This window comes from Onychostruthus taczanowskii, unplaced genomic scaffold (assembly GCF_017590055.1).
Source record: "Onychostruthus taczanowskii isolate IOZ18803 unplaced genomic scaffold, ASM1759005v1 scaffold98, whole genome shotgun sequence".
Classification (NCBI taxonomy): Eukaryota; Metazoa; Chordata; class Aves; order Passeriformes; family Passeridae; genus Onychostruthus; species Onychostruthus taczanowskii.
In genome coordinates, this window is record NW_024507879.1 from 1,568,289 (window position 1) to 1,707,238 (window position 138,950).

The window sequence follows — 138,950 nt, forward strand, 5'->3', positions numbered from 1 at the left end:
TTAAAATGTTTCTCAATTTCTGTAAAGCAAAGATGTTGCAAAGTTCTTTCCTTCCCTTTTTAAATAGTGGTGCTGTTTTTCTGAAAGAAGATAAGTGGTTTGATGAGTTCCCTTTGGGGGATGCTGCAGCTGGTACAGCTGTTTATGGCCTGTAACAGCTCTGCTCTTCCAGGGGGGCACGGTGCTCTTGAGTTTGCTGACTTTACACGATGCATTGCTGGTTAGTCTCTAGATATGATGGAATTTGAGTTTAAAAAGGTACCCTTTTTGACAACTGGAATTGTAGGTCCGAAACTATGAGAGACTGACTCCTCTGACTGTGCTGGATTATGCCTTGGAGTCCTTGGATAACCTGCGTGCTGGGGACTGCATTGTGTGTTTCAGTAAGAATGACATTTACTCTGTCAGCCGGCAGATTGAAGCCAGAGGATTGGAATGTGCCGTCATATACGGCAGTCTGCCACCAGGTACAGCATCGTGCTTTTATTGAGGGAGCGTTCTTGTGCTTTTCTCAGGAAAAACCCCTTGTACTGCTTTCTTTATTTTAAAATAAAGCAGTGCTAGTTTCCTAGTTTTGCTTCTCTATATAGCTAGAGAAAGTAATCAGCTTTCATTGACTGGTGTTTTAATCTTGGGATTAGACCTTTAGTGTGTACTTAATTTTGATCTTCAGATAGACATAATTAAATGAGGTCTATCCACAGCTCTGGGAATGATTCAAATCCCTCCGGCCTCCTCCCCCCATCTGTGACCAAATACCAATCAGATACCTTTTTTTTTTTTTTTTTTCCCCTCTCAGCCTATTATAATGACATTGGACTTAGTGATGTGTTGTCTTTATTTTGTATGAAGTTTGCTATGTGAAGCGTTCTGTCATTCTGTTTTAGGAACAAAGCTTGAACAGGCAAAGAAATTCAATGATCCTGACGATCCATGCAAAATTTTAGTTGCTACAGATGCAATTGGAATGGGACTCAATTTGTAAGTACTTGCAGCAGGTTATGGTGCTTTTATTTTCCTTTGCGTGTGATGGCCACATTAATTTCCTTGCTTTTTGTCTCCTCAGTCTGATTAACTCATCTAAATATCTCCTGTGTCTAGATAACACAGTACATACATTTCAGTTTTGAAGTAGTGATCAATTTGGTTAATTGAACTAAGCTATATTTTTAAAACTGGTTCCAAGAACCAAATGGCTCCCTGGGCCTGACTCAGTGTGATAGTTGGCTGTGGATGACAGGGCCTGCTGCATGAACTGGGGTCACATGGGCTGGCTTGTCAGAGTTACTGTTCTCTTGCATTTCTGAAACACAGAGCAAGTCCAGCTCAGTGCCAGATGTATTTCATTGGTGAAGGACGTGCAGTCACATCACTACAAGCCACCGAGGCAGGTGCTGGTGAATGGATTGGGAGGTGATTAGGACAAGATTGGTGTGAGCAGGGATGGTTATTCTCCTGCCACTAGCCAGTAGCCTTCTCCTGTCCTTTAGAATATGCTGTGTCCATAAGCAGTATCTGTGATACCCTAATTTATAGAGGAGAAAAAGGCTTATATCAAAGCACAACTTTAATTCTTCATATTGGAAGTACTTTGCAAAAAGGATTCCTCTTTGTTTTTGGTTGAATATTTCAGGTGCATAAGAACTGTGGATGACAGGGCCTGCTGGATGAACTGGGGTCACATGGGCTGGCTTGTCAGAGTTACTGTTCTCTTGCATTTCTGAAACACAGAGCAAGTCCAGCTCAGTGCCAGATGTATTTCATTGGTGAAGGACGTGCAGTCACATCACTACAAGCCACCGAGGCAGGTGCTGGTGAATGGATTGGGAGGTGATTAGGACAAGATTGGTGTGAGCAGGGATGGTTATTCTCCTGCCACTAGCCAGTAGCCTTCTCCTGTCCTTTAGAATATGCTGTGTCCATAAGCAGTATCTGTGATACCCTAATTTATAGAGGAGAAAAAGGCTTATATCAAAGCACAACTTTAATTCTTCATATTGGAAGTACTTTGCAAAAAGGATTCCTCTTTGTTTTTGGTTGAATATTTCAGGTGCATAAGAAGAATAATTTTTAACTCCATAGTAAAGCCAACTGTCAATGAGAAGGGAGAGAAGGAAATCGACTCCATCAGCACCTCGCAGGCCCTGCAGATCGCGGGCAGGGCCGGGCGCTTCGGCTCCTCCTTCAGGCAGGGAGAGGTCACCACCATGCACCGCGACGACCTCGCGCAGCTGAAGGAGATCCTGAGCGAGGCTGTGCCCCCTGTCCAGGTGAGACCCTCACACCCACTTGATACACATGTGCTCTGGGGCTGCCTTATGATATTCTGATCCCATATTACTTTTTCTTCTGTTTGCAACCCATAAAAATGAGCTGTCTTGTGCCAGAGTGACTTTGGATATATGTCCCAGCTATGCTGCTTTTATCTTGGATCTGCTCTTTTAAGAATTAAAAGCTCAAGCACAAAAGTTCTTAAATTTCTGCTAAGTGTGCTAAATAAACTGGAGTCTGCAGGGTGCTTTGGTTTCTTGCCTTTTGTCTTCCAATATGTTGTTTCTGGTGCATTAACTTTAAAACCATATTGAGAATAAATAAAAGTTTTTTTCTTTATTTTCCATTTAGGCAGCTGGCCTACATCCTACTCCTGAGCAGATAGAAATGTTTGCTTATCATCTTCCTGATGCCACTCTATCCAACTTAATTGTAAGAATGATCAAAATATTAGCTTTTGCTTTAAAAATGGAGTATCACTGTCATTGCTTTGTACAAACCTGCTCTTGGCAGACCTGACAGACAGCCTTGTGTTATTTTTTTTGTCAATTGGATTCTTCTCTCTACCACACAAGTGACTGCAGATAGGTTTAGGATGTTTAAATTTTCTGTGCTAAACTTGAAAGCTTTGAAACGTGTCAGTCGTTTTTATGTGTGTTTAAAACTGTGCAGCAGCTTTTTCATTCCAGCTTTTCTGAATTTTAAATGTAGGCATTTAGGTCTGAGGCTGAAGATATTAGAGATCTAAATTTAGATAATTGTTTTAAAATTCCTGGAAAACTGGTCATGTCAGATTTCCACATACCTGAAAGCTACCTGATTGTTCTTCCTATTTCTGTGGATTCTGTGGTAAAACAGTGTGTAACTTTTAGAAAACTGATTTTGTGGGATTGATTTGATCTCCTCTTTAGGTAGATACTAGTTCTTTCGGATGTACAAAAACATTATAAAGTAGAAATTAAGATTCCAATACTGTATTGAAAAAACATTACCACAGCTTTTAGTAAACTGAGAAATTCTTGGCAGCTTTCATGGTTTTAAATGTGCATTATTGTTCCTGCTGATCTGCTGTTATGTAGCAAATTGTATATTTCTAATCTTGAAATAAAAGGTTATACCTGGAGACCTCCTGGAAGACTTAGCCTGGTAGGGTAACAACACTTCTTTGAAATTTTTTAATTAGCAATTTTTGGGCTAGCATAGTAGTATTAAGATAAAAACCTTGTGTTGTTTTTGGTCTCTTAAATATTCAGTCACATATTTAATTAAAAAGCTCATAGTTTCTTTAAAGATGTTTTAAAAAGAATCTTTCAAAGATTTGCATTAGAGAAATTATTTTGAGGGCCCATAAAATTCCCCCTGCAGGGTGCACTGCATCTTCTGTTTCTCCAAACCTTGAGTATGTCTCATGTTTTCTTTGAACTCCTCTATTGGAATACTGTATTTAGCTTGTGTTTTCTTTCTTCCTAAAATAGATCTGATCCTGACATTTAGCTAAAATACCTCAATTATTGAATTGTGTGCTGTAAAATAAGCTTTTTGGGTCATGCTAAGTGACAAACCTGGAGAAATTTCTAAACATAGTGGTAACTGGTTCCTGTGATGGTGTTCTTTCTAACTAAAATGTACCCTTCCAGAACTTTGTGATGTAGGAGACTGATTGAAAGTGTTTGAAGAAGTGTAGTGTGTTGTGTCTTCTCCTCTGATCCTGTGTTGGAGAATTTAATGTAAATTCTGCTAAAAGAGCAGGGGAGCTGCCCTGCCCAGGTTTTCATTACTGTTGTCAAATTTGATGGTTTTTAATTGTTCTTTCAGTATAACTAGTCTTTCACACTCTAAATAATTTTTTGGTTTGGTAAGACTAAGTTGAACAACCCTCTCCTGTAATAACATTCTTACGTTTGGTTTTATTTTCACAGGATATTTTTGTGAGCCTCTCACAAGTGGATGGGATGTACTTTGTCTGCAATATTGATGACTTTAAATTTCTGGCAGATATGATTCAGCACATTCCACTCAATCTGCGATCACGATACGTCTTCTGCACTGCACCCTTGAACAGAAAAGAGCCTTTTGTGTGTACCACTTTGTTGAAGGTCAGCTATTTTTTCCCCTCAAAAAATGTGGTGTTTATATTGGACCAAGAGGGTTTTGGTGCACTGGGACTGTATCTAGCTGCTGTATTTGTTGTGGGCTTTGCTATCAGATCATTTGAGAGCATTCTTAAGGTGCTCACAGGTAGCATAAGAGATATAAAATAGCTGGACATGTGTTGAATTCTTCACTGTTTTTATTGACCAAAGCTTTTAACCTCTGAAAACTGGTTCTCGTGATGTAAGTTAAAGTTGGGATAGCTTCTCTGCTGTTTGCCTCTGAAAATCCTACTGCTTGTACTTGTCTGTCAGCTCTGAGCTGGGAGGGATGAGAGCTGTGTTCCCATGTCACTTGTGCACTGTTAAGCTTTGCACTACCATATTCCTAAAAGCAGTTATTGAAAACCAAGTTACTGCTCCTTCGAGCTGTTAGCTTGCCAACAGAAGAGAATGTGGGATTAAGGGTGACTGCTGATGCTATACTACAGTTACACAGAATTTAAACCTCAGAAAACACAGAGCTGTAAGTTGCTCTCAGAATTATGTCACTTTACTTTTCAGGCCTAGATGAATTAGTTTTTGCTGTGCCCCTGAAGTGATTATTTTGAGGAATTTGTAGTCAGCTGATTTTTCAGTTTTGCAGGTTTGATAATAATGTCACTTGGGACTGTTACTTTGTTAGACAGTATTGCCATTGTTCCTTTTTTAAAGACTGCATTAAACTTTTAAAATGAAATAGTATAAAAAATGAAACTGAAGTGGTGCCCTCATGTCACAAATATTAGAACCCAGCTTTTCAAAAATGGCTAATAATCTTTAAAAAATGAGTGACTAATTAAAGAGTTGAAAAAAGTGCTTCCTTAGGAAAATGCTGAGCTTTTGGATTCCAAGTAGTGAAGGTGCAGAGGGGCATAGTGTAGTGTTAGAGGGAGGTAGGCTGTTCTGAAAGCTTGTGTGAATTTAAGCCCCATTCCTTGGCCAAGAAAACCCATTTTAGTATCAGCCAGATAGGAAGCACTTATTCCAAGTCATGAGTACTCTTGAAAATTTTAGATTTAAATCTTACTTGACTTGTTTTTCTGTTAGTTGAAGAGCTGAGGTGTCTGGGTTTCAGAAGAGTCGATTTCTAGTGCAGATTAGTCTGTTTGGTTTGTGGGTAGTGCATTTCCTAAACCAGGGAATACATTTAATATTCTAAACTGTGGCAACCCTGAAACAAGATAATTAACCAAACAGGAGGAGGAGGATTAAAAAAGACACAAAGTCCATCTGCTTTGCTAGATGCAATCAAATGCCTTCAGTGATAGCTTTTCTGGATAGCTCTGTGCTTTTGTTGCTTAACTGTGTGCATGGCCCGTGGACAAATTGTGTTAATGAGGCCCTGGAAAGGAGAGGTGACTCCTGTGTTGAGTAATTAAGTAAAAGAATGTGTGGCATTTGGGTTGTGTAAAACAAAGCAGGTGTTTTATGGAGTATTCTATGTATACAGACTCTGGGGAATTTAACTCTTTGGGGATTTGTTCTTTCCTGACTGAGGACTTGACTGAATCTCTTTGTTTTTCAGTTTGCACGGCAGTTCAGTAGAAACGAGCCTCTGACGTTCGACTGGCTCTGCCGGCACACCAAGTGGCCCTTAGCTGCTCCAAAAAACATCAAGGAACTTGTGCACCTTGAAGCTGTGCATGATGTTTTCGACCTCTATCTGTGGTTAAGGTACTGTCTTTGTGCTTGAAGACTGTTTATTTTTTCCTATTCTTTATGACTTGCAGTCCTAGAAGTGCAATGCCTTTAAGCCCATATGTAAGTGGTGCAGGATGGGCTCTTTTGGCCTTTTAGAAGATCTTGACAAATGCTGTGTTGAGGGAGCGAGTTCTGCAGACAGCAGTTTGTGACTGACAGAAGGAGAAGGGTAGAAACAAGGACTGAAGCAGCTGAAATGCAAACTAAAATTTGTATTTCCATGCAACATATAATGAATATTCTTTTTACTTAGTACATATCCCATTTTTGTCCCAGTGAGAAGGTTTAATGGTGTGTTCTTTTGCCTCTCTTCAGTTACCGCTTCATGGATATGTTCCCCGACGCTGTCCTCGTAAGGGATATCCAGAAGAAACTTGACGACATTATACAAATTGGTGTCTGCAACATCACAAAGCTGATCCGAGCTTCCCAGTCTGCAGCTGCTCCTGGCACAGCTGAGCTTGTGTCGGAAGACTTTCCTCTCTCAAGGACTCAGAGGGACGCCAGGGTGGTGCCAGACCGTCACGGTGCAGCCTCCACAGAGGCTCTGTCCATCGCAGTGGAGGCTGCAGGGCTGAGAAGAGCGAAGAGCTTGAGGCCCTCTCGGCTCAGTGGCAGGCAGGAGGATCTCAAAAGCTATGGACGTGGATCTCTTGCCAACAGACTGCTGCGGGAGGGACTTCTGACACAGGAAATGCTGAGACAGCTGGAGAGTGAGTGGCAGGATCAGCACAGGAATGGTAGATCTGGTTCAAAAAGAGATGATCAGCATAGTTCAAAGGAAACGAGAAAAAAGAGAAAATAGAACCATGCCCTAATTCTGTTTAGTTTTTATTCATAAAATAAAATACTATTTTAATAACTTCTTTGGCATTTCATGTTTACACTGCTGCAGCTCCTTGATGCTTTTCCTTCTCCTGTGACCAGTAATGTGAAGCACTCAGAGAACTGGACTCTTAAAAGCTCAGAGGCCATGAGTTTGTTTTAACCACTTAGCTGTACACTCTTTCAATCATGGTGTTCAGCATCAGTGTATGATCTACTGCTATGTGAAAATTTGAACTTGGTGTCTTCCTGCAAGATATCCTCTCATCATCAATAAATGTCAGAAATTTCACTAGTAATGAATTAGCTACTCATTCCACCCCTTCCCAAAGGGCAGAGTTTAACAGACCACAAACAAGTGATGAACAGCCTGGAACAAAATTGGCTTAGGATGGTGATAGGAGTCATGTGTCTAACCATTGTGCCTCTAACCATTGTGTCCTGTGAAAATGTGTAAGGAGGTTAAAAGCAATTGTGGTAATATGTCGGGAGTGATGGAATTCTGGCCACAAGAATTTTGGAGTGAATTTCAGTTCTGTAATCTGTGGGCTAGTTGTGATGCTGTGTGATTTGGTTTTCGTGTGAGCAGCTTTAAGGTGTGCTTTTGAGCTCCCACTATGGATACTGGAGAGTGGAAAGAATCAGATGCTGAAACTGCTGGGTATTTACAGAAATGGCTTTCAGCACTTGTTCCTGTTGCTGGCTGCCTGAGGAGAATAATGCCACACTGGCCATATATCTGAGGTTGGCTGTGCACAAGTGCAAGGTCCTGCTTGTGTCAGTGTTGACATTGACAGATCCTGTAAGATCCAGGCTGAGTTTCATTGTCAAATACCTGACTTTCTGAAGTGATCAAATGTGTTTCTCTGCAGGCTGAAAGTTTGCTTGGAATCCCCTTTTCTTTCTCCTGGTATCAGTCCTTTATGCTGCTGTTCAGAAAGAAATCTGCAGCAGTTTGAAAAATGTTTTTACAGCTGTTTTCAGTGTAGTTCATGTACTCTTTCTCCCCATTGTTTACTAAAAAGCAAGCAGTGCCTAAATGTTTCTAGCCCACATGATCTCCTGCTGCTTTCAGTACAGTACTAGTGGGAAGAGAAAGTTTTAGGTCCTTTCCCTGCAAAGCCACATCTTTTTTTCCTTCCCCAAGAAAAACCAAGCAGCTCTATGTGTGTGGCAGTGGCCACGTGAGTGTTGTGGATTTTTTGCTCTGCAGAGGAGTAGTTCAGCTTTGCTTCCCCAGAATCCTGCTGAACAGCAGCACCACTTGCACAGAGTGCAAGCTTGCATTAACCCTTACAAATGTGTTGTATTTGCTGCTATCACACAGCTTGTGTGATGTGGGTTGTGTGATGGAGTGGAGTTGCCTCCTTGCTCCTTGGCTCTCACTGCAAGGGAAGCAGTAGTTCCTCAAGCCTGAGGCACGTTTTGCCCACGTGTGTTGTCCTACTTACCCCTGGCACTGCACTTACCCAGGGTGGATGTGCAAAGCACTGTTTGGAACCACCTTGGCTGTCCACTATGGACAACTCTCACTTTCTCTGCCCAGTGTGTGTGATGTTGGCTTGTGGGAGACCCACACTGATACTGTGCTTTGCTTCTGTTTGGCTGAAATTGTCCTTTAATCATACAGTAAACTGAGTGCTAGTGAGCAAGGAAAGAGTGTCTGGGACTTGAGGGTGTAAGCCAGCCTTGTGTTTCAGCACCAAGCATTGCAATAAAGAAGCTAAATGACTATAAGCATTCTTTTTTGTATTTTGCTGAGATTAGCACTTTGCTTAACTCACTGCTTGTTTCCATAGTGACTCCATAGTAACTGTTTTAGAAGCTCTGAAGTTTATTCAGGCGTTTCCAGGCTGACTTTATGAAAGTTTTCTTTTCTTCTGAGCTAATGGTGTGGCTGTCATTGACTCCCGTTAGAATGGCTGCCAGATTGGTCCCATGTGGTACAATCTGGACTGCTGTGGTGCAGTTACCCCAACTACCAATTTTTAACCTGCCTTGTGGGGCTTTGCTGAAGCTTTAAGCAACAACAACACTGTTCTCTTGATCTGGGAATCGTGTTTGCAAAACTATTTCAGGTGTTCAGATTTCCAGAGTAATTTCAGGCATCAAAATCAGAGATGTTTGGAAGTTTATTCATTAATTGTTTATTTGCTGTCCTTCAAATGTAGGGTGCTGATTGTAACAGCAGTGCTTGGTAAAATCCTTACAGTATGCTCTGTTCTGTCTGTGCTGTTTCCATCTCTATTCTGATTTTTCCTGTCAGTCCCCTCAGGTGTTCTGCCTTACTCTGTGTCCTGATCTTGCACTAGGAGTGTCGTATGCAGGAAGAATGAACATGGGGACCCCTTTCTCTCCTGAGCTTTGATGAACTTATGGGAATATAATGGGCGATGAACCTGCTGCTACTGCAGGGAAGAGGGAATGTGTTCTAGGGGTTGGTCTTGGAATTAAAAACTGTAACAACGAAGGATTTCTCCTGATGACTCTAGTAGCCTTGTCCACTGTCTCCTTGTTAACCTGGATACCAAATTTAGCAGCCAGCATTGCTACTGCCTGTGATACTTCACCAAAGACAGATGAGTTTATCTCACAATAAAATGCTTATTGATATAGTACCTCTTTCTAAGGTAACAAGAGCATGTTTAGCTGATGTACTCAAGACTTTTTTGTGACTTTTCCCATTGTAGCTATGAGCTCCTTTTCTCTGCAGGCCTTTTGACTGCAAGGCTGTGGGAGGCAGATGAATACCTGACTCTTCAGGATTCTCCTCTTCAGGATTCTCCATGGGGTTTGGAGGCAGAACTGCAGGAAAAGAAAGTACAGAATGAGGTGGTACAATTTTAAAGTCTTGTTGGCCCTTGCAAAGCAGGGAGGGAAGGTTTGTGAATAGCTTTTATTGGTGCAGGTCTGACAAAAGGGAAAAACAACATCACCTCAAGCTTCCAAGCTGCATGCAGTTGGAGCTGATCTGTTCACTTGGGCCTGGGCTGGTTCCCCTGTCCTGGCCAGGATAAATACAAAATGCTGTAACACTTTTGGGGGTTGGGCCCTTGGTACATTGAGCTGCTGTCTGTGTGGGAATGAGATCATGTCTTGTGTTCTCTTGCACAGCAGGCTGCCGGAAGCTGGGATGCACCAAGGGTGAGTGAACAGGTTACACACTGATTCTGACATGTCAGGTATTTCACAGAGCCTGCTGCCAGTTTAGGAACATTCAGATCTTTGAGACCCTTTTCCAGTGGTGTCCGTCAGAGAAAGAAAGAAAAGAGAGAATGGAAAATAAATCTACTGTATTACAGACACAATGAGCTCTGGATCAAAGGGGGATGGAGCTTGAAAGGTGATGTTTTCAATTTTGCTGGCCAGAGGGGTTGTGACTCGGATGGCATGGGTAAACAATGAGGAGAGAGACAGTCCCTTTGGGAGTCAGTGTCTGACTTAACGAGCCAGCAGTTATTAAAAGATGAATAGAGGAGAAGTGAACCGTGCTTTCTGGCTGGTAGTGTGGCTTATTTTCTTCCTTCTTTTCTCTTTCTCTCAAAGATCAAAGGCCTAATTTTAGAACAAGCCCTATTTATGGACTGCTCAGCCACTCTGTCTGCTTTACTCTTGTTCTAGAGTAATGGAAAATAAATAGAGCTGGCAGGATCTACCAGTGTCCAGAGCTCATCCCTGATGCGAGGCAGGAGGAGAAAAACCTTTCCTAGCAGAGGTTTTGTGTGATTTGTCTCTGCAGAGGGAGTTCCCCTCCCTCAGTTCTTTCAATCTTTCCTCGTGATCAGAAGCTGAAAAAATGTGACCTGTGACTGCTCCTGATGTTCAGCAGAGCTAACTCCTCCTGATCCCTGCCTCCTTGATGTGCCATAGCTGACAGCACTGGGCAGAGTCCTCTTGCCAAGGCTGGTGCTGAGTACGGAGCCGAGTGTTGGTTTGTGTGCCTCTGGATTATCCTCCTGTAGATACAGCCCACCATGACCAGTTGTACTCTTTTTCTTTTTACAATAGCATGAGATGGTTGGGTCCACTCTAGGCTATGAACTGATGTAGCAGACATCCTTTCTACTGACTGGCTGCCTCTGCCCTTCTCTGGATCTCTAGACAATTCCTACCACTCAGTAGTTCTTTGTGCTTCCTCACTGTTCCTTGGCACTCTGCTCCCCCTTTCCTCTTCTCCCCCTGGTGTTTTTCTAATCTAGCAAAATAATTTTTAATTTTTACCTTGTTCTGCAGAATTTAGGGTGACAGTTGTCTGCAGTAACTGTGCTCAGTTCAGCTGAACATTAACTGGGGGGAAACACATGGTGTGTAGGTGTAGTTTGAGAGTGAGCCTCTAATTACCCCATGAGAATGCCTTTTTTTTTTTTCTTCCTCTCCTTTGTGTCAGCATTACACTGAGTTTTCTTGGGATGATGTTTCCACAGTCCATATCACTTGATACAGTGACAAAATCCTGGCAACACTTGTGTATTCAGAACGAATTTGAGAGTGGAGGTTAAAGGCTGTGTCAAAATCTGCTGCTGTAAGGAAGCTGCTCTTGCTGTAGGTGCTCTGTGCTGCCAGTAAAAGGCATCCTTTGGTGGGGCTGTCTGCTACCCACACTGCTGCCTGCCAGGTAAATCTGTCCTCTCCCCTGGTTTTGCAGGACTGAGGATCTTCACTGGTCTGGAACTTTGGGAGAAGGGAGAAGAATCAGTCCACAACCTCTCTGCTGGGAATTGCACAAGAGGCATTCCAGCTGGGGGCAGGGGTCTGTGTGTCTCTGCTCTTTACACAGCTGAAGCTTAATTGGTACAAAGCCGCAGTTAAGGGTGCACTGTGCAGAGCTAGAGTGAAGTTCATTCGTGCAGAAGAGCTTGTCTCACGAGTGGGAGTGCTGAGCAGAGGGAAGAAGTCTCCTAAAGCCGTTCAACTTTGCAGATTCCCGGCAGCACGCCACAGTGGTGGGAGCCTGTCAGCCCCTGGAATGAAGCGGGGCAGGCTGCGTAGCAACTGCTTTGAGAAGTGGTAACAATTCCCAAGTGGGGCAGTAACAAAATCGATTTTTCTCCCCTTCAGCTTGGCAGCTCTCCAGGTGCCTGCTCTGGCACAATGAAGTGTGTAGCTGGGGAGGGAGGGACTTTGGGTTGATGTGGGGGGGTGGGTGTGTGATACAAAGAGGCAGAAGTTTAATCACTGACCCGATCACACTGGATGGATTTATTTCTGGACTCAATTTCCCAGGAACTCTGCTACTCCACACGGGGGAAAATGCCTCTGCTGAAGTTTCTCTAGCTCCAGTTTCGTGAATAAAGATCTGTCGCTTTGGAGTTATTCACAGCAGCTCTGTCACTACTGACTCACCCATCTGCTTCAAGAAAATGTTTGCTGTCCACTTGCTAGCTTTCCATTTCACAAAGCTAAAAGAGGATCAAATAAAAAAGGTAAGTTGCAGCGTTAGCTGGTTGCTATTTTAAGAACTGTTACCCCGATACAGAGGGGTCTGCAGTGTGTAATGCAGACCATATAATGGCATTATCCACTAAAACCATTCAGCCAAATGGGGTAGGAGGTACTTAGACCTTAAACCACCTGGCAACTGTGAAAATAGGTCTGGTTAGTGGTTTTCTCTGCACAGTTATAAGTGGTCTCCCAGTAATAGAGAGAATTCTCTGCAGTAAGGGAAAGTGCTTAAGCTCTATCTGGCACGGTGTGGAAGAGCCCAGAGGACAGAAAGGATGACTCTTGCAGAGCCACCTTGCAAGTGTATTGTGAATGATGGGATTTCTCAAGCTGAGCAGGAATCAGGAGTCAGTCACGTAGCAGGGATAGGGAAAACCCCTGTGGTCTTTGGTCTGGGTCTGCTGAGATTCAGGAGAGATTTCCAACTGGTGTTGGAGTTCATGTGCCTCCTCTCTGGTTATCCAGAACTGGCTAATCACTGATGTTTATAGGTGTGACCTTTAATTACAGTTGGAAAAGCTCGAGATGGCTCAGATCTGGGAGTACTGGGAGTACTCAGTACTGGGAGTGAGCTGCCTAGTCGTTGCTCTTCCCTAATCTACTTTCATGGCCATGCTGAAATGGGTTTTTGGGCTTGTGTCCATCATAAGACCATGTGAGACCTGTAAGCTTCATGGGTCAGAGGTCCTCTGGTTTGTGGACATGTCCCCTGCAGGTCCTCTATTCCTGGTGTCTTCATTGAGTGCTGTCAGGTGGCCATTTCTGCCAGGCTCCATCCTCTGGTTTTCCAGCCAGGGGCTAGAAAGGTGGGAAGTGGGGCTGTCTGTGAATGCATGGTGGGAGATCCAAGGTCCTGGTGCATGGATCCACTTCCATCACTGAGCTCATCAGCAAAGTGAGCAACTCCAGGTTCTCCTGTCTGTGCCCAAAACATGCAGTGGCTTGTTCCAAGGAGGATTTCTTCCATTAATTCTGTTTTGGAGACAGGCATTCTGAGAGAGGTGCTGGTAGCTCAACAATCAGATGTCCCTGACTCAGTCATAGCCCTTTTATCCCTAGGATTTAACGTGATCAGAAAAAGGCCTCGCTGCCCCTCCCCTCTGTGAGGAGCTGATCTCTTATCTAGACTGTACTATTTCTTCATTATTTTTACTAAGAAAGAGAAAGACCTTGTGGAGCAGTGCTTGGGCTCTGCAGAGAAACATTGAGCTTGCAGTTGCGTGAGGACAGTGGAGACGAGGTAGCAGAGGAATTCTGGCAAACCCATTAAAAAAATCAAAGTCTTTCTGCAAGGTGCAGACTAGCCCTTCCTGAAGGCAAGAAACCACATGCTCCTCAGACTTCTCTTGTAGCTAGCCTAGGGTAGGCTGTACACAACAGAGTTGATTCCTCCCTTATCAGAAAGAAGGAATGTCTTCCCACCTCTCCCTCCCCAGGCTTATTTACTCTGGTGGTGGCAAAACCAAGAGCCTGCCTGCCATGAAAACAGTGCTGTTTCCAAAAATGAGACAAGGCACTGTTCCTGTGCTACAGGAGGGGGACAGCCAGTTTGGTTTAGCACAGCCTGGCCATTCCTGTGTTTACAAGTAAATGATTATGAGAGCAGGGCCTTGCTCAGGTTGTAAATGAGACTGGAGAGCCAGCAGGATTTCCTGGGCTCTGCCTTATCTAGTTCCTGGGAGAGGACTGTCTGCTCCTCTGGCTGCAGGTAAACAGGGTGGGAAATGCAGTGTCCGTGGGCAGCAGGGAGCTAGTGCGTGTTCTCTGCAAACAGACATGGTAATTTTTATTACTCTCGAGAGTTTTTTCCCCACAGGGCTTTCTGCCACAAGGCTGTTTGGGTCTGTGTCAGAGTGCATGAGTGCTGCATGTCTCCAGTCACTGTATTTTCTCCAAATAATCAGTACGGGTGCATAGGCTAAGATAATGGATCCTACACAGTGGTGGAGCCTCCAAAAACCCTTGGAGGAAATCAAGTACTTGCACAAACAAGGGCTACAAAGACAAATCTGAATAATGACCTTTTCAAGGCACAGCTGTATCCAAAGGCAGCTGCTGCTCTGGGACAATTGTATGTTGTAGTTTAACACTTTCTCTTCTCTGTGTGTGTGTGTGTTTGTGTAAGTGCTGGAGTGACTTTTAGGATCCTGGCTCTTTCAGGTGGCTCATTGCTGACCATCAGTTTAAAATGGGACTGGGAAGAGGTAATTAGTTTGTACCTCATTAAAAGAGATGGCCAGTCCAAACTGTGGCAGAGATCAACTTATCTACAACCTGCATTGCCCTTTGCTTAAACAATGCAGCCCTTTAAATCCTGTTGTATTGCTGCTGGGACTTGGTTTGTGTCCTTCAGACCCTCCAGACCTCCCTGTGTGAATGGGACTGATGAAATGCTCTGAACAGATAGAGCACCACAACAGCATAGCCCATGGTGGAAGAGCTGAGTGTCTGTAGTAGCAAAGCACTGGCAGCTGTCCCACCTCTCTCCTCTGGCCCCGAGTCCCCTGTGCTTGGGAGTGGGATGCAAACACCAATGACCCTTCAGTGGACACTATTTGGAGCACACAGTTATTACGTCTGCATCGTGTTCATACAGCACCAAAGTCTGGCTCCCCAGTGGAAAAGCTTCTGGATGTTGACAGACTATCTTTTTTCCCTGTGTTAATCCTTTGTTGTATCCATCTGTGTAGTTTCTAAGCCACACTGCTTATAGCCCTGCAGGTATGTGTCAGTCCCAGCAGCACATGGTCCTTTAGGAAAAAACCTTTCACTTTGCCCTGATGAAGCTGTTCATAAAAACTGATTAGCTCCTCTGCCAGTTTATCTGAATGAGCTGCTTCATAGATACTTTTGAATTCTTTTATATTCAACTGGCTTCTATTTTGATGTATTCTGTGAGTTACAGACCTTTAACAAAGGGTATTGATTGCACCCAAAAATGTGTTTTAGATGTAATCCTAGAATCACAAGAGAATGGAGAGCAGAGCTGGAGTGAGAAAAAGGCTTTGAGTTCCAGCCTGGCATGCCAACAAAGTTAATTGTCTGTGGAGTGAAGCAGCAGCTGAATAGATGTTTTTGGGTTGTGGCCGACAGGCTTGGGTACTGATGGCATTTTCTGGACTTGCCTCAGAGAGGTCAAACTCTCCCCAGATTGACATACTTTGCAGTTCTAGTTCATTACATCTCTAGCAGGAGAGGATGGTGTGAAAACAGCTTGTCAGGGTCTCACGCAAATCTCATGGGCTTACATAGATTGTCAAGTTAGTGAGCCATCAGAGAAGATGGCCAGCCTTTGGGCAGTAATTCACCAAGGCTGCATTAAACATTTCCAAAACAAAGTTTTTTTTAGAAGTGTGAATGTCCTGATGATGACCCGCAGCTTGCTTACACTGACAGTCATGAGAACATCGGTGCTGAGGTCAAAAATGAAGCTAACCACCATCCCAAGGAGCCTGCATGCCTCTGAGTGCCACCTTCCCTCTTTGCAGGTGGACAGGTACCTGTACCAGCTGCGCCTCTCTGACGACGTCCTGCTGGACGTGGCGGCTCGCTTCCAGGCCGAGATGGTGAAGGGGCTGGGCAGGGACACCAACCCCACAGCAGCAGTGAAGATGCTGCCCTCGTTTGTGCGCTCGCTGCCCGACGGCTCAGGTGAGAGTCCCTGATGTGAGCTGCTGCCAGCAGCCCAGGAGAGCACAGCAGAGGCACAGGGCAGCCAGGGGCTCTGCTTACTCCCTGAGAAAGCTCGTGTGTACACTGAGCCCGGGGCGGTGCTGGCGGTGTGGTTTTTCCCTTGCACCAGGTGGGTTTTGACCTAGAGCTGCTTGTTTGAGGGAAGGACCCAGTAAGTGCTCGGGAGCAGCTTCTCCCATCTGTTCCCAGTGCCGGCCTTGCTGCAGGAGCTGTGGCTGGACATGGCAAGGGCAGCCTCTACAGCTCAGAGCCTGCAGTGCAGTCTGCTGTGGGATGTGTGACAGGGAGGGCAGGATGCTGCCCTGAAACCCCTCAAACTGCCAAGTGACAGCAGCACGGCATCCTCAGAGCCGTGATCCCCAAATTTTGCACTGCTTTTGCTAATTCCCCAAAAAGTGATCCCTTCTGCACTTCCTTGCCTTCTCCATTGGGAAAATCTGCTTCTGTGTGGGGTCCACCAGGAAACTGCTCTGCTTCTTCAGCTGAGACTTGGACAGAGAAAGTGCAGCAGTGTCCTCTGGGACGATGTGACATGAGATGGAAATTAAAAGCTCATCTTCTTTGGAGATGTATGCACATCCAAAATAAAACTCCTCAGCTGGCTCCTGGCAGTGCAGCCTACAGAAAATGACATTTTTTCCCAGGTTTAACCAAGTTAATTTGTGCAGGATTCTGTGTGTCACCTAGATCAGGACTCGGTATAAACTAGCTGAAAACTGAAATGTTAGCTTTGTACCTTTCCATGTGACTTTATTCCTGCTGATGGTAACTTCCCTGCAGTTAAATGAGGAATAATAGCTTTAATGGCATAAAGAAGGTTTCTGAAGGCAAGTTCCTTGAAATGAGGCATGTCTGAGTGAAATCATACACAAGCTGACTGGATGGAAGGGAGCACTCTTCCTTTGCTGCTAGCTTTGTCAGAGAGAAAGAAGTGCTTTTTAAACCCTTGCAATCTTGGTGTCAGTCACTGGTCCTGAAGTCTCACAGGTCTCTGATGCTGTTCTGGAACAGCAGGGAGCCCCTGAGGCCAGGACACCTGGAAAATTGCATGTAGTGTCATCAGTGTTGCAAGAGCCCATGTCCCCAAGCCCAAGGTTTGGATGTTGCTCTCCTGGCCTGTGTGCCAAGGACATGCTGCAGCATCAAGTTGGGCTATATCTTATTGACACACTGCCTACTCTAAGTATCACATTGATTTTTCTGGTTTTGCCCTCTAGAAAAATCCTTGTTGGTTATTTTGCTTCCAGACTGGTTAAAACTTCCAGCAGGTTTAAACAGCTCAAACCTATATGGTTATTCCCTCATTATTTATTATTATTAACTTATTTATTATTATTATTATTATTATTAACCTTGAGATTATTTTGGTACCCTCAGTGTTGCTGACTGAAATGACTCATACAGAGCATCTTCAGTTCTTCATAGTTTAGGGATTAACAGTCTGACTAATGTCACAGTTTACTGAATAACCCAATCTGCCCCCTCACCTTTGATAGCTGACCATGGTATTACAGGTAGAATTTCCTGCTTCCTCTCCTTTCAAGACCAGATTTAATCATGTTTGGACTGTGGAACAAAGATCGTGCAAGGCCAGGCACATACCACTGTGTTTTCCTTTTGGGAAGGGCATTTTCCTGTGTGAGGGATAAACAAATTTTATTGTAGCAGTGAGGCCAAACTGTCCTTCCGTCTGAGCTTTGCTGCTGGAGAGGGGTGTGTCTGAGCAAGTCTGTGAAACAAAATGGTACTTTCACAGAAACACCAAAAGACATTTGAAAAGGATGGCGTTGGTTGACTTTGGGTGGCAAATTAGCTTTGCCCCACTTGGAATTTGACTTCTGCACCAGAGCTGAGTCTTAACATATGTCTGCAAATCCTGCATCCTCTACTGGACACAGGCAACGATCTCACATTCTGCTTGTGCCGCGTTTCAGGTGATGGTTTTGCAGCCCCTGCGTGCCCTGGTTGGTTTGCAGTTGCTGTGGGCCTTTCTTGCTGAAAAGCTCATCCTTCTGCAGCTTGCAAGTATGCTGCTGTGGAAGGAGCAGGCTGAACAAAGCCAAACTGACAAATAAAAGTTGAATTATCTGTTGCACAGCAGGCTGAGAGGAGAGACCTGATAGCCTTGCTGAGGGTTTCCAGCTCTCAGTGATGCTCCCAGGCCCATAGGATAAGGATCTGCCATGATGGGGCAGGAGAGGCTCTGGCTGTGGTGAGGGAGGGCCCTCAGCATGGCACCTTGTTGAGCCTTTGCTTTTTTTGTCAGGGTCAGGATTAAATGTGTGAGACGGTATTTCTTGTTCAGATTCAGATGTTTATTAGTTCTTATTTAGGTTACAGTTTTATAAACTGTGAGTTCTACAGCACTTCACTCTAATAAACTAAAAAATAAAGACCTATCTCTCTCTTTACAAGGCTTTTTAAGGAGAAACTGTCTAATTAAGAAATGACACTAAAATTATTTTTACTTTCAACTTAATAACTAACTATCTGTGGCCCTCAATGTGGAATTTTTTATCTAATTACATAATACTACTTAAACTTGTGAAGAAGAAGGACTAACTTCCGTTTTAAAACTTCTATCTTGTTTTATATATATTCTATCTTGTTTTGTATATCTTACTAAATTTTAAAACTTTAAACTCTAAGTTTTCTACTATGTGCTATTACACACTTCTATTCAAACTACACATCTGTGATTTCAGTGCTATTATTTAATTTTGGAAGTCTTCTCTACAGCCTCAGGTTAAATGCAGTGTTCTTTTGGGGGTCAGTCAGCACAGAAAGTCTCAGATTCTCAGTAACCAGGGCTGCAGCAGCACCGGAGCCACACTTTGTGGCCATCCCCAGTGATGGTTGCCCCCTCCTGTTGCAGAGAAGGGCGACTTCCTTGCTGTGGACCTGGGTGGCTCCCAGTTCCGTGCCCACCAGGTGAAGGTGTTTGATGATGGGAAGCAGAGCAGCCAGCTGGAGAGCAAGTTCTACCCCACACCCAAGGAGGTCACCCAGGGGAACAGAGCCGAGGTAGGGCACTGCTGCTGTGCTGTGCTGCTGCAGCACCCGCCTGCAGGACACTGCCCAGCTCTCCTCTCTTGTTTGTGCAGCTCTTTGATTACGTTGCTGACTGTCTGTCAGACTTCATGGAGACCAAAAACCTGAAGCAGAAGAAGTTGCCTCTTGGCTTTACGTTTTCTTTTCCATGCAAACAGACCAAGCTGGATGAGGTAAGATGCGTAAGAGCACTCTTGTCAAGCCGAGCTCCTTGCAGAATCTGGAGAAGCTGTTGAATGCAGGTGCTACCCTGTGGCTTTTAAGTGGGGTCATGCCTACATAGCTCTCTGAAGAAGCCATGGATGCCTCTCAGTATTTAACTAGACTTGACTATCCTTCAATGATTCCTTTCTCATCTCAAGACAGCATCATCTTTAAGCAAAAGCTATTCTGTTGCTCAGTCAGTACACAATTCCACAGCAACCATGTGCCCCTGTATTAACACTGTTGGAAAGAGATGTGCACTTCTGTGTCTTGAAACATTTTTCTTTTTTAAATCACTCTCAGGCTTGGGGTTTTTTTTCCAGTTGATTCTGAATAGGAAGTACCTGTAGCTGAGCTGCTTGAGACACCTCTTGGGGAAACGAAGGGCTGGTTGCAATTATTTTGTGTTCTCTCATTCTAGCCTCTCTTATTTCTAGGGGTCTGTGCTTTGGGCTCCAGTCCTGCAAATGCTTTTTGCTTAATTCTATTGGACTGTGATCAGCATAGGATAGCCAGATGTGCTTTAAACGAAGCACAGGGAGACACATTTACAGAATCGGGACTTTATGACTGTACCTTTTTGGTTGTGTTGGTACTGACAGGCACCCCAAGGTAAGATGTGACTTACAGGTTGGTACTGACAGGCACCCCAAGGTAAGATGTGACTTACAGGTTGGTGCTGACAGGCACCCCAAGGTAAGATATTCTACTCTGACTTATTTTGGCTGAGTTTTAATAATGGACTTCTTCACACACAGTCTTGACTGGCTTTGTGGTTTGTGTGCTTTTGGGTCACTGCACTGTTACTTTTCAGGGGGTTCTCCTTGCGTGGACAAAACACTTCAGGGTCAGAGGAGTGCAGGACACAGACGTGGTCAGCTGTCTGCGCAGGGCACTACAGAAACACCAGGCAAGTCTTGGACCTGCAGGAGCCGGGCCAGAGAATGTCCTCCTGGGAAATCATCTCTTGGTGTGTGGGTTCTTTTGAGAGCTGTCAGATATCCTTCAGGGATGGGCAGTAGCAAGTGCTCAGCATGCCTGCACATTTGGGGGATCTGAACCTCCCTCACAGCTGTAATTCAGACTGCCCTGGTAACAAAAGTGTTATCAGTGCAGGCTGGTAGCCCAGGCTGTGTCAGCTCACCAGTATGGCCCCACTACTGTCTCAGCCCAAGGGAACCTCTTGTGAAACTGCAGGGTGATACATAAAACACTCAATGATTTCACACACTGTGTTTCACAGCCTGGCCTGTGGGATGAGGGATGAGGGGGAAGCTGCCGTCTCAAACTGGCACACCTGACTCCACCAGGGCTTGCCTGTCCCCCTCAGTCTGTAGGATGGAGCCACTGATGGCAATTTTTAAGGCCAGCAGTAAGACATTATTAAATCTGCCCTTGAACTAGCATACAGCCTTTGAATAACACTATGTTTTAATATTTTGGAAAGCCTTGCTTTTCATGTTTGGTGCTCTTGATAACACCAGCTAAGAAATACAAAGCATCTTTGCTATCTTGGTGACTTCATAGCAAAGAGGAAACTGCACAGCCTCAATGGAATATCTTTCTACTTGAGTGTGGTATTGCTGCACAGCTGTAGCTGCATTTCTGTGTGTTTTCTGTCCCACTTGGTGGGCTCTGCTCAGGTGCTAGGATGTTGTCCTTTCACACAGCCCATAAGCACAGTATCACAACATTCACACCAGTAATGTGTCACTTTTCTGGCAAATGAGGTGGGATTGGGAAAAAACAAGTCCTTCAAGCAAAGAGGCTGGCAAAACCCTTGAGAATTCAGAGATCTTTGTAACCTTACAGAGCTGTGGGAAGAGCATTGTAAAGGGAAGCAGGAAGCTCCTGAATGAGCCCTTCTAGGTGCAACCCAGGGCGTGTCTGCGTGCTGGTGCTTTATCACAGAGGAGGTTTTCTGAGCTTTTCTCCCTGTTAATCACCCATTTTTATGCTCTTAGGACATAGATGTTGATGTTTTGGCACTGGTCAATGACACAGTGGGAACCATGATGACTTGTGGATATGATGACCAGCGCTGTGAAGTTGGACTCATAATTGGTAATTTTTTTCTGTTCGCCATGAAGGTTTTTTTCCCTCTCATTTGTTGAATTGCTACAAATCTGAAGTAGGAGGGAGTTTCACAATACAGGAAAGAGCAGAAAGAAAATGGAAAAAACAGTGGTTGGATTTTCAAGCCCGACTGCCTTCTGTAAAGCAGCTGTTTTTATGCTGATCACATTGCCATCAAATACCACAGTCCCCATTTTGTCTGGGCTCAGTTGTGACCAGCATACTAAACTTTTCTGCTGACTGTATAGAAAATTACTGTGTCTGTCCAGAGGAAGCTGAATTCCCCTCACGTCTGGTAGTTAGCACCAGCTATGCTTTCCACAGTTTCTCCATTTCATGCACTATGATGCATTTTATTAGGCACACAAGCACATTTGAAAGAGAAAAAAAATGTTTTTAAACAAGTCAAACCTTAGAATAATTTCAGGTCTTTTTCATTCACTGTGAAATGATGATTTCACGCGTGCAAGAGGCCTATATTAGCATCCTGTGCCAGAGGGTTATGTGTTTGTATTTTCTTCCAAAGGCAATATACCGACTTATTCCCCAACACGTGGGCTTAAACAAAAAGCACACATGGAACAAACAGTGGTTTATCCAATGCCCACAGGAACTGGCACCAACGCCTGCTACATGGAGGAGATGAGGCACATCGACCTGGTGGAGGGCGACGAGGGCAGGATGTGCATCAACACCGAGTGGGGGGCCTTCGGAGACGACGGCGCTCTGGATGACCTCCGCACCGACTTCGATCGGGAGCTGGACCTGGGATCTCTCAACCCTGGAAAACAATTGTAAGTGATTCCCTGCCTGACCTGCTTTTCCAGTGTTTGCCCCCTTGGAACAGGAATTGTCTTAAGAGAACCTGAGAAGACTTGATGCTGGTTCGTGTAATCCAGCTCTTTCCCTTCTGGAGAGGGTGAGTGTGGGGTCCCAGTTCTTGGTTTCTCTGCGTCTGGAGTGAAGGCACTTGGGACAGTAGTTCATGTCCAGACTCAAGTGTTTATTATTTCTTACCAGTAAAGCAGTCTCACTACTGTGAGTTTGGCAGCTTTTTATTAGAAGGCACAAAATGGCCAAAAAATCTCTTGGTACAAGGTCTTTTAAGACTAAACAATCCAATTAAGACCTGACACCTGGATTATTTTCCCTTTTAACCCAATAACTGATCCCAAAGAGCCCAATTACAAAATGCCACCCAAACCCATGAAGAAGAAGGAAGAAGCATGAAGAAGAAACCCAGGACAGCACCCTGTGCCCCCCATCTTTCTTCTATCCACAACATACTAAAAATCCCAAAACCTAAATTTCTCACCAAATGATACACCTACACTACTCTCTAGAATCTATCTCACACTTTTGTGGATTCTAGTCTATCTTGAAGTCTAGGAAACTTTCTCCATGAATGAGGGTCAGACTCAGTGCTCCCCTGGGGGTCAGGGCACCCCAGAGCAGATATTCCCGGTGCCCTGGGCTTCCACAGGTGAGTACCTTTCACAGCTCCCTGCTGCAGGCCAAGGGATTGCTGCTGCAGCTGCTCATGTGTTTTTAAAACCAGGTGGTTGCTCTGGTATGATGCTGTGGAGGGCTAAAGAGAGGAGCTGGTGAACACCTGGAATCCTTCCTGTGCTCCATTCCAGGTTTGAGAAGATGATCAGCAGCCTGTATTTGGGGGAACTTGTGAGACTCATTCTCCTAAAAATGACAAAGGAAGGTCTGCTCTTCAATGGGAAAGTGTCAACTGCTCTGCTTACTAAGGGCAAGATTGAAATGCAACACGTGTCTGCAATGGAAAAGTAAGAACTTGTAATACACTCATTGAGAGTAGCCACTCTCAAAGTTAGTCTTTCACTAGAACAGCAGTGACAATCCTGAACTGTCCAGCTTGATTTTGCTTTTGCCTAGGAGAAAAGTTGATCTTTCTGTAAGTAGGAGCTGGTGTAAGATAGTTTTAGCAAAGCACCACAGTAGCAAGTGTGTTGGTAAACATCCCAGATGCAGGTTGTTTAAATAACCTCTCTGGATGCCTGGGTGTGTGGGATGACTGCTGCAGTTTTCAGCCTCTCTGGTGTGGGAATACTGGGGCTGTGGAGATGTAGTGCAGCTATAAATCAGCTAATGGACAACTGGGATTCTGGTGTTTTGAAGAGGGATCCTGGTCCTCACTGTCACTCCAGGAATTATTTTCTTTGTTGTACTGAGTAAAGCTGTATATCTGTTCTTGTGATCTCCTTCTTTGGACTGTTTTATCCTGTTCTCTTCTTGACCAGCTGATTGGTCTCACAAAATGCTGAACCCCAGAAAGTTTAGCATTTGAATTCTCTCCCCTGGGTACTTCTGGGAATGCTGTGGGAAACACATTACTGCTTTATGGGAGCCAATTATGATGCAGTCTGATAGGCTGTGTCGTGGTCTCCTCTCATTTCTTTTTGAGCCAAGGTATTGATTTGTAAGTTTTTGCATCTGGTGATGCATTCTTTTGTTTTGGCGATAGATACAAGGATGGCCTGAGCAACACAAAGGAGATCCTTACAGAGCTGAACCTGTTTCCCTCTGAGGAGGACTGTGTTGCTGTTCAGCATGTCTGCACCATCGTTTCCTTCCGCTCAGCCAACCTGTGCGCCGCCGCCTTGGCAGCCATCCTGACCCGGCTCAGGGAGAACAAAAAGCTGCTGAGGATGCGAACCACCGTTGGGATTGATGGGGGACTCTACAAAACCCACCCCAAGTGAGCAGCTAAAGAGGATTTGATAATTGCTAAGAGCCTCCATCTGCACGTGTGCATGGATTTTCAGAGAACTGCCGGTTTTGCTTCAGCTTTGGGGAGAGGTTGAACTGGCTTAGGTATTGCAAAGCTGTCCCAGGAGCTTTAGAATTTGGAGTGGGGTGGGAGCTGGGGGTGTTCAGGCTGGAAAAAAGGAGACTCAGAGGTGATCTTATCACTCTCTACAAGTCCTGAAAGGTGGTTGTAGTCAGGTGGCATTGGTCTCTTTCTCCAAGCAGCACTGACAGAACCACGGGACACAGACTCAAGCTGTGCCCAGGGAAATATAGGTTGGATATCAGGAAAAAGTATTTTACAGAAAGGGTGATAAAGTACTGGAATGGCCTGCCTGGTGGAGTCACCATCCTTGGATGTGTTTAAAAACAGACTGGATGTGGCACTGGGTGCCAGGGTTTAGCTGAGGTGTTAGGGCTGGGTTGGACTCAATGATCTTTAAGGTCTCTTCCAACCTTGTCAATCTGTGATTCTGTGCAAAACATGACACCTGGAATCATGGTGTCGGAGGAAATGCAGTTGATTTCTCAGGTGACTCCTGGGCCCCTAGGACACTTGCAGTTCACTGTGGGTTTTTTCTTTTCTTTCTTTCTCCCTCCACTACTTCCCTGTTTTTCAACCTGTGCTTTCCCAAACCGGAAACCTCCTCCAGCTATTCTCCCAAACTGTTTGGAGGCCCGATTGCAGACGGAGATGAAGTAAACCATGCCCCAAAGGTCTGCGAGAGCCTAAATAAGCACTTCTGTGTCCCTGCCAGGTATGCCAAACGCCTGCACGAGGTGGTGAGGAGGCTGGTGCCCGCGTGCGACGTGCGGTTCCTGCTGTCGGAGAGCGGCAGCGGCCGCGGCGCCGCCATGGTCACGGCGGTGGCGCGCCGGCTGGCAGCCCAGCGCCGGCGCCTCGACGCCGCGCTCTCGCCCTTCCTGCTGCCCCCCGGAACCCTCCGGGAGGTGAGGGACAAGATGAGGGCTGAGCTGGAGTACGGGCTGAAGAGAGAGGCGCAAGGCCAGGCCACGGTGAAGATGCTGCCCACGTACGTGTGTGGGACACCAGATGGAACAGGTGAGGTCAGCTCCTGAGCGCCTGGAGGCGGCTCAGCAACGTTGCTTGTCTGTTTTTGGGGGGAGGGAGGAGGGTAATTAATCTGGCACATGCCAGGGGAATTTATGTTGTCAAACTGGTGCTTCCTGCCGTGTTATCTGTTATCTTCAGCCCCATGCTAGCAGACTTGATGGGATAAATGCCATAGGGAACAGAGTGCTAGCATTGGTATGTAGTCCTGGCTGGCAAACGTGCTAGGAGAAGTACCAAAATGAAATACCTTTCTTCTCCTTCAGAGAAAGGAAAGTTCCTTGCCCTTGACCTTGGTGGCACAAATTTCAGGGTTCTGCTGGTCAAAATCAAAAGTGGGAGAAGAAGATCAGTGCAAATGTATAACAAAATCTTTGCCATTCCTTTGGAGATCATGCAAGGCACAGGAGAAGAGGTAATCTTAAATGAATATTTAACTGATCCAGCCAAGGCCCATTATATGGGATTACTTGTGATGTTTATATGCTGCTTCTTTCCTTCCAGCTCTTTGACCATATTGTCCAGTGCATAGCAGACTTTCTGGAGTACATGGGGATTAAAGGTGCTCGGCTTCCTCTGGGCTTCACCTTCTCCTTCCCCTGCAGGCAAGCCAGCATTGACAAGGTAAGAGCTGCAGCACAGAACGGTCAGCTCTGCATCTGCTTGGTAAATGACATCATTTTGGGCAAGGTTGGCTTCTTGGTCTGGAGAATGTATTACTTTACTTTGCAAATCAGTTGTGTTTCATAAGAAAATTATCATCCTGTGTTATCCACCTGCTATGGGAGGCAGAACTTTCACTTCTTGTCTCTGGTAAGTGGTGGACATGAACTTGTATTTGTTCTATAAAGATTAAGCCCTCATAACAGCAAAATGAAGTGCATGTTTTTAATAACCCAGGAACCTCCTTAGGCTGCCTTAACTCCAATGTCAAGAGACAACAAATGGCTCTCATGCTTGCTCAGGTTGTTTTCCAAGCTGTGCTGCTGAGCTCTGACTGTGTAACTCCTGCAGCACATTAACTTCTCTTTGTGGAGTGTCAGTGGACAGACCTGAACTTACTTGCTCAGCTTGGAAGAGTTGGCTTTTTGACAGATACAATATCTTTTATCTTTTCAGATCTTATGAAAGAAAATATTATTTTTATGGATTTCCAAGAGGGGCAGTGGATGTTGTGCTCAATTTTCAGCTCACTGTTGAGAGTATAGCAATAGGACTTGGCCTTTTGTGGAAACATTAATTCATATGCCTTCTAAACCCACAGCTTAGCATTTAGGTCTTGACAAATGATTAGGAAGCAAATTCCACAGTATTGATGGCAAACTGAGACATGTTTGTGTTCCATAACATGTTGCTCTGTGTGTTTGGTCTTCTACTGTTGCTAGAACTTGAGGGTGTTTCTTAATATCAGCTTTTTCTCCCGGTTGTCGTCCTTTTTTTTTTTTTTTTTTTTTTTTTTTTTTATAATTTGGACAGTCAGTCCAGAGCCACTTGCCACTTAGGAAGTGTAAAGCTAATTACTTCATGTAACCTGGAAATCAACTTCTGTCAGGCCAGGTTGCTGTCTGAAAAGAAACAGATTAGTGTTCCTGGAGTTGTGGGATCATACCAAATGTCCTGTAGGAAATGACCCAAAAATTAACAGTAGATATTCATTAATGTTTGATGATTTATGACAAAAGCATTTTCCTAATGAGATTTAGAAGGCACTGAGTGCAGTGCCTTGACAAAAAGCTGAGTAATCTTGGAGCCACTGCCATCAGCAGTTGAGTAACAAAGATACACGAGCACAGCCTGCACGAGACACCCACAGTAACCTGTCCAGGTAAATAAGTTATTTGGGGAAAAAAAGCCTTGGGGTGGGAGGCAAGAAAAAGCTGATGCTTGCAATGTACAGTCTGCTCTTTGCCTTCACTCATGACTTTCTTTCTCTTCTGTTTCAGGGAACACTTGTGGGATGGACAAAAGGATTCAAGGCAACAGACTGTGAGGGGGAAGATGTTGTTGATATGCTAAGAGAGGCCATCAGGAGAAGAAATGTGAGCTGTTTTTTTCTGCTCCTTTTGGTGTATTTAATGCACCCTCAGTCTGGCATTCCACTGCTGATCGTGACTTGTGTTTCAGGAGTTTGACTTGGACATTGTAGCAGTGGTGAATGACACTGTTGGGACCATGATGACTTGTGGTTATGAGGATCCAAACTGTGAGATTGGCCTCATTGCAGGTACAGTGCTGGCCACGGTGGGAGGGCAGCACCTGTGTAGGGCTGGGCTTTGGCATCTGTAAACCAGCACCTTTTATTGGAATTTGATGTATGGTGTTATCAGTTGCTCGGGGTTCTTGGCAGATTTGTGTGGTGTTCAGCAGGAAACTTACCAACATCTGTAGCAGGAAAGTTCCTGAACCTGTTGGACTTGTGATCAAATCTCTGATGGTGCCTAACAAGTGTGTGCAGGGTAAAAGAATACAGGCAGAGCATGAATTCTTGTTTTGACAAGTACATTCGTAGTTACTGTGTAGTTTCTGTAGGTCACAGACCATGGAACAAGCATGTTTTTAAAAATCCAAATGAATTCTTGCTGGGCTTCTTAGATGATTCCCCCAACAGGTTCCTCTAAGTTTTGATCCAGAAATATGTCTAAGCATAGAATCATAGAATAGAATGGCCTTGAAATTTGAGATGTGACAAAGAACTTTAAGATGAGCACTGCAATCATCTGCCGCAAGTTTCTGGTGCTGCTTCACTTTTCCAGCTGAAGTTTTGTCATTTCTTTCCTTCTAGGAACAGGCACCAATGTTTGCTACATGGAAGACATGAAAAACATAGAAATAGTGGAAGGGAATGAAGGAAAAATGTGCATTAATACAGAATGGGGAGCATTTGGTGACAATGGCTGCATTGACCACATCAGGACAAAATATGACAGAGAAGTAGATGAAGGCTCACTAAACCCAGGGAAACAGAGGTAAACGTGGTGGTCCTGCTGCCAAGAGCCTGATGAAGTCAGTCTTCGAGAGACACTGGCTGCTTTTTAAAATGTGCTTAATGAATGAATAATCAGAAAGGAAATTTTAATATTGCATTTCTTTTGTGGCTTGGTAAGTAACCTAGATATAAAAAAACCAAAAAAAACCCCAAATCAAAAAACAAAAACAAGACATACATTGTTACCACAGCACTGTTTCCATCTTAAAGCATTACCAAACAGTGCAGCTGTTAAGATTTCCCTGCAAAGTCTAGGTCATGCTTTGTTCCTCCTCTTAGGGTGATTTTTCAAAGGCAAAATACAACTCAGACGTGTTGGGTAAAGACAGTATTGATTAGATGTGAATGCATTTGGGGACAGGGAGGAGTTTCACTTCAGTGTGGACTCTGGCTTTAACACTATATTCTGTTTAATGTTGCAAGGATGTTTTTCTACTTCTGTTACCATTTGGCATAGGTGAATATATTGTAATTAATGATTGCACTTGAAGTCACTGCAACAGATTTCTGATGACTGAAAAAATGGAGTTTCATGGCTATTGCTCTGCAGGCTTGGACTGCTTTTTTTTGAGTTCACGGGGCATGTACACACCACTCATGCTAAACAGAGCCATCTCTTTAAATGAGCATTTTTATTCCTCTTTTGACCCAACAGGTATGAAAAAATGACCAGTGGAATGTACCTAGGTGAAATAGTAAGGCAAATTTTGATTGACTTAACCAAACAAGGGCTGCTCTTCAGGGGACACATTTCAGAATCACTCAAGAAAAGAGGCATATTTGAAACAAAATTCCTGTCTCAGATTGAGAGGTAAAGTTGTTCAATTTGTGTGATTTAAATCCTTAAATTCTTCTGAGACACCCAGAAAACAGTCTTTTGCAAGTGTGTGGAGCCCTTTCCTTCAAGAAGTAAATTAAGTCAGTTACAGTTTACAGTTTTCTTCTTTGTGCATCCCCCACCTCCAGAATAAAACTTAAAAATAAGAAACTGGGGAAGTTACAGAATTATTAATTATTAATTTAATTAAACTAAATATAGTTGTAATTATATGAATTATCACTTCCTATCCACACAACTGGGTTATCTCAGATGCCTTAGCCATCAAGCTAAGTGTTTCTTGTGGGACTTAAAATAGCACTTATTTAAGAAAGCAAGAAGTCTGTGATACACAAATATGTGCATACCTACATATCTCTGCATGATTGCAATGCTCTGTAGGCTACTTGAAACTCTTTTTGCTGTGGACAGCCTTGAAAGAAGGGTCTCAGGAAATTAACAGTCATGTGGCTGATCTGGCTCTGCTCCCTCATGGCTTTGGGGGTTAGAAGAACTGCTGTTTGTGCCTTCTGGATATGCAGCCTTACGTGGCAAAGGGCATGGCAGGAGCAGCTTTTCAATCTGAATTCAGAGAGAAACCAGCCTTAAAAGAACTGGAGAGTATCTAATTAAAGGTGTCTTAGAACGTTAGAGAGGAGAGAATGATGCATCTGACTCTATCTTATTAGAAGGCTAATTGATTACTTTATTATACTGTGTTGCTTACTTCTAAACTGAATATGCACACAAGTGCATCTCATGACTCTCCTGTGACCGTCCAGACAGTCAGGACACACACACACACACACACACACACACACACACACACACACACACTCTTGGCCCTGATAAGCCAAGGAAACAAAACATCTTCTCTCTGGGTAAACAATCTCCACATTGCATTCTACTTTGGCACAACACGGGCACAGCAAATGATAAAAATTGTTTTCCCTTTCTCTGATGTTCAGAGAACGTAAAACCCAGAAATATTCTTGGGAAGAATTGTGCCTTGCTTTTCTCTGTGAAATGTAGCAACGGGAGAGTGTTAGAGCTGAAGTGGTCCCATTTCCCCTGGACCACAGCTGTGAGCAGTGGAGCTGTCCCTAACTGCTGCTGTGCTCCCGCGCAGTGACCGGCTGGCGCTGCTGCAGGTGCGGCGCATCCTGCGGCAGCTGGGCCTGGACAGCACCTGTGAGGACAGCATGGTCGTCAAGGAGGTGTGTGCAGCTGTGTCCAGGAGAGCTGCCCGGCTCTGTGGGGCAGGGCTGGCTGCTCTTGTGGAGAAGAAGAGGGAGAACCGAGGAGTGGAGCGCTTGCAGATCACTGTTGGAGTGGATGGGACTCTGTACAAGCTCCACCCGCAGTGAGTACCTCGGCACCGCTTTCCTTTGCTGCTTGCCTCTTTTCACTGTGAAAACATGCATGTACCAGCTTTCTGCTGAGGTGGTTAAAAACCTGAGAGGGGGTGAGGATCTAACACATTTCCCTGCATTTTGTTATTTCCCTTTCCTAGCCATAGGATCAAAAATTGTAAAGTCAGCTCCAGTTACCACTGGGAAGCTCTTTTCTCTGGAATGTTGAGTGAACCTAATGCTTATTTTCCAGTGTTTTGGTAAATTTCTACAGTATCTGAGTCTCCCAGATGGAAAGCTGTCTTGAGATTTTGGAGGTAGGTCAGTATTCTGTGAGCAAGGCCTAGAAACAGATGCATTAGCTTTTGAGTTGGGAGAAGAAAAACTCCTTCATGATCTCTGAAGATGTGGGCAGTGTGTGGCATCAGGCTGAACAAAAGTCAAACGGAGAAATAAAAATTAAAATCTGATTGTGTACAAAAGTTTGTATCTTTCATGAATAGGAGAAAAAGCAAATAGGAATGAATAGGAGAAAAAGAAAGCAAGGGCTGAGGTTCCTTGCTTATAGGTGAATACAAAGATCTCAGATCAGAAAGCAGCTGTTAAAATGTTCTGTTCTTCTCTCCCTTCCCTTTCAGTTTTTCTAAGATCCTGCAGGAAACAGTGAAGGAGCTGGCCCCTCAGTGTGATGTGACTTTCATGCTTTCTGAAGATGGAAGTGGGAAGGGAGCTGCCCTCATTACTGCAGTTGCAAAAAGATTGCATAATGTTGGACAGAAGTAGAAATGAGAGGTCAAGTCATTTCAGCCCTGCCAGGCACGTGCAGCAGGGCTTTGCTGAGTGGTGATTACAAACAGCTTTGCCAACACCAGCACACAGGTAGCTTTTTTGGGGGAGCAGCTGGTTTTGACCAACCAGGATTGTGGATTTTTGGTAACTTGGGTTAGGTGTTTCTGCTCCCTCTGGCATTATGTCTTGGCATGCCACAGCCTACTCAGTTCTGTACTTCCTGCAATGCATCTCCAATGCACATGGAGAGTGAAAACAAAAAAAATCCAAACAAAATCAAACCAAACCAAATCAACAGAAATGTGTCTTTTTACAACATCTTTGTTAAGCTGCTGCACCACAACTGAGTTTATCACCAATTTCTTAGGATTCGTGTGCTTAGTTTTTTCTTGCCCTAGCTCAAAGAATATTGAGATTCTGATGTTGCATCTTATCTAATGGGCACATTTGTTCAATGCTTCACAGGTTTTACAATAAATTTGCAGGTGAAATAAATTAATGGACTGTGATCAGTGATGCTCCCTCCACTGCTGCATTTGTTGCAAGTGTAATGCAAGAATTCCCTGGGGACAGGAGGCATGTTTAATAGATGAATGTAAAGGAAAAAAATATGTGATTCCACAGAATATCAGATTGTGTCAAAATACATCAGCGCATCTGAGTCACATAAAGCTAAACCAGTGCTGCATGGATTCTGGCTGTGACTGATTCTTTGGATACTGAAGGAAAGAGGCAATGTAGAAGGAGCTACAGAGTCTGCAGTGTCTGTGTCAGGGCTACACAGAGGGTATCAAACAGGCCACCAAAATAGCTGTGTAGAGGGGGAAAAAAATCACCTATATTTCTGAAAGTATCCTCTTTGTTTTCCCTCTGTTATCTTCTTCCATGTTCTGAGAGAATTGTTTCCATTTTGTGCAAAGGAAGTTTATCCTTCGTTTTCATTTTCTGTTGCATGCTGCTCTGCCTGTTTGTAAATAAATCTGTGTTGTTGTGAGCCTTTGCTTCTCTGTCCCGTGCATCTTCTGAGTTGTGGAAAGAACATGCAGGCAAGTGGGAGCTTTCTTAAAACCCAAATCTTTAAACCTAAACCTTCCTTTAAATCTAAATCTGTATGGGTACCCAGCAGCACTTCAGTGATTGTGAAGGGGGTTTGTGGATAGAGCTCATGGCCTTGTGTGACCAAATGTCCCTGACCTGGTTTACCCAGAACAAACCAAAACAATAATATGGTACAGAGAAGCAGCAAATCTCTGTCCTGACTGTTCTCTCTTCTCAAGTATTCCTGTATCCCCTTTAATCCTCTCTTTGTGGGTATTTGCTTCCTTGTGGGCTGACAGCAGAAAGTGGGGCCAAGAAATGTGCTTTGAGCCTAGTTAGGTCAAAAGTAGCTGTGGTGCAGGAGGATAAGCAGGTGGCTTTATGTAATGATCTCTAACAAGGCTGCTGCTGGGTATAAATTTAGCAATCCCACATTCGAAATTGGAAGCTACAGACTTTTACTGTTTTGTAGTTTAAAAAAAAAAAAACCCCAAAATCTGTCAATAGCTCTGTGTCTGTGTTGGAGTTACTGGATGGGTAGAAGATACTTGCAAATAATTGTCACTTCTAAAGGAATTCCTCGTGGTGCTGAGCTCACTGTACCAAGCAGTTGGAAAGAGACAAGTGGTGAACTCCTATTACATTTAATGTTTCTCCCCTTTTGTCAAGAAACTTAGTATTTTACTTTTGCTTTATAATCTAGAATCCACAGAGCTGCAGAAACCAAAGCTTCCTATGTAGTAAGGGCAGTTATCTGGAATGGAAGTTTGTTGCTGGTGACAAACAGATTAAATTTAGAGGGGCTGGGTGTAGAAGAAAAAAAAAATCAGATGTTGGGTCTATGTGAGGCCTAGAATAGCTCTTCTAGACTGTTTTAGGCCCCAAAGGGAGAAAGAGGTGCTTTGGCACCTGAAATCTTGTTCTATCTGTGTGGTTCTGGGCCTTTTTGGGGAGTGGACTCTGCTAATCTGCAAAAGGGCACTTGTGACTGAGGTATGTCCCTGTACATCTGAACGAGGTGATGCAACTTGCCCCAGCATGGCCATGTGAGTATGATGCAGAACACATTTTGTACTTTTTATTCTAAAGCCTGTTCTGCACAATTGGAATGCAAATCAATAACAAAACAAGGCAAACCTCTCATATTTAGAAAGAAATCCTGTCTTGCTTTGATTGTTCTTTTTTAGTCTTTTTGGGAAATGAAATACTCACACCAAGTCAGTTTACACCTCAGCTGCAGTTATTCCTTTTCCTGCAGCAGATTAGGCCCACACAATAATATTTTTTTTCACGTGCAGGTTTTTTTTTTTCCCAGTGAGTCTGTGGGAGTTGTGGAATCCAACTACATGGACCTGAACCTGCTCACAAAGTGTTCAACAGCCTTGGTGCTCCTGCCTTTGCTGCAGGCAGCTCTGGGGCCAGGCAGCTCCCACACACATCTGGCCCCATGCACATCTGGGCTGGGAGATGGCAGCTGAGCTGGGAGGGTGGCAACGAGCAAATCTTGGCTGGGTAGCCATGGAGAAGGGCAGGATTGGCCACTCTGGGATTTTAGCAGGGATACAACCTTCACTTGTGTCTTGGTTTGAAAAGACAGATGTCTGCTAAGGAAGGCAGGAGCTTCCCTTGAAATGGAAAATGTAAACCCCCTCCTCTGAATTATTATCATTTTGAAATTAAGGGGCTCTCAGGAAAAATACGGGAATATGAATAACAGTTCTTTACTAGGAAAATTAAAAATACAAATGCAATAGTTCAAAACAACACTGCCAGAGTCAGAACAGGACCTGGCCCCCTGTGGGTCAGGGTGGTGGCAACAGTCCCATCCCTGCTGGAGCAGGGATCCTGGACAAGGGGGGAGTTTTCCTCTGAAGCTCCAGGGCTGCTGGAGATGGGCCTGGTGTTTCTCTGGGAATGCAGGGCAGGAGAAAGCTGCTCCTCTGGGAATGCAGGGCAGGAGAAAGCTGCTCCTCTGGGAATGCAGTGGGCAAAGGCTGCTGTGCTGTTCCAGGCTCAGATTGTATCCAGGTAGGAATGCTTGGCTCCTCCCCTGGGCAGAGCATCTCCCAATGGGATGATGGAATTTTATCAGCCCTGCAGGGACACTCACTGGCCCATGAACAGAAGATAATTAATAATTAATGGCCCATGGACAGAAGAGATCTCCTGGAGGGAGGATTGGCTGTGGGAGAGATAAAGAAAACTGCCCAGTGAACAGAAGAGAACTGCCCAGCTCTGACAGACGGGGATAGAACACACACTCCCAGCCACATCTTCCAACCTAGGACAACTTGTGGTGTCGCAGACATCCCATAACCACACAAAGCTTTGGCTTTCTCCACCCCAGAACATTCTCCATCTGGGTAAGGATGCAGCAGTGTGTTCCTGGTTATGTCAACACGTGGAGGCTCAGCAGCTGGAGCAAACTTGCAATCTCTCTTGTACGGACATGAAACTGCTGCAGCACAACACTCCCCTGCCATCTGGACCATCATGTGGCGTGATTCAGTTTAAAGCCTGGCTCACAATAAAAGTAGAGGCCTTCTATTAAATGTAACACAGCATATCCTGCGCTGAACGGGGTGTGCTGCAGTTCATCACATGACATGGTTAGTCAATATAAAATAAAATGGGATTGTTCCGTTTCACATCTTAGATTTTTGTTTTTCTACTTTTACTTTTCTGCTGGTTCCTGGATAGCTTTGTGATGCTTCATTGCCTCCTGCCTTCCCCCCAGTTAATACATTTAGTGCTTGAATTTATCAATGCTGTTTTGATGCTTCTTGAAGAAATGAACATCTTTTTTCACATCTAGGTGACACATGTAATTTGGAAAGTTGAAAGATCTTTAAATCACAGGTATGATGTGGTATAATGACAGGTATGATGACAGAAGTATTACTGAGAGAAGGAAATAAGGTTTGTGTGTTTCAGAAATTCCCAGTAGATGATTGCAGTTACCTTTTCATCCATGGGGAAAAAAAATAATCCTAAATATGTTGTTTTTCCAGATAGACACATTTTACTGGCTTTTGGTTTGGACAGTGACTTGACTCATAACTCATAAGAGAAAATGCAGTAGCAGCTCAGTGGTGACATATTCCCTTTGTCACTGACAGAGTTCAAAAGTAAATATAGGATCATGTGGAAATCCTTCAGAAATCCTGATTAGCATGATCTCCCTTCTTGAGAAGTCAATATTATATAGGATTAGCAGATTAGCGTAAAGGAGTTTGAGGCTGACATGTAGGTGATACCAAAATGAAAGTATTGTTCCTTCCATCTTCCTTGATTTGTTTCTTTGTGCTTGGTGAAATTAATTGGCTTGGGTTTGAGGTCACCACAGGAATTAGGTGGAGGGAGAGCAGCATACCTGGAGAATGTTTTCCTGCTCTAGGTAAACTTCCAGTTTCTCTAGAAAGGACCACCACTGCCTTGAGCTGTCATTGCAGGCTCATCCAGAGCATCTCTCAGACTTGTAAAGTCAGTAGCTCGTCAAGGGATAAACACATATATAGATATAAAACAATAATGGAAGGGACCTGTTCCTGCACACAGGTGGCCTGTTGAGATGAGAGGAGGAAGGGAAATAAGGCAGCTATCTTGTCAATATCTTGTCAGCACTGTAAAGCAGATGTGGCAAGCAAGACATAAAACTGCCAACATTTTAATTAATGTTTTCCTTTCTCTCACTGATACTATCACCTTGCAGGTGCACACTGAAGGTGCTGTAAACGTGATGGGTCATGTCTATCTCAGAAGAGAATGCCAAAATAATTTTGATCTTGTTGTGTGCTCTTTTCACACCCTCCAGATGCCAGCCCCATCCCTGCTCAGCGTTACACTTCATCTGCATCTGTGTCGGGAGGCACAGCCCAGGCACCTCTAGAGTCAGGAAGAGCTGAGTTCTGTGGAGAGAGAACAGATTTGGGCTCCTCCAGAAAGCCCTTCCCACTGGCACAAGGAATTGGCTACAGGAAAACAGACAAAGGGCTCCAGGTGGGAGGATTCCTGTGCAGGAGCTGAAGAACCAAATGTTGGGGGGTCTTGGCAAGAAGGAGCTTGCTGGGAGGAGTGGAAGAAGGTCCTTTCAGTCTTGATCTTTCCTGACTTAAAAATCCCAAACCTAAAACAACCCAACCCTCCCAAAACAACCCAAATTCTTACTTTTATCTAGAAAAGTATATGTTAAAACCAGAAAAAACCAAATCAAAGCATTATTAAAAAAAACCCAAACAACAAAAACCAAAAGAGATGGAGGGAGACTGAGTCTGTAGTTAAAACCAGACAAAAACCAAATCAAAGCATTATTTTAAAAACCCAAACAACAAAAACCAAAAGAGATGGAGGGAGACTGAGTCTGTTTCACTGCCACTATATTTTATTTTCTTCTTTTGCTGGAAAGGAGAAAGGCTGTTTGGAGAAGAGGGACAGATGTGTGAAAAGTATGGCACATCAACAGTTAAAGCTTCCCCATAAATTTGTTACTGCATATCAGAAAAAGTTTAAAGTCTTAATAGTGGAGCAAAGGAATGATGGCAGTGCAAGGTGTGAAACGTTAAGAGCTGTTAATTACAAGGACAATTCAAGGGCATTAATGAGCCAAGTGGTTCATGTGTTTATTGTTAATGGGGGGAGGCCGTGGGGTTGTTCCATTTTATTTGCACTTGGAGGTGAGATGTAGCTCCCAGCCTCAGGCATTTCAGAACAGGGTTCTGTTCTCAAACCCACGGGTGTTATTGCTTCAGTTTGCTTTTATAAGGCCAGTTTCTGTTCTTCCCAATTTGCTGCTTGGATGTTCAGCTTTCCGTGCACCTGGGAAGCCCCGTTCCCAGCGGGCTGGCTTGGCCAGGGATGCTGGGCCATCTGTTCAGTGTGGGACTGGGACTGCTGCCTGCCAGGCCCTTGGAGAGGACTGTCCTCATCGTGTCAGGCTTGTCCCCTCCTGGGAGCTAAAAAAAGGCTGCTCTGTGCTGCCACAAGAGTTGGAGAGCAGGGAGGTGTGGAGGAGACTGAGCTTAGCCCAGGCATTCCCCCTGCTGTATTTGCAGGGCGCCCCAACGTTGGAAGGAAAGATGAATCTGATTTTATGTTCTTAGAAGGCTAATTTATTATTTTATGATACTATATTATATTAAAGAATATTAACTAAACTATACTAAAGAATACAGAAAGGATACTTACAGAAGACTAAAAAGATAATAATGAAACTCATGACTCTCTTCAGAGTCCTGACCCAACTTGGCCCTGATTGGCCAATGAGTCAAAACAATTCACATGAAACCAATGAAACAATCACCGGTTAGATAAACAATCTCTAAATATATTCCAAAAGAGCAAAACACACGATAAACAAATGAAATAAAATTCTTTTCTTTTTTTTTCCCTGAGGCTTCTCAGCTTCTCAGGAGAAAAATCCTGAACAAAGGGATTTTTCAGAAAATGTGAATGTAACACCTCCCCGTGCTCACCTGTGGGGCAAGCTGAGGTCCTGGGGCAGCACCACCTCTGGCTGCAGGGAAGCACAAATAAAGGATTGGGATGGAAGTGGTTAATGGAGCAGACCTGCTGGGGATGGACAACTTGGGCCTAGAGGGGAGCTCTCAGCAGGAGGAGAAAATGGGTGGTGGAAAGGCATGGAGGGTCTGAGCGGGCAAACAAGGAAGGTGCTTTCCCAGCAGGCAAACACTTCAAAGCGGAAAGTTACGGACGCTGATTTGGGAGCAGCAGCTGATTCTGGAAACAAATGGGATAAATACTGGCATGAGGGGGGAAAAAAAAAAAAAAGAAAAGTTGAAATGCCTGAGGGGCACATCTGCTGTGGCCAGCGATTCTGCAGGAAATGCACTGAGACCAGAGAGAGTCGAGGAAGCTGGACATGAACAGAGTTGCCAGTGAAGCCAAATGAAAGCCAAGGGCCTGGGAAGTGCCTGTGATAACGTGCTGAGAATTTGGCCTCCTTCCCCTGGCTCCCCAATGAAGCAGCTGTGTTTAACTGGGCCCAAGGCTGGCTGTGCTGAAGGAATTGTAAAGGTGTTTTGTGTTCCGAACTCAGGAATTCTGCTCCAGAGCCGTTCCTGTTGCTTTCAAGTGTGTGTTTTCAGAGCAAGGTCTAAAAAGGGTTTTCAGAGCTGTAGGTCTAAAGCTCAGTCTGCTAGTCTGAAATTTGAATAATTGCATGGTCATTAAATTTTGCACAAAAAGGAATTGACTCTAAAAGCAGCTGATATGTTATCACGATTAGAGCAATAGCAATGCCTTCTTTCATCACAATGAAGTTACATTGTTAGAGAGCATAATTGACATTTTTTATTGAAAGATTAAGAAGAATTTGTTTACAGCTTGCAAACAAAGGGGTTTTAATTCAACAAACTGCAGCAGGAATAAGCAGTAAGTGGCATTTTCATCTGCTGGCAGGCTAGAGCTTTAGCTGCAGAATGCTGTCGATAGAGAAGGATGAAGGAATTTGCAGCTCAATATCTGCCCAGTAAAGCGTGCACCACGCTGGCAAATGCCAGAAAGCTGATGGGGAGAAACCTTGAGTGCAAGGAAACAAAGGGCTGTAGTTAATATTAGCACCTTTTGGGAAGACACCACGGCTTTTGGAGAGCAGCTTCATGCCACCTGTTGTGCAAAGGTCAAGGTATGGCATTTCTGAGGATGCTTTTGCCATGGAACCCTCGGGATAGCACCTGTCTACTCAACTGGCTGCTAAAGTAGGTATCTGGGTTATTTTTGTTTCTCTGGGTTTATTGCTTCATGGTCTAATAGGCTCAGGAGCTAAGTGGTACTGGCATTTCAAAGTGGCATGTTGTGATTGGAAGGGGGTGCTGTGGAAGTGTTTGGAAAGCAGATCCAAATGAAGCACCATCGCCATTGACTGCAGAGAGGCTCTTTTGCTTTTCAAATATATTTAGGATCCTGTTTGTGCTGGTGGTTGTGTCTTACTTTCCAGACTGCTCTCCAGATAAAGCCAAGGGTATGTGAAAAATTTGGGGTTTTTTTAAAGCAAATTCCTCTTGTGCAGTTGGAAGCCATTTGGATTTTTTGTCCCAGCTCCGGTCAAAGTTTAAGAGCCCAAGCCAAACTTGCTGTTCTGAATATGCAGTGCTGCAAGTCCAAGTTGGGGGCACTTGGGGTGCTCATCCCACCAGCCAGGGGAGCATCTGTTGAGCCACCTGCAATGACACTGCTGGGAGGGGAGGGGAGGGAAGGGGCTGGCCAGGCTGCTCCTGTCAGCATGAGAGCTCCTCACCTGTGCCACACCTGAAACCCACTGAATGTGCAGCACCTGACACAGAGGGCAGGTGGTTAAACAGCTGAGGGTGTTTTGTGGGTCTGAATGTTGACTGGTAGCCACAGGCTGTTGTTGCTCTCATCTGTCCAAGACAAGGTTATAGATAAAGCTTGTGATTAAAACATTTGTTTGTATCGATGTCAAATGTCAGAGCAGAAATATCCTGCTGGCAGACAGGGATGCCCGTGGGTCTGTCAGTGCTGGGTCAGGTCCCAGGCAGGACTGGGGGACTCTGCGTCTGTCAAAGGAGGCAGCAGGGATGAGTTGCAGTGGCCTAAGATACAGGGGCTCTTGTGAGGAAGCTTCTGCTTTCCTAGGAATGGTATGTTCTTCAAGAAAGGAAGGGAGAGACAAGCAGGGTGGAGTTATCTCTTGCTGCAGGGAGTACTGGGACTGCAGCTGAAACCGGGGGGCACAGCCGCTGACCAAGAAGTCAGTAGGGCTGGGTTCCCCATTTAAAGCATTGAGATGGCAAGAAAAGCTTATTTTTTATATTAGAAAAATATCCATCACCCATCTTTTGTAGCTATGCAGTGAAGACAGCCTCAGGTTTCCTACCAGGAATTGGTCAGGGGGATGGAGAAACCTCTTCAGTTAAAACAAGAACTTGCTTTCTGACACATACATGAGTTTTTGTTTATTGAAAACTGTTTATTCCACCTCTACATTTCTTTTTGTGTCTGAAAATCTGAGAATGAAGATGGGGGTCAAGAATCCCTTCTGGATTTGTATTTGACCTGGTGTGGCTATCTGGCACAAAATAAGAAGAAGAAGAAGAAGCTCATTCGTGGTTATAAGGATGGGAAATGGGTCACCAGTCTTCACCATGGAAAACAGTGATTCCACTTGGGGAATACTGATTAAGATGGATTTGGATGGTGAGAAACAAAGACAAAACTAATGGAACACCTCCTCAGTGTAGAAGTGTTATTGGTGTGAACCAGGGTGCCCCAGGATGGATACCTGTGGCACCACAGTCTTCCCATGGAACTCCAGCAGCAGAAGAGTCCAGCTTGGCCACTTCCCACTTTTCCTCACAGAGAGCCACCCTAAAAAAACTGAGAGAGCCAGAGTGGCTTGAGGGAAGAAATGCTGGGCTGGGGAGAGAGGACAACCCTCCCCACACCATGGAGATGCCCAAGGACCTGGCCGGGGCTGACCCCACTGGGTTTCTGATTCTACTCTATAATGTTTCATGACAGCAGCCTGTAAAGTTGAAGAAGCCAAAATTTTGCTCAGCGGTGCTGTTTGCATCTGCCTCCTGCCAAGACAGCTCTGGACTTTAACAAAAAAAAAAAGAAAAAGTATCACAAGATTATCACAAAGCAACTCAAAGTCTGTGGTTGCCCCTGGGTGATGCTTAGCTGCAATCCCAGCATCTGTGACTGTCTTCCTGTACTGTTTTTTAATGTGAATATTTTGATTTTTCCAAGGCTTTGTGGGTTCTTTTAATTAGAATATCAAACTGTTAACAGGACTCAGGTGTTTTGTTGCACATTTGCTTGCTAAGCCCTCCTCCCCTGTGTGTGGCAGGAATTTCAGGGCACCACTGTACCTTGGGGCTATGTGAGGGCTGACCTGTTCCCTGTTCCCACCATTCTTCTGGGTCACACCTGTGGCCCACAGCCCATATGTCCCCAGTTTCCTCTCTCGGGGTGATTTTAGCTGATTTTAGAGTGTGCATCTGCTGTATCCCAGCTGCTGGAGGGGCTGCTGGAGAGCAGAGCAGTCTGTGGGGTGTGTGGCTTTCAGAGACATCCTGAGGCTGTGCAGGGAGCTGTGAAAACCTACAATTCTGCCTCTTTTTTTGCTGGCAGTGCCCTGTGATGGCCATGTGACATAAGAAGCGGTGCTCCTGCTATGGCCACACGGAAGGAGCCCAATGCTGTGGATGTCCCTGGCTCCTGCTGCTCCCCACTGTGCCAGGTGAGTACCTGCTTCACTCCCCTGCTGGGAACAAGGGTGGAGGGCCTTGAGCTGCTGGGGGGAGCCCCATGTGCTGGGAATACTGACTGGCCTTGGAGGGTCTGACTGTTGAAGATTTACTGTACCTTACACTGGGGCTTGCTGGAAAAGGAGCACAAACCCGAGGCCTTGGCAATTATGGCTGGCACCTCTGTGGGTTGGGGACTTGTGATGCAAACTGATTTTTGCTAGCATCAAACGCTGGATGAAGGAGAAATGTGTCTCCTTTGTGAAAACTGGCCTCTCAGGCTGGGTTGAGAGGCGTCACCTTGCCTACTGTTTGTGGAAAGCCAAAAAGGGGGACAGCTTGTGTTCCCTTTGCTGAAAGGATGAGCTCTTGGTTGTGGATTCACTGCTCTCATAGCAAAGGGGCATTGCTGTTAAAGGGCGTTTTACAGCAGTGCCCTTTAACAGCAGTTAAGGTTTGGACCCTGCCATTGAGACGTGCCTGGGACAGTGACAGAGCCCAGCTCTCTGCTGAGGTACACTGCCTCTTGCAGGCATGAAGGACTGCCTTTGTGCTGGAAAGTCCTCCCACACAGTGCGTGTGTTACAGCTAAACTTTGACAAATGACCTCAGTGATCTGTCAGGAGCTGAAAGCAGGTTTAGGAAAACTGTCTCCATTTGGTACAGTAAATTAGGTTATATTTTCCTTTGTTTAAATCATTGCCTTATCGCTTGAGTTGCTGGTTATGCAGCCATCCTTTAACTGGTATTGAACTGCTTCTTCTGAAAATAACATTTGAATCAAACAACTGAAAATACTTTAAACTTGCCTCTTTTGAAATTTTAAACCAGTTTGCACTCTATATTTTGCCGTTTTTTCAGCATCATTTTTTTTAGCATTGTTCACTAGCACTGGACATTCAGTAGGTACCAGAAATCTGCACTTGCGCTCATTTCAGTTTGCTGGAGTCAAGAGATGTTTTATGAAATGAAACAAATGTTTCACCTTCTGGTCAGGAAAGGCAGTCCATTGACATTGGGTTTGTCTCCCTAACACCAACACTTCTCGCATTGCCTTGCAAATTGAGTTTGTTGATATATTTCTGTTTGCATATAAATATGTATGTGTATGGTCTGATTTATAGGTATATGAGCTGCAATAATGACTTACTACCAATGCACTATAAAAAATGCTTCCTTGATGCAGCAGTTCTCACCTCAATGGAAAAAATGTTTAACTGGTGCAGGGCCCAAGCTGAGTCAGAAAACTGGAATTGTTATTGCTTTCCTTTACAGAGACGTAAAATCAGTTGTATTTCTGACACTGGAGAGAAAGAAGATGCAGTGGTGAGTATCTAGGACAGGAAGGGAAAGAAGGGATCAGTTTGGTTGGATTGCACTTGTGTTTCACCTTTGGTGTGTAAGGGAAGAGCAAAGTGAGTGGACTTGCATGCCAAGGGATGCCAGCAGGCTGGAACTGAGCTGGAAAACCTCAGTGGGTTGGAAAGCAGCAGAGCAGCTCTGCTGTGCAACACAGGAGCTAGAGGTTAAGTTTTGTGGTGGTGAGTCTCTAGGGAGCAGTTTCCTCTTTTCCCCACATATGTGCAGATGTGGGAAGTCCTTTGCAGGACTGCTCAGGCAGCCCATAGCTTTTGGAAGCAGCAGTTAACGAAATCTGGAGTAACTTGGTTTGTCTCCAGCTTAATGAACCTTGCAATCACTAGGAAGCTGAGAAAGAATCATCATCCATACCTTCCAAATAATGGGGCTTAATTGTAAGCCATGAGTTTGGGGCTTGTGTTTATCTGCTTTCTGGTTTTCTTGGTTTTGTGGAGGTCGTTCTTTGCACCCCTCTGACGCTGAAGAACAGCAACTGGTTTAAAGAAATAAAAGCCAACACGGCTGACTGATGCTCAGGTATGGGGAGTTGAGGCACAGAGCATCTCTATCTGCCCCAGGAGTGTCTGTTCCCCTGTGAATCAGTAGATAACACCCCTCCTTTGCTGGGTATGCTCCCTTCTCCACTGTCCTCTCGTCATGGCCAGAGTCGAGAGTCTAGATGTGGCTGTTTGTGATCCTTAAATGCTTAGTTCACACCTCACAGAAATACTGCTTTGTCTTTGGAGGGATTTAAGCCTTGAAACCCACAGGCTTGTGCAGTGTCTTCAGCCCTCAAGTGCTCGGTGTGGTGAAGAGTGCTAAAACCTTTCCAAAGGCACGGGAGTATTACTGATGCCTTACAGAAGGGATGGGACTACTATTGGGCTAAAAAGGATTTATTGCTCAGATAAACATCAGCTTCAAAGGCTGTGAGATTTTAGAGGAGCAGGCAATCGGCCATAGCTCAGAGTAGTCACAAGTTTCTTCGTTACAAGACAATATATAACATTCCAATTCAATGGAAAGTTGCTACAAAGTTTATTTTGTTTTTCTAACCTATCACCTTTACTTAATTCTGCTGCATTACATATACTTTTATCCAGTGGGCTACTATTACACATAAACACACATGCTTCTATTATAACTTCTAAACTCTTTGCTTACTCTATACAATTATATTACTACACTGTAAAACCCTTCACTATCTTACTCAATACAATTTTTCACTTATTTAAGGCATATCCTTACTTATAGCTATAGAAACATAAGTTTATAATTTTTCTGCTTAATGTTTGTGCACTTTTATTTTTGCATCAATCCAAGCTTCTTCCAAGGCTGCAAATCAAACCCTTCAGTATCTGTGGAAGTTTCTATCTTTCCATTTCCTACAGGGGACTTCATTAAAAAGTAGCTCACCCTTCCCCCGGAGCATCTCCAGAAGAATGGGCCAAACCCCTTGTTAGTCTTCCTGCCTTAAACATTTTTGGAAACACACTCCTGGAACGCTGTACCAGGAGCATAAAAACCATTCTTTTAAAGTGCACAGTGGTCTGTCTGCACGTGGAGTGGCCTTTCCCAGGCATGGAATGAGCTCCCCTCAAGGCATTCCTAGCTAATCTGGGTTTTCCATAGGGAAAATGTGAAAGAAAGCATCCTGGCTGGCTGTGTGGTAGTGCCTGCTTGCTGTGCCCCCTGGCAAGGTGAAATTGCATATAATGTGGTTAAACTTGTTCGACTGAATTGCTCATCAAACTCATTTATCTCCTGCTTTTAGGTTTTCTTAGTAGCTTCTGCATTAAGTTCAGCACAAAGGAATGGTGATTTCTTCTGTGCAAGTACTTGGTTTCCTGCTCTGGAATGGGAGCTTTCCCTGCTCAGTCAGAACTGCTCTCAAGAACTGGGAACTTAGTGTTTGTTAGAGATGCTGTTTTCTTTCACTTTACTTTGAGGATTATGAAAAGAAAATGCAATGTGGAAGAAAAGGGGATCGAGCATTTTTCAGATACCTAAAAAAAACCCCAGCAAACACAACTAGAACTTTTTTTCCTTACAAAAGTAGGAAGCACCTATCAGCTGTGTACATCAAAACTATGTGACAAGATTTAAACAAAAAATCCCCTCATTGTATAATTCAATCAGAATGCAGACTTGTATAGAGCAGTGAACATTTAATGAAGAAATTGGCAAAGTTGGGGGGAAAAAAAAATTTACCCACATCCAGGAGAGCTGATTCACAGAATTACTTCGGTCAGCTGAAACACTTGGGCAGTGTTAAATGGGGCCAATAAGATTAGAGCTCAATCAAAATAGCTGCAAGTCATCAGGTGTCATGTTCAACCTCCAGTAATTTGTCTTAAAGGACAGTGGTTTTCAAAATAGCCTGCTGGGTGCCTGGCAGAGTGCGTGAGATGCTGGTAATTAATTGGCTGCTGAATTGATCCCTTCCAGTAAAGCAGAAGGGAAAGCCCAGGGCTGGGTGCTGTGGCAGTAGGAGACTCTCAGAAGTGAAGAGCTGCTTGCCTCTCCCTGGCAGCCTGTGCACAGCTCCCCCAGCCCCCCCAAAAACAGCCCCTGGGCCTCACTGCTGACCTGGCAGTGCAAGATTGGGGTGTCCATAGGGATATCTGGCTGCCCTTCCAGCTCCCTGCCAGGGGGGAAGCTCATCCATCCCAGCGCTGGTTACTGCATCAAAGCTGGTCATGTGCTCCTACCCTCGCACGGAGCAGTTTAAAAATACCACACATTTAAATATTGCAGCGCTCTTGCCTTGGATGGACTGTTACATTTTCTCCAGTGGCTTTTACTCTGTCAAGTGCATTCTTCCTGAATGCCATGCTCAACAACTGAAGACAAACCCAATTATTTGCAATACTTGTTTAACCATTTCTTAATTGCTTTTGACTTTGTCACATGAACCCCCTCCTGCACCAGTGTAGACATAATTCTTCAGTTTATTTGGGCGATTGTGATGTGTGCAGGTTTTATTTTCGTTGCACAGAACCAAGAGGGCTTGTCTAGTGATGTTTTGAACTTTTTGCTTCCTGCAGCTTAAAGGAAACCTGAGACTGTTGTTTCTGAGTTTGGAAATACGTTACAATACCAATGACCAGGGACCCAAAGGCCACTTTAGTGACATTCTGAATTCACTTCCAAGTCACAATTTGGGCAGAAAAAGAAAACAAACATCCTCCTCTTGCATATTCTTGCAACAGGTGTCATGTTAAAGAGAAGACCGCTGTGAGTATTTTAGCTGTCTGATTCAAATTCCTTGAGAGCCAGAGGGGACACTTTGAATTCCTTTTATTTGGTCAAAGATTAGTTGAAAACAACTCCAGTTTGTGTCCAGGTGTTTTAAATGAGCAAGCATTCCTGCAGCAAGGTAACTGAGGGGAGTATTGTGCATGTGGGGTGGTGTTTGGGCCGTCTGAGCAGGAGGAGATAGATAGTAGCACTTGTAAACCACAAGTAGAGGCAGCTCCACTGACAAAACCAGTGGGAATTGAGCGGTATCAGGCAGCATTCAGCCCAAAAAGAGCGAAGTCTGTCTCACCTAGTGAAGCAAAAGCTGTGAATGTGTAGGGTTACTTCCAGAGTATTTATAGAAAGCCAACACCGGAGAGTGAGGAGAGTGATTTCAGATGAAAGACAGGGCTTAGCAGATGACAGATGGATTGAAAACAGGAGCAAGCCTGGCTGGGAATTAAAGATAGTTTCTGACCAGCAGCAGAGGAGGAGCGTGACTGAGCAGGGAATGACATCTGCGGGAGAGCTTGGTCAGTGTGTGCAAGGGATTGGGTGACGCTGCTGGACGCTGGGGTGATTCAGCTGAGCCCCACCGAGTCCCTGTGCCACCCCTGGGCTCCAGCTGTGCCCTGTGCCCGCAGAGGGGCAGCACCACCGAGCTGGGGAGCACAGTTTGCTCCTTAGCCTGGCAAACAAACGATCAGGAGTAACACGTGCAGAGCAGTGAAATGTGTGATGAAAATCTCTCTGAGCTTGGAGCCAGAGACGGAAACCCTGCCCACCCTGCCTGCAGTGACTAGGGCAGTCTGAAGGAGGATGTGCCTGCCAAAGTAGCTCTTGATTTTGGCCAGTGAAGCCATTTAATTAAAGCAGCACTAAAAAGGAAGCAGGAAATTCAAGAGGCAGATTTTTAATCACTTGTAGTGCGGTAGACAATCTGCATGCAAATCACACCTCCTCCTTTGCACGGGTGTGTGTTCCTGTCCCTGTGCATGGACAGAGTGCAGGCAAGAGCCCCATGGGCTGCTGACGTGGCATTTGACATCTGCATTTGGCCTTTAGCTTTTTTTTTGGAGGGCCCCTGTGTCACTTTGCTTATGTGCGTGTGGCCCTCAGAGCCCTCATGGTGGTGGATGTCTCCTTGGGGTGCAGGGGAATGCGCTCCAACATGGCAAAATAGTGGGGAAGAGGAGCCCTCTCCACCAGCGTATTTTCATGGAATCATAGGATATCCTGGGCTGGAAGGGACCTGCAAGGATCAGAGTCTGCTGGGCCTGCACAGGATCGCTGTAAGGATCACACCCTGTGCCTCAGAGCACCTAGGCCACGGCATGGAGTGTCACTTCCAACCCCTCCTTAGACCTCTCCAGGGAAGGTGACTCCACCACCTCCCTGGGCAGCCCATTCCAATGCCTAATCACTCTTTTTGTAAAGAAATTCCTCCTAATGCCCAACCTCAACCTCTCCTGGCACAGCTTCAAGCTGTGTCCTCTCGTCCTGTGGCCTGATCCCCACGTGGCCGCAGCCTCCTGTCAGGGGGCCGCAGAGAGTCAGAGAGAAGGCACCCCGGAGCCTCCCCTTCTCCAGGCTCCACACCCCAGCTTCCCCACCCACTCCTCGTCAGATTTACGCTCCAGACCCTTCCCCAGCTCCGCTGCCTTTCTCTGGACGTGCTCCAGCACCTTCCCGAATCCAGGGGCCCAGAACTGGACACAGCACTCGAGGTGCAGCCCCACCAGTGCTGAGCACGGGAGAGAATCACTGCCCTGCTCCTGGTTCTGGTTCCTCACACTATCCCTGGCACAGGCCGGGATGCCACTGGCCCTGGCCACCAAGAAGGGCTTTTTGTTTCCTTTTTCCCTTTTTTTTCCCTCAGGGAAGCCCTCAGCAGCCCGTCTCCATGGCGGCTGTGGAGCCCCTCTAGGTAAAGGGAGGCGCTGCCCTCCTCCTCCTCCTTCTCCTCGTCCTGCTCCAGGCCCGGCACAGCGCCGGGCGGGGCCGGGCCGTGCCGGGGCCGGGCGGAGGAGGAGGAGGAAGGGGCGGCGCTCGGCTCGGCTGGGCTCGGCGCGGCCATCCCCGGGCCCCGCATCGCTGCGTGCGCGGAGCCGCCGCTGCAGCCGGCAGGATGATCGCCGCCCAGCTCCTGGCCTACTACTTCACGGAGCTGAAGGAGGACCAGGTCAAAAAGGTCAGAGGAACATCCCCCCGCCGAGGGCCGCCCCCCGCCCACACCTCTTGGTTTTTAATTTTTAAAAATGGTTTTAAAAATATTTTAATTTTTTTCCCCCCACACGATGGTTTCGTTGCTTTGTCCCCAGAGCCACCCAGCTGCGGGAGGAAGGAGGGATAACCCCGCGTTTAAACCCTCCAGAGCGTCGCCGGTGGAGATGGGAGTGAGGTGTGGGTGATGGATGCACAGTGGCCGGCCCGGCAGGACCTGGGGGCTTTGGCAGTGAGGGGTGGGGGTGATGGCTTTTCCTGGTTTTCATCGGCAACAGCATCCCCGGAAAGGGGATTTTCCCTTCTTTCCGAGGATGCCTGGGAGCATCCCCGCTCCAGCAGGCGAGGAGCAGGCAGTTTTTGAATTATGTGCCGCTGCAGGATCGGAATTTACAGGAAATGGTTGTCGGTTGGCTTGAAAAGAAGCATTTCTATAGGCTTCTTTTCCTCCGGCATTAGGTGGTTGCTGCTGTGTGGTTGGCACAACCCTGGGATCGAGCACTGCCACAAGGAGAAGGGTGCGGAGCACAGGATAAATAAGAACATGGCAGTTAGGTCCTGGCTGAGCATATTGCAGAGCTGTAGGGAGCGGGGAGCCTGGGGCTAGGATGTGGGGACACGCATTGGGAAAATAATTGCAAATGTCGGTGAGTCGGGCTGACGTCAGGAAAGCGAGGCTTCCCCTCTGCCACCTCCCCAGGCGCCGCCGTGTGACCCACCTGGGCGTGTGGCTGTAGGCATCCCTAAAATATTTCGGGAAAGCCTCAATGACAGCATCAGTAGTATTGATTTGTAGTGTTCTTGGGGCTTGAGCATCTCCCCAGCAGGAGGACAGCACCTCATCCCTTTGGGCTTCTGGCTGTGCCCTGCTCCAGTGTGTGGGTGACCCACCCTGCCGCACTTGAGACGGGCTCAGCCGTGCCCACTCCTGACACAGCTTCCCATGGTTTCTATGTCTTCTTCCGTGCTTTGGGTCTTTTGCTTTTCTGCTCAGCCTGCAGCGTCCTGCACCTCCTGGCCCCACATGCGTGCCTCTGCTGGTGCCCAGGCCCACTGTGCTCCTTTTCCTGCGGGATTTGTGAGTGCTGGTGCCAGGCGTGCATGCCTGGCTGGGGCCTTCTCTGCCTCGCTGTGTTATATTTAGAAGGCCAAGATAAGCACGAGTGTATGTGGTGGCCGAGGGGCAGCAGAAAGGCTGTGGGGAAGGCACAGAGAAACTCTGCGGTGTTCTGGGGGTTATTTATTGCAGGCTGGTTTGGCACCATGGGGCTGCTATTGTCTGACAGTATGGGAAACCATTTGGCCAGGGAGCTGTAAAGCGTTCTTATGGATCAAGCTGGTTTTGTCTGGAAAAGCGAAGAAAAAAATAAAACCCATTTGAAAAGTCAGAAAAGCAGGCTACTGTTTTTAGAGGATGTAAGACATCTTTTCCTGTTTGTGTCCTTTTGGAACGGATATTGAGCCTCCTCAGTTGTGGCTGTCCTGTAGGGAGGATGTCTGTGGCAGCCAGAGGCTCTGCTGCCCCACGGCTGCTGGGAGCTGGTGGACTCCATTCCCTGCTTCTCCGTGGGGTAAAAGTGCTCCTGCTCCCTCTCGGCGTGCTGCTCACGAGGTTGTGCTCCATCAGTGCGCTGCTCCTAGGGATACGTGCCTGCTCGGCTTCATTTCAGGTCCCTCCCTCTCCTGCCCGCTTCCGGGAGAGCAGCACTTTCTGCGGGTACGTGCCTGTGGCTCAGGGCTGCCAACCAAGGCGTTGTCCCTGCTCTCCGTGCTGCCCCGTGGGGCTCCTGGATGCCGTGGCTGTTCCTCTGCCTCGCTGGCCCGGCACATCGGCTCAGCGTGTGTTGGCACAGCTGGCAGGTCACCTTCAGAATGCTGCTGTGGGTCACAGGAGGGCTGTGAATGGGTTAAAAGTACTGACAAGACAAAGCTGAATGTTCTTCTTCTCTTGTGACTTTATTTTATTTTTTTTTTTTTTTTTTTTTTTTTTTTTTTTGAATTCCCATCCCTGTAATGCTCTGCAGCTGCCTTTCCACGGTGGGAAGCCTGTGGAGGGGCATGGATGGGGCTGGAGAGCTGGTGCTTCTGTACTGGTTCTGCTGGGTCTGTGCGTACCCCCTTAAGTTTCAGTGTGGTTTTTCAAAAAATTGGTCATTTTTGGAATGTTTTTCAAGGTGAGTCCTGGCAGGGTGGAGGTGTAGATTTGGTGGCGGGGGTTGTTCATGGCCTGAACCCTGTGGCCCCTGCAAGGGAGCATTTTCCAGTGAAACCACTCGTAATGGCACTTCCATGCCACCTGAGTGTGCAGCAGCAAGCTGGCAGTGCGTGATGCCCTGTGCTGTGTGAATACACATGTGGTCCAAGCAGCTTAAATTATCCAGATGTTTTTGCAGACATCTGTTGCCTGAGTGTTTGTGACATTCTGGGGAGAGCAGCAAGAGCTCAGCATCCTCGCTCAGACATGGGACTTGGCCCAAACTCAGCTGTGGCCCCGCTTTCTCCGAAGGGCTGGCTCCCATCCTGAGGGGTAAGGGAGTCATGGAGCGTGCCTGGCATGCTGTGCCACTGGCCCATGTGCGGGAGAGCTTTGTAAAACTGCCTTTTGTTCCCAACAGGTTTGTACCTGCCGTAGCTGGCCCCGGCAAAGGGAGCCTCTAGGTGTTGCCTGGTTTCTGTCTGTAAGGGGAACAATATGTTTTTGTTGTCTTACCTGAGTGAAGAAAAAGGTCTTGCCATCCAGGAGTGACATGTAGATGTTTAACCTTGAAAAAAATGTGATGGAATGGAGTATAAAATGTAACAACTAGTATCCAGAAGAGCCCTGTATTGGTGACCCGCCCCTATAAAGGCTTTTTAGGAACCGATCTGATAAATCATAAGTGAGCACAAACAATTTCAAAACGTCTAAACTACTTGTTTTAACCTGCTTTGGCTCCTGATGAATCTTCCTCGTGCTGAAAGGAGTATGATTAGCTCTGCAGAAAAATGTTTTCATGGTGAAGGGTTTTGGCATGAAGTCTGTGTCAGTAAAATAGGTGCTAATGATTTCTGAAATTGTGGGAGTGTTCTCTTCTTGGATACCACTGACTGCTGTCAGTGTCCAGGAATGAGGCATGTGTTTAAGGAATGGCCCTTAGGTTTAAGCCTTTAGTGCTGCCTGTTTCATTTATAATTATTCACAACTGCTGGATTTTCAGAAACTTCTTTTCCCCCAAGTACAAACTGCGTCTTTCCTACGTGACCAGGAAAAATTACGTGAATGCGGTTCAGACGACGAAATCCTATTTTTAAAAAATTGCTCACAGACTCTGTCTCTGGTTTGTTTTGATCTCTTTTGAGAAAAAGAGGAAAAAAAGTGACTGAGCTCTTGGAGGACTCCCATAGTGGCAGTCTGGGAAGATGCCCTTTCTTGGGGGTGACTCTGAGATGGCAGCTAAATAAAGGAGTGTTTTCTGCTCCTTGTCTGTCTGAAATTGTTCCTGCCCTCTGCCACGCCTGGGAAGAGCTGGCACCTGTCTCCCACGGGAGCCTCAGTGGGTCTGCTCCTGTCTGTCCTGGGCAGCCTTTCCACAGCTTCCCCGTGCACACGGCTGAGATTTGCTTTGTGATCGGCTTTTATTGCCGGCAGAGCAGGGAGTTATTAAACCTCCATCCCATAATCCAGCCTCCAGCCCCCCCGCCTCAAGTTATTTATGGCTATTTGCTGGGAGTTTTCCCTTGGAGTGCTGCACTTACTCCCTTGCTTGCCACACTGCTGGAATGACTAACCCTCTTCCCGCCAGGGAGAAAAAAAAAAACCAACCCTGCCTTTCCCCCCCCCCCCCTATTTTCTTTTTTTAGTTTTTCCTGGTTTTGGAAGCTGTAACACGTAGGAGTGACTTTTTTCAAGCAGAGGCTCGGTGTCCCCGCCCCGGGAATCTCGGCGGTGGAGATGGATGGCCTGGGTGCCGTGCAGAGCGATGCTCCCTGCGTGCAGGAGCGTCCAGCCCAATTATGTAAGGGCGCTGGCAGCGCTCATTGGTCTTTCGCGGCAGCAGCAAGAGCCCTCCCTCCCGTTTTCCCTCGCTGCTGAGGGCAGCACAGGGGCAGAGGTGGGGAGAATGGGCTCGTCAGTCCTGACTGTGCAAACGCCACAACCTGCGCTCACAGCAGCGCTTTCGGTGAGCGGGAATCCTTCCGCCCTGCTTTCGGGAGGAGGATGCAGCAGTGGGGCTTTGTAGAGGGGTGTGTTAGTTGCACGGTGAGGTCTGACTGTGAGTGGTGTTTACTGTAGCTTTCACTGGGAGATCTGGGGAATCGGCCCTCTGAGCGGCAGCGTGGGCTGCTGAGAGCTCAGCCTGAAAAAGAGGTTGGTTCCCCCCCTCCTTTTAAAGGGAGTATCCTCATGCTCTGACATCATGGCTTTACACACTCTGCTAAAAAAAACCACGGCAGGGTTTGCCATGAAGGAGAGACCTTCTTGCTTAGCCAGACTCTGCATCCATGCCCACGGCGTTTGGGGCTGCAGAGAGGGCACATCCCATCCAGGATTTTATTCTTGGTGTGAAATGATGCCAGTGACTGGCTGTGGTTGGTGCTGTGAAGGGCTGGCGGCCCATCAGGGCGGCGCAGGAGGCAGCAGGGATGTGCGGATGCTGCCCTGGGGTCTTGCATTTGGCCTCTGTTGCAGAGAACCTGAGCTCAGCTCTTCTGCCCTTCAGCTGTACGCCTGCACCGTCACGTCACCGGTTCGTGGGGAAAATGCATGGTCTCATTTCATCGTGGTGTTATCAATCATGGTATTGTTCCTCTGCAAGCAACGACGTTGAAAAGTTCACAGCTTGTGCAGCCTCTGGCTGGGTCCCCTGTGGTCCAGGCTTGCCTGGCCCCCAGCCCTGTGGTTGGGGATCAGGCTGGATACTGTGCCCAGCAGCACTCTCCATGCCTTCTGCCTGTCTGTGTAAATAAGTGCTGGGTCATGGCAGGAGGGTGTCTGGCTCAGGGAGACGCTGCCTTTGGGGAGACCTTGAGTAGGGTGGGCAGGAGTGCTTTCTGTATGAGCAATTAGATTGGCGCTTGTTTTATGGTCTGTTTAGGGTTTAATGAGATTTTGATTGCATTTCCTTTGTGAAGGGCATTATTCATCACTTCCCATCTCAAAGTCCCTGGTATATGGAACGCTTGTGTGCGTGTGGTTTACATAAAGTGGTTTTTTGTGGCCTCGGTCTTGTAAGACTCAAATGCCAGCTTGGAGATGAGCTGCTCTCAGGGCTTCCAGAGCAGCCAAAGAGACAGGGGGAGCCTTGGCACAGAGCTGGCCTGGGGTTTATAGTGAGGTGGCTTTTCCAGTTTTGCTGAGGACAGAAAACATGGGCAGGGCTTTATTTTTTGTCTTGCTAAGCTGCAAGCAAAAGTGATCCCAAAGGTGTGGCTTCGATCTGAGCCATTTGCGGAACCAAATTTCCAAGGCAGGTAAAGAAACAAGGCAAGAATAGACTGGCAACTGAGGTAAAAAGGGTGGGAGGTGTGTTTGGCAAGAACCCCTCAAGGCCATGTTGTATTTTTCAGGCATCAAAGCATCTCTCAGTCTTCCTGACAGTGAAGATGGTTGTAATATTATGGAAAGCAATATTGTTGGAAAACTAGAACTGCCTCCTTTTTCCACGGAGGTAAAGCAAGCTCCTGTCATTGGAAGCCGCAAGGGAGAAGTCAACAACTTTTAATTTGATGTTTTGTCTTGAGAAGGAAGGTACCATCTGCTCACAGTCAAGTTCTGTCTTTCCACACCCTCTGGTTATTATAGCTTTGGAGTGGGATAACAAAAGTGGTCTGCTACACTAAAATAATTTCTCAGCCTGTGATGTAGCCCCAAAACTACTGTGGCAAGTCCTTCCCAATGTAAGGCTTTAAACACAAAGCACCCCTGACACCCACATCTCCCCATCGGGGACAAGGTGCTAAAAGAGGGTTTTTAGCTCCAGCTGTTTAGCTCATGGACAGTCAGGAGAGCTGAGAAGTAGGGCAAGGGCTGGAGGTGGTGGTCTGGGCTGTGGGCAGATGGTTTTGTTTGGAAGTGAGGAGGCCAAGTGATGTGGGGCTGCGTTGTGCCGTGGGAAGACAGTAGGATGGAGCTCACCTCAGGAGGCTTGCATCTTCTCCATGATTTTGAGTCAGAAGATGAGGCATGAAGCGTGTGACTGTGTGGTCAGCTTGGCCAGAGCCCTGGGGCCGTGCTGGGGCTGCACACTATCCTTGCAGTGAAAGAGAGGCAGCCCTTCACGCTGGGTGCTGTGTGTCCCCCCAGATTGACAAGTACCTCTACGCCATGCGGCTCTCTGATGAAACGCTGTTGGACGTCATGGCTCGCTTCAGGAGGGAGATGAAGAATGGCCTCTCCAGGGATTTCAACCCAACAGCAGCAGTGAAGATGCTTCCCACCTTTGTGAGGTCCATTCCTGACGGTTCAGGTAAGCAGCTGAGGGTTTGTTTTCCATAGTAAGCATGGTGTGCTTTGTGGAAACCTGTTAGAAATGCACAGTGTCCTACTGAGAACAAGAGGGATTTGCTTCCTGGCAAGCCCAGATAGGATTTCAAAGGCAGCCTTCCCTCTGTGTGCAGGTCTGTTCCCCTCAGATGCTGGGAGGTTTTGTGATTCCTTTGTCATTTTGATGCCAGTGGAAAGGCCCTTCCTAGCAGTCAGTTCACTGTCACTCAGTACATTTACTCTGAGACCTGTCTGCCAACAATCAATACTTCACATAGAATGATTTTTGATTCATGCAGTTCACACTCATGTGACCTAGTGTCCTAAACACAGTGGCTTTTAGTGATGTGCTGTTTCCTTTAACATCTCCTCTTCTTACTTTTTCCCCAGTGGAACTGTGAGCCATTACAAGCTGAATTTGAGTTTCCTGGCATTCATTTTGCATTTTGTAGCTTCCTCTTCCAGACTGCCTTGCTGGAAAACTCACAGAACTCGAGGAGGATGTAGCACGTGCTCCAAGCTGCTGCTCTGGTGTGCTAAGCTTTTTCCATCTGGATGCAGGGCTCATTTTTTCCATGCCCACTGTACCAGATAAAAGTGGCACAAACTGCTATCAGACACCAAAAAGGTGTTATGTTGGTAATTGAGACCAAGATTGCCTCTATTACTTAAAAATTAGTATGTGTTTGTAAAAAATACCATATATAGAGTATCTAAATGTATTTATAAACATTGTATAATAGTATTTATTATTTAGTAATAACACTGGGTTTCCCTCTCATGTAGCATGAGCTGCTTAACTAGTGTGGTGCCTACCACAAATTAATAAGTTTGGTGCCTACCTGTGTGCAGAAATTTTAAGAACTGTGTAACAGAGTTATTACCTATTTTGAGGATTTTTTTTTTTGAGTTAGAATCGAGAATTTATTGGTGAAAGAACATGAGGCCAGGTGCTTTGTGTAAATTGGTGCTGCTCTCTGGCAGGTGGAATTCTTTGATTGCTTTGCTGTTGCTTTCTGCCATCTCAAGCTCTTAGCTGAGATGTGATTTGCTGTCTGAGGAAAACCAAAGGGAGAATGTATTTGAATCCTCTGTTTCCCTTATTTTAGCATTGCTGGCTGTTATGTTGAAATGTTGTGTTGAAATTTGCAGCCTATTGAGAAAGGCAGAAGCTGCCACACACAGCTGGGTCACAGGCAGAGGTTGCACTAAGGGTTTGCACATGAGGTGACTTGAGGGCTGTCGTGTGGAATCCCAGCATTTCTACTGGCTCCAAAATCCCTGTTTTTTCACTGATATTTGTTTTGAGTTCATTTGAGTAGTGACTTGTCCCCAGTTCCCCGCCTGCCTTGTCAGGCACTGCACGGTATCAAACCTGAGCCACTTGCAGTGAGTCAAATAATTTTGAAAATTGTTCCATCATGCAGTCTGGGAAGACTTAGAGATGGCCCAGGAGAAGGGGATCTGCACGTGGCCAGGAGTGGTGTGAGAGGTTGCTGAGCACTGCTGGGACCGAGGAGGAGCCGGAGCAGTGAGCAGCCCTGGTTGTGCGTAGGCGTGTCTGTGTGTCAAGGCATTAATTTCAGATCATGCATTACACACCTACCTAAAAAAGAACTTCGTGTATTGTGTCCAGGGCGCTCAGTTCCTGCTCCTGAGCCTGCCTGGCTCCTGCCAGCCTCTCCAGGCTGGGCACACTGCTGGCATTGCTTTGCTGCATGGGTTAGAGCAAGGCAGTGCCTTGCCCAGGACAAGTTCTATAGAACCCAGTGGTGATGTGTGTATGTAGCTGGCTAGAGCCCTTTGGACAGGTGTTAGAAAAGCAGGCAGGGCTATTCCATTCTCCCCCTGAAAGGGCATGTTCTAAGCCCAGGTATGAGCAATGTTTGCTGTGAGGGGGCGTTGTGGCATTTCTTTCTCTGACTCACCGTGTGTGCCTGTCACATCTGGCACAGCCATGGCACGGATGCAGCCAGGACAGGTGCACAGCCCCTCCCCTCTTCCTCCCAAAGGTTCTGGGGGCCCTCACGGATGTGGCTGTGCTGATGTGCCCAAAGATGGCAATTTCTGCCTTCAGCTGTCCCTCCGTAAAAGCCAGAGGCTGAAAGCCTGCCCTTTTCTCTGGCCTGTCTCTAATTACTGCCTTGTAAGCTCTTTCCTCTGAGTCCAATTATTATTATGGGAGCTGACTATTCAGAAAAATACCGTTGTTTACTTTCAGATCTGTGCTTGTGTTCTTTTTCAACAAGGAGTTTGTGAGCAATAATTCTAGACACTCTGGAGGTGTTGATGTTAACAGTTTTTTTCCCCTTCATTCAGAGTTGTTTAATTTACAAAAGCCATGAGGTTTTTCAGTCCCCAGTGCCCAGAATGGTACCTCAAGCTAATTCAAAATGCTTTCAAAGTCCAAATAAATTCGCAGCAGGTTCGATTGCACCTTGGTGTTACAAGGCACAGATTAAATGCTGCTACTTGGGTTTAATTCCATAAGTACACTAAAAGAAAACTCTAGTTGCACGCGGAAAGCTTTACACTCTAGTTCTGAGATCTTTTAAAGGGTGAAGGATTATTCTTAATAATGTTTTACCTTGCAATGAGCTTGATGGTGCTGGAAATCAAGCACCCTAACCTGTTAATTTATTTACAAGGAAGGTATTTCTGCAGTGTAGTGTTTGTTTGAGGTATGCACTTAGCCTTGAAAAAGGGCCATCTGGTCCAGTGTTGATTTTTCCCATTAGCTCTTGGAGGTAATGGCTTACACTCAACAGATGATACCCATAAGATAAAGCTTATTTGGGTATTTGGCTTAATGAGAAACTTGTGGTCAGTGTTTGACTTCCAAACTTGCTGCAGTGAAGTGGGTTATGAATTTTTTATGCTGAGCCAAATAAAGGGAACTGCATCTCCAGTTTCTGTATGATCATGTTTTAAATGACATTTGTGTCGGTGCAAAGCAGTGTTTAAAGCCACACTGCTCAGAAACAGCTAGAGAAGCACTGCAAGGTCTGTGTTTTGGCAAACTCAGCTTGCCCATGTCTTGAGCAGCAAGAAGGACAAGTTGCATTGCAGTGCAGTAAAATTAGGAGGTGTATTAGAAGTTGCGGGCTCCCACTGTAATTTTGCTATGTTTTTCTGTATGGAGTTTATTGCTCTTTGTGGTTTCTCACATGACAGTGTTTTGTTTCTGTATTACACTGCAGCCTTGGAAAACCAAAGGGACATTTGCAGTGTGTTTTTGCCTCTCTTGGTCTGTTTCTGTTAAAGATCCTGTCCTGAGGGACACCTCGTGCAGTTCATCACCTTTGCTGCCTGGGATGAGGCTCCCAGAGGTACATGGGGTGATGAGGAGGAACAGCTCACTAGGTCAGATTTTAGGAGTTTTGATATGGGATTGGACAGAGTAATCTCAGAGGCAAGTATGGCTCTGGAAATCCTCGTGGATAAATTGCATACCTGGAATTTTTGTGACACCTGGGCTCTGAAGGCTCTGGGAGCCGAGTGTGTTTGAGGTAACGTGTCACAACAATCTTCCCAGCTGCTGGAGCTTTTTCCACTTTGAATTTAGGTAGAAGTGGAAAAATGGCAGTGTTAGGAATGGCCTTCTGAAAGTCACAGCTGATGAGAAAGCAGGATGAGGAAACACCACTACCTTTGCTCTGCTGCCCTCTGAGCAGCCTCGGTGAGCCCGGGGTGCCATGCACAAACACAAATCCTTGCCAAGAGCCCTGGTGATTACCTGCAGCCTGGGCACGCACTCCTGTGTGAGAAAGTTGTGCACACTGCTTCCCTAAATATTATCTTTTTGCAGACTTTGACAATCACTGTCTTTGCTCCCTCTTTGGTAGGCCATGAGATAGCACCAGCAGGTCAGGCAAATACATTTGCCTTTCTCTCCAGGGGTGCCAAAGTAGTCATTCCTCAGGTAGCCAGGCCATGTGCCTGGAGTCCGTGGAGATTGGAGGCTACTGGGTTGGCTTCAGCTCTCTCCAGCACAGGGGGAGATGGAGGTACCCCAACTCTTTCCTCCTGGGCAGATATTAGGAGCTCTGTGCAAGGCATCACAACTTCTGAGTAACTCCTGCAGCAGTACAGGGCTGTTTTTTAGGCTGTTGTTTCTCTGACTTCTCTTACCTGTCTGCAGCTGCAGTGAATCTCAGCCTTTGTGGATAGGAGATGGGGGGTGGTTCCTACTTGCATTACATCTGTGTGTAATTTGTTAATGTTAGAGCAGCCACCCTTCACTGTTATTTGCCAAAATGACACAGGTTTATTTACAGCAAAAGGCTGCTTGTCAGTGGTCTGGCATCCCTTCATTTTACTGTCGCTGGTTTCAACATCTCTTTTGGCTTTCTCCTGAGATCTTTGCTCTGCCATCTTCATCATGAAATCTGGGTACAGACTGTCCACTGTTTTGAATTCTTTGTGGGTAAACCTTCATTGCAGTTGCCTGTATATCCATGGTGGTTGGCATTGCCATTGCACCAGCTTGCTGTTAAATTTTAGGGAATCAGGTCGATGGAATCAGGTTCATGTGGATGCCCTGCAGCTGGCACTGTAGGGACTGGACATTTGCTTCAGTGTTGCACTTTACCAAGCTTGGTGTTTCCCAGATTTGTGTTGCATACGCTTTTTAATCACTTGTGTCTTGTTTTCCACATAGAGAAAGGAGATTTCATTGCACTGGATCTTGGTGGCTCTTACTTCCGAATTCTTCGGGTAAAGGTATCGCATGAGAAAAAGCAGACGGTGCAGATGGAGAGTGAAATTTACAATACCCCAGAGGACATCATGCATGGGAGTGGAACACGGGTAAGCACCTCTTCCTTGGCACATCTCTCTGAAGGTTAGCTGCTTAGATTTTAGAAAACCCCCACTAGAACGAGCTTAGCATCATAACAGTTGTACCTCCAGCATGCAGACTGCACCTCAGTGTCAACGCTGAAAATGAATAAGCAGTGTAGCAGAGCATGCATGGGTGCTGCAAACCTGCTGTCATCACGTGAGAGACTTCTGGATAAGAGAGGGAAAAGATGGCTTAGAAAGAAAAATTCTGGCTTTTATAGTGAACTTACTTTCCGTTAGGACAAATGGAGAGCAGGAAAACAACTTAGTCTTTGTAAGCAATGAACATGACCAGCCCTGCAATTGTAGTGTTAGATGAGGGGTAGAAATCACCATGACAGCCACATCTCTGTGCTGGCAGTCTGAGCAACTCAGCATTCATGGAAAGTACAAGTGCATTGAAAAAATTACGGGAAGCTGATAGAATGTTTTGGCACAGCTTCACTTAAGTTTTGCTGAGTAATTTAAAGGGGTTTTTTGGTTTTCTTTTTTAGTCTTCCTTGTTCCAAGTGTAGAAAATATTTGTATGCGTACACTTGGATTTCAAATTGAGTTCTTTGAAAGTTTTTTGTTTTGTTTTGTTTGGTTTTTTTTTATGATCAGGAAGTGGATTACACTGGCACATTTGTCTCTGTGTCAGCCTTAGGCAAAACAAGTAATTTTCATTGCTGGAAACAACAAAGTTTCTACACTTTTTATTAGAATGAGGTGCTGTTCAGGAGTGTGAGACCCACAGGAAGCTTAAAGTTTCTTTCACAAGAATAAGCAAAATAGGTGAAAAAGAAGAAATATGGGAGCAGCATTTCTACCTTTAATATTTTCTCTGTAGTCACCTTAATACCTTTATTGTCTGTATGTAATAAATGGTTTTCATTCCCATGAAGAATGTAAGATGGCACTCATGTCTTGTCAGTAGAACTGATAAAAGCATTGCTGTAATATCTGAACTACAGCAGTAAAATAACCTTCTTGTAAGGACTTTTCCTAACCTTATGGCTTTGTTTTTGGGCCAAAAGGTCATGCAGTGGCTTTCCCACAGGGTGGTTTTGGAGGGCAGCTGAGCTGCCTGTGGCTGGCAGAGGCAGGGAAGTTGGGTGGGCTGCTAGGAGGCAGGTTGGGGAGTTGCTTATCCATGGATGGGTGTCAGGAGCTGGAGGCTGACAGGCAGCAGGGCTGTCTGCACACCCCAGTGTCTGTCCTGGGGAAGCAAGGCAGGCTGGCTTTAGGGGATTCTAGATGGAGGCATGATAAGGGTGGTAAGGAGAAGCTGGGAAGGGAGACATCAGGTCTGCTTTCTTTCCATGTCTTTGTCGTATCTGTGTTTTAATTTTTCAATATCCAAAGGCCATTTGGCTGTGTGGAGCTCAGGCTGATAGGCTTTGTCATGACTTTTGGGCTGAATGAAAGGCGAGCAAGGCTTCTGCTGACCCCATGGGCACGGTATGGAAGTACCAGGAAAATAAGAGCAGAACTTGGAAGCATTATCAGAATAGCACCCGGGTTTGAAGTTGTTCCATGATGATACCCAGTGCTTGCTGTGTGCCTTCAGAGGGAAGCATGGGGGATGCCCAGGAGGCAGACAGGCAGCTGATGATGCTTATGAACTGATGTCTACGCTTGAGGTGTTCTGAAATGTCTGAGCCAGATTTGTGGAATACTTGGACTGAGCTGCCTGTGTGGGGTAGGCTACTAATGATTTCCAGCAAGCTTTGTCGTTAACTTTGCTGAGTTACACTCCTAAAGCTTAGTGCATAATCAGCTTATTGAAAGATTGTGATTTATGGCTTCACATCTCACTAACATGGTTCGTTTTGATATTTTCTCCTTCACAGCATTCAAACTTCTATTTTTGTCCATCTGTCAGGCATGGGCTCACAGTTTTACGAGTCAGAGACAGTTCCCTATCAAAGTCAAGGGCAAAACTCTGATTGACTTCAGTAGTGTAATAGCAGGTCTAAAATTTGTAAGAATCCTGTCTCCTGTGCCAGCTCAGTGAATGGGAATGTGCCTGAGACTTGATTTTGGTGTTGCTTTTTGTGTTCTGCCACCACCGGAGGTAACATGGATTTGTGGCTGTTCTTTGGATCAGAAACTGTGGTTTCCTTGCTCCTTAAATCATCCCCATTGAGAGGCTTGGGCTTGAGCTTGGATCTCCAGTTGCTTGTCCAAATCTGCTGGCCAAATGCATCATTGTGAAGACCTCTTGGAGCCCAGCTTGAGCAGGCAGCTTCTTGGTCAGGGGAATTAAGCCTGATCTGTTCAGGGTCTCAGGCTGTATTGCCTCAGGTCTATAAATCAGACTGGTCCTTTCCTCTTGGCTGTGGCATTCTCTCTGTCCATCTTTTTGACATATGATGAAATATTTGGCTCACACTGTTCCCTACTGCAAATCAGTGGGTAAAAGAAGATTTTGATTTTTCCTCAGTGCATCTTCCCTACTTTAAGGAAATTTTACTGGATCTTTGTAATATTGCCTCTACTATCCAGTCAGAGTCATTTGGCACTGGTAAGGTTTGGATGTTTATATGGGCACAGGCACACACAGACGCTGCCTTCAGTCTCCTTAGGAAAAATTTACGAGCGTCAGTGGTAGCAATACTAATAAATGCCTGTCTTTTTTCTGCTTTGAGCCATGCCATCCCTCTGTGGTTTATGAACAGCACTAGCACTGCCAGATCCTGCATCACTGACTAGACTCAGCTCCTGTAGTGTCCACATTATGGCTAATAGTTAACTGCATTTGCCTGCCCTCCCATTGTGCTGCTGACTCACACAGGTGGGCTTCAGCAGGTCCTGCCAGGCCTGAGTGGGCAAACACAGCAGGTGCATGGACTTTCTGGAGTCTGTTGGGAATGTCCAGGAATTTTTTGCATTTAGACCTACAAAGCAGATCCCGTCTTTTCTCTATGCATTCGTAGTTTGTTGCATGAGAGGGATTTTTGTAACAACATACACAGTCAACATTTCTGCTTCCTGCTCTCTGAACTCCCGAGGGGTTTGAGGTTGGCCCCTGGTTTTTGTTTGTAATCCTGGAAGCAGCTGAAAGTTTAGTAGGATTGGGTATTCAGCAAGATACTTTCAGATGGGAAGCATAATCAAAACACACACTCCTGCTGTTTCTGTGTTCCTCCTGGAGAAGTTGCCATATCCTATTACGTAACTGTAGTTATTTTCATAATTCCTCTGTCCCTCATCTGGACAGCTGAAAATTGTCTTCCAGAAGTGCAGCAGAGTGCATTGCATTCCCATGTTGCTTCTCTGCGTGGGCTCAGAAAAATGTCTTTGATTTGCCCAGGGCAATGAATGGCAGCATTCTCCCTGGGAAACCACTGTACTTTTCCTTAATCAAATCTGACCTCATTTAAGGCATGAGTTTAAGGTGTTCAGTTTAATTGTAACATTACGCACACTGCTTCCTGACCTGCTTTGAAGGACAAAATATTCCTATTCATCCTTTGTAATTGCTGCAGTCTGTCTGTAGTACATTCCTGTCTCTCCAAGACTCTCAATTGTTCTTAATAAAGCTGTGTGGGCTAATTGGAACCAACAGATGTCTTTGTGTACTCCCTCCCAGTTATCCCCAGTCTTCTTGGCAGATTACCTCCTCTCATCCCACCAATGCTGTAGATAGGATTTGTTCCGTTTTCTTTGGGTTTTTGTTTTTCAGGGAGTTAAAATGTGAGGCACAGTTATATCCTGGGGCAGGCAGGCAGTGACTTGCTAATAGCTTGCCATCCATCTGTGGTATGGGTCAGTTGAAGGCATGTCTGGCTTTCTGCTGCTGGTAAATACAAACCTGTGCTTTTGTTGCTTCAGTTGCTCAGGCTTGATTTCAACTTCGAGCGTTGCAGTCTACCTGAGGGGCTTTCCAAGTGGCTCAGTGTGCTTTGTGCCTCCCTGGTTCCTGGCCTGGCTGACAGGGACACAGAGTGCCATGGTCACAAGTGCCATTGAGGCATCTGGGTGGGAGTTGGTAGCCACAAGCCTGGTGCAGGCTGCCTGCATAGTTCAACCTTTCAAAAAATGCAGAAAATATCCCCATTTCGGGTTGTTTCTCAGAATGTGGAAAATATTTAGATGAATCTCTTGGGTTTCCTTTTTGTTTGTTTTTTGTGTGTTTTAGGACTAGATTTGAGATGATGTTCTTTTGGGTGGATCCTGCAAAGTGCTGGGTTCTCTGGTCTCAGCAATGCTTGAGAGAAGCAGATGTTGTCTTCTCTTCATCACTGTAAAAGTGCTCAATCTCCTGTGGGACTGAATCCCAAATGTTCTTTGGACTGGCTCCTTCCTGTTACAGAAAGGTTAAAAAAGCATTTTTGTTCTCATCAAATGTTAAGTGGAAGGGTTACAGCAGGCTCGAAAGCCATGAGCCTCTTGTTTCAGGAAGTGTTTTTATATGGGTGTAAAAGATGCCTGCAGAATAAGGTGTGTAAAAGGACAGTACATTTCATAATGTATTATTTGTTAAGGTATTAATATACTCTGCTTGAGAGTATTTTCATAGCTATGCCATTTATACATCTTTTAAAATCTGGAGAGCTATTTTCCCCTTTCCTCTCACTCAGAGCAGTTTTCATATGGAGTTTGAAACATTTTCTCCCTGAAGCTGTATCTCTAATCATGGTGTTTTTATGTTTTTCTTACAGCTTTTTGATCATGTTGCTGAATGCTTGGGAGACTTTATGGAGAAACAACAAATCAAAGACAAGAAACTGCCAGTCGGGTTTACATTTTCCTTCCCCTGTCGACAATCCAAGCTAGATGAGGTAAGAAGATTTCACAATTTTCTTAATACACAGAAGAGCTGCCATGTTATTAAAGCAGTATCCCAGACAGGTCTCATTTTGGGGATAAATGAGTATTATATTTCACTGTTAGACTGTGTTTGTGTTTATGTTTCTGCCTGAAGGAGCTGGGTAACGAAGAGGAGGAGACAGCTGATGTTTTGTGCTGAGCTCCTCAGTGTTATGGCTTACCCTCTAAACATGGCAGTGGTTTTCCCTGCCTCCTGTGCAGCCTTTTTCCCCTCTCCCCAGGGTGTGGCTGGTGTGACCCAGCCCAGCAGGGTGTTCTGGGTTTTGCTGCCCCTCACGAGTGCACAGGGATCTGGATCCGGGTGTGATCCTGATCCCGGGCACCGGAGCCACTCAGACAGGTCACCTGGAGCCAGCCTGCTGTGCAAGGGATGGGGATAACCACCCTGTGCACTGACTGCTGAGATTCCTGGGACAAGGATGCTCTGGTGTTTTCCTCCTTTTGCTCCTTGTACCACAAATGACTCAGCAGCCTCCCAGTACAGCATTGCCATGGCAACGGTGTAGCGAGCGAGTGCAGGAAAGTTAAATCTACACAAAACACTCAGAGGTTGCCCTGTTAAAGCATGACCTGCTTTTCCAGCTTGCAGGTCTCTAGGTTAGCCTGGTGCAGCAGCCCCTCAGATGCTGGTGCTGAGGAGGGCCAGGTGAGGCATGATTTTCTTTACATTTCATACTTCTTGGGCAGTGCTGAGAGCTGAACCCAAGGGTGCTGACTAACTCAGGGTCTGAAAGCAGTTCAGAGCAGAGAGCTGCCTTTACCTGCATCAGATCAGTAGAGATGAGTTGATCTTGGAGCAGCTCTCCCATCTGGAGCATGGTGAGGCTTGGGCTCCTGAGCACAGCAGAGCCGTGCTGGGGATGTGGTTGTGAAGTTGGGTTGCCCTTGGGAAGGTTTGCTCAGCTGCATGATGAAAGCTGCTGGTTTGTGGGCTGGTTGGCTCCAGCCAGCTGGGATGGAGTCGTGCTTGTGTGGGGCAGGGGCAGGCAGCACGTGGGGTGCCATGGGGACACCTGAGCAGTGGCAGAGTGGAATGGGATAGTAACGAGGCAAGGGAGGGTGTCTCTTGAAGAGAAAAGCCAACAACAAAAAAATTATTGGCAGTTTTGCTGATGTGTGTTGATTGTTTGAAAAATATGTTTTTTCTGGATTCTGTGGGCTAGGTTTGTTCTTGGATTGCTGCTTCTGTGAGGCTGCGCTTGCCTGGGTGCTGTTTTTTTGTGCTTGGTGAGCAGAAGGAGGCAAAGTGGTCCCTGTTTGCTCCAAGGGTGATAAGATGATTAATTATATTCCAGGATTACAAACAAAAAAATTATTTGATGTGTGTTGATTGTTTGAAAAATATGTTTTTTCTGGATTCTGTGGGCTAGGTTTGTTCTTGGATTGCTGCTTCTGTGAGGCTGCGCTTGCCTGGGTGCTGTTTTTTTGTGCTTGGTGAGCAGAAGGAGGCAAAGTGGTCCCTGTTTGCTCCAAGGGTGATAAGATGGGCACCACATGGTTGTGCCCCACTCAACCCTGCTGCATTCCAAGGGCTCCTTTCTGCTGCCAAGGCTTTGCTGGTGAAGGAAAAATTCCTTCCAGCACAGTGGCCAGTCACGCTGAGAGGAGCTGCTCTTGCCAGGGTAGTTTGACCAGTTTCTTATAAAAGTTTTGTGAAACAAGGTGCCCTTTTTGCCCATGAAAGCTGTGCCAGCAGAGAGGGCTTTGCCCACAGTTTCCCTGCACAGCAGCACGGGGCTTTGCTGGGTTTCTAAATGGTGCTCACATTGGCAAAACTTACACAAACTGAGGGGTAGGAGAGTATCTCCTGGTCTGGAAAGAGCTGGCCTGACCCTCTGTTCCCTGTAACTGTCTCAGTTTGGAGGGAAAATTTGATTTTTAAGCTGAGATATGGGCAAACATACACCTGGGCAATGGCTGCTTGTGCCTACAGGCTTCAGCTTTTCTGGTTTTTAGCTTCTTGGACTCCTGTTGTGACAGATGTGAATATTGTGGTGGGTATGGAAAGCTGAGCTGGTTTGAGTTGTCTTTCTGTCAGTTGATTACTGTCAATACTATTTTCTTTCTTTTGTTATTATTTACCTGTACACTGAATGCTCTGATTCAGCCAGGCATTATGCAAATAGCAGAAAATCGGTGTAGTCATTACCTTGGGGGATTTGCAGGCTCTTCATGATGGTTTGCAGACAAGGAATTCAATACCTTGGGTTTGGATTTCCTTTTTGATCTGTGCTGTAAAGTAGGGACATGCATTGTTACATCTCCAGTATTTTCATTTGCCTCAACCCATAAACACGATGCCACAGTTAAACAAGACCAGACAGATGGGACTCCAGGCAGTAAATGTGCAGCAGCCTGATCCCCACTGCAGCTGAATCCTGGACATGCCAACATCATATCCCTGCTCTGTAGTCAGTCTTGTACAGTCAGCTTTTTCTATTTCCATGGCCCAAAAGGATTAAATGGTTTTCCAAGAAAAACTGTCGAGGAGTAGCAGGGAGAAGAGTAGGCTGAAAATACAAAATGCAAACACATCGTTTTCTATCAAGGGAGGGGAAAAGAATTTTCCATCTTTCAGCTCACTGTAATTAGGCTCTAAGACCACCAATTGTCTCATGTTGGGTTGTTAGAGGTCATGTGAGAAAAGGGACCTGAATATTCATTTGTGGTATGAAATCTTGTTTTTGAGGAAAAAAACAAATCAGTGTGTGTCTTATGTTGAATGTTGCTATCTTGTTTTTTCAGGGTTTTCTGATAACCTGGACAAAGCGCTTCAAAGCGAGTGGAGTGGAGGGAGCAGATGTCGTGAGGCTGCTCAACAAAGCCATCAAGAAACGTGGGGTAAATTGCTCTTCTTTTTCTCTTTTAGCTGTATCTCAGCTTTGTCAGGGACACTCATGTCACTCACTTGAGCAGGTGGTCTGAGTGGTGGTGGAGCTCTGCTTCCTTGCATGAAAATGCGTGGGTTTGCTGGAAAAATGAGGCGGCGTCAGAGTTGCCATGTGGAAGCTGTGATTTTCCTCACAGCACAGATTTTCCTCACAGCACTGAGTTGCTGTGTCGTGGCTTTTTGCTGGCAACCTTCAGTGATTTTATCACTCTTCAGAAACTTCAAAGTGCTGTGTGGCAGTGCTGTGGCTTTTCAGTGATACCAACACGTCCCATTCCTGAGAAACTTGTTTCTTGTAGACTGGACTCAGCCGAGTTGTGCACCTGCTGTGCGTGGGAGCAGGACAGGAGCTGAGCCGAGGAGAAGGGGATTTCAGGCTCAGCGAGCTCTTGCTCCCTGCAGTTTCTCAGTGTTGACTTTATAGAGAGTGAAGGTGACCAGGTTGCTGATTTAAACAAATAAAAAGGCACTGAGCGTGAGAGGGAATGAATTTGGGTTTGCATAATGCTTGCAGCCAGGTCATACGTTGATTACTCAGCATCCAAAAATTCACTGGAAACTGTGAAGTATTTGCTTTCTTTGGGCAGTCATGGGCTCAAGCAAACCTGAATTTTGCCCTCACCAAACAACATTACTGGAGTCAGTTACTATCATTAGACTTTGCAGAATCTCACACACTGAAGGACCTGGAAAGGAATGGCTGCATGTAATTTATTTAATTACATTGTGTTTGTATTAAAATCTTCACTTGAAGTAAAACACATTGATGGTTTAAGTAAACCTAAAAGAAATATTTTCTAGATTGATGCCTCGAGTAACTGCTTCAAACCATTCCATGATGTTTCAGTGCAAAGTTCCTTCTCCCTCGTGTATGGGCCTTTTCTTTCCTGCTTGTGTGCTCATGTGAGAGCAGGCCTGTGCTCTCTAGAGTGATCCTAGTGCTGTTTATTGCTTGCATTAGTCTGCTCTCACTGCCTTCTTGGGTACGTGGGATGGGGAACTGGCAGACAGAACAGGGAATATTTTAAAAGATGAGCTGTGTTATTCAGACAGATTATTTGTCTCCTGTTCCTTGTGAAACTCTTTGCTGAAAGCAAACGGGTGAGGAACACGAGCAGTGTTTTCCAGAGGAACCCTGTGGCCCAAACTGTTGGAATTTGAAATGTAAGGAATTCTCAGAACGTTGGGCCTGTCAGCCAAAGTTTGGAATTAAACACAGGGTTTCATCTGAGACCTTGGAAAAGGCTCCCAAACTAAGGTGCTGGAAGCAAGAACGTGGATTTATGGTTTGAAGCAGAAACATGATAAGTGGAGGAAAGTTTAGAGTTTTAGACTTTAAGATACAAAAATAAAAGTAGTTACAAGGGTAAACAAGAAGTTTAGAATGCAGTACTGTAGGTTTGTGTGTTGTAATGTGATTGACTAAGAAAGCTTACACTGTAGCATGAGTCCATAAGATGAAATATTTAAGGGTTGGGTCAAAACCATAAATATCCTTGTTGGCAGTGTTTTATTAGTAAATAAATCCTTAAAAGGTCTTGTAACTAGGAGTCTTGTGACCCTTCTGAGCCATGCTGTAAAGCTGTGAGCTGAACTCACCCTTCCTACCTATGTAGAAGATAAAAAAATAAACCACATCAACAAAACCAACTCAGAGGTCTCATCTGTAACTCATTCAAAACTCCTTCCAAAAGGCCCCTCCCAAGTAATGCCCTGTTGCTCCCCAGGACTACGATGCAGATATCATGGCTGTGGTGAACGACACCGTGGGGACCATGATGACCTGTGGCTTTGACGACCAGCGCTGCGAAGTCGGCCTGATCATCGGTAACGCTCCCTGCGGCGGGCGCGGGGCTGCTCAGCCTCTGCCTGCCCGGCCTGCTCAGCGCCTCCCGCTCTCCTTTCCCCCCAGGCACGGGCACCAACGCCTGCTACATGGAGGAGATGAGGCACATCGACCTGGTGGAGGGCGACGAGGGCAGGATGTGCATCAACACCGAGTGGGGGGCCTTCGGAGACGACGGCTCGCTGGAGGACATCAGGACCGAGTTCGATCGAGAGATTGACCGCGGATCCCTCAATCCTGGGAAGCAGCTGTGAGTGATTTGTGGACGTTTGTTTCCTGTCCTGTGCCCCGTTTCCCTCTTGTGTTAGCAATTCTGCAGTTCAATAAAGCTTTGCCTCTGGCTGGGCCAGGCCTTATGGTGGCGCAGCTGGGCTCTGCTTCCCAGTGTTGCCCATGGATTTGTGGGTGACTGCTGTCCTCTCCTGCAGGTTTGAGAAGATGGTCAGTGGGCTGTACATGGGGGAGCTGGTAAGGCTCATCCTGGTGAAGATGGCCAAGGAGGGGCTGCTCTTTGAGGGGAGAATCACCCCTGAGCTTCTCACCAAAGGGAAGTTTGAGACAAAGCATGTTTCTGCCATTGAAAAGTGAGTAATTTATCCCTTTTCACTCCTTGGGCTTCAGAGTGACTCTGGATGTTAATTTTCCAGCTCTTTTTGCTTTGTGGGGAAGCCTGCTGCATTGGGGGTGTCTGCCATTCTGGCATGTGGGGACCCCCAGCAGACAGTCTGTGCCCTCCTCCCCAAGATTTCTCCCTTCTTCTGTGTTGGAAGAAGCTCTAAAGTCTGCCAGTGCAAGCAGCTTTCCCAGTACGAGCTGTAGTACCTCTCTGGCTGCTCACAGAGTTGCTACCCTGCAGCTAAACATGGAAGTGAGTTGGCTTAGTGCCTCCTAGCAAATGCTTGTGTTGCTCCTTGCTGTATCCCTGGGATTGCTGGGCAGAAGGAAAACAAGTGCGACAAGGCAGAGCATTCAGTCTCGTAGGCAGGGCCGGGTGCTGCACAGTGACCTCTGAGCTATGTGCCAGCTGGTTTCTTAGAGTGTCATCACCCCTTTGGTCAGTACTCACAGGCTCTTCCCCTGTGTTTTTAAAATTCACATCACTGGGATAGTTTGTGCCATAGTCATTGGGCTGGATTTTCTTTTTGAAATGGCAAGTATGACTGGGGAACAGCCAGTAACTTCTATAATGCCTGTTCCTCCTGCCACAGTTTGCTCCTGCCCCTGCAGACCTTGTTATCTGAACAGCTTTTCATTAAATGTATGTGTTCATTTGTTTTAACTACAGAGGTCTGTGTTGTGGACCAAGGTGATGTTGAACAGCAGTGAGAAAAATTCAATTCTTGAGAAATTCAGTTACTAAGAGGAAAAATTTGCCCTGAAATCCCACCTTGCTTCCTGAAGAGGCACTTTAGTTAGAAGCAGGGGGCACATGCCTGTGCTGCTTCAAATTTCTAGCTGGTGCTAGCAAGATGCAAGAGTACTTAAAAAGATGTATGGAGTGCAGTTAGGGATGACAAGATATATACTCGTTGTATTTTTGTCTGGGAAATGGCTGAGCTGGACAGGGAGAAGTTTTGCTAGAAGATTTGCTCTCAGGCTGGATGCTAATGAGGAAAAAAAGTAATTCAAGAGGTGGAGATTCAGTCGGGTTGTAAAAGCCTGAGAAGAGACCTGTTAGGATGAAATTGCTTAGGCAACCTTTGCTCAGGGTTTTGTTTTTCACACTGGGCTTCATTTATCAAGACATATGTGGGAATGAGTGTGGGTTGAGGTGTGTGCTCAGGCCTCTACTGAATTGTGGGGCTGGTGCTTCATGCTGGAGACAAGCCATTTGCACCAGTTTAAAGGATCACTGTAATGAAAACACATTTTAGTTCCTCCAGGTCCTCCCCACGGTGTGGCTGCTGTGGTACCTGGAATTGCATTGTTTGGAGGTGGCATGTTTGCACCAGGAAACATGCTTTAGTGGAAACATGCTTTAAGGGAAACTTTTCCATCTGAATGAATGTTCAGAGTGTTTTTAAGATTTTAAAAGTTCAATAGTAATAAAATGGTTATAAAAATAGCAATATAATTAATGAAAATCTGAACAATTGAGATTAGGGCAATATGAGACAATAAAAACAAAGAGTTACGGGCGGTCCGGGTACCTCTTTCTGGGCAAAATAAGCCCGAAAAAGGACTCACGTTAACAGAGGATTAACCCTTAAAACACCAGCCTGTTGCATATTCATACACCTCATACATGATGCATAAATTCCATTCAAACAAAGGATTCTGTCTGGTCGTCATCAACTTCTTCCTCTTAATCTGAGCGAGGCGGGAGGAAGTTAGTTTCTTCTGATAATGTGGCAATAAATTCTGTTTCCCTGAAAGATTTAGGTGTCCTGTGGCTGCTATCTTGGTGGGAGTCTTCTCTTTAAAAAAAGTATCCTACACAGCATAGTTTCTATTTTAAATTATAACCTAACACTATATTTAACACACTACTTAAGAAAATTAATACAGCATAACTTTCTAACGTAACCCATGTAACATTCATTTTAATATTTGTGAAAATCCAATCATAAAATACACATTTTTCACAAGAGCGTTTTATTTCAAGCCTCATGGAGCTTTCTAGTCCAGCTCTCTAAGAAATGTTCTTTCTAACCTTCTCAAACCCCAGGCAGGCAGGGACACCCATGTTTGGATGTGCCTCAGTCCTGCAGTCCAGCACACGCCCGCTGAGGAGTTCCCTTTGCTTTGCAGGAGCAAAGAAGGTTTGAACAAAGCCAAAGAAATCCTGACCCGGCTGGGGGTGGAGCCGTCCCACGAGGACTGCATCGCCGTGCAGCACGTCTGCACCATCGTGTCCTTCCGCTCGGCCAACCTGGTGGCCTCCACCCTGGGCGCCATCCTCAACCAGCTGCGCGACAACAAGGGCGTGGGCCGCCTCCGCACCACCGTGGGCGTGGACGGCTCCCTCTACAAGATGCACCCTCAGTGAGTGCCCTGCTCCTGCCATTGGCACGTCAGCTGCCACGGGCTCTGGTTTGCCAAGTGTCATTCCAGGATGTCACCCAGGCAGGCTGGGAGATGGGGAACCCGACCCCCCGAACCCCCTGTGGGCTGGGGAGCTTGGGGGAAAGGAGAGATGCCTTTATGCCTTTTAAGAAGAAAAGAAGCAAAACTCTTGAGTAACTGGATACTGCAGTATCGGGGAAAACTACAGTGGTCTGAGTACATAGCTTAAGATATCACCAAGAGACCTCTTGGGAGGAGAGTTTTTGTATAAAATTCTATTTGTGCACATTGTTTGGGCTGTGAGGAGACCTGCATTAATTCCCCTTCACCTCCATTTCCAGTTCAAAGCCCATTCCTAACTATTTTTGCCAGTCTTTTCTGAATGTACACTTGGAAACGGGGGTGGGGGGGGGAAATAGTGCTTAGATTTCTGTGGCCTTTAAAAAAACTGGCTTTGTCCTGTTTTCTCCATCTTGAAAGTTACATTTTTAGTGAAACAGCTGTATAGATTTATGTAGAAATCAGAAAATTATGTTTATAGGGAAACTTCTGAAAGGAGAAGTAGGCTTAATGTTTCATTTTCAGTTTCTCATTATTTGTTGAAAAATATATTTTCCTGTTAAAGAAAACCATAGAGCAAAAATATTTCCAAGAGTGCTGTTCTGACTAGCTTTTCCAGATTGGGCAAGGTCTGGGGATTGTTAAGATAATGAATATGGACAATTCCAGTTTCTTAACTGTTTCCCACACCATCTAAACCAGTGAGTTCAGGACAGAACCCCAGGAGAGGGAATCAGAGCAACATTGCAGCCAGGGAGTTTCTCCCATCCAGGATCGGGTTCAGGGGATGAGACTGATGCTCTCCCCTGCTTTTTGCTGGCTTTGCTTAGAATTTCGGGAGGAAGGAGGGAGGAAGAAATTAGAAATTCAAGAGGAAGGAGAAGTGGGGAAGAACTGCACTTCCTTGGCAGTTTTCCTACTTGGAAGTCTGTAGTTAGTTTGAGCGTGGTGAGTTTGCCCACTCCTCTTGCCTTGGGTTGGTGTTGGCAATGCAGATTTTGGGGGGGATGTAGTGCAGATTTTGGGGATGCAGTGCAGATTTTGGTGGGAAGGGCAGTACATATTCTGGGGGGGATGCAGTGCCGATTTTGGGGGGAAGGGCAGTGTACATTTTGGGACTGGGCAGTGCAGATTTTGGGGGGCGATGCAGTGCAGGTTCTGGGGGGGATGCAGTGCAAATTCTGGGGGGGATGCAGCGCAGATTCTGGGGGGGATGCAGCGCAGATTTTGGGACTGGGCAGTGCAGATTCTGGGGGGGATGCAGCGCAGATTTTGGGACTGGGCAGTGCAGATTCTGGGGGGGCAGCAGTGCAGCTTTTGGTGGGAAGGGCAGTGCAGATTTCGGGGGGGATGCAGCACAGATTTTGGGGCTGGGCAGTGCAGAGGCCGGGCTTGCAGCCTTCTGTCCCCGCAGGTACGCCCGGCGCTTGCACAAGACCACGCGGCGCCTGGTGCCCGACTCGGAGGTGCGGTTCCTGCTGTCCGAGAGCGGCAGCGGCAAGGGGGCGGCCATGGTGACGGCCGTGGCGTACCGGCTGTCCGAGCAGCACCGCCTCATCGATGAGACCCTGGCCGAGTTCAAGCTCACCCACGAGCAGCTGCTGCAGGTGAAGAAGAGGATGAGGGCGGAGATGGAAGCGGGGCTGAAGAAGAAGACTCACGAGACCGCCAAAGTGAAGATGCTGCCCACCTTCGTCCGCAGCACGCCGGATGGGACAGGTAGAGCGTGCCCTCGCTGCGGTGGCGATGCTGGCTTGGTTACAGGGTGCCCAAAACGGGCTCCCAGTGTGGGGTTTGGCGAGGCTGAGCAGATCTGGTGCAACCAGAGAGGAACCTGAGCTGTGCACAGGAAGAGATCTCAGCGCTGGCCCTACTGGCCTGTGCTGGTTGCTGGTGGCCTGATCCTGTGTCCTTGCCTCAGGGTGCAAGCAAAGTCACAGCTTGAGGGGGGGAAAACCACAGGTGGGATCATAAACCCAAACCCATAGGAAGCCTGCTCACATTAATTTGGTACTTTGCGTTTCAGGGTGGCTGGCCAAATTTCAGCTCTCTCTCAGGGAACAGTTGTGTGGATCCTTTTTCCCTTGTTAATTTAAAGGAAAACAAAGTAATCAGAGCAGCATCTGAAGTTCTCCTTTGATGAAGATCTTCCCAACTGAGTTTTTAGGAGATTTTCTATCAAAATACTTTGAGAGAAGCATTTATTCAGATTTCACTTATGGTTCTTCAAATATACACACATGCTCTTTTACAGAGAATGGAGACTTTCTGGCACTTGACCTCGGAGGGACAAACTTCAGAGTTTTGCTGGTGAAAATCCGCAGCGGTAAAAGGAGAACAGTGGAGATGCACAACAAGATCTATGCCATTCCCATAGAGGTGATGCAGGGAACAGGAGAAGAGGTATTTGTGTTTCTCTTTGGCTGCATTGCTGCTTTTAAAATAACTTTTTACGAGCACATAACTTGTACAACTTTCAAGTATTATGACTTTTCTCTTCAAAGCTGTTTGATCACATCGTTACCTGCATTTCTGACTTCCTGGATTATATGGGGATAAAAGGAGCACGTCTTCCTCTTGGCTTCACCTTTTCCTTCCCTTGCAAGCAGACCAGTCTGGATGCTGTAAGTTCCTTAGTATCTTTTCAATCTGCTTCTGTACTTATGCCAGACCTGGTTTCTCTGCCTTCATGTCATCCACGTGACACTTACAGGAAGGTCACATGAGGGGAAGGTTTGTGTGCTGACCCTGACCAATACAGCTGCTCCTATAAATAGTTCCTGTAAGGGTAGTAATGCAAGTGCTGCCCATGGCTGTGACAGATAAGAGCATTTAAATTTTCCATGGTGGTCATACCCCTTTTATAAGGCATTGTTTTTTTCCAACTGTGTAAACCTGCTGGTCTGTGACACCTCCCTGGTTCTGCATGCAGTAAGCAAAAGTCCATCCCTGCTGCCAGTCCCTATTCCCAGATGATCTTGTCTCACTGGATGGAGTGGTTGCACCAGAGTCTGTGGGCTGTGTCATCCTAAGGGTGACAGTGTGGCCTGCAGCACATCCCTGACAAATGGGCTTGTGTTCTTTGCACTTACGTGTTTAACTTCTTCACTGCCACATACTTACACCAACCTCTGCAGCTGTCAATAGTTTCCTGTGTACTTAGTTGGGGTTTCTTTTAAGAAAGGCATATTTTCTATAACACTTCTTTGGGGTTTTTGAGTTTATTGTCCCTGTCACCTTTTTTTTTTTAAGTTTGTTGCATTGCTCTGGAAATTTAGAGTCCAATCACAATTAGTTGTTTTAGGTGCAAATTTGACATACTGAGGAGATATTCCTTTTCACAGAAACACTTCTGTAAAACATCACACTAAAGTGATGTTTTACAGAGGAGTTTGAGTATTTGAGATGTTAAGTGTACAGAATAGCATCTGAGTCCTAGCAACTTGATAACCTCTTTTCTTGTCTTATAGGGTATCCTTCTCAATTGGACAAAAGGCTTCAAAGCTACAGACTGTGAGGGAGAAGATGTGGTATATTTACTTAGAGAAGGAATTAAAAGAAGAGAGGTGATATTTCTTTCTTTTTTTCCTCATTCTACTCCTCTCCAGACTTGACAGACTTTGTGGGTCAGGCTGGCTCCCTCTCACAGGATCTGTGTGCCTTGTAGACAGAGGCTGTGCCACCTGTCTTTCACAGAAAATTGTTTTTCCCCAGAGGCTTCTGACTTTCCACATTTGCCAGAACTTTCAAGGCTTCTTTCAAACTCTCAGACAATTTCCATATGCATGGAGAAACCTGTTTTCAAAATGGTGACTGTGGCAATGCACCTCGGTGCACCCTAAAGGACAGTTTTCTCCTCCTCTTCTTCATCTTGAAAAAGCCTCAACCAGTTTAGCCAAAACTTTCTAGGAAGGGAAAAAAATAGCCTGAGAAGGGTGTTAATTTTGCACAGATTTTATCAGCCAAGGAAAAGGAAGTCTTAAAACCTTTGTTACTGGAATTGCTACACAATTGTTGTGATACTGAATGTTTATACCATGTGCCTATGTAAAAGGTATGTGCTTAAACATACTTAAGCCAGGGATAAACTTCATTCTGAAGACAGTCTGTCATAGGTAGAGCACATACCTTAGCTGCCTGCTGGTAGATTAGGTTCCTGTTTTTGCATGTGTGAAATCAGGCTGGTGATTTCAGTTGTTTGTTTCCAGTGTGTTTCTACATCATCCCCTTTGGTGGGAGGGACTCTCTGCTATTTTTTCACTGCTGTTTTCTCTCTCCCAAAGGAATTTGACTTGGATGTGGTGGCTGTGGTGAATGACACAGTGGGCACAATGATGACTTGTGCTTATGAAGATCCAAACTGTGAAATTGGGCTCATTGTGGGTACGTGTTTAGCTGCTTTTTATTAAACAGCACATCCACCCATCTGTCTGTGTTCTCATAGAGGCATCCCTGTGGTTAACTGAAAATAAAGCTAGGATATCTAGGAGTAAAAGAGAGCAAAATTCAACAGCCAGCTTAGTTCTGTCCACAATCAGTTGAGATAAACAGAGGCTGTGATGCACAATAAACCCTTGCTGCCTGTTTTATCTGGTAATTCATGGTGCTGCTGGGGAGGAGAGCAGATGTGGCCTCAGGCAGCCCCTGCCACTCCTGTTAGTTTAGCCTGTCAGTGTCCCTGCTGGGGTGTTCTGGTGGCCCACAGCTTTCCTCAAGCGACTGGTCTCTCAGAATAAAGCTGCAAAGTGCAGCCACAATTCCCAGATGGCATGTGCTGGAGAGCTGTGGCAGACTGAGCACAGACACACAGCTCCCTTCCCAGCAGTGACACAGCTGAAGTCATTCCACAGGCGACTGCTGCTGCCTTTGCAAATGCCACCCTGAGCATCCTGAATCATGGGGCAGTGTGAATTCCCAGAGCTCTCCAGAGGAATGAGTTTTCCATGGGAGGGAAGGGGACAAGGCACCTGCAAGCTTTAGGAATGCTGTCAGTTGCGAGATGGGTTGGAGGAAAGAAAAAAGCCACCAGTTTCTCCTCCAGACAGCTGGAAGGCGTCCAGGATGAGTCAGCAGAGTGCCGTGTGGGTAGGAAGCCGTGCCTGCGCAGCTCCGTCGTGGCTGTTTTCAGGAACCAGAGTTCCCTGCAGGAAGGACAGTGTGTCCTTGGGGTGCTGAGACACCCTCTGGGGACTGTCCACTGCAGCTCTGCCAGATCTGCTGTGCAGCCAGCGTGTCTGTGTGCAGAGCAGGGCATCAGAGGTGGCCTGGGCACCCCTGGGATAGTGGGAATGAAAGCCCCAGGGCTCTGACAGCTCCCTCTGCCCTGCCTGGCTGGCAGCACCTGAGGGAGACTGGGCACTGGTGGCAGTCTGCAGTTGGGTTTGGTCTGGTTTGCTCCTGCAAACCTGGCTATCAACCTGCAAACCCAGACATTCCCTCTGCCAAACCCTGTGCTGGGGCTCAGCTCTCCTGCAGCAGGGGAGTACTGTGGGAGGATCTATTTTAGCTCAGACTGTATTGATGTAATTCCTTAAAAACATGGTAAAGGCAAACAGACATGCTGAAGCAACTGGTACATAATATGGGATGCAGGATTAAATGACAGTTTAAGTAACTTCAAGAGAACTTTTGCCCTGGTGGCAGCTAAAGCTGCCTCTCTTTGCTAATAAAGCTTTCCCCCCTAAAGACGTCTGTGTACTTGGAGCACTTTGCCACACTCCTTAGGATCCTCTTTGAAGAAAAATCAGATATGACCTCATCTCAACATGGAAGTAACCCTCCTGCTGGAGAAAATAAGCAATTAAAATCAGAAACCCCCCCCCAAGCAATCAGCTGGTAAAACCCCTGCTGCCTCAGAATTTGCTGAGGTTTTCAGTTCAACATATTTTCCCCTGAATTCTGTGGGTCCGTGGGCTTTGTGGAAGGTGGTTCCCAACTGCAAAATCCCTCAATCTTCTTCCTGAAGTTTTGGGCTCAGAAACATGTGAGGTTTTGTGTGCTGAAAGGGCTGCCCTGCTCTTCCTCCCTTGCAGTGTGGGACCCTCAGCCCAGCTGGCCTGGGTGAGCTTCCTCTCTGAGCCGCCCTGAGCAGTGCACCACAGGAGACATGTTCCCCTTCAGTTTAGGAATGTTGAAGAGTCAAGGTTTGGGGTTTTTTTTTTGTCATGTTTCAAATGATGATTAACTACTTCTTTCACAAAAAAAACCCCCACGTTCAAGATCCCCCAGAATGTTTGTCAGGGCTGTGGTGCTGGCTTTAGCCTTGTTTTGTTCCATCCAAAGAGTAACCTCGGTGTTTGTTTCTTTCAGGAACGGGCAGCAATGCCTGTTACATGGAGGAGATGAGGAACATAGAGATGGTGGATGGTGAGCAGGGGAGGATGTGTGTGAACACGGAGTGGGGAGCCTTCGGGGACAACGGGTGCCTGGACGACATCAGGACAATATATGACAAAGCAGTCGATGACTTCTCCCTGAATGCTGGCAAGCAGAGGTACTGCAGCACAAACAGGGTGCTGTGCATGTGAGCCACGCTGCCCTAAGTGCTTTTAAGACAGAACTGGGTTTGTCCCAGTTGAGAAGGGAGAGGATGACAGTGGAAAATTACTGCAGTCCCGCTATCCTGTGGGATCTCCCCTTTCTGTGCTTTTCCTGGATGCTGCTTTTTTGTGATTTATTTGCTGCCATGGGACTCTACAGCAGGGCTTTTGGTGAGGACTTCACAAGTCTTGAAATTATGAAGAGACCCTTTTTGTCATCCTGTGCTGTACAGAGGGGTATAAGATGGCTAGTCATTCATTTACTCTGGGTCTCAGGTTAATCTCTTTTAGCTGAACTCTCTTTGTAGAGGGCTGGGCCTGTGGAAGTCCTGAACTTACACCAGCTGGCCTGGTTAAAGCTTGGAGCTGCTCACTTGTAAAGCAGTCAGGAGCTCTCAAGCAGTTGCAGCCAGCTCTTACTTCAGACTAATTTTCTGGATGGGATAGGTCATGTCAGAGGGCCTGCCCTTCTTGCTTCTGGAGTTTGGTCCCCTTTTTGGGGCTCACGATTTGTTTGGGCAAGTGCTTCCCTGTCCCCTTCAAGAAGAAGTTGACAAAGATGTGTACCCAGTACCCAGCACTGATAAAACTGGGCTGAGACTCTTGCTTGCTAGGACTACAATCTTTCATCATTTCTTTACAGCAGTGCTTTGATGCCAGGAGCTTTTAAAAAGATTTTGTGACTATAGAGTAAATCTGCCCACAAAAACCTGAGGAATACAGACAAGCTGGCAAGTCCCATGGGAAGCTCTTTAGAAGCTGAGGCTCAAACAAACCCAGAGGGGCAGACGTGGAGCGAGCCTGATGCAGCAGCAGAGTTGGCATGGAGTAAGCAGCCAAAGGCAGTAGTGGAGACTGCCAGGGGAATAATTTATTCCAGAGATAGTCAGGCACTCAGGAGGGAGGACACTGGCTGGGTACAAGCTTGAGAGAACTCATGGTATTAAATGGACTGCGTGGCCTGCTTCCAGCGGGATGGCGTGATGGGCTCTGCTCAGTCCAGGGCACAAACCCTGCTGTGGAGCTTCAGGAGGGGAAATAAAGGATGCAACACTAAATGCCCTTCTCAGGAAATGGAACTGCTCAGTTCTTGTTGTTAAGGACACAACTTACATGCCCCAAAATGCTCCATTCAAACCAGAATGATGCTGGATGGGAGGGAGAGCAAAACACAGCTGAGACCTCCAAAGAGAAAGCTCAGTGGCTCCATGCAGCAAAATTGCAGGGAAACCACAAGGTACAGTCACTGCAAATGCAGTGTTTTTGAGGGAGTCCTGTACTTCAAAACCAGCCCTGTGCAAGATAAAAGATGGGAAAAACCATGTCCAGCCTGTTCACAGGACCACTGACCTGCAAGTTGGCAGTCTGGTGGTCCAGGGTTGGTTTATGCTCTTCACTTAATTCAAGCACCTGATTTCCAGTAGGAAACCAGTTATCCTAAAACCCCAGGGAGGAACAAAGCAGTCTTGAACCTCTCTCAGCCCCCAACTCTGCACACAGGACCCAAGTTTCCCACTTGCAGTCTTGCCTCAAGCTAGAGAGAGGAAGTATATTCCACCTGCAGACCTCTGTCTAGCACACGATAAGGAATGGTGCTTGGCCCTGGTACCTGCAGCCCTCTGTGCACAGGACACCTGGCTGATAATGATGCTGCCTTTGCAAACGTGGGCAGGCTCCCTCTGAACTGTCTTTCCTTGCAGGTATGAGAAAATGATCAGTGGGATGTACCTGGGGGAAATAGTCCGCAATATTTTGATCGACTTCACCAAACGGGGTTTCCTGTTCCGAGGCCAGATTTCAGAGACACTGAAGACCAGACATATCTTTGAAACCAAGTTCCTTTCTCAGATTGAGAGGTAAGAGCACTGCAGGGGAGGCTGCTTAGAGTGACATAGTGTAGTAGTGTTCATCTGGTGACACTGCTGGATGGGAGGGACAGCTGGAGAGCATTGCTTCGCTGGAGAGAATTTGGGTTTCAGCCTGTGCATGTGCAGGAGGATTCTTTACAATATCAAGTGAATTTCTAGCAATGCTCACTTCTAAACCCTGGGAAGGGCTGTCAAGGATTCCCTCACTCTATCATTTTATTTCCTTGTTTGGAAATCAAGCCATTTTCCTGGGCCTCTTGTGTGTGTTTAGCTGCAGTTGTGGAATTGAATGAGCACTAGCTGAGTGAGCACTGCTTACTGGGTGTTTTTGTGCTTTTATTGCTCGGACTCTGTATTTTAAAACAATCTCTGAGGCTTCACGGGAGGGGAAAAACCCCAAGGTCATGGTTAAAAATATTTTCCTGGAATGCCCCATGGTAAGAAAAGAGAAAGGGAGGCAGTGCAGAGCTGGACTTGGAGCCTCTGTTGCTGCTTGCACCCCTCTCCTGCACCGCAGCACAGTGCAGGGGTGACTGAATTTGCATTCCCTGGGGTCACTGGTGCTGTCAGGAGAGGCTGCTGCCTGGGGTGGGTGCACCATCAGTGCAGTGGGGTTTATGGCTTGCCCGAGGGTAACCTGTAACACGGCGTTCTCCTCCCACAGTGACAGGTTAGCCTTGCTGCAGGTGCGAACCATCCTCCAGCAGCTGGGGCTCAACAGCACCTGCGATGACAGCATCATTGTCAAGACAGTCTGCGGGGCGGTGTCGAGGCGAGCAGCCCAGCTCTGTGGTGCTGGAATGGCTGCCATTGTAGATAAAATTAGGGAGAACAGAGGGTTAGAGCGCCTGGAGATAACGGTTGGTGTGGATGGAACTCTCTACAAACTCCACCCGCAGTGAGTGTTTGCCTTCTCAGCTTTTGTTTGTGCCTTTTGTGTATATCCTTCCTCCTGATGCTCCCAGCTGGACTCTCTCACTTGCTGGGATAAGAGCTAGGGGGAAAAATGTCTTTATTAGGGGGCTCAGGGCTTTCTGAAGGGCAATGAGAGGATCAGGAATGACTTGTGAAAGATTCTGGGGGTGGTGACAAACTGAAGGGGACACAGCTTGCTGAGTGAGTTGGAAGCTGTATAGCAAGGGAAGGATCCTTGGCTCTGGAGAGGCAATGACAGAGCAGTGCTGAAATGCCTGGTACCTCTTTGGAGCATGTTTCTGTTCAGTGTCCAGTGGAGAGGAGTTGCTGCAGAACAATGCAGGTGAGGGCAGGAGTCTAAAAGAGCTGGGGGCAGGAGGAGAAGAGAACTAGTGCCCACCTCTAGTGTGCATGGAGGGAGATGGGTGGGAAGGAGAGGACTTATGTGGTCTGTTCTTTTCCCTTTGCTGTGGATTAGTGATCTCAGTTAACCTCACACAGACAGGCAGGGCTGGGATGGGATGCAAGTGCTTTTTTCCTGTAACTCCTACTGCTCCCAGGCTTCAAATCCACCCCGGTTTCCAACATTTTACCTCTTAGCCTGATGAAAGGGGACACAGTGCAAATGCCTGTGGCAGTGCTCCACAGTTGCTGCAGGACCTTCCTCACACACTGCCCTTGTTTGCTTTCACAGCTTCTCGAGGATCATGCACCAAACAGTCAAAGATCTGGCACCCAACTGCGACGTGACCTTCCTGCTGTCAGAGGACGGCAGTGGGAAAGGGGCAGCGCTCATCACAGCGGTGGGATGCAGGCTTCGTGAGGCTGAGCAGAACTGAACTCCACAATCGTGGCCTCAATTCTGTCTTGTGTTTCTCATAAAGCAGTGACTGCATAGTCAGAACTGGTAAAAAACTCAGAACTCACTGCTTTGTTGGGGGAAAAAAAGAATTACAACTAATGACATAAAAAAATAGGATACAAGATAGAATGTGTGCTCTTAATAATATCTCCTGTTTCTGGACCCCAATCTGCATGTTTCTTACTCACCTCGTTGGTACCTTCCCCAGCTGTAGGTCATGGAAAAAAAACCCAGTCTATAATTTCTGCAGTTGTCAAAAATCAGTTGTTGTCTGAAACGAAATTGCCCCCAAGTGATGTGCGTTGAGAGCTCCCGTTGCATCGTACCAAGCGTGTTCTTTGCAGCATCCCTGTTAAGCACACTGCCAGCACGCTGACCACCAGACCTGGGTGTTGATGCTTTTAAGTGAAGGGGAAGCAACAGTTCCCTCCTGCATTATCTACCTGCTGTTGTTTCGTCTCAAGCGGTTGTGAAAACATTTTGGTGTGTCAGCACTGTGCACGCACGTAACTCTGTAGTGGGACGTGACACCGCGACTTACTCGCTTCCTTGATGCCTCCTGTCATGGTGAACGTAAACACCCTTGTCCCACAGATCTGGTTCCACTGGTATTCCCCATTGCTTCTGTGAATAGTGTTGTGTTACTGGGAGAAATCCGTCACGTTTCGGCGAGAAAACCCTAAAGAGCGGTTGGTGACTGGGGTAATCCAAATCTCCAGACCTGCCAAATCGGTAGATCTGTGCTCCCTACACGGCTGTGCTGTGTTCTTCTGTCGAAGGGTTCTTATAGAAAATACTTCCTGTCTCTTCTCGTTAGTTTAGGTCAGGGCACTGCAGCTGCCCTTCCACCAAACCTGCAGCTCAGCCGCGTGCCCCGGATGCGCCTACTTCCGTCTCTCGCCTTAAATGGGTATTTGCTTCCACACAGAGCTTTAATCTTTAATGCTGTCCAGCAGCCACTCAGAACACAGACACCCAGCCAGAGTTAGTGCGCAGAAAGGAAGAGGAAGGTTGTGTTTTGATCTTGCCTTTGAGGACCCATGTGCGTAAACAACCCAAAAAGCCAAAATTGGGTGCAGCTTATTCCAAGGACGAAGGCAACAGCAGATCATTTACATGTGGTGTACCCTGTCCTCTGTCCAGTCAATGCCATTATTATATTTGCATACCAGTTGCATCACTTAAATTGAGAAGCAGTTAGGAAGGCACGTGTCCAGTAATATTTGTAAGTCACGCCACTTTCTGCAAAGAGGGAGACCACACAGTAGTCCTTAATTCCCACTCTTCTACCAAAAATGAATTTTAGATGTCCGCATGGTTTTCCCTGCTGCCTTTTCCTGCAGAAAGTAGATGGAAATTTGCAGGCTGCTCTTCTCTGCTCTCGTTCCACTCCCTAAGATTTGGATTGCCCTACCTATCGATAACATTTCAATATGCATTATGGTGCACTGTGAGTGAATGTTGTAAAGTAACCTGTAAGTCACAGTCATTGCAGCTTTAAGTGTGTGTCTACCTGAAGAATTGCATGCCTAACTGGTTTTGCAAAGGTAGAGGGTCTTTTTAGTTTGCACACTAGTAGCTCCGGTACTAGTGTTACGTGATACTTGTGAAAATATTAAACTTTTTTGATGTGCGTTAACTGGTGTTTAGTGGTTCTTTCTGGAAGAGGTGCTGTTGGCTGGTGGCTTAGTGCTTTGGGAAGAGCTATTGTGTAGGGAGAGCTGCAACCTAATCCCAGTGGTGCCTGCGTTTTGTGTGTGTGTTTTTATTCCCGGGCATTCGGGGTCAGATTCACACAGGTCCCCGTGCCTCGTGTTTCCTAACGTAGTTCAGCAGAGGCACAGCGCTGACAGCGCCCAAATCTTCGGGGCCGTGTGGCTTGTCTGGGTGCCCCTCCTGCCCTGTCTTGTGCAGGGGGATCTGTGGTGCAGGAGGACCTCGGGGTGCCGCACCAAGGGCGGTGTGGTTTCATTAGGCTGGTGATGGACATGGCGTGTCCGTGTGCGTAGGGTTAATGTCGGCTCAGCCCCGGTGTCAGCTGCTCCTGCAGCACTGGCTGGCACAGCCTGTGTTGGAGCTGTGGTAGATGGAAGCCCCTTTTGCGTACACTAAAGCTGTGCTTCTCCAATAACACGTTTTACGTTACAGCTTGAATAGTCTCTGACAGCCTTGATGTGCAGCTATGACCCCAAACAGGAGACAGAAGAAGGTGAGAAACTTTTTTGGGCACAGGGGGACACGTTGCATTTGAATTGCTTGAAGGTTTGCAAATCTTGTGCCTGCCGTCGGCAGTGCTGTAGGGGTGGTGTGAACCGTGCCTGGGGACCTGGGTTTGGAGCTCTTCGGCACCTGGGGGCCAGGCTCGGTGCAGGATAGAGGGTGAAGGAGAAGTGGAAGTTAAACTTGGTCTCAGGGTGACTGTGGATTTTGGAGATGCTGGCATAGGTCGTTTTGTTTATTGGATCCAGCTCATAACAAATAGGGAGTGAGTTTGTGTTTCTAACTTTTCCTACCGTGGACCATAGTTGATGTACTTGGTAAGACACGGCAGTTCTTTTCCAAAGGGAGACATGGTGGGATTTCCATTTCCAGACTACTTCTTACCCCTAGGAAACTGTTCCAAGTGAATCACAAGCTATAACTGTCTGAAGAAATGTCTCCAATGTTACCCAAGCAATGACTGAGATGTCTTAAAGCTTTTAGGCTTGGTGAATAAAATCACAGTCCTCTTAACTGTTAAGCTGTAATTACTGCAATATGAACACAAAAATCTTATATTTCCTGGGGAAAAGACCATTTGCATACCACTGTTGTAATGTCATCTGCTCCTTACTCCTCTGGGGTTCTCTCAGAAGCCTTTTGAATGGGTTTTAAAACAAGCAGACCTTGTTTTGTTTTGTTTTCTTAAGAAAATAGCAGAAGGCAAAATAAAGTGTTTCTGAACTTTTGAACCCCGTTCTGTGCTTTTTGTTCATTCCTTTGCCATAAAAATGAGATTCTTCAAGTGTTTTTCTTTACTGACTGCTGGGACTGCTTTGCTACTTAGAGCACAAGTGAACATGCAGGAGAGGGATTTATTGCTGACCTGGATGTCTTTACTGCTGTGTGGTATTTAATCCTGTCTATATTTATTAATGGAGAATTGCATGTACTTACCATGGGGCATGGTGTTCCTGTTGCCTCATGTATCACAGGAATAACATAGCCTGCTGTGTAACGAGGGCTCGGGGCATCTCTGCTTCCTTAACTGTTGCTGTTTCTATGGGATAAAACCTCAGGATCTGCACCTTGAGTCCACCAGGGCACAGAGAATTCCTTTTGCAATGTGAAGAAGTCATCCTCTGCTTTCTGCTCCCAGCAAGAGAAAGAGATGCCTTGAGCTGTCAGAAAACATCAGTGCCAGTCAGGGACTGCACTGGCAGCACTCTGGGGCATCTGGAATAGACTCTGGCTGGATGTTCAGGTGTGATGGAAGAGGGAGGGGGAAGGTGGGATGCTCAAGATAGGCCTGTTTAATCTAAAAAGCTCTGCATCAGAAAGCTGCAGAGTTTAAAGGCCTTAGACTCACAGCAGCTGGGCAGGGGGAGTACAGCTCATGTATATCAAATACTGAGCTCTGTGAGTAGGTGTCCTTCAGTTCCTCAGAGCAGGAGTCTCTGCCTGGTCCCAGCGATGTGTGCCTGCCAGAGCATCCCTCCAAAGGGTTTTCCATCCCTTTGGCAGAGTGACTTGGTGGTGGCTGTCTGTAAATGCCCAGCAGGCTGGCCTGGGGAGAGGGCTGGCCAGGTGACATCTGGACTAGAAATTGTCTGCTAGAATGATTTAAAGTTGTGAATTTTTGCAGAGGGGCCTGGGGTTTGTTGTGCCAATAGTGGGACAAGTTTGTTGCATAACATAATTGTTCTCCACAGAGCCAGGGAGGTGGAGAAGTGAAGAACATATATCTCGTTCCTGTATTGGAACAGGCTTGGCAAAATCGTATCCCTGAGTACTCTTTCAGTTCAAGCCATGAACATTTTCTCTGGATTTACTGCAGAATTTAAGCCTGGCAGCACTTTGTAGTTTGGCTTTCACAGAGCAAAGGAGAATATTTCAAATAACTGGTTGTTGTCAACATCACAGGAGCTTTTTAATTGATAAGGTATGGCTCTGTGATACTATTTGCAAACCTGTCATGAGAGGTGAAGGTGATTGTGAGGTGCTACTTATCACACCATTATTAAATGCTGTATTACTGTTGCATAATGTTTATATTTCAGCTTCTCCTGGTTTGTGTGCCTGCACACAATACCTCAGGGTGGGAAGATGACATATTCCAGCTTTTATTTTCATATCTGGGAAGAGCAGTGAGGATAAATATGGGGTAAGTCTGGAAAGGGAAGGTGAAGGCACTATCTGGGAAAAGACAGCGATGGACCACTGCTGTTAGGACTAAAAGGGGGTAAAGAAGGTGGATTCTGATTGGATCCATGAGCCCTGACCAAGCCAGTGGCCATCCCTGGCTACTGACTCTTCTGAGAGCCTTGCTCTCCAAATTAGGCACCACAATTAATGTGAAGGGGAAATCACTTGAGCATGGTTTAATAGGAAACCAACATCATATTTTGGGACAAGGTTATAGAAATCCGTGCAATGACAACATCTAAAGGAACCGTTTCTGCTGGTGAAATTGCAGGCATAAAAATCCCAGAATGCAAAAAATTTTGAGGGCAGGCTGGATTTTTCAGTCAGGATGTGTTAGTATTTGCCTTTATTGTAAGCAGGCTTTGGTCCACAGTGCCTTGGAGCTGCTGAGCCCTGGGACTGGGCTGCCCACACAGCCCTGGGGTCCATCCCAGCTGAGCCCCAGCCTTTCTGCTCCATTGCCTCTTTCCTGAATTCAAGTGTCTTGGTGGAACAGAAATCAGGAGATCACAATGTAGAAGGGAATCATTTATATTCTCCTGATTGGCATTGCCTCAGATCTGCTTTGCTGATTTCTTGACCTCCTGGGCCTGATGTCTGTTCTGTATTGCAGTTGTTGATGTAAGGGAGGGCTAAACTCGTATCTGTAGCTTGGACCGACATGGATAGAAGTGTCATCCACACACTGCCTTCAATGCTAATGGCATCTAAGGAAGTCCTGTAGGAAACAGTTGCTCCAGAGAAAAAGACCTGCTTTTCAGGCTTCTTCAGATCTGCTGCCTTGGCATGGTGTATGGGCATGGAGCCAGGACCAGGAGCAGGCAATCAAAGTGTTAATTGGGTGAGGGTAAATGATGTCTTCTCTTTCTCATTCAGCTGAGTTTCTGTGTTGAAACTTGTTGTTCTTGACTTCCTGTGGGTTGTCTGGTAGAGGGATGGGGACATAAGTTTAAGTTTGTCTTTTTCTGTTGCTTTTATGCAGGGACACCACCGGAAGGCTAGCTTGAATCCAGAGCGAAACCTGTGAAAGTGAGAAAAGCAATGAAATGGTGAAATGATCTTTCTAAATGTGCAGAGAATGAACAAACTCATGACTTGGTTCTACCTGTGAATAACTATGGAAATAAATATTCCCACTGAAATCAAAGGAATGAGGTGAAAAGCTAAATGCATGAAACCATGGAGGGAGGTGCACCAGGAGTTCCTGATCAGATTTCCTGATTTAAGTATTTTAAGTAAACATACATGATCAGTGAAATGGCAGGGAGTTTGGTGTGCTGGCCCTGCTGGTGACTGCATTTGTGAGACAGAAAATCTGAGGAAAATACATGCGTTGACTCAGTTGGAGCTTTCAAAAACACCCAAAAAACCCTATGAATAACTAAATGAGGAAGCTGTCTGCTTTCTGAGAGGGGAGGGGGAGGACATGCTTGTGTACTTCATGTTAAATACAGTTTGGGTGAATGGACTTCTTTTGCCAGCTCCCAGCAGGATGGTGTTTGAAATGCAAGCCTCGCAGCATCGCTCTGGGCTGCTGCAGTCCCAGTGAAACTGCCCAGGACGTGTGCTGGTAACCATTTGTCACCTTTGAAGCTCGCAGCCAGCCTGAAGAGGGCTGGGGGGGGTGAAGGGTGCGGGATTTTGGCACGGATAGATCCGCGGGCAGCCGGAGCAGCTAGCTCCCTGCGCTCTGCATCGCACAGAGCAAGAGGGACATCTCTTGGCACGCTGGGGATGCGCTCCCCCGGCTGCTCCCTCGCGGTGACACGTCCCCATGGCACCTTCACGGGCACCCGTGGGCTGCTCCCGCTTCCCACCCCTGGGGGTGAGCCCAGGATTGTGCTGGGGGGGCCTGGGAAGGGCAGGTGGCTGAGCCAGGCCAGCAACAGCTCAGCAGTGCAGGGATTACAGATCCCTCCCTTGGGAACAGGATGCTCTGCATGTGGAAATGGGTGCAAGCGTGGCTGTGCTGCTCCTGTGCCTGCTGCCCGTGCTTTATTCAGAGACAGAAGATGCCACGGGCCGGGTTAAGAGCTCAGAGTGCGTCCCATTATCAGCACAGGGCAAGTTAAGTTGTGTCGTTGGCCTAAGGACTGCAGTTGAAAATCATAGCTGTTCTCACCTCCAGAGATTTGTGCTTTTTTCAGGCTGAGATTTTAGTTTTCTCTGTGCACACGTGCTCACACTACCTCACCTCTGGTTCAGGCAGCAGTAGATGATGGGGTTGTACATTGTTGAGCTCATGGCGAGGAGGAAGACTGCGAGATACACCTGCTGAATGTACTTCTGCTGGTAGATGTCTTCCTTGAAGCTCCCCAGGATGAAGTATATGTGATAGGGCAGCCAGCAGACAGCAAAAATGATCACCACTACCACCATCGTCTTCACAAACTAGGAAACCAAAACCAAGGGGTTATTCCTGGGCTCCGGGGGATTGGACTCGTTGGGGCCGTGGGAAGTGCTGGTGTCACTTTGAGCCTGGTTTGCCCTCCCAAAGTGCAGAGTATGGAATGTAGACCTGCACTGCAGTGGCAAAGAAACCAACCCTGGTGAACTGGGAACAGAGAGGGAGTGCCCTGGCCATGGAAACTGCGACAGGGAGGGAGTGCCCTGGTGATGGGAACAGGGTGGGGGTTAAAGCAAACCTTTCCCTGAGCACTGAGTGGACTCTGCAGAGGAGCTGCACCAGGGAGCTGAGCAGGGAAAGGAGATTGCTGCTCTTACACTGAGACTGCTCCACCCTGTCCAGAGTTTCAGCCTGGTTTATTCTGTGTGGATTCTCTTCAGTCTCTAAGGGCTGCTGGCAGCCAGCCTGCTGCTCTGAGCCTTTCTTCCTTGAAGGCTGGCTGGTGCACGCAATCACCATTTTTTTCAAACTTGCAGGCTGATGCCCTTTACCCCAGAGCCGAAATATTTTGTTAACCTTTCAAGCCCAATCCCACAAGATTTTGTATGGAACACCAGCTCCATTTTGGAACTGGAGCCAGCAGGGCTGATGTGCTGGGGGTGATGATATACTTAAAGTTTCACTTCTGACCTTTTTTTTGGCATTAACTTGGTGTTGGTAGTGGACTCTGTTCAGGTGGTTGTCTGGAGCCGTGCTGCTCCACAGAGTAACTCCTATAATGCTGTATGCAACAAACATCACCACTAAAGGCAGCAAATAAATCAACACAATCACGGCAATGTGGTACCTGAAAGAGAAGAAGAGGCAGTTTTTCACAGTCAGTATGGCTCTTGGAGAGCTCTTTCACAAACTGTCTTTTGGATATGTATGCTGGCTCCTACTAGTGAAACCACAAAGAAACTTTGCCTATAATTTTTGTTACAGGGACTTCTGTAAACAGCAAAATCTCATCTCTCTTGTGGTGTGATGGGGGATCCTTGGGCTGGATTCCCTGCTCTTTCAAGACAGAGTAACACCACTGCTCTTTCAGCAGAGGGTTGCAGTCCAGGGCCACGTGCACTGAGCTTTGCTGTCCCCCTGCAGCCAGGGGGAGAGAGAGAGAGGGTGGTAAAAGTACAAGTCCTTAAATCACAGGTATGGGAAAGGAATAGTCCAGAAACTATAGAGTAACTTGATGAATGCAGCAGTGGCAACAGTGGAAAGAAGCCAGATCAGGGACTGGCTGCTAACAGGGTGCACAAAGATGCAGCCAGTGAGGAAGGGATGCTTCCTGTATTTGTGCAGCTGGCTGTTTTTATTTGTGTGAGCACACACAGTTAATGTACCACCAACAGGCCACACAGTCACAGCTCCAGCTGAAAGCACTGGCATCCGTCCCCTTAGCTGCATTTTAACCTCGGCCCTTTCTAGCTTTCCATGTCACCCCACAAACTTCTGCTGGTTCCCTCATGCTGGGGGCTGATTAGTTTAAGCAATCACCATTTATGGGAAGGGAACAACCTGCTCAGTCCCTTGCAGCAGCTGTCAAATGAACATAAACAGAGTGAAAAGTAGGATTAGGCAGGAGGGCTCCGGCACACGCTGCTGGCAGTGACCCCAAAATGCTGGGGGGTGCAAATGGTCTTTCTCAGTCTGACAAGGCTCTGGGGTTACTCCTCACATGAGTGCTTTGCTGTTGAATGGGTGCTGGGGCCTGCAGTGGTGTTTGTTCCTTGGGGTGGCTGCAAATACCAGACTGGTGGCTGCATAAAGAAAAATATTATATTTGTGAGATGTGGCATGTTTGTCCCTGCCTGTCTTCCACTTTTTCCTACTGTGCTCAGAGCAGTTCCTCTTTTGTAGGTCTAGTGCTGTGTGTGGAGTGCAGCACAGCCCTTTTAGGGTTCCCATCCAAGGGAGGATGGGAGCCTGAGTTTGAGCACATGTAGAAAGAAACTTTTAGTCTTGTAGCTTTGCTACTTTGCTGCAAAGTTAACCTGTCACCAGAAGAAAAATCCTCTGTGGTTAAGGTTCTTTACTCTGGTTAAACTTCTATATCCTTTATAGCCAGTATTTTTCAGGCACTGGCAGTCAGTAGTGCGTTGTTTGGGGTTTTTAAAATTATTGTGATTTTTATTTTTTTACTTCCTTCTGTCATAATTATACACATCTTTCCTGCAGAAAAGGATTTTCCTATGTTCTGAAGCCTAGAAATCTTGAAAGATGGGTTTATTCAACTGCAAAGGATTCAGAGGACACACAGTCAACACAGGAACCCAGCTCTCAATTTTTTTGTTGTTTTTCTTTGGGCTTCTTAGTATTTCTTTTCCTTTTTATTTGGACTAGTATGTGCATGGCTACACGTGGCTTTTAATGTTACAGGGACTTCTATAAGCAGCAAAATCTCATCTCTGCTGGTGTGATAAGGGGTCCTTGGGCTGGATTCCCTGCTCCTTCAAGACAGAGGAACATCATTGATCTTTTAGGTGAATGGCTACACATGGCTTTTAATGTTACAGGGACTTGTATAAGCAGCAAAATCTCATCTCTCTGCTGGTGTGATAAGGGGTCCTTGGGCTGGATTCCCTGCTCCTTCAAGACAGAGGAACATCATTGATCTTTTAGCAGAGGGTTGCAGTCTCACAGAGGACACACAAATCCATTAACAAAGTGCATTCAGAGGACACACAGTCAACACAGGAACCCAGCTCTCAATTTTTTTGTTGTTTTTCTTTGGGTTTCTTAGTATTTCTTTTCCTTGTTATTTGGACTAGTATATGAATGGCTGCACAAGGCTTTTTCTCCACGGTCTGTGCTGCAGGCATCTGTCCCAACAAACCCATCACTCAGTAAGGTTTCTGGGGAGCAATGTTTCCCACTTCCTTTCTAAGAGAGAGACCAAAACCTGCAGAGCTGAGGCTGTTCAGGGAGGGAGAGCTGGTGAGTGATGGATTGTGGTCAGGAGCTGCTGCTCTTCTGCTGGAGATCCCAGAAAGGACCTGCCCTGCTACTTGCCACGTTCAGGACCAGCCTTTCCAGCCCACAGGGGCTTTGACAGCATGCTGGGGAACTCATCTGAATCCTTTCCATGCCATGGATGTGGGAAAGATAAACCTCATGCTCTTCATCTGGATGGAATTGCCTCACGTATTAGTGGTTATCTATTCTCCCTCCTCCTCTATCCACAGGAGCCTGGCACACTGCTCCCCAAAAAGTACCAGAGGGTACCAAAAAGGAGCCCCCAGGAGGAGGAGCATCATCCAGCATGAGAAGTTTGAGCCTGATTTTGCTCAGCTGGGAACAACTGGCAACCACTGTCTGCACATGCTGCAGCTTGCCCAAAATGACACAAAGGTCGTGGAACTTGGCACATATTAGTGTGAAAATCAGTTAGTTTGGTAATAGCTGAGTTAAGGAGGCATCCAGCTGCCTGCCAGAGATGAAGACTGAGCAGGGAAAATGTCTCACGTGCATGGAGCCTTCACAGTGGGTTTTGGTTTGAAAAATTGCACTTTGTTAATTGATCTGTTCCTTTTCCTCATTTCTTCCATTGCTACTTTTATATAAATATGTTTTGTTTGATAAATTTCTCAAAGGTTCATGGTGTGCTTTGCATGATGAGTAATACCAGCAGATCCCCTGAATGCAGGGTAAGGCCTGCTTAATCTGTTTGAACAATCTTGCTTTCAAGCAGGAGGAAATCACTGTGAGGCTCAGGAACCTTCAGGAGTGCAGATGTGTGCCCAGATAAATATGTCTATAAAACCCTAGGATGTTTGAAACATGCTGCTCTCTGGTTTTATTTTCCTTTTACCCCCACAGAGGGCAGCATAATTTTTAACTAATTACGTGGCTTCTCAGCATTAAAGATACCCAGTTTCCTCCTGCCTGATGGAGGAAGAAAATCCAGAGCCTTTGAAACCAGGATTTACTGATTGTTTAGAGACTTTTTGAACTGGTTTCCCTTAAATTCCCCAAGCCCTGTATGTAGGGTTTCTGGACATTATAACCAGCTTTCAAAGCAGGGGTGGAGGGCAGGTTCAGGATTGCCTTGAACCACGATCACCTGGCAGCTTTTTCCACATCTGGCTCAAATTGCGTTTGGATGGGCTGCCCCAGCCCCAGGCTCTCCTGGTTTCTCTCCCAGCACCCTCCACAGCCAGCAGTTTGGAAGTTATTTTCCTGGCTAACTTTAGCCTGAATTAGGAGTTTTATCACGTCTCTTACGCCAGCTGGTGCTTGGATCCAACGTCATCAGGCCAGACCACGATGCATTTCATGGTGCCGTTGTCCACGGTGATCTCGGCGTAGAAGCACTGCGGGAAGGCAAGCCCGAATGCCACCAGCCAGATGATCCCAATGATGACCCTGGTGCTTCCAGCAGACAGCCTGGGCTTGAAGGGGTGAATGATGGCCACGTACCTGCAAGAAACAGGTGTAGAGCTTTTACAGTGAGATTGGCAGTCTGTACAACAGACACAGCAATTGTAAAAACTCATCAGGAGTGAGCGGGCTTCATTAATACAGACATTTTGACAGGTTCCAGGCTGTAAATAATAAGGAACCAAATCCTTTCTGGAGAGAATGATTGCAAGTCTTAGGGCAGAATATATTAAACCCAAATGGATGGATGCTGCTGGTGTGAGGAGGAAGCAGTCTTTTATAACCTCTGCCTACAGGCTTTGCAAGCATTCCCCTTATGGGATTTTTCATAGAATCCCAGAATGGTTTGGGGTTGGAAGGCACCTTAAAGAATACCAAGTTCCAATCCCCAGCCATGGGCAGGACACCTTCCACTATCCCAGGTTGCTCCAAGCCCTGTCCAGCTTGGCCTTGAACACTTCCAGGGATGGGGCAGCCACAACTCCTCTAGTCACCCTGTGCCAGAGGAAGAATTTCTTCCCAATATCCCATCTAACCCTTCACTGCATCAGTGTGAAGCCATTCCCCCATCCTGTCACTCCAAGCCCTTGTGAAAAGTATTCTCGCTCTTTTATTGAAGTTATTTTTGCAAGTGCCTTACCAAAAAAAGCCCAGCCAAGTATGCTTTTTCTTCCTAATTATGTCCATCTCTGATGCTTCATATTAGCACAAGAGCAGACTGGGCTCTCGAGTATCCTTTACTCTGATTTTTTCCCCACTGATTTTTAGCTGTGGAAAACTCCTGCTGTCTCCCTCTGTTTGTGGCTGCCTCTTGTGCTTGCAGAGGAGGGAAGGGCTGACTGACCCTTTCATCCACGCCTGCTCAGAGCCCTCAGGCACATCTGACTATTGGATTACTCATGAGCCCTCTGGTTTTAAGTTCCCTGTGTGGAAATGCACGGTGTTGTAACGAGTACATAATCAATTATGCATTTCTTGTCATGCTGTCCCTGTGCTTTGTCATGGTCGCAACAAAGGCATAATAGAGTGGAAAATGCCCATTGCCTCCTGGTTTTCATAGGAAAAATCTGACAAATTGTGCTGTCTCTTAGCCAGGCTGTTGGTGGGGAGCTGTGCCCAGCTGCTGCTGCAGGACAGGCAGCACAGGGAGCAATCCAGGGCTGCACAGCAGCAGGGCCTTATTTAGCTCTAACATTTTCATGTCACCTCACTTTTCTTTAGCTTGCCATAGGCAGTGTTACACAGTGCTCGAGTCTGCTCAGGGAGGAATCCCCTGGTGGGTATTCTCCAGAGTGTTTGCCCACAGAAGTGTCTGAAATAGTGATCTGTGGCCCTCAGTGAATGGCAAGTCCTGGGAATAAATGATGCCAGCCACCGTGCTGTCACTGCAGCCCGTGCTGCAGACACCGAAGGTGTTACAGGGCTGGGTGCAGGCTTTCCCCTGAGGCAAGCTGTGATTTTAGGTGAGCTCCTGCAAGCTGGGAGATTTATCAAACCTGCTGAGATCTCCTGGCCCCTCTTGCTGTGTGGCAGCTTGGCCTTTATCCCCATGCTCTCGTGCTCCTTGTGCCCTCTCTCAATGCCCCTGTGACATCCCAGGATGCTGGGACTACAATCTTCCTCTGCTCCTCAGGCGTGTAGACAAAACGAGCTGAATTTTGGACCCTCTAGTGCACTTTCCAAGCAGGCCATAGGAGACTTTGCTAAGCAGAGTGTGAAACTCGAGCTGATCGATCAGGCTCATTTGTGCCTCCAGGGCTGCAGTGGGAACAGCTGCTCTGGGAATGGGGAGATGGAGTGATCCTAGACCCAACAGTGAGCAGTATCACCAGGGCTTTTCCACGCCAGACAAAAGTGACTTAGAGCTATCACTTCTCAGCCTCCTTCCTTAAAATAAACCACTTCAGAAGATGTTTTTATAGAAGTTAAACACTGCAGCTGGAGTGGACACAACTTCTCTTAACAATAAATGGAAGCGTCGAGTTTCCAGGAGACAGTCAGGATCTATTTTAAGGCTAACTAAAGAATAGCTAAATATGGTTTGCAGCGAGGTGCCAAGTCCTCTTTCTGATCTGTGCCATGTAACTAAAGAGATTTTGGCTATATAGGTGCTTTCACCAAAAATCCCTAAGGAACATGAGTAAGAAGACACGACAACAGGCTGAAACGGCTTTTAAAAAGTATTCTTTGTCAGACAAATGTATAAAATAGTAGCTAACAACAACCCTTGATTTACAGCCAGGAGCAGCAAAAGAATATTTGAGTCTAAAACTGAGCTGCCATTGATTCTAAAAAGGGATTTGCTTACATCTGGACGACTGCAGACTGACAAACACATCCCTCAGCCCCGTCCCCAGCTCCTGCACAGGTTTCAGCGGGCATCCCCGGTGAGAAAAGCCCTTTTTCTCTCTCCCAGCCTGTTCATCCGGTGAGATTGGTGTGTGATCGCTTCCTGAGGCTGGGTGTGCCGGGCTGATCCCAGCTGCGACCCCCATGGCTCAGGCAGCGCGGCGCTTTGGATGGCTCCGGAGGGAGCTGCATCCCCTCCCGAGGGAGCTGCAAGAGCCCCTGTGGACACAGGGAACCTGAAGGAAACGGCAAAGTCAGCAGCAGGGCTTTGATAAAGGAGTGCCGGTATTTCACTCCTTTGATTTAGGAGTGATGGTATTTTTGGGTGCCGGGTCAGGCTGACCCAGGGAAGTCTTCACCCTGAGGCTGCAGCAGGGAGAGGGGAAGGAAGGATGGAAGGAGGAAAGGAAAAGGAAAAGGAAAAGGGAAAAGGAAAGGAAAATAACCTCCTCTGCTTCTTGCACACAGCATTGCCTGTAAGGGAGGATACTCCCACAGGCTTTTGGCTGCTTTCTAGTGAAAAGGAAAAACAGTTTCATGCTATTTAACAATGAGCTGTAAACACAGTCAGACTCCAGAAATTAAAGCTTAAGTAAAAGTGACTTGGCAGTTGGAAGTGAATTTTATGAAAATACCAAGTTGCCCCAGAAGTCAAACGGAATCACTGTAATTACTTCCCTCCTTCTCGGAATAAGCAATTCTAATGAACCAGAGGAGCAGACTCTGCCATTCCTAATCTAATTCCCATTATTTCTGGTGGTTTGCTGGACTCACAGCAGGATTAGGGCTGCTGATAGTTTCAGCAGCCTGCAGCATATTCTCCTTTTTCCGGATATATCCGTCTCATGGTTTAAAAAAAACCCAACAAAGCCACATGAGAGTTTTCACGATGATTGGGAAACAATTTCTGATCAATAATGTGGGAACAACAAAAATATCAGCCACTTCCACTCATTACAGATTTGGGTGTGATTCAGACCAGGGATTAAACCACGCCATAATTAGCATCAAACCCTACAGTCTGGCACTCCTTACACTTTGCTGATAAGGCACATGACAGAGTGGGGGCCAAAGCATTACAATGATTTTTTTTCACGACTTACAGGGGATCTTTTTGGACTTCACCTTCTCCATTCACCTCTTACCTCTCTGCAGCCACGGCTGTCATGGAGTAAATGCTCACAAACACTGCAGTGATGGGGAACCAGTTCTGAAACCTGCAGAATTCCTCACCAAAGTACCAGACATTGTGGCTGGCATAGATAAAATTGAAGATGGTGTTGAAAGCGGACATCAGCAGGTCCGAAAGGGCCAAGTTCACGATGAAGTAATTGGTCGCGGTCCTCATCCTCCTGTGAGCCAGAATAATCCAGATGATGGTGGCATTGCCAAGGATGGATGTGACAACGATGAAGGAGTAGGTGATGGCCCACAGAGCAATCCTCCAGCCCGGCTGGCTGAACTGGGTTGCCGCTGTCCAGTTGCCGCCGTCCTGCAGGGAGCCAGCCTGCGAAACGTCGCTGGCGTTAAAAACGGAAAACACGCCCATGGCTTTTCACTTCTTGCAAGTGTAGAAGAAAATCTTCTGGCATCTGCTCATTTCCTTGCAGTGGATGCTGGTGTATGAATTTCCACGCATTTAACCAAGTGCTGTTAAAAGGACGTCGGGATGAGCTGCCTCGTGTCCTCTCCTCCTGTTTTCCAAGTGATGCAATGCAGTTCCAGCAGGAGATGAGCGATGCCAAGGGCCTCCTCCTTCTTCCCTGGCATTTTAACCTATGCTTGAAGAGAAAAAAAAACCTGAAGAACAACTCTCTTCTTCAAGTTTCTTTTTCGTCTAAAAAAGGAAGAAAAAAAAGGGAAAGGAAGATGTTTTCCAGGCCAGCAGCAAGTGATGCAGCAAGCAATCTTCCTTTAGATTACTTTTAGGGACAAGAGAACATAAACGGAAGCCAAAAAAACACTTCAATCCAAGTAGAAATTCTTGGTCAGGGCAGCAGTTTTCTAAAGCACCAGGTGTCTGAATCCCCTGCAATGGGAGTGAGGACGTTTGCTGTTCTTTCCTGTGCAACTATTAAGCACGAGGTAGGAGTTGCACTGGGATAAAATCTCAGCAGGTTTTAAGGGGACTTAGAAAGGAGGTGGAGTCTCTTGCAGGGGAGAACTAAACAACAATTTGACATCAAATGAAACGTGGCAAAGTGGTACGTGCAGCTTCCCCCTTGCTGCACTCAGTTTTGAATAACCTCTGCAATGGCCACGCTGCCCTGTCAGGATTTTACAGGCTTACATGCAAGGGTACTTATTTCTCCAGGTTTACCAGTCCTGCAATCCTCAAGTTTCCAGGACCCTGCCTGACTTCCCGTGAGCTCTCACAGCAAGAGAGAAACTATATTTGATGCAATTCAGTAAGATCCTTCCTTTTGCATGGTGCATCCCCTTTCCCAGGGTGTGCTGTAGGAACTTGGTGACCTCATGCCCGCAGAAATTTTGGGTTCTTGTAGGAAAGAGGAAGCCCTGACGCTGCTCGGAGCACAGCGCTCCTGCTTGCCGTCAGCTTAAAGCAAAGCAGGAGTGACACTCAGAGGCTGAGACATCCAAGAGTACTTGGCACTCACTCATGCCTGCTCAGCTGGGAGCTGAAGGGGTTTCAGGTATGAAAAGCTGCCTTCAGGATTCACAGTGCCTGTAGTGCTGGCATGGCAGCAGTTTTCCAGCTCCTGCAGCTGGTGCCAGGCTCTCCTGTAACAGGGCAGTGTTTATCAGCTCAGGATCCTCTGCACCAGCTCAGCCTGGAATCTTTCCTTGCTTCATTAATTTCTGGAGGCAGCCTTGAGTTAACCCATCACCTAAGCAACTCTTTCAAGCACTTTTTCTCTGTTGCAATATTGCCCAGGTGTTACTTCTAAAGAAATCAACACCTGTAGCCCTGCATGTAAAGTCTCCTCCTCTTCCCTGGAGGTAATCCCTCTCACTTCCCTACCCACAAACTGAAAAGGTGCGCTTGTGAACATCTTCCAGAGTGCATTGCAAAGCTCTTCCAGCTGCTTCTTCAAAGTCTTACCCCTCTTTAAATAGCTTAGGGACCTTCCACTTTTTGTGCACAGTTCAGGAGGGCTGTTCATGACTTGCAATACCAATTCAACAGCTAATAGTGTTCTTCAAAAAAAATTTTAATGTGCGGTCTGAAATCCCTGCAAATTTGAAGGAGAACAGGAGCAAAAACCTCCACACATTTCACTGGGAGTGCCCTAAAGTGCTTTATCACTTGCAGAAAGTGGAATGGGAGCATGTGCTTAGAAAAAGGGCTGCACTTAATTGACCCTTCAGTGGGCAAGCTGTAACCTCTCTCGGCTGACTTGGAAGACATTCAGGGTGCTCAGGTTTCTTAGGAACCTCCTTGTGAACCATCTGCCCCCGTCCCTGATCTGTTGCTCAGGTGATAATCGAAGAGCAGCCACCCTTTGGTCAACATTTCATCGTACGACTCAGGAGGGATTTGCCTTCCTGTATCCACACCCACTCCTTTTATTCCTTTCTGGTTGTGCATTGACAAGGTTATCATCCTGGAGCCTGGCCAGCGATTTAGTGTGTGCTGTCAGCTTTTTGACTTGAAAACTGGAGCAATTTTTGACACAGGCTGGCTCCAGGTTCCTCAGGGAAGTCACATTTGCCTGAGACGGTGGGTAAAACCCGCCTCACCAGTGGTTTTGGAGCTACACCAGAGAAAGGGACTACCTGAGAGCAGGGGGTTTGGGTTTGGCTGGTTTCACTGTTGTTTTTATTACGGGCAGGATTGTCAAGGCCAAACGTTACTGTGCTGAATCACCAGTCTCAGGTCTGAGCAAAGGGTGAGATGCAAACAAAAGATGTGGGTCTGCAAGGTCAGGAAGGGCGATTGAGGGACGTTTTGTGCTTTGGAAACATAATACAAGGTAATACAGGCAGTAGAAGCTTTAATTGTGTTGCAAGTTGGACTCTGCTTTGGGAGGAAGAACCTTTGTCTAGGGAGCAGCTCTGAGAGCAGGGCATGAGGACCACGAGCATCCCCCTGGGTGGGGCAAAGTGCAGCTGGCCTGCAGCTTCCTCAGCCAGACCCGGGCTGGAAGGAAGCAGCAAAACTGCCTCTAGTAGCACTGAAAAGCTTTGGGTCTTTCTGACATGGTTTGGTGCAGGGCTGGCTGTAGTTCACTTCTTTTTGCAGGGCTCCTAAAGCCCTGGGGCAAATGCTCTGCAGTCCTCGGCTCTTGGTGTCTTTAGGACAACCCCTGGCGATGAGTAAGGAAATGTGGAAGTTAATGATCCTTAATAAGAACAAAACCACTGCTAGCTGTGCTGTTGGATGGTGCCAGGAGCAGATGCTGTAATGAACAATCTGCCAGGCTCTTCGCTGGAAAACTGCAGCCCTGTGCTGCACTGGGCTCGGGGGGAGAGAACACAATCCTGATGGACCTTTAGGCACTTCACCACATCTTACTTTAACCACCATTTGCTGCCAAACTACAATCAACTCATAACTTTTGTGTCCAGAAATCTTGCCATTTGTATAGACAAAGTCTGGGATTCAGGAAAAGAAAGGGATTGCCCAGTTATTGTCGTGCAGTTTCAATTATTGTCGTGCATTTTCAAAACAGGAACCTGTTTTGATACATTGACTCAGTTCTGAGGGAAAACAACAGGAAAACAGACACTCCTTTACTCAGCTTCCAGCAGGATGTGCCCCGAAATTTTACGTGCAGGAATCAGCACAAAGGACGAGGTAAGGTAGTAAGAAAGGCAAACCAGAACAATTAATTTAGTTAAATAGTTCAACAAGGAAGATGCCTAAGGGACAAGAACATGCTTGGATGTGAATGACACCCCTGAGACACGAAGGCTACGTGACAGACACTAATTCCCAGCAACTACATGTGATGGGATTTCCAGCCTGCATGCCATTGCTAAGTGTCAGGGATATTTGCAAATCTCTCTGAAAATTGAAGCTGTTGATATTTTAGAGGATGGATGCTCTAGGGACATTGTATTTCTGTCAGAAACATTAGAGGTGAAGAGCTGTTCTGTTCCTGGGAGTGTGCTGGGCCGGTTTGTTTTCCAGAAGCAGGAAGTAGTAGCACTGCAGGCGATGGCAATAGTACTTTTAATAACAGAATTATCCAGGGATATTTTTTAGCCTTTAGAAACGAGACTTTGGTGCATCGTATGACCTGAAGAAATGATGTGTGACTGAAATGTTTGCACAGTTCTCATACGCAGCTCAGAGGTTTTCCAGTCTCTCTGCTAGGTAACTTAAGGACAAATGCTGCCCCACTTCATCTCCCCTGACACCAGACACTGATTTTCAATGCCATCTGTCTCTGCTCCGGGCCAGGACCAAACAACCGACTCTGTGACAGTTGTCTGCCGCTTTGAATGAGACTTTTTTCCCCGGGGGGAAAATAGCCCTTTGTGGGACAGGAGTGCAGCACTGCGGGCTTGAAAAGGCTTGTTTCATCTCGGAGGCACGAATGGCGTTCGCAGTTCATGACGGCCGTGTCAGACCCATCACGGACGCTCCGTCACAGCGGCGGGACCGGGAGCAGCTCGGCGCAGAGCGTGGCCGGTGCCATACGCCCAGGGCTGCTGCCACCGGCAGGACGCGACCCTCCTCGCATGTGCAATCCCAGGGTGACACAGACAGAGGGAAATGCCCCGGCAACGCTTCCTCGTGCCGGTGAAGGGTGTAGGGATTCAGCTTTGCCAGTTTATGGATGCTCCACCAAAACCCTGAGCGCCCAGGCAGCGGCTTCCCACGGCCGTATGTTTGTCCCGGCTGTTTCAATGGCGATGGCAGAGGCGTCTGGGGATGCGTGATTCCTGCTGGAGCAGCCAGCTCCATTTCCCGTGCGGGGCTAATCCCGACCGAGCGGCCGAGCACTGAAAATCCAGAGCGAGCAACTACAAGAGCAAATAAAATCCTCAGGCTGCCTGAAAGAGGCTTTGTCCTGCCAGGATGGATTCAGAGGAGCCCTTTCTCTGCCCCCACAGGAATGTTTACATCCCACCAGCCAGGGCCCTCGCTGCCGACAGAAAACGCAGAGCACACAACGAGCGCGATCCCCTGCAAAGGACACGCTGCAAAAACGGGTCTGAAAAATAACACAGCAAATTCGATTCTCCCTTTTCCCAAACTCACAGCTGCTGAATAGCTGCGGAGGGACACAGGGAGCACCAGGAGCCTAAACCCAAGGGTCGGTTTGTCTGCTAAGACAGACAAAAGATACCCGAGATCTGTGTGCCGAGGGAATTAAAAAAAAAAAAAAAAAAAAAAAAAAAAAAAAAAAAAAAAAAAAGGAGAGAGAGGAGAGGACGGACGCCGCGGCTCTGCAGGCGCTCCCGCGTTCCGCGGTCGGTGCCGCTCCCGGAGCCGCTCGCGGTGCCGGAAGCGCGGCCGGGCCCGCCCGTCGGGGCCGGGAAGGGGCGGAGGGCGCGGCGGGCGGCAGGTGCCGCGGGAGGATGGCGGCGGGCGACCCGGAGCAGGCGCGCTACTGCGGGCGGCTCTCGTACCTGTGCCTCAAGCTCAGCCTCATCACCTACTCCACCACCTTCTGGGTGAGCGGGGGCGCGGGTCCCGCTGCCGTGGGTGGGAGATCCCGCGGCTGGCGTGGCGGTGTGGCACCCGGGGCCGTGGGTGTCGCACCCGGGGCCGTCCTCGCCGAGGGACTGCCAGACTGGTTTTGGAGGATGGGGAATTGCGGGGGTTGGAAGTTTGGCGAGTGAAGATCGTTCAGGTGCGGGTCGAAACGCAGCGGGGGAGGCGGGCGCGCAGAGCCTTTGCCCTCCGCAGTCGCTCCTCGGTGTGTTGCGGTGGGTATGTCCTGTCCTGAGCCTCGCAGGGTGAGGCTGCCGGGCTTTGGAGTTACAGGTGGGTGGATCTTGCTTTCCTCATCCAGGTGAAGCCAGAGTCCCAGGTGATGGGTCCAGGCTATGAGCACTGAGTTCTGGTAAATGCACAGCGGGCACCCCCCGGGCTGGAACAGCCCTTGGGGCCCTTTGCAAGTGCTCTTTGTAAGCACTGGGATTTTTAAAGGTGCTTTTTTCGGGTCCTGGGATACTGAGAGGATGCTGGCTTCAGGTGGTGCTGATGTCAGAGGTGCTCAGGCAGGGATTTTTTCTGTCTGGCTTTTTCACTTGAAACGCTGCTTCGGTTTTAGTTTGGCTGGTCTGTTTTTGTCTGACACGGTTTTTACCACTTGGGAGCATAAGGCTTTTGCTTTGCTGCGTGGAAGAAGAGGCTTAGATCCACTGGGTTTGATAGTGAGTGTCAGATTCACCCTGTGATGTAACGAACAAAGACTGACATGCAAAGTGTTTGGGTGTAATTCAGGCTTTTTAGGATCTCGGGTGTCTTTTGTCTGTTTTAGCAGACAAACTGACCCTTGGATTTAGGCTCCTGGTGCTCCCTGTGTCCCTCCACAGCTATGAGTTTTGGAAAAGGGAGAATCAGATTTGCTGTGTTATTTTTCAGACCCGTTTTTGCAGCGTGTCCTTTGCAGGGGATCGCGCTCGTTGTGTGCTCTGCGTTTTCTGTCGGCAGCGAGGGCCCTGGCTGGTGGGATGTAAACATTCCTGTGGGGGCAGAGAAAGGGCTCCTCTGAATCCATCCTGGCAGGACAAAGCCTCTTTCAGGCAGCCTGAGGATTTTATTTACTCTTTGTAGTTGCTCGCTCTGGATTTTCAATGCTCTGCCCTCGTTTATAAACGAGAGCTTCCATTTGTTGGCTGGGGGAGACGGTTTGCTGTGGGAGGTGGGAAAGCAGGATGGGGGATGGCAGGGGATTGTTTTGGGAAAGCAGGATGGGGGATGGCAGGGGATTGTTTTGGGAAGGAAGGATGGGGGGATGGCAGGAGATTGTTTTGGGAAGGAAGGATGGGGGGATGGCAGGGGATTTTGGGAGGGCTGGTGCTGTGCCAGGCGTGTGGGCTTTGCCCGCGGGATTTTCTTTTGTTGCAGCTTAGCCAAGCAGATCTCATCAGCTGTGAATGTCAGTTCCCCTTCTCAGCACTCTTCTTCTTGCTGAGTTTGGTGGTTTGGCGTTTTTTAAATCAGTGTAAATGGGAGCAAAGCTTGGCTTTCTTGAATGTTGGGTGGTTCGTGGTGTTCTGCTGCTGTCTGGGGCTTTGTCCCGCTGGATGCTGAGTTCATTCGCTTCCCTCCCGGCTCTTGCAGTTCCTCTGGTGCCTTCTGAGTGATGAAGTCCCAGGTTTGAGTCCCCAGGATGGATTTAAACCCTCAGGAACTAAATACCAGCCTTCTCCAAAGCAAAAAGGAAATTAAAGCATTGCTGGGAGTGCCGGGGGGGATATTTGCTACAGGCCTTGTGGTCTGTCACCCAGGGCTGTTTTAAAAACTAGCTGTCACTGTGACTTTCCAGACACCTCTGGAAAAGGTGAGTGGGGCTGTAATGTAACCTGAGGAGAATGGGGCTAGAATGTAATTTTCTTGCCCAGCTGAAACAAAATCCAGCATTTTAAACAGAAGGTGCTGTTGTTGAGCTTTATTTAGGAGAAGGAACTGTAAGTACAGGGTTAAAGCTTCTGCTAATAAATAAATTCTTCTCCTTTCTCTTGGGAAAGCAGCTTCTGTGCAAAAGCCCCAGAGAAATCCCCTGGTATTTGCTGGTGGATGCTCAGTTGCTGTGAGTCAGAGCAGTTGATTTTTCCTGTGTGCACAGCTGGAATTGCCAAGCTGGGAGCTGTTGTGGGGGATGCAGGATGTAAACAGCCCCTGTGCCGTGGCTGCTGGGTTAGCACATCTGCTTGCAGGAGTAAATGCTGTTGGTTTGACCGTGTTAAAGGTTGGAAAGAATTTTGTTAAATGCTTGAGAAAATAGAAGATAATGAAAGCATGAATCTTGGAGGGTGTGGGAGCACGAGTGGAAGTGGAAAGGGGTGAAGATATGTGTATATGAAGATGCTATATGCATTTATGTATCTTAAGTTCTTAAAGTAGGAAGTGTCTTGTATTTTACTTACAGGCACCTTTTAGTCAAAAACGCCCTGAAATTGAATGCTTTGATAAGAAAACTTTGACGAGAAAAAATATTTCAGTAAAAAGTTCTAATGTTGAAACAACACTCTTCTGAAATTCTGATAATCCCTATAAAACTTTAATACCTGTGGTTTACATCCAGTGTTTATGGTTGTTTTTTTTTTTTACTTTCTAAACAAGGGATCTAGCAGGCAAGAGTTCTTGCTGTTAATGGCACTTCAGTGTTTGCAGGAGAATCTGCTTTTGGGGCTGCTCTCAATTTGCTCCAATTTGAAGTTGCTTTTTAAATAGCTTCAGTGTATTTCCTTTTTGTGGGTGAACCCTTCTGAGAATTTTCTCTCTTTAAATGACAAACTGGTGGCATTCCCTACATATTGTCCTTTGGTGTCATTATGCATTTCCATAGAAAATCAAGAACTTCCAGTAAGTTGCTATTTATTTTAAGATATCCCATAATTTAAAAAGCATTTCAGCTGTTTGGCTCATGAACTCGTAACTCACATCGTGTGTCCCTTTGTCTGGGATATTCTATGTCATATCCAAAATTAAGAAGTGAAATTAAAAATTAAGAAGTGTAATTCAGAAGCACTGGTGTGCAGAGAGCAGATTCGTGTTTCCTGTGGAAATGTCAGGTCAGGAAAGGGGAGTGTTGTGTATCAGATTGCCAGAATGATTGATTTGTGTCTGGTCTCTTCCCTGATGATCTGTCTGGCTGTTGGAGTCGGCAGCAAAGTTTTTCCACTGCAATTTTTGTAATTAAGTATTGTGGGCTATTTTTAATTTTAATTAGTTCAGCATAATTCAAAGTGATTTGCAGCACACCACAGTTTTAATACCAAATGATTTAGACTTAACAAATTCTTTTGATTGAAAGATCTTTAAATAAAATATGTCCCTTCATATTTCACTTGTCAGCTTTATCTGGTAGTTGCTGAAGGAAGTGATACAATTTCAAACTTGGTTGTTTGTTTTTTTCTTTTAGTTTTTAATCTGGTGCCTTTCTCCTGCTGGCAGCAGGAGTGGAGGTATAGGAATTATCTGACTGTATTTACTGAGCCCAAATAACAGCAGCAGTTGATAGGAAGGGACAGATGGGCTGTTTGCAGAAGCTGGGTTGTGTTAGAGGCACATATATATTTCTGTGTATTTATATACACAGAGAGCAGGACAGACAGACACACAGAGGAGGGCCATTAATGCCATGGCAGTTGCTCATATATGTAATGTATGTGATCTCAGATGGGTAATAAATTACATTTCAGCCAGTGATGTATATTTTGATTAGTTTGACTTCCAGAATGCTAAAACATGATGAAATATATTTTTGAAGTGAACGTGTTTTTTTTTTTTTTTTTTTTTTTTCCCCAACTCAGCTCTTTTTCTGCTTTAGTCTTTGAGGGTTTTTTAATTTTTTGTTTTATCCACACTTCTGCTTTGGATGTTTCATTGTTTACAATGAATCCTGAAGTGAGCAGTGACAGGTTCCTGTGTACTCACAGCCTGTCATCTCTGTGTTTACTGGCAGAAACAATTACATGTTATTTGTGTTAAATCATCTGTTTCTCTTCCAGGTGATTGGAGCCCTTGTCCTCGCCGTTGGGATTTATGCAGAAATTGAAAGACAGAAGTACAAAACTCTAGAAAGTGCCTTTCTAGCCCCAGCAATTATTTTAATACTTTTGGGCATTGTGATGTTCCTGGTATCCTTTGTGGGTGTACTGGCTTCTCTGAGAGACAATTTATGCCTTCTGCAAGCAGTAAGTGTTGGAATTTTTATTCCTAGTTTCTAAGGCTTGTTGCTTTTGCTTTCCACTGTCCTCTGAATTCACATCCAGAACTATGTCTGCACTGAAAAATATTTTAATGAGGTTACTTTTTTAAAAGTTTCGCTTAAATCTGAATTTAGTGGCTCCCTCCCTCAGGGAGCTGCAGCATTGGGTCTGGCCAGTGAGGCTCTGAGCCCAGTGCTGGGAAAAGGAGCTTCCCAGGAGCTCAGGTGTTATGGAAATGTGAGGAATGTGAGATGTTATCAGCCAGCGTGTATCTTGTGCAAACTCAGCTGCTGACGTGCTGCTTGATGCTGGGTTTCAGCCCAGAGGGAGCAGCCCTGGCTCAGTGGTCTGTCTGTCCTCGCTGGGCAGTGCAGTGCAGAGGGGAGATGGAGAAATGTGTGTTCAGAGTCAGACCTGGAGCTGGGGCCTTTGACAGAAGGGCCCTGAGGGTGACATGAAAGGCACAAGGCTTTTGCCCCCAGCGTCTCTGAAAAGGTGAATTTTGGGGAAATTCCTGTGGTTGCAGGTGGAAGCTGCATGTGTGACTAATTAAAATTAAAGTGTGCAAACTTCATTTCCAGCTGCACAGGATCACACAGAGTTTGGGCTGGAAGGGACCTTTTAAAGGCCACCTAGTGTGACCCCCTTGCCATGAGCAGGGTCACCTTCCACCAGACCAGGCTGCTCAAAACCCAGCCCAGCCTGGCCTTGTCACATCAGTGCAGTCTAACAAAATGCTAAACTCATGGTTTGTTGTGGAGGGCAAGGCCAGAAGTAACCACGGATTTTGAAGTTATACTGGAATTTCACTGAGAGCCCCTCCTCAGGCTTCTTCCCCAAGTGTGGTGGTGTGTCAGATGCCAGGAGCATTTTCTGTTCCCATCCTGGTAGCAAACCCAGCTGGGTATGGAACAAAGCAAGTCCCTGATGCCAGCTTCCCAGGTTGATTCCACATTTAGCAGGAGAAAAGATACCTGTCTGGTGAATTCCTGACACTGAGAAGTTAAAGCAGCTTTCAGGGGATTATTTTCAGACAAGGGATGTTAAAACTTCACTCCTGATGAAGTTTGTTGTTACACAGCAGACCTGAATTCACTCAACACCCATCTTTTTTTGCCTGAAGGGTTGGAAAAAACATTTCAAGTCCTGGCATGCAGCAGCTCTCTCACAGTGCAATGGATTTTTTCATGTTTTTCACATTTTGCACAGGCTTTGCTGGGCAGTCGTGGGTGCACACGTGGTTGTGTGTGAGTGCACTTGTGTATATACACAGGCAAATAAATGTGGGGAAGCAACACATTAAAAGCTACTAAGCCTGGAATTTTGCTTTGATTTAGCACTGGCAGTGTAGAAGAAGGTGGTTTGGATTGTCTTAAGGTGTGCTGTTGAAAGCTAACAGGTAAGTACTGGCTTTGTAGGAAGCATAAAACCCTGAAGTGTGGTGTGGTTTGCAGCAGCCCATCAGTGTGCTTCTCTGGGGTGCTGGTGTGGAAAGGAGTGTCTTGGCAGGATAATTTCATCTAATGGTTTTGAGTCCGTTCAGAGCAGAAAAAATAATGTTCTTGCCAATTGGGCAAAACCCAGAATAATTGAAGTGAAGAAAAAAGTCTTTCTCGTGACATTGACAGTTCCATAATTTCATGTTTTCCTTTAAAATGCCATGCTGAAAGCCAAGTCTATTGGCAATCGAATGCTAGCCTTGAAGGAGCTAATTGAAAGAGTAATTGGAGCTGTGTCTAATGACTCACTTGCACTTGTTTCCCTGCAGTTCATGTACATCCTTGGTGTCTGCCTGCTGATCGAGCTGACGGGCGGAGTGGTGGCCCTGATCTTCAGGAACCAGGTGAGCTGCTGGCTTCAGGTGTTGGCAGCATTGAGCTCTGCTAAATGACAGCTGCTCAAGCTGAGCACTCCTTGACAGAGCTCTGGGGACAGGTCCAGGCTTTTCAGGGCTCAGTCCTGCGCTGTTCTGGAGGTGAATTCCAGGTTAAGGAGCTCGGAGGAAATCTGGTGGCTACAAATGTGCAATGCAGGCAAAATGAATCTCCAGCTCTTGGTGGATGACAAAATGCTTTCTTCTGTTTTGCCATCTGGGTCTGACTGCTGATTTGGGACGTTTCCAGACGGATTTGGAGGCTGTTGTTTTTTAATGGCCCAAATGTTTTGCCTCAGTTAAAGGACAGCTCTTCCCTGCCCGCATCCATAAGCAACAGAGTAAATTTATGCAGGAGACTCCATCATTGACAAGCATCCTATAACTGCATTAAACCCTTGATTTTTCTGCACAGAAAGCAGCAGACTATTTTATTCAGTTAGAAATGCTTTAAAACATAAATGTGTTCACTATGGCAAGTACTAGATGCCTATGCTTTGATTTATAGCAGGACAGCTACACTTAGGGACAACTTTCTTCCCTTGTTTTTCAAGGTTAGTGGAGAAGTTTGGGTTGGTATGGGGAGAACAAGAAGGTATTTATGGAAGTTTAATGTAGTAGCCTCTCTTTCAGGCCTGTTTGTTTTGCATGTGATGTGCATTTTCCCCATTTCTTTCTCTACTTCCTTTTAAAATCTGTAGAGTCTAAATGAGGTTGGACCAGTTAGGAGGGTTCTGTGTTATTTCTCATCACTGATATGATAATCCTTTCTGTTCTGGTTAGTTTTGGGTGTTGCAGTTTGTAATACTGAGAAGATGAGTGGGTGTATTTCAGGTTTTCTGACCTGCAAGGCTTTAACTTTGTCCATTTCAGCAGCTGGATTGAAAGGAAAGTTGTTGCATTCTGGTAGTGATTAGTCCCTGGTTTTGCTGTTTGCTGTGCTGAGATTGTGCTGGATCTTGAAAACTAAATACTCTTTTTTTTTTTTTTTTTTTCCATTTTCTCTCATCTTCTGAACTTTAAAAAGACTTTGTTGATTTAATTTTAGTATGCCATGCTGAGGAGACACCATTTTATTTCTGCTGTCGCCACACTACCATATTTCTCAAAACAACCACTGTAAAACATACAAACACACCTTTTTTTTCCACTCCATGTGGAGTAAAGCTCTCTATCTGGCAATTTTGGACTCTTTGAAAAATCAAATTAATGGAAAATGCATGGAAAATAAAATTCCTGGACGGTGGTGACGCAGTCAAGCCGTTTTGCTCGGGGCGTGGTGCAGACCGCGGTGCCAAGATCCAGCATCCAGCCCCACTGCTCCGTCATCCAGAAGGTGTGAGGGTCCCCAGGGACAGGGATCCTGGAGTATCCATGTCCCAGGGCTGATGGGACCATCTCTGGGAGATGCTGGGAGGGTCTCAGCAGTGAGAGGTGTCTCACTGCTGGAACTTGCCGGCCCAAAGCCAGCAGAGAGGCTGCTTCCCTGGAGGAGAACAGATGGTTGGTCCCTGCAGGGCTGTGCTAAAATTTGTAATGAGTGTTTTGGTTTTTTTCTTAAAAAAAAAAAGGAATAAAAGCCTTTTCCTTTGTGCTCATCAGTTACACTTGTCACTTTAACCTGCTCTTCTAATTCTGTTCCAGCCCATGAATTTGTTTTCCTTCTGCTTTCTAGACAATCAAATTTTTGAATGATAACATTAGAAGAGGAATTGAGAATTACTATGATGATTTAGACTTCAAGAACATAATGGATTCTGTTCAAAAGCAGGTTTGTTGGTTTGGTTTTTTTTTCCCTTGGACTAACTCAGCAACAGCTTTGAGTTTTTCCAGTGGTGTGACAATCAAGTTGCGGGGGATGAGATCTTGTGTGTCATCTCTTATGGTGTTGCTGCTGAGGTCAGGGCTCATCCAGCACTCCAGCTGGCATTTAAAACCCTCTTCCATCACTGCAGAAAGAGAGGGCCAAAATGCAGCTTTTGCCTTGGCAGGTGCAATTCAAATGCTCGAGGTCAGATCCCCCAAACCTGTGGGTTTGTAGTGGCCCCACAGCTGGACTGAGATGAATTCAGCCTGAATTCCAGCCATGGCCTGGCACTCAGTGCTTCTCCTGGCTGGTGCAGAGGTTGAGAAGCATCTTGTTAGCAGGAGGCATTGGATAAAGAGAAATGAGGTGGCATTTGGGCTGCCACAGCCTGGGCCCTGGTGTGGCTGCTCCAGGGCATGCACAGAGCTCTTTAACAAGGTGGTTGTTGGAGGGAAATAGCACTGGAAGAGTATCTACCTGTAATTAAAATTCAGGAACTGTGGTGAGCCCAGCTGGGCATTACTTAATGGCATGTGGAGTTGACTCACAGCCTTTTTTAATTTTTTTTTTTTTTTTTTTTTAATAAGGCTGATCTGTTGAAATGTTTATTGGGTTATTGAAGAGTTCTGCCATACAGCTCAGAGGCTGTAGAAGAAGCAAAAAGTGTTCAGCAATGTGATGTCAGGGCCCCTGTGATGTCTGTGACCGTGCCAAGTAATGGTTATTAAAAAAATTGACTTAGGAAGTGATCCATATATTCTAGGACATCGTTATGGAGATGGCAGCCTGCTTTGAAAAACAAAGTTAGCATGGAAAGTCTGTCAGAAGCAGACCATCCTGAGGAAATTCTGTCATTAGACTTCATAATGCTTTAAATTTTCCATGCACTGCCCAAAATTCTGGCTACGTACACGTTAGGGATTAAATGAGCTCCTCCTTTCCCCTTCGTTTAAATTATAAAGGGAATATTTATATTAAGTCAGTGTAAACTTAGAGTATTTGTTTGCCAGCTTTTAGTTCTTCTAAATTACACCCACAGTGTTTTGGTGAGATTTATTTATGCCTCAGAGCAACGTTTTTGTCTTTTAGATCCAGTTGGAAATGTGGTTGTAACCCTTAAAACAACTGCAGGGGTAGATTACAGGTCAGGATGGAGTCAATGTGTCATCAATCAAAGTTTGATGATGTCCAGAGCTGGAAAGATAATTTTTCAGCTCAGAAAAGATGGGAGGTGGAACTTGGTACTGGGTACTTTGCTCTGGCACCCTGGCTTACAGTTCAATGGGTGACAGAGGAGTATTACCTTTATCTTTAATTCTTTTTAATTTAAATTTATCATGTACATTCCTACATGCCGTGCTGATAAAATGACAGAATTTTTTGGTAGCTCAGAGCTTTTAAAATAGTTTGTTTCATTCTTTGTTTTCTACTTATTCAAAGAGTTTAAGGAACAAATTTCCTTTTCCTTTTGGAGTCATAGAAACATTTAGGTTGGAGAAGACCTTAAAGATCATTGAGTTTTATGTCTTTTTTATTTTAATTTTTTTTTCCTCTCCAGTTCAAGTGCTGTGGTGGGGAAGATTATAGAGATTGGTCCCAGAACGTGTACCACAACTGTGCAGCTCCAGGACCTCTGGCTTGTGGGGTGCCCTACACTTGCTGCATCAGAAACAAGGTAAGTCCTGGCACCTCAGCTGGGGCTCACTCAGAAACCTGGATTTGGGAAGTCTGGGGTAAGAAGTGAAGGAACATGGGTCCTTTACTTCCCCAATGGATCTGTGGGTCCTTACATCGTGAAAGGGAGGAAATAATGGATTAGAGGTGTTGGCTGTGGTCCATTTTACTGCCCCACTTCCCAGCCCCAGAAGGGATGTTGGGAGCTCCTCTAATCTCGTGGCTCTCCCAAACCAGAGCTGATTAAAATTCAGGTTTGCTGGTGTTTTCCCCAGGGTTTGCTGGTCCAGCTTTGCCAAGAAGCCTGGGACCTGGTGGTTTCTGTGGGTGGGGGGATCAGAGGGATGTGCTGCAGCTGCTGTGTGAATTAAAAACCACACAGAATGACCTTGTCACCCCCAGAATAATCCAAAAATGTGACCTCAGGGTGAGGGCATGCTTGTGGGCACAGGGCTGCCCCAACCTATCCTTGAAAACTACCTGCCTGTAAAATCCTGGAAGGACTGGAGTCTGAACCAGTTTCTGAGTCTGTGATGAACTGGTCCTCACTGGTGCTGACAGCCCTGGGAGCAGGCATTGATTTAAATGCAAATATGTTTTAATTAATTCTGTAATGCACTGCTCTTCATTTGAGGGGTGCATGTAATGCTGAATTTGGTAAGGAACTGTTCCTCAACTCCTCCAGTACAGGCAGTCCCTGCCTTGCTGGGGTTTGGTCTCCAGTCTGACCATGAGATGAAGATTTTGGGTGTGTGTAAGGGCAGAGCTCACGATGGATATCCTGTGCTGCCTGGTTGGGGCTGCCCTTCCCACATCTGCCTTGAGCATGGCTGCTTAATTTAAAAAAAAAAAAGGAAAATAGATGCAATGGTGTGTCAGTAATCCTGCTAGGTGATGCTGAGAAATGTGTATCACAGGAGGGTGTTTATTACGTGTGCACACGCGTTTTTCCTGTGGGAATGGGTCTGTTTAAACCTGTGATGAGCTTTGATTTATTCTCGGAAACCAAAGCTGAACAGCCATGCTTTGAGTCTTAGCTGTTTGAGAGTAAGAACCTGCAGCTGCATGGAGCAGAACAACTCAGGATTTTGCCTTCAGGAAAGGGAAAGCACTGGAATAAAAACCTCTCCAGGGAAAAACAGCAAGATTATTCACTGACAGCTGGGGAAGGGAGGATGAGGCTGCTTGTATCCCATGAAGTGTTAAGCTCAGGGAAGTTAAAGAAGGGCAGGGAGAAGCCCCAGATGGGAGTGTGGCTCTTGCAGAGGTGGGGGCTGGTGGCTCTGAGCAGGAGATGCTGGAGCTGAGCCGTGCGTGGTGCGGCACAGGAACGCCAGCCCCAGGGCTGTGCACGGCTGCCTCAGGAAAAAACAGCCAGAAGATGCATCAATCTTACTGTGTTTGACAAATCCTTCCAAATACAGGCTGGGTTCTGTCCTGGAAAGCTGCAGATATGGTTTGTGATTACTCATTGGCTTTGTAGTCATGGAAAACTCCAGCTAATGTCGGTGCCTGGATTCTGATCCTCTGTGAAAGCCTTCTGCCAGCACCAGCCAGCTCGTACTGGGGGGGCTCTGAAGGAACTGTGTTCATGTCCAATTATTTATTAAAGACTTACACTAGTGGAGCAGATAGAAATTAGTCCCAAATGCCTGTAATCCTCTGTTCCCAATGCATTTATCTCCCCTGTGTGTATTTGCTTATGCCACGACGTCCCGTTAGCAAATTCTGTGCTTAAGGTTAAAGGATGGGACTGCCCTCCTTGTGGTCACATATTTTGGGAGTGACCATGTGTCAGTCAGGCAGTCAGGCTTCAGCCTTTTTGGGAGCATGAAATCACTCACAGCCAACACAACACGCTGGTGCCTCATACTGGTGTTGACTTCCAAGTGGATTTATTACCTGTGGTAGGCAGATGGGTACCCTACACAGTTTCCCAACAGCCCTGTGGAATGGTCCAAGCCTTTTCTTCTAGGAATGTGCTGAGCCTTGTCAGGCAATTGTGTGCTCAAGGTGAGAGCCCAGCTTTTGGAGAGGCTTAAAAACTTCTCGTTTTCCTCCATGTCTTTGGCTTTGTTTTCTGCCTCCTTTGATGCCAGTGGGTTTTTACATTGGATGATTTTCAGGTCAGCATTTTCAGGTTGGCTTTTCCAGGCTTTCCAGGTAGAACCTTGGAACCCACAGAAGGCACTGCACACCTACAGAAAATGTGTTAGTAATCTATGTGGTGAATGCAAGCACTCAGTCTCTCTTTTGAATATATGAGTTTTATATTTGTGTATATAATGGTGTTGTATGAATATTGCAATGAATTTAGTGTTGTAAACAGCATTTATAGTATTCGAAATCGTTTGAAACTGAAGGTATTTCTGAGCTTAAATTTGTCATCATCTTGGCACGAAGGCCATGTTAATCCCTGGTTTTAGTAATAAGGTGTGTTAAGTTATTAAGGCTTTGAAAGGAAATCCAGCTGTTCATTCTGTGGAAACAGCTGTGTCCCACAGCTCACACTGGTTGCTGTTGCCACCCTGCTTTTGCTGGATAGGAATGGCTCAAATGTCTCGTGACACACTGGCAATACTCATTGCTCTAAAATCATGTGGAGCTCTAACTAAATCTGACACTGGGGCTGCTGGGATAAACTGGTGTTGGACTGGGAAATAGCCCTGTCATTGCTTTTATATGAGCTGGGTGAGCACAGAGTAAAAATAATATTTCTGTGATTTTAGTTTCCTGCTGCAGTTCATATTTGTTGTTTTCTTTTCAGACAGACATTATCAACACTATGTGTGGATACAAAACCATTGACCAAGAGGTAATGTAGCCAATGCCCACCCTGGCATGGCAGAGGGTGCTGCTTCTTTTTTGTCTCTGTTATGAAAGTGTTTTCTGTGTGCTTTAATCTGCCAGGCAGTTTAATTGGCAATTAAAATGGTTGTTTTTTCCTGGAATAATTTCCTTATATGAGAAAAAACTCATCTTGTTTGATTTCTGTATCTTCCCTTCTTTTCATTTCCTTCGATTCCTTGTTTGTTGACAACTCCCCCATGCTAATTGCACAGCTAATGCACAAAAAGCTGCTTTCAAAATTTGAAGCAGTGACTTGAGTTGGGGAAAGCTTTTAGTACGTAAAAGCCAAAGTTTCTCACTTAGTAAAATTGGCATTGATGAAAGCCACCTTAGCTGTTTTTAAGTATTTCATATCCCAGGAGTGGGTGTTTTATTTTTAAGCCTGTGGTAGCACAGCTGGAGGAGCAGTGGGACTTCCCTGGTTGTGTTGGCTGCCTTCTCCTCCCTCCAGGAGTGGGATGGGGCCTCCTCCTTCAGCCTTCCCTTTTGGGAACAGCCCCAGTGACTCCAGAGGAGAGACTGCCAGCTCAAGGCAGCAATTGCAGAGTGATGAAGAAGGGGAATCGGTAATTGGATCTGCCCTGAGTTTTCCGCTCCTGACTTTGGAGTGCTGGGAGGAGGCAGGGCGGGGGGCTGGTCTGGAAAAGCTCCTCTCCCCGGCTCATTTGAGGCACTTGGAGCACAATGCCAGCCTGGGTTGTTGGTTTTTGGGATTACCGGTTATCTTTAAATACAGCTTGTCTCCATTCAGGTTCCTTGATTTGTGGCTTAATCACCTGAACGCTGCAGCCAGGCTCTGACACGGAGCACTTCAGCTTATGCTGAACTTCACCCCATTCATCTGCTCAGGACCCTCTGCAGCCTCAAGTGCTTTTATATTATGGATTGGGGTCAGGGAGCAGCACAGCTTGCAGGACTGAATCTGAAATCCTCTTGTTCCTGTCCTTTCTAGGGTCTTTTTGCAAAGCACTTGGTCCACAATTTATGTTTTTCCACTGCTGTATTTTCAACTTGGGAGCAGAGATGAAAGCTAAAGAGAGACTTCTCTTCTTTCCAAGTGGTCTTAAATGAGAATGGAGTGCATTTCTTGTTGAGAAATAGCTGCAACAAACAGGTTTAAGACAATGAAATAACTTACTCGGGTGTTGAATAACTTTTTAAAAACAGAGTAATTTGCTGAGGTGTGGAGCAGCTCAACAAGAGACAGAAGAGCTACTGATGAGGTCTTTGTTAAACTCAGTGGGTTTAAAGAGGTGGGAAGGCAAACCACATCTGCCTCCCTGAGTTTTGAGTTGCCACGTGTGTCTCACAGCAGTGGAGCTGCCTGTTGAACCCTTCCTGTGCTATTTTGCAGCGCTTGAGCGTTCAGCACGTTATCTACGTCCGAGGGTGCACCAATGCTGTGCTCATTTGGTTTTTGGACAACTACAGCATCATGGCTGGCGTGCTGCTTGGCATACTGCTGCCCCAGGTAAGAGAGTGTTCCCTGTGAGGGGGAACATCTGGTTTGTCGGGATGTGAAATCCCATTGGACCATCATCATGGTTTTCTTTCCAAATTTAATGTAACTGGTATGCTGGGGTGGCATTTGAATCAAACACCTCATTTGCCAGTGTGTGAAATCCCATTGGACCATCATCATGGTTTTCTTTCCAAATTTAATGTAACTGGTATGCTGGGGTGGCATTTGAATCAAACACCTCATTTGCCAGTGTGTGAAATCCCATTGGACCATCATCATGGTTTTCTTTTTGGGTTTAATGTAACTGGTAAGCCGGGGTGGCATTCTTTGGTAGCATCACTGGTGCAGGGTTTGCTGGGGCAATTCCCTTTTGCTTGGGGTTTATTTTTGAGTCCTCCCCTATCCGTGACATCTGTGGCTTCCCGGAGCTGCGGTGGGGCAGGCTGCCTGTGCTGCCTGCCTGGGGCTGCCCTTGCCTGTTGCCTTGGCAGTTCCTGGGCGTGCTGCTGACGCTGCTGTACGTGACCCGGGTGGAGGACATCATCTCGGAGCACAAGCTGGGCCAGAGCCTCTTCGGGGACGCGCGCCGCGGGGCTGAGCCCGACTTCTCCGCGGCCGGCTGCTGCATGTGCTACCCGGGCTGACCTGGGAGCCCAAAAACCTGCCAGGCCAGGCAATCCCGGCTGCTCCGGGGCTGCTGCAGACTCTGGGGGTGCTGGAGCAGCCAGCAGCCGGCGGTGGGTGCGAGCCAAGGCGCACCGGAGGGGCCCCGTGCGGGGCTTGGGACATTAAATTGCTCCTGGGTGATTGCTGGGTGATAACACAGCCAAAAAAACTGGAGAAGATCTGAACTGGATTCCTAGGAAGTGTCTTTGCGTCTCTGGATGTGGTATTTAAGTGTTTGTGCTTCTCCAGCTGTATTTTCTTACTCCTTCCGGAGAGATTTCTTACTGATCCACATGGTGAATATGAAACCTGTGTTTAACAGTGGGGTTTTATGCTAATCATGGTGAATTTACTGACAATAATGGATGTGATGCTCAGTCTTCTGTGCCTTTCAATAACGGGGCAAATGCCAGTGTCAAATCAGTCAGGTAATGCTTGATCTATTTTTTAACGCAGTTTATTACTGTGTGGCTTTTGTATGAACTTACAGGATGTTGGAGTCTTGGATGTACTGTATTTTCCCCCTTTCGTAAATTAACTAGGTGATTTATGACTTTATATTTTTTTGGAGTTCTGTATGTCAAGGTGTTTCTAAAATTTACTGTCGAAATAAAACCAATGAGTTGTTTTTTCTTAAAAAAAAAATGCATGGGTTTTGTTTTAAATTATTTTTATTGTCTTAGGTAAGTTAAGCCTGTCCCTCAAATGCTGAATGGAAAGGTAGAAGTAGCAGGAGCTGTGATTCTGGCTGTGGTTTTGGAGAGTCACTGAACATCCATTGCTTCTCTTAGTCCACCACGAGCTCTGGGGTTTTTGTTGGTGTTCCTGAGCATTTCTGTGCAGTCCCTCCAGCCCCAGACAGGCCTGCAGGCAAAATGCAGGCAAAAACCTAATTATCATTAATATTTCAATTAAACCAAAGTCAGGATGAGAATAAAGCAGGTTTATATCCTGAATATAAATCTCTTCCAAACACTCCACTAAGAAAAACAGGACAACATCTGATATTATTCTCTCCTTGCTGCTTTTTGTTGTTGTTAAAAAAAAAAAAAAATAAATCTTTTCCTGGACATTTTCTGCTGCTTAACTCTCTACATTCACCAAGAATTTCTTAGCAAACTTTGTGTGTTTCCAGGAGCCAAAAAAGACTCATCCAGTTCTTGGGTGTTGCTGGTGGTTTCTAGGGACAGCGATGCCAGTCCAGCAGGGGCAGTGGGAGGTCCACAGCACGCTCCAGCGTTGGGCCCTGCACTGCTCAATGTTTAATTGCTCCTTTTCACCCAAATTCTCCTGGTCTCTGTCTTGAATGAGGCGTTCTGGTAAGTTAAGAAGCAAGGTGTGTTTTAAGAGTGGGTTTGTGTGCAAGGAGAGGGAGGATGGAGCTGACTGCTGGGGAAGGATGGGAAAATTGAGGCTGGAGTTGGTTTGTAGCAGGGACTGGGCTGGGAAGGTGGGAATGACAAAGGTAGTTCTCCTTTGATGACAAAAGTAAATTGATTTTTTTTAATAAATTGATTTTTTTTGGTAAATGTGGGGGTGATGTGAAATATGAGATAGCCCAGAAACCAGGAGGTGGCACAAGTGTGGTTAAACTTCAGGTGATTTAAATGAAATGGGGAGAGTATTTTGGGATACAAGAGAGCAATTATCCCTTATGAAGAAAATTTGTAGGCTGTACTGAATTTTCAACCATCCCCAGTGTCATTCACAGTGTTTGAATGGTGTCACAAAGTAAACCCTGCGTGATTTTGTTTAATAAATGATTGATTCAGAAACTACTGACCGTTCCCATTCCCTAGGATGTGAGGAAATTAACTCTTGGTTTCACAGGCCATGGTGACTGGAGGGAGGGATGATGCCTTTTGGGAGGTGGCTGGAGGAGAGAGATGCAGCAATTCTCTGCTCAGCTGCCTTCTCCAGAGAGCTGATGAGAAAATTGTCTTCAGATGGGTGAAGAACACTGATCTAATTTAATCCCTGTGCTCCTGGCAGGAGCAGCCCAGCTGTGGCTGCTGCTCACAGATGCATCCTTAACGTGATTTAAGAAAATGCTCCTTGGCTGCTTCTTGAAAGCCTGAGACAACTCCCCGAGATCCCAGAACTATGGATTATTCTGTGTGTGTAATTTTAAAGCGCTCTGACAGCTGTGAGCTGCCAGTGGTTCGTGCTCCTTGTGTTCCTGCTTTCCATCAGGGTTCAGGAAAAGAGACTTACCTCTCTGTTCTGTGAGGCCACAGAGGCACGGACGTGGCACAGCACCGAGCAGGGGATCTAAAAATAATAAATAAATCAATAGAAATCTTTAATTAGCAGGGGTCCGGAGGGGAAATGCCGAGCAGATCTCCCTCTGGTGGCACGGATACCGCAGGGCACTGATTAAATCCCTGCTCGCTGGGAATGAAATCCCTGCATCCACACGGCAACAGGGTTTGTTCAGTGGCCCTTTCCCCTGCTCTGCTTCGAGAAGCTCCTTTGCAGGCACAGCTTCCAAGGAAATCCTTCGAGAGGAATCCCTTCCTCTGCAGGGATTGTCATCTGTTCAGGATACAGCTGCTGCTTACAACTTCACCTTCATTCCTCGGCGGTGGGATGAGCTGATTTCCCCCTGATGGGGAAAAATATCGGTGTTTAAGATGTAAAAATTATTTAGCTAAAAGTTGGTTTGTAGATTTGTGCTCCTGAAGCTCTTTTTTTCTCGAGGGCTTCCCGGCGTTGGTGACTTTTCTGCGCTAGCTGATGATTCAAAGGTTCTTGTGTGGTTCAGGAATTGAAATGACGTGGTGAGTGTTGAACTGCAGAGGGCAGGTGCTGCCACTTCTGGGACCCTGTGAGCTGTGCTGGGCCAGGGAAATCATCTCCACCAGGAGCACCGGTGGCACAGAAGCTGCTTTGGGTTTGCATCCTCCTTTAATGCCTGCTGGGGAACGGGGAGAGGGCAGCACCTTCCTCTGTGCTGGGAGAGCAGTGCTGCTGTTTGTTTGTCAAAACTGCGTCCAGGGCTGCTTGAAACTGCCACAGCTCCAGCTGGGTTTGCGCTGGGGATGGAGGAGCTGCTTGGGTTTGGGTTCAGCTCCTGGCCTGAAGTGTCCCTGCAGCTCGAAGGGGTAAAACTGCCCCGCAGCAGCGCTCAGAGCCCTCGGCAAAGGCAGCTGTAAAATGCCCCCAGGAAAGTGGGAGTCGCCAGCAACTCCAACCTCCTCCTTTGCAGGAGGTACCTTTTTTTTTTCAGTAGGAAGTTTTGTCCTCGATGAAGAGCTGAAAGCTGCTGTGCTGGAAGGGAGAAGAGGGCAGCCGACCTGCCTGGGATGTGCACAGCAGGACAAAGCCACCTCATCCTCCTGGGCACTGGGGACTGCTTTTCTGATCCCAACCCCACCACAGTGCTCAGCCCTGCTTGGAGATTCAGCAGCAGGGTTCTGGGATGGGGAGTTTTGCCTGGGGAAGCACAAGGAGCTCCTGGCTTCTGTTCCCAGGATGCTTGAGCAAAGCAGAGCAGTGCTGCCTCCTCCAGCTTGAGGCTGCACCTTCCTGGGTTAAAATAAACACAGCAGCCTGAGGGTTTGGAGGGTGCTGGGGAAAACCTGATGGCTGGAGGGCAAGAGCCAGGGGCAATGGAGCCCTTTGAGGGCTGGAGCTCCTTGCAGGCCCTGGCAAAGCTGAGGAATATTGGCTCTTGGAGAAGTCTGTGTGCAGGGCTTGGAAGTTTCTGTGGTTTTTACAAACATAACTGGGTTTTGCTGACTGGGGCAGCTGCCTCTCCCTCTCTTTCCCAGCAGGGGTGTTGTGCTCCCTCAGGTCCCATGCAGCACACTCCTTTGCTGGGATGGGGAAGTGCAAATTCTCAGGGCCTGGTTGCTGGGAAAGGCGGAGCAGAGGTGCAAACTGTGCCTGGAGCTTGGCTGGATGAGCTGGGAAACATGGTCCTCTGGAGAAATGGCTGCATCCATGGTGGAAGGGGAGAAGATGGAGGTAAGGAACCTCTGTGTGAGTTCTGAAAGCCTTGTCCCTCCTGATCACAGGAGTACAGAGCCTGCAGGAAGTGTCCCTGAATCCAAGGCTGCTGCTCAGGCAGAAGTGGTCCATCCCCTGATGGTGTCCAGCTTCCCATCATTTGGTATTTCCAAAAAGAGTGTTAGTTCTCCAGGAAAGGCAGGTGAAATATCCACACTCCATCTCTGGGCTTAGCTCACTTCTCAGCCAGCTGCTAGCTTATTTCCATACAAAATTTATCTGTGCTGCTGAAAGCACCTGATGCACCTGAGGGAACGAGGTCTCAGGGGATGAGGTCTCTACGGATGGGGTCTCTAGGGATGAGGTCTCAGGGGATGAGGTCTCTGCGGAATGAAATCTCTAGGGAATGAGGTCTGTAGGGGTTGAGGTCTCTGGGGATGAGGTCTGTAGGGGTTGAGGTCTCTGAGGAATGAAATCTCTAGGGAATGAGGTCTCTGGGGAATGAGATCTCTAGGAATGAGATCTCTAGGGATGCTTTCTGTGTCTGCACACCTGTGTGCCATGGGGCCACTCCCCAGCCCCATCCCTGGAACAGGGACAGCACCAGGCTGGCTGGGATGTGCTGTTTGAGCCTCCCAAGACAAGCAGTCCCTTTGCCCAGCAGTGGAAGGAGAGGTTGCCTGCAGCACCCCTGTCACCCCTCATCCTGCTATCCCAGCCCTGGCACCCTGGGAACGGGGCAGGATGTGGCCCTGCCACCCCCAGCCCGGTGACAGCAGCAGCGGCACGCCAGCCCCCCACCCCAATTATAGTTGGGTGTCGCAAAGGACATTGAAAAGCAAGGAGGAGAGCTGTGAAGAGGGTCATTTTAGTGGCTCTTTCTCTCTTCTTTTTTTTTTTTCCCCCCCCTCCGAGAAGGAAGTTAGAAAAGCAGAGCCCTCAAAGCTGCATTGAAAGGGTGACAGAGACGGGATAAAGCGTAAGACTGAGGGAAGGAATCTCAGAGCACTCGCCACGGTGTTTTAATGATCTGTTAACAATTGCCCCTTTCAGGGGAGAACATATGGTAGATGGTTTGCTTTTTTTTTTTTTTTTGGTTTTTTTTTTTTTTTTTTGCTTTTTTTTTTTTTTAAGGACAAAAAAAAAGAAAAAAGAAATTACTTCAGAAACTTAAATGATGGTGGAAAATGGTGGGGATTGCGGTGAAGAGCTGGGGGAGGGAGGCGTAGCCCCCGGACTGAGGGGATGTCAGATGATGGGAGGGTGTCAGATAATGTACCCTGAGCACGGGGGCTTTGCTGGAGACAGAGACCCCAAAAAACGCCGGGACCTGCTGGGGGGGGGACGGGGGCTGGTTGCCTGCCAGTGAAGGAAAACGATGAGAGTGCTGATGAAACCCGGGAATGCTGAGAGCCTTCAGGAGATGGGCTGGAGCATCCCTCCCCCCCAGCCCAGCTGGAGCCCAGCTGCGCGGGCAGGGCTGGCACTGCTCCCCTCCCTGCAGCTGGGGCAGATGGTGACAGTGCCCCGGCCGCACGCAGGTGGCGACTGCTCCGAGGTTTCCCTGCTGCTACCTGCCCTGAGATCATTGCCTTCCTCCCACTGCAGCCTGCTGGCACGAGTTTAAATTGTGGCTCACCGAAATCACACACACAGACTGCTGGTGACTTGTCATGCTGCAGTTTGGGTGGAAATACAAGGATTTTTTAAAAAAAAATGTTGCAAATACATGATTTTTTAATCGAGCTACAGGAGTCAGGCTGGGTGCTCAGCTTTACAGACATCCTGGCATAGGCTGGCAGGAGGGGCTGTGCTGCTTGTGGGCTCCCCAGGTTCATTATACACCTGGGCTTGGGGAAGCAGATGGTCCCATCTGGATGTAAAATCCTCTCCTACTCAGCCCTGCGGTAGTGCAGGACAGGAGGAGTCTCCGATTCAAAGGTTAGGAGTTTGGCAGATGGAGCCCAGTGCCGCATGAGGGGTTGGGAGTGCAGATGGGCAGGAATGGCTGGGGAACGCTGCAGTTCCATGCCTGCCTGCCAGGGACACCCGCGCAGGATGTACCACAGGAGAGGTGTAAAGGTGTGGGGAAGGGAGCGAGGGAATGGAAACCTAGCAAGGGATGATGCTTCCCGAGGCTGAAAGAAGGGAGAAGATGGCAAGGGACCGAGGGGATGGGGTCATGCACGGGAGCGTGGGTGTGGCTGGGGTTGGTGTGGGGCTACAAGAACATTAAACCCTGTGGGGCAGTCATGGCAGCACTGCAGGCATGTGGATGGCGCAGCCGGGAATGGCGATGGGAGGAGCATGAGCCGCTTACCAGCAAGGGCGTGAGGCCGGCGGGGAAATATCCACAGCACAGGTTTGAGTCGCATCCCTCTGGCAGCGGGGGTTTGGCTTGGGCAGTGACACCTGCACCACACTGGGCACATCTCTCTGCGGTGGCAGCGACCTGCCACCAAATTCAGTTGCAAAGAAAGGGTTAAACACCACCCCTCCCCTCCCCTTTCCCCATCTTGCTCTGTCTCATGTCTTCAGGTCGTTCTGTCTCATGTCATCAGGGCTTTGATGAAGCTCTGTAGAGGGGTGGGTGGTGTGTGAGTCCATCAGGGCACCTCTGCCCTTTTTTTCATATTGGACACTGTATTTCCTTTCAAACTCCTGGTTTTTAGTGACTTTTTTCTTCTCAAAAGCCAGCTCTGGTGGATTCTGGTGTGTTCAAAGTCTGACCGGTGGAGACTCTAAACCAAGAGAGGAAAGCACATCTTTAATCATTTTTGGAGGCCATTAAGGACCATCTGTCTGTTTGATGGGCACCTGGGCAGTGAGGAATTTCAGGGAGAGCCCACATGAGCAGCTTGCTGTGCTTCTAACCCCATAATGCATCAAAATGCCAGAAGTCATCTTTTTATCCTTATAGGAACAAAGCGGTGGCCAGGAAGGTGGCAGTCTGAGCTCAGCATAGCCATGGTCTGTAATTATTCACTGGTGGCCAAAGGAGAGTTGATGCAGATGAGTACTGAAGCCTCAGGTCTGTGTTGCCCAACTGGTGGCTGGTAAATTGACCACTGCCAGCTGGTGAAGTCTGAGTGCTGCTGGATTCTGTCAGAACTCACCAGAACTTGGTGTAAAGCTTAAAGAACTTGGAAAACCTAAGTGAAGGAGATGTGTAACCCACCCTGTCTGCTCAGTCTGGCAACAGGGCGGAGGAGAAACCCTTTTTTTCTGGCAGGTGAAACAGGCTAATGGGGAGGGGAGCAAGCCTGGCAGAGCTGGGAACGACAGGAGGAGACTGGCTCCCAGAGAAGTGAGGACCATCCTTCTCTGCCTGGATAGATGCTTGGATGGTTGAATAAATACTTTGAGGTAATAGGTTTCACAGGACCCACCTGGAAGCATCACAGACTGACCCTGGTGTGCTTGGCATTTGTTTCCTGCCTTTCCTCTCCATGGTATTTCTCCTCCTTTCCTCTCTCCTATCCAGAGATAATCCAGTTTTTTCTCTTCTAAAGACTGTTGCATTCTGATCCAGAATGTCTCAGAACAGCTGTATACCCCTGCAGCCTTATGAAGCCAGCTTCTGTCTGGCTGTTTTGAGGGTACATAAGCATCGAGAGAGGTTTATTGTGGAGTGGGATTGCACACTGAAAACTCTTGGGCTTTCTATCAGGGCTTCTCCTCTTCTGGTGAAGTGACAGCCTCTCTTATCCCCAGGCTTATTTATCCTTGCACAGAATCAGAGAGTTATAGAATGATTTGGATGCAAGGAGTATTAAAGATCATCTAGCTCCACTCCCCGCTGCCACGGGCAGGGATGCTGCCCACTAGCCCAGGTTGCTCCAAGCCCCGTCCAGCTTGGCTTTGGACACTTCCAGGGATGGGGCAGCCTCAGCTGCTCTGGGCACCCTGTGCCAGGTTCTCACCTCCCTCATGGTGAAGAATTCCTTTTCAGTATCCCATCTATCCCTGCCCTCTTTCAGTTTGAAGCCGTTGTACCCCCTTGTCCTGTCACTCCGTGCCGTCGTCCCATGTCCCTCTCCAGTTCTCTTGGAGCCCCTTTAGGCACTGGAAGAGGCTCTAAGGTCTCCCCAGAGCCTTTCCTTCTCCAGGCTGGACACTGCCAGCTGTCTCAGGCTGTCTCATAGCAGAGGTTCTCCCAGCCCTTGAAGCATTTTCGTGGCACCAAGGAACATTTTGATGTGTGACAACAGCTGCTGAGGACTGGTCACACCGCTGGCTCTGGAGCTTCCACCCCTCAGCCGCCCACTGAACGGACAGACCGTGTTCTGTTGTGTCCAGGTCAGCGCTCAGGAGGTACTGAACGAGTTCCCGAGGCGGCTTTTTCCATCCCGGCGGGCATTCCTGGCCCCTGCCCGTGGCCGGTCCCCTCCCCGGGGCCGCGCCCGCCCGTGCGCTCCGTCGGGCGGCTCCGGGGGACGCGCTCCGGCCGCCTCTCGCCGGGGCTCGCCTTTCCTCTCCAGACTGTCTTTTTAATATATATACATTTATTTTTGCCCCCCTTCATCTCCAACTCTTGTAGGAAAAGGAGGGAGGAAGGGAGAAATATTGTTTGAATTCACAAAGCGGGGCATCTGGTGCACCTTGCGCCTGGCATCTGTGCTCCTTGTGTCCCGAGCAGCGCGCTCGCACCGGGGCGAGGGGCAGGAGGGGCCGGCGTGCATCTGTTGGGCGCCACAATAAAGTCACAAAACAGCGGCGCGGGCCCGGCCCCGCCGCGCTGCCCTCTCAAAGGGGGACGCGGGGCTGCGCCTCGCAGGTATTATGCGCCGGGTAGGTAGGGCCGGGGCGGCAGCTGCTCCGCCGATCCGCCCGACATATGGCAGCCCAAATCACGGTACCTCCTGAGCAGCCCGGCCGGAGGGAGCGGGGGAAGGACGGTGGGGAGGCCCCCGGGGCAGGTGCCGCTGCCGTGCGCCCGCCGCGGCCGCCGCCGCAGCACCGGCCCCGCCGGCGCGCACCGGCGGCTCCGGGGTGGGTGGTGGGCGCGGAGCGGCCGGTGGCCCCCGGACCCTGGGGTCACCCCCAGGATCTAGAGGGGGCCCAGCCTTATCTGCCCTCCCCTCTCCCGTGCAAACAGCCCCCGGCGGGCGGGCGGGCGGGCTGCGGCCGAGCCCCGGCTCGCCAAACGTTCCCGACGCCTGGCAGGCGAGGGATGCGCCGGGGCCGCTCTGGTTACCATATGTTTTCAATAAAATAAGACAAATAGGGCCGGGAGATAGGGATTGCAGTAAACCTGTTATAAAGCAGCATAAACCAGGCCAATGTAAACGGCAGCAGGGCCCCTCCTGGAAGGGCCGTTGGGTGCCAGCTCCGCACCGGGCGGCCCGGCCAGGTGTGAGCGGGAGCCCGCAGCGGTGCCCCCGCAGGTTTTTATCACGTTCGTGGTAATATGGTGCTTGTTATGCTAACTATGAGTAAACATCCCCGGCCGGGCTTTGTGGCGACGGGAGGGAGTTATCGGAAAGTGGCAGTGGGAAGGTGATTTAACAATAAAGTTGTCTTGTTTGCCAGCAGGTGATGTCTGCCCCCAGCCCCATGATTAATGCTTCCCAAAGTACTCCACTTTACAATCTCTTGTAATTATTTATTAAACGAAATCTATTTATTATTATTTTAGCAAACAGCGGTACCAGGTGGGGCTTTCTTTTCCTCTTCAGCTTTTGTTTGAAGGACGTTTGAAGTGGGCAGTCTGAGGCTTGGAAACTCGCTCGCCAGATTTTTTTGTCATCCAATTGCACAGGCACAAAAAAAAAAACCCCAACCCCGCCGGGCCCTTCCTATTCATCCTCCGCTGCCCTCCGAGCCGCCCCTCGAGAAGGGGCACCCGAGCCGCCGCGGTGGCCGGCCCCCCTCGGCATCCTCCCCCTCCCTCCCAGCGGGGCTGTCCGCCCGCCGCGCCGCGCTCCTGGGCAGGCAGCGCGCACAGCCCCACAGCGCAGCGCGTCGCGCCGCCCAAGGCCACCCCGTGGGGCCGGGGACCAGGCCGGGCAGGGGGAGCTGCCCCCCGCCCCGCCGCGGCCCGACCGGGCCGCTCCGGCCGCTCCCGGCACGGGGATCCCCGACCGGGATCCGCCGCGCCGCTTTGGTGAAGGAGAGGGGGGACTCCGGCCCCGGAGGGGCTGCGCCCTCCCGGCGGCCCTGCCCGCACCCCCGGGGGCGTCGTGCCGTGCAGGGGGAGCCCGGCTCCACTACTCCCGGTCCCTCGCCCTCCGCCGGGGAAAGATGCCCCGGGCCCGGGCCGCTCCCCGCCGCCCGCCGCAGCCGGTGCGCAAAAGTCCCCGGCACGTTTTGCGCACCGAGCTCCCGCGGCAGCGCCGGGCCGACGGGGCGGGGGGGCGGCCTCGGGCCTTCGGAGGGCCCTTCCCCCGCGGGATCCAGCCTCTGTTTCCCTTGTGGGAGCAAAGTCACGACGCGAGTGGGGGCTGGAGAAGGGCGTTCGGTCCCCTCCGGTGCTGGCGCTCGCCGCCCTCGGCGCAGCGCCCACAGCTCCGCCGGTCGGTGCGCGGGGGGCTCGGGGATGCTCCCGGCGCTGCAGGGGCGAGGAAAAGGGCGACGGGAGGCGGCTGGAACATCGGAGAGGATGTTCCGGGAGTGTCCCGCGTCGCCGGAGGAGCTGGAAGGGGTTGTGGTCGTGCCGAGGGAAGCGGAGGGGAATGGTGCCAGTTGGACCCTCACGTCTGGCACCGGGTGAGACACCGCCTGGCCCGGCAGTGCGTCCCCGGCCACTCCGAGGGGCCGGGGTTTCCCCGCGTTACGCAGCCGAGTGCTGGGGAGCCCTCTGTCACCGCTGAGCCCCTGCACCCCGCCCCGACCCCCACTGCAGCCCGGCGGAGCCCCGGAGAGTGCGGCCGCCCCGGCCGTGGTGCAGCCCCCCAGCACGGGCTCGGCCCGGGGGTCCCGTGCCGGAGAGGGCTGGCGGGCAGGGGCAGGGGGTCCCGGCACGGCGCGGCGTGGAAGCCAGCGAGGTCTCGCGTGGCGTGGCCGGGGCAGCGGGCGGTGCCGGAGCCGGCACGCTCCCGTCGGGCTGATAAGATAAAAGCGTGCCAAGGGGTGGGTGCGGGCGGGGGGGCGCACACGCCGCCCGGCCGGGAAATCCCCATTGTCTGCCGGCCCTATATATAGGGGCTTAACGGCAGTCGTGTGCCGGCGGCACAACCTCTCCTGCCCGCACTCGAGGGACCGCGGGGAGCGCCGCGGAGCGCGCAGCCAGAGCCGCTCTTCTGCCCCCGGGCTCAGCACACACAGCCGCGGGGGACAGGGCTCTCCCGGGCCGGCCGGAGCGGCGTTGGCTTCTCAGGATGGCCCCGCAGAGCGACCGCTCTCCGGACGAAGGGCAGCCGTATTTCGGAGGAGCAGAGGACCCATCCTCGGCGGCCGGCGGGGCCTCCGCGGGCAGCAGGGGCGCCTCGCCGGCCCGCACCGCCCTGGCCCCGCGGGACACGGCGGCCCGCAGGAAGGGGAAGGCGCGGCGGGGCCGCGGCAAGGCGCGGAACGAGGGCTTGCTCAGCAAGCAGAAGAGGAGCCGGCGCATGAAGGCAAACGACCGGGAGAGAAACCGCATGCACCACCTCAACTCCGCCCTGGACGCTCTCCGCAGCGTCCTGCCCACCTTCCCCGACGACGCCAAGCTCACCAAGATCGAGACGCTCCGCTTCGCCCACAACTACATTTGGGCGCTCACACAGAGCCTCCGCTTGGCCGAGCAGAACCTGCCCGAGCCCCCCGCGCCGCCGCCGCCCCCCGCCGCCGCCTCCCCCGGGCCCTGGGACTCGCCCTGCCCTGCGGCCCCGCCGCCCGCCGCCCTGCGCCGCGGCCCCGCCGCCTTCCCCGCCTTCCTCTGAGCCCGCCGCCCGGCCGATGTCCCCCCGTGGTGGCCTTCAGAGAGCCGGCGGGGCGGAGCGGGGGCTCCCCGCGCCGGGGGGCGGCGGGACCCCCGCTCCCCCCTCCCCGTCCCGTCCCGCTCGGCTGGAAAGCGCAGCGGGAGCGGGCGGACAAAAACAAATCACGGTTTTGTACTCGTTAACGGTAAATTATATTAATTTGTCGCTATCGGTATTTATTGATTATATTTCGTAACAAATATGTATTTTGTATATAAGAGTATTTTCAGCAGCGGTGGTCCAGCTGTCTGTACCCGCAGCTATATTTTGGGTTTTCTGAAGAAAAAGAAGAAGGAAAAATAAAGCGTGTCGCGGCCAGACCTGTGCGACGCCGTGTTTTTATCACCGAGGGCTCTTCGGGAGTTTCAAAATCGGGCGCACCAGCGCCGGGGAGGGTAGCGCCGGCCCCGCGGGGGCTTCCTCGGTGCGCCCGGTGCGGGGTCGCTCCCTCGCGGGGCCGGAGCGGCGATGGAGAGCGGCGCAGCGGGGTCCCGCGCCCGTGAGCACGCCGGCGTGTGCCCGTCGAGGCCCACGCTCGGATTTAAAACCGGCCTCTCTCTGCAGGTGCCTTTTCCCGCAGAGCTGCGGCCGCTCCCGTCCCGCCGTCTCCAGGTGAGGTGAGCCCGGCTGCGGGGCTGTTTTAAGGACACAGCGCTCCAGCGCCTGGAGCGGTGCTGGTGCCCGGGGCAGCATCGCCTCAGGCCGACCCCATCCTCCCCCGGGGTGAGTTTAGCCGGGGCACGGGCAGGACCGGGGGCAGCAGCCGGAACGTGAAGCCCTGAGCGGGGGCAGAAGGCGGGGGGAGCGTCAGGCCAGCTACCGGCGCAGGAGATGGGAAAGACGCTACCTCCGCTGCCAGGGTGAGAAGAGAACCCGCATGAATTCCGTCAGCCCTTCCCGGCCCTCTCCTGCCGGGACTCAATTTGTAGCTGGTAGATTTACGGCCAGGCCGCCTCCCCGCTCCGCGCTGCCCCGGCGGGGCGGCCGCCGCCAGACAAAGCGGCCCGCGAGGCCAAAAGCCCATTGTGATGCTAATTGTTCTCAGCTGAGCCCGTTTGCCCGCGGCAAAGAGACGCTATTGAGGCAATTTGTAGAACAAAAGAAATTTGGGTACTGGAAACAAAGCTGCACGCACAAACAACTCTCCCCCCACCACGCAACAACCTCCCCTTCCCGCACCGCAAGGAAAGCGGCGAGGGCGGAACCTGACCGGCTACGGCAGCCCCGGGTCCTCGTCCCGCCGCTTCGCCAGACCCCGTCCCGCCGATGGGGGGGCAACCACAGGGAGCTCCTTCCTTCCCCCCCCGTCCCCTTCCTGCGCTCTGGCCCCGCTCCCGGGGCCGTGGGGAGGGCTGGAGGGGGCAGCCCCAGGGCTGGGGAGGGCAGGGTGCCGGTGGGTGCCGGTGGGTGCCGGTGGGTGCCGGTGGGTGCGCGCAGCGGTGCCCGCAGCAGCCCCGGCCCGCCCCGGCGCCGCGGGCTCTGGCCATGGTGCTGAAGGCGGCCGGGGGCACGGCGCGGTTGTCCCCTGGACGGGGCTCAGCCCTCGGGGTCTGCCCGAGCCGGGGTGATGAGGAGCCCTTCTCGATGTGTCTCTCCCGGGAGCTGCTGGGGTGCTGTCCACTCAGGTGGGCGCCCAGGCCTGCGGGGAAGGGAGAGGCCGGCATTGCTAAACCAGACACTGCAGATCAGAAAACACACGGGGCCTGGTGGATTTTGGAGAAGCAGTGGCCTCTTACTCGTGCACTTGATCCTCGGTCAACAAACTGTCCCACGGGGAGGAGCTGCAGGTGTCCCACACACCGGGAGAATGGAGCAAGGGCACCACGGTGCCAGTGCTGACAGGCAAGGTGAGCAGATCTCGCTCTCTATTTGAGCTTTTTTTAGAGATCTGCACTTTCTGCTGCCTCCTGGGACTCGCCCATCTATGCAGAGCCCCCTCCTTTGCCTGTTTACTGCTTAGGGAAGAAACACCCACATTGCTGGAGAAACACAGGCCGTGGGGCAAGGCTGAGGGCTCGGAAAAGGCCGTGTGCGCCTATCTCTGTGTGTACTCTTATAGCCCTGAACGTGATCTATCTGTGTCGTAGATCAGATAGGCAGAATGAAAGACCTAATAGTATTCCTGCCCCTTCCCCCCGTTTCTGGCTGAATTGTGTATTGTTTTCCTACTCTAACAGTCTGCAAAGTGCTCCAAGGCCTCTGTGTGTGGCCACAGGCGAAACACCGTCATTATTTGGGTGATAAAATCATTAAATGTTTTCCCTGCTAGTGCAGCTCCACTCCGATATCTCCCTACAGGAGGTATCACGTTGCCCTCACTATCTGCATGTACCCTGGGACTGAGGAGGATCACACCACACTTACCGGCAAAAGTAGCATTTTTACAAAAAATGGCAAAAGAGAGCTCAGGGTGGACGTGGGCAAGAAAAGGAGCAAGAAGAGCACGACAGTCCAGTGAAGAACAGGTATTACAAAAGTTCACAAAGACGTCTGTAGCACTATATATTCAGACAGGGGTCACTAGAGTGGGTTTTACTGCATTGCTGATTCTTTTTTTCTGGAGACTTAGGATGCTTCTGGTCTTCCAGCCATGGGGCTGTAGGTTGGGGGTGGATGGAAGGGGAGGGGGGCCAGATTTACTACCTCTAGAGAACTAGTGACTTCTTTAGGGGCTTGAATGCATTTTTTTTTTCTTTGCCTCCACATTATTAGGTTAATCATTGCTTGAACTGGTTGCTATGGTTTTAGCAAACCCATGGAAACTTGATAATGAAGACTGAAAGACTCCTTTTCCATTTATCTTTTCTCTATGTTTAGTGCATGATGGTCTCATTTCTCTTGACGGGGCTGTCCCAGTGCCAGTGCCCGGCTTTTATAACCACGGCTGCTGCAATGGCCTCCGGACTTTTTGATGTGGGGGAAACAGGTGGCTGCTGGGACCGTGGCTGTTTCAGGGGCTCAGGCTTGTGCCCTCACATACTTGCAGGCAACAGGATGAAAACCAACTTAACCCGGGCCTGCCACCTTTGCTTGCTGAAATCCCACGCCAGGTGAACTCAGCTTTTATTTTTGCAGCCAAGGAAGGATGCTTCACTACGACCTGACGTTTTCATGCCCTCACTATTCAGTTTTAGGTCTCCTTCTGTTTAGACAAGACAGTCTAAACATCAGTTGGACTTGATGATTTTAAAGGTCTTTCCCAACCTTAACAATTCCCCAGTTCTATGATGTTTTGAATATGTGATGTTATCATTTATTACAGAAATAAGGAGATTTTATACCTATCTCGCTCTGAGTCTTCCCTCTCCTGTGTGGCTTTACAGCAACCTCTGGCTGTGGAGTCTCCTACAACTGTCTCCCCAATGCTCTGTTCTAGTCAAGGTTAAAATGGGGGGTTGAGGATAACAAACAGCCGAAAATAGAGGCTATAAATTATTTGCACGGTTCAGAGAGGCCAGGCTCATTGTCAGGGCCAGGGAAGGGGAAACATCCAGGTCCTTTCCTCAGCAACAGATTCATCCCCCTCCTCCTTGCTCCTGGTCGGCTCCCTCGTGTCTGAAGGCTGGCAAGAAAATGAAGGTGATTCCCATAATGCCAGGGCAACTCCTTTGACCTCAGGCCTCCACTCTGCGCTCTAAATAAGGCTTTAAGTGAGTTGCTTCCTGCCCTCTCACATTGTCTGCCTCTGACACCGCAGTCAGGTTCCTCGGAGGAGGAGGAGGAGGCTGCAAAGCGCTGCCCGTCCCCTCCACGCCACTGGGAAGCAGCGGGGGCTCCTGCAAGCGAAGCAGAGCCTCTCACCTCTCCCAAAGTGCGCGGGGGCAGCCGGTGCCCCCCAGGAGCGCTCCTGCGCCGGGCCATGGCAGGATGCTCGCCTGCGGCCGCACTGCCCGCACGTTTCGGTGTAGCCGTGCTTGCCGGCAGAGAAAAGGCGAAGAATCGGGATTCTTTCACATGATCAGCCTTCAAAAGTCTGCCTTTCCCCCCCTCCTCCCGGCTATAATGACAATCCAAAGAGTTCCTGATAGGGTTTTAAAAGATGCTTATTCATTCACCGTCCACCAAGCATGAAAATCCAGCTCATTTGTTCATTTGTAGCCATTCTTCGCCCAAACGACCCCACAGGGGCTGAAGCCTGTTGCCGAAAACTTGTCACTCACACTTTTAACTTCTTTTTGTTGTACTTCTCTTTATTTCATTCTTCTGGGTCCCCACCTCCGCCACCACCCCACCCTCTCCTCCGGTCACAAAGGCAAGTCTGGGAAGCTCTTTAAAGCCGCAGTGCCCCCTTTTAAAAATCAATACAAAAAAAAAAAAAAAAAAAAAAAAAAAAAAAAAAAAAAGAGCAATGGCTGAAAGGAGATCCCAAGTTTGTGTAAGGAAGGGGGAAACTCCATCCTGTCCTGTCTGCACAGCATAGATGGGGAGAGCAGGAGGGGGTGTGGTACTGGGTGCCAGTACCCCTAAGCCACCTTAAGCCTTGCTTGAGCTTCATGTGGCACCCTCACCAAAAGAGTTGAGCCTTTCTGTGCCAAGGGAAACATGACCTGCGGGTTTAAGGGGCTTTTACGGAGACACCAAAACCATCGACCAAGCAGTGAGCTTCCTGATGTGACAGCCCTGCTTTGCAACAGGACTGCTCTGCGTTGCCCTTTGCGAGCTGTGGGCTTCACAGCGCACATGAAAAGGGCAGATCAGTGTGCACTCACATGCTGAACTGGGCTAGGCTGGATTAACTAATCTCTGGGCAGGTGCTATGTGCTTGTGAATCCAAGTCCTTGGCTGCCTAGCTGGACTCTGCTCAGCTTAGTGGTTTAGTGATGCTCTTCCTTCCTGTCGCAGGAGGTGTGTGATAACACCCCCAGCATCCTTCTCCACTCCTGGACACACAGTTTCCTTTGGTGGGTTTTATGGCAAAAGCTCAGTGTTGCCTTTGCTTGGGTCACTCTGCCTCCCATTCTCTTACCTGGAATGTGCCTAGAAAACCTGTGTTGGGACAAGCAGGAGTGTGAATTTTCTCACTAGGAGCTTTCTGCCCCTGTGAGCTCCATACATCCCCGTAGTGGTGTTTGCTGGGCCAAGGGTGAGAGCAGAATGCTGGGCATGAGACATTTGGGATCACCTCAGCCACCCCATCATGGCTGGGGATTCTGCCTGGTCAAAACATGGGGCTTCTCTTCCTTCTGTGTGAGGGACAAACAAGTTCTGTGCTTAATGGTCCCCACTGATATTTCTGACTGCATTTAACCCTTGAAGCCAGGGGTTGTGCAGCTGCAGCCATGAAGAATCGCTGCCTTTTGTTTTCACTTCAGCCAGAGCTGTGAGGCTTTACCTCATTTTTCTGGGGCCTCAGATGTGATTTTGCCTGGACTTTGTGCAGCTCTGCCTGGAGCTGGCCCTGGCATGGGGAATCACATCTCCACCTTCAGCCTAAAGGCTGTGGACAAAATGTGGGCTGCTGGCCCAGGTTCAGTTTATTATTTCAGATTGAAACTGCAGGGAAATTATCATTCCCCTCCTTCCCACCCTGTGCTCACAAGTGGAGCTCATTCCCTCTCCTCCTCAAAGCACCACGTCCTCAGTCCACAGCACACAAATTTCAAAAATTTTGCCACCAGGGCAGGGGCAACAGCACGAGCTGAAGGGGAAAAGAAAAACCTCTCCCTGTCATCTCCCAGGTACAAATCCATCATCCCCAGCAGCCCAAGCCCTGCTGCTCCCTCCCTGGCCAGGTTCTTTCAGGCACAGACCTCACGCCTGTGGGACAGGGGGAAGATTAATGGGGCAGGTGCTGGTGCCCAGAGCTGGTTTTTGCCCTGATAAGGTGGGAGCTGAGATAGCGCTGGGTCAATACTCAGCGGTGGCCACCTGGAGCTGTGGCTGGAGCCACCTGAGGGGGTCTTTCCCCCCCGCCAGCCCAGCTGTGTCCTGGGGCAGACACAGCTGCTGTACCTCACCACAGCTCCTTGCTGGTGCTCGTGGAGAGCCTCTGCTCCCTGATGGATCCCGGGCCTCCCCCAGCCATCTGTTCCCCCTGCCTGCTCCCACCCATCGGCTTTCTCCACACAGCCCAGCCCTGGGGCAAAGCCAAGGTTTCAGCCTCCCCCACCGTTAATAATTCCCGAGGGATCGCAGCGCTCCCATTTATCACCCTTCCTCCAAACCCCAGCTGTTATTTATGTGTGTGCCCCCCTTGCCTTTCCCAGTGCTATGCTATGCCCTGGCTGCATCCCGTGCTGCCCCAACACCCCCACATTTTGGCAGGGGAGGGCTTTGCATGTATGGGGGTCCCACCATCAGTCCTCCCTCTTGAGGCACCCGAGCTCGGAGATGGATGGTACTGCTGGCTGCACACATTCAAACAGTGCAAAAGGCACCTGTTGCTGGAAAAACTGCAACCCAGGTTATCCAAAACCTTTTGTGGTTTGAAAAATCTGCTGTGGTAGTAATCCCTGATGTGGGGCATTCTCGACTGCTCCTGGAACATGGTTTTGTTGGACGTTTGGTAGTGGGTGGGTGCCATAGGAGGAGTCTGCCAAATTTTATTAATATTTTCTTTGAGGAGCAGCACGCTTCTGGCTGCAGGTTACTTACCCCTGCCCTTGGAATCTGTAGCTGGGAGGAAATGTCCCTGCCTTGCCCAGCTCACTTGGAGCACTTTATCTCAGTGACCTGGCACCCTGGGGGTGCAAATAGCAACGCTATAAAACCATTTTTTGAGTGCACTTGCCCTCCTGCAGTACGGCCTCTGCACTACCACAGGAGGAATCTTTTAGAGCGTTTTCTTGTTTTCCCATGGTCTGTCCCCGCTCGCTTGTGGGACTCTGTGCTGTCCCGGCTGCCCCACGCCGGGCTGCACGGCCGATTAGGGACCCTCTTTGTCACCTAATTGGATTTTTCTCCCCTTGTTAGCCCGCAATGAAAATGTCACGGGCTGCAGGGAGGTGCCCATTCATCTCAAATGAAATTCGGTCCCCTCTCGGGCGAGGCGCGCCGCTATTCACCCCGCAGCAGGCAGCTGCCGCCGCCCGGGGGATGCAGCCGGGGCTCCTGCGCTCCCCGCGGTGCCAGGCAGAGGGGAAGATGCCCGTGCTTGGCCAAAGATCGGGGTCTGGCAGCCCGGGCTTGTCCCTCCAGGAGGTTCTGTCCCCGTGCATGGCGGAGCCTTGCCAGGAGGTGGTGCTGGGATCCTGCGCCCTTGGCTTTGGCCGGACACGGGCCAGGACGGGCCGGGCTTTGGGCACGCTGCCTTTTTCAGGGAGCCACCGGTCCTAGGGGGCTGCGAGGGGTCGGGGGAGGCGATGCTGGGTCCTGACAGGAGAACAAGGAGCCCTCCACAAGGAGATGATCGATGCATCAGCTGTGGTTCAGACCGGGAAGGACCCTACCCCAGGAGCAGCATGCCTCACAGACGGACAGACCACACTTTCTGAAGAGCAGTATTTTGGGGAGGTTTTCCGTACCCTGTTGCTCTGACATTGCCTAAGCTCGCTCGTGAACCCTCAAACCCCGCTGTAATCAGGAGAAGGTGACGCCTTAAGTTTTAGCTCTCCTATTTTTTAGATTCTGTACAAATGCAGCAGACGGTGCTGCAGCCAGCATGGTTAGGGGGCACCGAGGAGTTCCTCCCACTCCGGGTTGTGGAAGGGTGTTTCATAAACGGCAATTACAGAGCTGTCAGCCCCAAAAACGCAGCCGCAGAGGGGCGGCTGCTCTGTAAAACCGGATCTCGGGTCTCGGCCACCAGGCGCTGCGGAGCACCGAAGGGATGTGGAGGGATGGGAAACGGGCTCTGCCCGGGATGAGCTCCAGTCGAGCCCTCGGGGCCGGCCCGGCTGAGCCCAGCCACGTCAGGGCTACGCAGTCGCCCCCGGTATGAGAAATTAAATAAGAAAGAGCAGGGCTTTTTTTGAACGCGCCGTATGATTAGAGAAGGTGAAATTATTTGTGGCAAACAATGGCGTTGATAACTTTTTCCGTTCCTCGCTTTCCTGCGAGTAAACATCTATTCTTACTTTTATAAAAGCCTCCAGCAGCCAGGATTGTTTCTGTCCTGACTGGATGCCTCCCAGCCGGGGAAAGAGCTTTCCTGTTGCCTGCCCAAATTCCTCCTCAGTGATCTGCTAAAGCCCAGAGCGCCTTTGCCTTTCCCTGAACCACGCTTGCACCCGAAAACCTCTGTGACCTAAACTTAGCAAAAAGCAGATGAAAGAGCTCTGGGGCTCCCCCCGGAGAATTAATGATCTGCAAACAGACAGATACTCACAAAATGGTTTTCTTTCTTGCTCTCCCCCCCCTCTCTACTGCTGACATATATATTTGGAGAGACACTTGGAAAAATGTACCCCTGGGTGAATGGCCCCCAAGAGAGATTTGGGATTTTGCAGAGATTCACCACTGCTCGAAGCAGGCGATGGATGGGTAGGAGAAGGAGGAGGAGAAGGGGTCTGTGGAACATTGGGAAGGGAAGGCCATTAATCTCCTTACTCAAATCTCTTCTGCTGATGCTGCCTGGGAACTGGGATCCTCAAAATCCCCCCTATGGACAACCAAAGCCAAGTGATGTAGGTGAGCTCCCTGCTGCCTTGGCTCACAGCATGATTTTGTCACTGGCCAAGCTGTGAAGCCAGGGCTCCTGCTCCAAGATATTTTTATTGCCTGGAAACCAGGTTGAAGAAAGATGTGGCTTGTTTTTATTTTTTTTCCCCTTCCCTATCTTTATTTGACCAAATCCAGGAAAACTCAGGAGATGGCTTACATTTTGGAGCAGTGCAATGGTCTTCTTTGCAGACAGCTCCAGGCAGTTCACAGGGCCACAGAGATGCTGCTCACAGTCCTCCTTCCCCCTGACCGTCATTTTTCACATGCCTTGATGGTGTTAAAAAGGAATGCATCAGGTTCCTTGAACAGAGGGTGGGGGAGCCCTGGGGAGCCCTGGCTTCCCAGCTCCTGCAGGAAGGAGTGGCTGCTGGCCACCAAAAACAGGCTGGTGCGTCACAGCCAGAGGTTTCTTGGCACACGCTGGGAGCCCTCAAATGTGCTGCGGGACAATACATCAAGAGGGTGAAAAAAACCCAACAATATCTCAGGAAGCAGCCCAGGACACTGCAGGGAAGCCTGATTTAGACCATTTCCTGGCCTGAAGGTCCGTGCCATGGCATGGCTGCTCTGTCCAGACTCGCTCCTAGAGTGGCTGAACAAGATAGTTTGCAGCTCCCCAAATGTTTCTTCATCTACTTATTTGTCAGTTATTTATGTTTCATCAAACTGCTCAATTTTTGCATTTGTACTACTCCCAAGCAGGGTGGCCCAGGCAGAAACAAGATCTGCTGATGGTGTGTGGAGAAACCTGGGGGAGCGGTCTGAGGGGGGAAAATGTGCATTTCTTACAGCACTGACCAGTTTTGCCTCCCGTGGCCTGAGTTGGAGCCCTGACAATGCTTGCCACCTCTTCTTCTCCCACTCCTGGCTTTGGTGTGGGCATTCCCACGGGAGGGTGGCGTGTCTGTGTGTCTGTCCCCTCTGCCACTGGCACTGCTGCTGCTCTGTGCTCATCCCACCTCCCGCTGTCACATCCACACTGCTGGCCCTGCCAAGGCCCCAGCAACGACCTGGCTTTGCTGCAGAAGGGGGGATTTGCAGAAAGCAAATTAAAAATCCAAGCAGCTGGGAGAGCCAAGGAGCTGCACTGCCTTCCCCTCTGCTCCCCCTGTACTTTTCACCCCAGCAAGGTCAGCCCTGTAAAACACAGACGGGGGACCCCTGTGGCTTCTTGATTGCTGTTGCTGTAACCCCTCCCAGGATAATCTCACCAGTGGAAACAGAGTTTGGTAGAAGCAGGGTTGGGGAGCTGTGCTTTTGCTATAGGGCATTTGGAGTAAAGCCCTGCTTTCACTCTTAGAACATTCCAAGAAAACCTCTGCCCTCTGGGACACCTTGGAAGGGCATCAGCCAGGTATGGACTGATCCAGCATTTTCATATTCCTAGAAGCCACGTTGTTTTCCTAGTTATTTTTATGTCTTTATATACGTAGGCAAGATTTTCAAAGAATTTAGTTT

General features: G+C 47.9%; 6 protein-coding genes across 7 annotated transcripts in view; 5 read left to right on the forward strand and 1 right to left on the reverse strand.

Moving 5' to 3' along the window:
- SUPV3L1 (Suv3 like RNA helicase) overlaps window positions 1-7,228 on the forward strand; it is an 18,048-nt gene extending 10,820 nt beyond the window's left edge. The window contains exons 9-15 of the mRNA XM_041427227.1: window positions 287-467; window positions 888-981; window positions 2,051-2,270; window positions 2,623-2,703; window positions 4,191-4,367; window positions 5,929-6,077; window positions 6,420-7,228. Coding sequence (XP_041283161.1) covers window positions 287-467; window positions 888-981; window positions 2,051-2,270; window positions 2,623-2,703; window positions 4,191-4,367; window positions 5,929-6,077; window positions 6,420-6,909 — 1,392 coding nt within the window. The 3' untranslated portion in view covers window positions 6,910-7,228. The remainder of the gene's footprint in view (window positions 1-286; window positions 468-887; window positions 982-2,050; window positions 2,271-2,622; window positions 2,704-4,190; window positions 4,368-5,928; window positions 6,078-6,419) is intronic.
- Window positions 7,229-12,289: 5,061 nt separating this feature from the next.
- LOC121348092 (hexokinase HKDC1-like) lies at window positions 12,290-31,183 on the forward strand. Its single transcript, XM_041427285.1, has 18 exons — window positions 12,290-12,352; window positions 15,860-16,022; window positions 18,940-19,088; window positions 19,169-19,288; window positions 20,134-20,229; window positions 21,284-21,383; window positions 22,006-22,189; window positions 23,036-23,191; window positions 23,890-24,123; window positions 24,932-25,236; window positions 25,512-25,660; window positions 25,750-25,869; window positions 27,189-27,284; window positions 27,370-27,469; window positions 28,028-28,211; window positions 28,887-29,042; window positions 30,178-30,411; window positions 31,039-31,183. Exons 1-18 carry the CDS (start codon window positions 12,290-12,292, stop codon window positions 31,181-31,183), a joined length of 2,754 nt encoding a protein of 917 aa, XP_041283219.1.
- A 16,899-nt stretch (window positions 31,184-48,082) lies between these two features.
- LOC121348091 (hexokinase-1) lies at window positions 48,083-85,336 on the forward strand. The gene is made up of 18 exons (XM_041427282.1): window positions 48,083-48,247; window positions 54,563-54,725; window positions 59,403-59,551; window positions 64,231-64,350; window positions 67,145-67,240; window positions 69,017-69,116; window positions 69,202-69,385; window positions 69,564-69,719; window positions 71,887-72,120; window positions 73,616-73,920; window positions 74,456-74,604; window positions 74,706-74,825; window positions 75,672-75,767; window positions 76,485-76,584; window positions 78,511-78,694; window positions 80,441-80,596; window positions 81,273-81,506; window positions 82,218-85,336. Exons 1-18 carry the CDS (start codon window positions 48,185-48,187, stop codon window positions 82,360-82,362), a joined length of 2,754 nt encoding a protein of 917 aa, XP_041283216.1. The 5' UTR covers window positions 48,083-48,184; the 3' UTR covers window positions 82,363-85,336.
- Window positions 85,337-86,882: 1,546 nt separating this feature from the next.
- On the reverse strand, window positions 86,883-97,471 carry TACR2 (tachykinin receptor 2). The gene is made up of 5 exons (XM_041427288.1): window positions 97,053-97,471; window positions 93,403-93,597; window positions 89,827-89,983; window positions 88,984-89,180; window positions 86,883-87,810 (listed from the first exon to the last, which is right to left on the reverse strand). The coding sequence occupies exons 1-5, from the start codon at window positions 97,454-97,456 to the stop codon at window positions 87,615-87,617; spliced, it is 1,149 nt and encodes a 382-aa protein (XP_041283222.1). The 5' UTR covers window positions 97,457-97,471; the 3' UTR covers window positions 86,883-87,614.
- Window positions 97,472-100,592: 3,121 nt separating this feature from the next.
- On the forward strand, window positions 100,593-118,089 carry TSPAN15 (tetraspanin 15). 2 transcript variants are annotated; one of them, XM_041427287.1, is made up of 8 exons: window positions 100,593-100,666; window positions 106,507-106,692; window positions 108,476-108,550; window positions 110,256-110,351; window positions 111,946-112,062; window positions 114,829-114,876; window positions 116,266-116,382; window positions 116,865-118,089. In XM_041427287.1, exons 1-8 carry the CDS (start codon window positions 100,622-100,624, stop codon window positions 117,015-117,017), a joined length of 837 nt encoding a protein of 278 aa, XP_041283221.1. In that variant the 5' UTR covers window positions 100,593-100,621; the 3' UTR covers window positions 117,018-118,089. The 2 variants fall into 2 exon arrangements, with proteins under 2 accessions (XP_041283221.1, XP_041283220.1); XM_041427286.1 differs by lacking the exon at window positions 100,593-100,666 and adding an exon at window positions 102,327-102,495 and having other exon boundaries at window positions 116,865-118,086.
- A 10,220-nt stretch (window positions 118,090-128,309) lies between these two features.
- NEUROG3 (neurogenin 3) lies at window positions 128,310-128,852 on the forward strand. The gene has a single exon (XM_041427235.1). It carries the CDS (start codon window positions 128,310-128,312, stop codon window positions 128,850-128,852), a length of 543 nt encoding a protein of 180 aa, XP_041283169.1.
- Window positions 128,853-138,950: the final 10,098 nt, after the last annotated feature.

Excerpts from the sequence above, each read along its gene's own strand:
- LOC121348091 (XM_041427282.1), top strand. The coding sequence starts at position 48,185 with ATGATCGCCGCCCAGCTCCTGGCCTACTACTTCACGGAGCTGAAGGAG. Across the intron at positions 48,248-54,562 it reads AGGAGGACCAGGTCAAAAAG|ATTGACAAGTACCTCTACGC; the intron begins GTCAGAGGAACA and ends GTGTCCCCCCAG. Across the intron at positions 64,351-67,144 it reads GACAATCCAAGCTAGATGAG|GGTTTTCTGATAACCTGGAC; the intron begins GTAAGAAGATTT and ends TTGTTTTTTCAG.
- LOC121348092 (XM_041427285.1), top strand. The coding sequence starts at position 12,290 with ATGTTTGCTGTCCACTTGCTAGCTTTCCATTTCACAAAGCTAAAAGAG. Across the intron at positions 27,470-28,027 it reads TGAGATTGGCCTCATTGCAG|GAACAGGCACCAATGTTTGC; the intron begins GTACAGTGCTGG and ends CTTTCCTTCTAG. Across the intron at positions 30,412-31,038 it reads CTGTACAAGCTCCACCCGCA|TTTTTCTAAGATCCTGCAGG; the intron begins GTGAGTACCTCG and ends CTTCCCTTTCAG.
- TACR2 (XM_041427288.1), bottom strand. The coding sequence starts at position 97,456 with ATGGGCGTGTTTTCCGTTTTTAACGCCAGCGACGTTTCGCAGGCTGGC. Across the intron at positions 93,598-97,052 it reads ACAGCCGTGGCTGCAGAGAG|GTACGTGGCCATCATTCACC; the intron begins GTAAGAGGTGAA and ends TGTTTCTTGCAG. Across the intron at positions 89,181-89,826 it reads AAGTTAATGCCAAAAAAAAG|TTTGTGAAGACGATGGTGGT; the intron begins GTCAGAAGTGAA and ends TTGGTTTCCTAG.
- TSPAN15 (XM_041427286.1), top strand. The coding sequence starts at position 102,400 with ATGGCGGCGGGCGACCCGGAGCAGGCGCGCTACTGCGGGCGGCTCTCG. Across the intron at positions 108,551-110,255 it reads CCCTGATCTTCAGGAACCAG|ACAATCAAATTTTTGAATGA; the intron begins GTGAGCTGCTGG and ends TCTGCTTTCTAG. Across the intron at positions 116,383-116,864 it reads TTGGCATACTGCTGCCCCAG|TTCCTGGGCGTGCTGCTGAC; the intron begins GTAAGAGAGTGT and ends TTGCCTTGGCAG.
- NEUROG3 (XM_041427235.1), top strand. The coding sequence starts at position 128,310 with ATGGCCCCGCAGAGCGACCGCTCTCCGGACGAAGGGCAGCCGTATTTC.